The sequence below is a fragment of the Leiobunum rupestre genome, chromosome 1 (assembly GCF_980474605.1).
Source record: "Leiobunum rupestre chromosome 1, qqLeiRupe1.1.hap1, whole genome shotgun sequence".
NCBI classification, from domain to species: Eukaryota; Metazoa; Arthropoda; class Arachnida; order Opiliones; family Sclerosomatidae; genus Leiobunum; species Leiobunum rupestre.
This window is the reverse complement of record NC_143384.1, coordinates 14,004,902-14,136,206: the sequence shown is the minus strand read 5'-3', so window position 1 is coordinate 14,136,206 and position 131,305 is coordinate 14,004,902. Positions and strand designations below refer to the sequence as shown.

The 131,305-nt window shown below is 35.7% G+C and overlaps 6 protein-coding genes and 1 long non-coding RNA gene across 7 annotated transcripts; 3 read left to right on the top strand and 4 right to left on the bottom strand.

The window, feature by feature from the left end:
• Positions 1-18,928: 18,928 nt before the first annotated feature.
• LOC149961154 (src kinase-associated phosphoprotein 2-B-like) lies at positions 18,929-20,914 on the top strand. Its single transcript, XM_090169282.1, has 6 exons — positions 18,929-19,094; positions 19,172-19,585; positions 19,644-19,724; positions 19,798-20,012; positions 20,075-20,162; positions 20,222-20,914. Exons 1-6 carry the CDS (start codon positions 19,055-19,057, stop codon positions 20,707-20,709), a joined length of 1,326 nt encoding a protein of 441 aa, XP_090025408.1. The 5' UTR covers positions 18,929-19,054; the 3' UTR covers positions 20,710-20,914.
• A 327-nt stretch (positions 20,915-21,241) lies between these two features.
• On the top strand, positions 21,242-24,449 carry LOC149961153 (beta-galactosidase-like). The gene is made up of 15 exons (XM_090175145.1): positions 21,242-21,315; positions 21,381-21,550; positions 21,618-21,768; positions 21,830-21,893; positions 21,958-22,052; positions 22,142-22,322; positions 22,388-22,568; positions 22,623-22,663; positions 22,734-22,858; positions 22,934-23,005; positions 23,068-23,154; positions 23,233-23,340; positions 23,397-23,531; positions 23,596-23,814; positions 23,886-24,449. Exons 1-15 carry the CDS (start codon positions 21,262-21,264, stop codon positions 24,231-24,233), a joined length of 2,031 nt encoding a protein of 676 aa, XP_090031271.1. The 5' UTR covers positions 21,242-21,261; the 3' UTR covers positions 24,234-24,449.
• Rpn7 (regulatory particle non-ATPase 7) lies at positions 24,442-26,412 on the bottom strand. Its single transcript, XM_090175152.1, has 8 exons — positions 26,179-26,412; positions 25,837-26,042; positions 25,633-25,778; positions 25,357-25,576; positions 25,189-25,297; positions 24,961-25,129; positions 24,683-24,788; positions 24,442-24,590 (listed from the first exon to the last, which is right to left on the bottom strand). The coding sequence occupies exons 1-8, from the start codon at positions 26,315-26,317 to the stop codon at positions 24,522-24,524; spliced, it is 1,164 nt and encodes a 387-aa protein (XP_090031278.1). The 5' UTR covers positions 26,318-26,412; the 3' UTR covers positions 24,442-24,521.
• A 137-nt stretch (positions 26,413-26,549) lies between these two features.
• On the bottom strand, positions 26,550-27,713 carry LOC149961151 (longistatin-like). The gene is made up of 4 exons (XM_090175164.1): positions 27,435-27,713; positions 27,262-27,348; positions 26,823-26,923; positions 26,550-26,760 (listed from the first exon to the last, which is right to left on the bottom strand). The coding sequence occupies exons 1-4, from the start codon at positions 27,662-27,664 to the stop codon at positions 26,636-26,638; spliced, it is 543 nt and encodes a 180-aa protein (XP_090031290.1). The 5' UTR covers positions 27,665-27,713; the 3' UTR covers positions 26,550-26,635.
• Positions 27,337-29,662, top strand: LOC149961150 (uncharacterized). The gene is made up of 3 exons (XR_016480884.1): positions 27,337-27,555; positions 27,612-27,865; positions 29,460-29,662. It is a non-coding gene; the product is annotated as an uncharacterized LOC149961150 (long non-coding RNA).
• On the bottom strand, positions 27,974-87,873 carry Myo10A (unconventional myosin 10A). The gene is made up of 37 exons (XM_090175114.1): positions 87,669-87,873; positions 64,592-64,754; positions 60,412-60,522; positions 60,015-60,103; positions 59,869-59,932; positions 57,473-57,582; positions 57,336-57,410; positions 56,705-56,905; positions 55,462-55,918; positions 55,220-55,399; positions 54,808-55,035; positions 54,532-54,735; positions 53,834-54,456; positions 53,677-53,761; positions 52,495-52,660; positions 50,932-51,173; positions 50,631-50,866; positions 49,420-49,589; positions 48,616-48,892; positions 44,222-46,428; positions 44,074-44,144; positions 42,422-44,005; positions 41,837-42,182; positions 41,047-41,355; positions 40,837-40,958; positions 38,515-38,896; positions 33,840-34,502; positions 32,885-32,961; positions 32,729-32,811; positions 32,386-32,611; positions 32,146-32,320; positions 31,707-31,939; positions 31,577-31,641; positions 31,318-31,507; positions 30,880-30,963; positions 30,679-30,813; positions 27,974-28,487 (listed from the first exon to the last, which is right to left on the bottom strand). The coding sequence occupies exons 2-37, from the start codon at positions 64,640-64,642 to the stop codon at positions 28,371-28,373; spliced, it is 10,638 nt and encodes a 3,545-aa protein (XP_090031240.1). The 5' UTR covers positions 64,643-64,754; positions 87,669-87,873; the 3' UTR covers positions 27,974-28,370.
• Positions 87,874-89,744: 1,871 nt separating this feature from the next.
• On the bottom strand, positions 89,745-100,849 carry LOC149961148 (uncharacterized). The gene is made up of 2 exons (XM_090175132.1): positions 100,433-100,849; positions 89,745-93,428 (listed from the first exon to the last, which is right to left on the bottom strand). The coding sequence occupies exon 2, from the start codon at positions 93,332-93,334 to the stop codon at positions 90,116-90,118; it is 3,219 nt and encodes a 1,072-aa protein (XP_090031258.1). The 5' UTR covers positions 93,335-93,428; positions 100,433-100,849; the 3' UTR covers positions 89,745-90,115.
• Between the last annotated feature and the right edge of the window lie 30,456 nt (positions 100,850-131,305).

Genomic DNA, 131,305 nt, shown 5'->3' with positions numbered 1-131,305 from the left:
CGTAAATAGGCCAACGCACCCAGGGGCGGCTCAAGGGCCGGGCAACCCGGGCACTTGCCCGGGGCGCCGGTTCGAGAGGGGCGCCGAAATTGAGTTGTGCGCCTTTTTGGTTTACCAAGAATTGGATTTGTTTATAAATTTTTTAATGAAAGCGTAACATAATTTGAAAAATCTTTAGCTAATTAGAAATACAAATCGTTTTCCCAACCAAAATGTCCAACATCGTCGATGAACGTTTTTTTGCTACTAATTTATTTTGCAATTCTGACGGATGAAGCATTTTTCTGGTATTAACATTATAAACCAGGGTATATAATAATAAGAAGAAAAAGTGGTTGGGCGATACTACAAGAATAGAAGTGTGCCAGAATTTTTAGCCCGGTGTACCTAGTAACAGGGGCCATACCTCCGGAGGCCTATCATCATAGTGCCCTACGCCAGCGTTCCAAAGCCCGGACAGGTGACAAATCCAGCATGGGTAGTAGTACCCTACTAATGATGGTCGCACCTTTGATGCAAACCACTCAACCCAGCTAAAGGTGCGGCAATGGGTTGACCAATTCTCACTTCGCACACAGTGGTGGGATTAAGAGTGGATGCTATAGCAACAACTCCAGCTGACAACCTACCTACGTAGGTCATACCCTTTGGAGAGAGCTCCTAAAGGGGAACTAGGGGAACACAGCAGTCCACATAACCCGGCACAGCTGGCACCGTAGATCCCGGTGTGCTCCAAAAGGCCAGGAAACAGGACCACCCCACAGCAGGCTACCCAATCCGCCGAGGTGGCCAGTTTGCACCGACCATCTCCGTTAGGGTGACCCGAAGCTCAGTTTCCAGCCCAAACCTGACCGAAGTCGGAGGTGTAGGTACACTGGGCTATAAATTCTGACACACTGTCAGGATACAACATTTGAAATAATCGACTCAATTCAAGTACATTTCGTTGACCATCTCCGTAGTATAATTCGACCATCCTGGACCGCTGTTTACAGGTATAACGAGGCATCTTTTTATTTTACTGGAGTACGTTCAGAGAATGATTTTAAAACGAAGCTGTCTCTTTAAATAATAAAATGGAACCACACTTTAAGCGACAGAGTAGTGCAAAATAAAAAACACGTGGGAAATTCAGTTGGCATAAATTAGACGGTTTCGTGGACTTCTTGCAACATTCTTGCCCCAAATAAGACGAGTGTCTCAATCCCGATCTTGTACGCATCTCTGATTCGCTGTTTTTCTCGTGGCTTTCGTGGCATCGTCTGCTTTTTGTGTATTTTTGTCTCCGTCGCGTTTTCTTGATTTATTTTAATCAGAGTAAAATTTGGTTTTCGTTGATATAACCTCAATAATTTCTAACAGTTTAGGAAGGACTAATAAAACTAATATGTACAGAATCATGTCTTAAAAATATAGCATTTTCCGCTATTAACGGACTTCTTCAAATTCAAATTTAAATTTTAGCTAAATTTCTATTTCAAGGGTGAAAATTTCTAGGAAATAAAGTCAGTAAACTGTGTAGGGAAGACTAAATTCATATAATATCAGTAGCGTAGCCAGGATTTTGTTTCGGGGGGGGGGGGCACACCATTGAAAAAAAAGTAAAAAAATTAAAAATATTTGTAAAATAGATTAGTAAACTGACAAACTGTGACAGTTAAAGACTACAAAATTAAAATTTACTGATATTTTAACCAAATTATCATAGTTTTAAATATTACATCTACACTAGCCTATTAGTGTCTTCATCAATTTCAATCCCGAATTTAGCAAATATTTTTTTGAGTTGTAAATTTTATTGAAATGAACTTAGTAAAGTCAAAAATTATCACATTTGGTAAAGTTAGTAACCATCAGATTTGGTTGAGCCTTTGATACTAATAAGAAAATCGCCTATTATAATATAATAAACAGAAAATCAAGTTGAATATTCATAAGAAAATTTTAATGGTGTTTAAGATATTAACACGTCAAGTTCTTATACATTCAAGATAAAAACGTGTTTTTAAAAAGTCGTTTATATAACCACAAAAAGCAGACGACGCCACGAAAGCAGACGAGAAAAACAGCGAATCAGAGATGCGTACAGGATCGGGATTGAGACACTCGTCAAATAAGACGCGTGAATTCTGGAATTGATCTACTATGTAAATTGTATTTTCTCTAAAAAAAGATTTAAAATGATTTGGCTTAAAAAGCAGTCCCTATTTTTATCTTTACCAACATACGATCATTTCAAATTAGATAGGTTTCTCTTTCTTTTTCATGAGTCGTAAACCTTTTTGGGTAGTACCAACTTGGTTTTTTTCATGACGTATTACTTCAATGAAAAATTGTCCGTTTTTGACCAAACCAATTTCATTAATGGTGTTCGAGTACGCTCTACAACTTGTTGATTGAAAATTTTCGTCTACCACCTATCGTTCAATACTATACTGTCCTATGCAGCTGTAGTCTGGTGGCCAAGGGTTACTCTTAAAACGGTGCAGTCAGAACTGCGCACTCTTCAAAGGCTGGCTTGCGTTGGCAAAACAGGAGCTATGAGAACAGCCTCAACTGCTTCTCTAGAAATTCTAATGAATATTCTTCCTCTACATTTGTTTATAGAGGAAGCTGCTACTTTTGGTGCCAATAGGCTAAACCAAAACGGGTGGTGGATGGCCAATAGTTGGGAAAAGAGCCACACTACGCTTTTTAGGGATATTTCCAGTCGGTTACCTGTTCTTTCAATGGGTTCTGACAACATGGCTGCTAAACTTCGTTTTAGTAAGCCTTTCGGCGTGAACTTCCCTAGCCGCACAGAATGGTTAAATGTTACCCTTGGTACCAGAGGGGAAGTTGTCTATTTCACCGATGGGTCTAAAACCCATTTAGGTGCGGGCGCAGGGATGAACTGCCTAACGACCAAATACGGCTTCTACGAGAGCCTTGGGATTTATGCAAGTGTCTTTAAGGCAGAGATTTCTGCTATCTGCTTCTGTGTTGACTTCTGTCTTAAGAAGAACTATCGCGGGAAAGTTATCCAAATTTGTTCGGATAGCCAGGCTGCTTTAAAAGCTCTAAACCAGTCTAGTGTTTCTTCCAGACTGGTTCTTAGCTGCTTGGATCTCCTTTCCAATCTCGGTACGCTTAATAAGGTTCAACTTTATTGGGTCCCAGGACATAAGGGGTATCATGGGAATGAAAAGGCTGACATCTTAGCCAGGGAGGGTGCGACGGCTGGGTTCTGTGGGCCAGAACCTGCTGTCCCTATCCCCCGTGGCTTGATACGCAGCCTGGTTTCCAAGTACATGACTAACCATCAACTTGAGCTCTGGCTCGAGATGGATGGCCAAAGTCAGGCTAAGGAGTTTATTCCTGGCCCCTCTAGGCAAAGGGCGAAAGAACTGCTTTCGCTCTCAAAATCTAGTATAAGGTGGGTTACTGGCCTGCTTACAGGTCACTGCCAGCTCAACAGACATTTAAATCTTATTGGTATCAGCGATGACCCACTATGTAGGGCCTGCAAGGCCGAGGAGGAGAGTGCCTCTCACGTTCTCTGTAGCTGCGATTTTTATGCGGCTCAAAGGCTAGAGCATCTTGGGATGCATCAATTGGAAACTAACGTCGGCTGGAGTTGCTATAGCATCCACTCTCTATCCCACAGCTGTGCGCGAAGTGGGGGCTGGTCGTCCCATTGCTGCGCCTTTTGTCGGGATGAGTGGCTTGCGTCGAGGGTGAGACCATTAGTAGTGGGGTTCTACTACCCATGCTGGCTTTGTCACCTGTCCGAGCTTGTGGACGCTGGCGTAGGGCATTCTGATGAGACCACCGGTGTAGTAGGCTTTTTGATTCGCTTGGAGCACCGGCATATAAATTTCTGACCACATGTGTCGTTTTGCCTCTTGATCTGTGAAATTAAATTAATGTTATGGCGGCCGTTCCAAGGCGGTTCTTAGTTATGACGTATGCTTACGACGCTACGAGCAAGCACACAATAGCAACGGCCTTATCATAATACAAGGGGCAATGATAGAGCCGACAGTTGCTATAATGTCAATATTTCCACGAAATTCCGATTTACCTTCAATTGTCAGGTAATGTTTTCTAAAATGGATGTTTGTCCATGGAACTATAATTTAATTTTCAGGGCCTGGCAACGCATAATTCGCTTTGCAGGAATCTAGGTGGGCCACGGATATTCAATATATTAAATTAATAATTTCAACAAGCACTATATAAAAAGCTATTAGCAACAAACCATGGACACTGTATCTCTAACCGGTCGGGAAAAGCTGTAGATTCCACCATCCAAAATCACCTGCCGCCGCCACCGTCTCTCTCTAAAGGGGGGAGTTTCAAGAATTTTGAAAGTTTCGGGCTGTCAAGGCCATATAATTCGTCACGTGGTCGACAAAACGTTCCATTTGAATTGGGGGTTTACATTCTTTCGAATGACCTTGACTACCCTGGGAATCGAGTACGGCCGACTATTTCAGCTAATACGAAGTAGGACGCAAACGGACAATGAGGCTGCTTTTCCTGTGCGGTTAGAGATACAGTGTCCATGAACAAACACCGCAGTCAGCACCCCTCACAAAGAGAACGCAACCCGTCAAAAGTCGTGCATTTTCTTATTTACATTTTTCATTGGTTAGACACTTTAGCGCCTGCTGCCGTCGGAAGGGGAATATTCGGAAATTGTCTTCCCCCCAGCGTTGCCAACCGTACTATAATTATAGTACATTTCGATAATTTTACCTTTCGAAATTTTCCGTACTATAATTTCAATCGCGTACTATATAGTACGCTTTTTACGATAATTGTACTATAATTTTGCTATATTTCCGATATTTAGGCGATAATTTACAAAGTTCCTATCTGTTAACATAAGAACGGCGTTTCCAGTTTCTTTTGTTACTCCTAGTAGGCTAAGAATTGAAATATTGTACTCCTTGGAGTGTTTATTTTGTACTCTAAAATACGGCTGACTTGATCAAACGTGTTGTAACCTAACGAAAATGAAATATGTTAGTAACGGCCAACTATGATAAAGTGCTAACACGCTCTAGCGAGTAATCAAAGATGGCCGTACTTGTGTACTATAATTTTCTAGAAAATTCGATAATTTTTCGGCTTCGATACTATAATTTCAGTTTTGGGACCTGGCAACGCTGCTTCCCCCTTTCCGTAAAACTTCCAGCGTTATTTGAAATGATTCATTGAAGCGACTATTAACGAAAATAAGTATAGAAATTTATTAAACTAAAATATATAGAAAAATAATATTTACAAATACCAATAAAGAAATATCTTTGTCCAAGTTGTCACTGACCACCCCGAAATTAGGTAGAATGAAATAAGAACCAAATGTGGGGAAAAAAACATATATGGGACATCTTGTTCTTTAAGGAATGCGCTTTTGTAACTAGTTACATGAATAGAAAATCGCTGGTCCGATCGAGGTAGTTTTCGATAGAGCTGATTTTCGTTCTAGGAAACGTGCGTTTGCAGGTATTACATGAGGTGGGCTAAATTCGACTTCTTCAACCGGGCTAACTTTCGCTGGTGCCAGTTGGGCAAGTTTATTTCACAGATTTCGGACTCCCACTTCCAAACACGGTCTTGCTGTTTGCTGAGGGAGTGATTATTGTCGCCACGAATATTTCCAAAATATTTTATCACGTGTGGTTTCGTTCTTAAAGGTGAGCTAAAGTATACGACATAAATCTGGGCTACTTTTCGGAGGTTTTCGATGATAATCACTAAAATCGGTAGGATACCGATTTCTTTCAAAGGAATACGATTTAAAGCACTCCGAAATATATTACCCTCAATATATGTACAGTTTTTCTTCAAAAATTCGATTAATTTGTACTTAAAAAATATAAGACCTTTTGCGGCGTATGAAATTGAAGCTCGTAAAAATGTTCTGGTAGCCCTGTTGATGAAAAGCTGTTTTCCATACCAGGCTGGGAAATAAGGATTTTTTTTAAAGTGGACATTTGACCAGTGACCCCCATGGCCTAAAATAAATAAACTGGTCCATGACCAGTGCAGGTCGTCTGCTACATTGGAATAGCGTATGTAGTACATACGCTATTCCAGCCGCCGTTACACAGACCTCTAAATCCAAAGACCATATGTAACATAATTACTCATAAGTATGCCACTAGCTCTATTTCTTCACTAACGGTTTGTTTCACAGATATTGCGTCATTCGTACCCTACGTAATATTTGACGTCATCGAATCTAAAATGCCAATTATGCCGTCGTATAATTAGCTCTACGTGTGATAATACGACGGCCATTATTTTAGTAAACAAACCGGTTTGAACAACCAAGGCTTAGGGGCTAAAATGAACTACAATATAGTGTCAGTTCTGTTAATGTAATTAATTTGCAAATTAATGAAGTTCTCGGAGACTCACGTTCTAAAATAAATTTGCATTGTCAAATAAAAGAAGCAGGTTTATTGGAAAAAATAGTTGAAATTCAGGTTGAGCTTTTCTGGCGCATCTACAAGGTTGGAGTCTTCAGTCTTGGACTCTTGGCAGATTCTTTTGAGCCTAGGCCTAACTCTTCTAGGCTTGATATGGGTTTTAATAACGCTGGTGGAATATCCCACTTCGACGACTTCCCACACTGCAAAAATTGGTCGGACCGACTGTTGGCGAAGAGTGCATCGCCGACTTTTCCTTTTTGCTATCCACTGGAGAGTCGCGAATGTCACAGTCCCCCGACTGCCCAGAAAGACGTCGGCCCGACGGCATATAGTAAAGTTTGGGCCAACCTTCCTGAAATGAGTCGGCCTGACGTCTAGGCGCTTTAGTTGGGCCTACCCACAAATTGGTTGGTCCGTCAGTTTAGCGCAATTGTAAGGTATACCTAATCGATGGTTGGCCCGATGGCTTACGGTAAATGTTGTGGCGATTTTTCCAACAAAAAGTCAGCCGACGATTTAGCGTAATTAATGGGTGGACGTTTTAAGGCTGAATAAAGTAATCAACTTTCAATTAAATCATTTATTTTAAACTTCGGTTTAACAAATTTAAGAATAGCTGGGTTAACCTATATTTCCCAGTAAGATATGATTATTTGAATAAATAAGGAGTACACAGAAAAAACAATGTTTAAACTCTAGACGTTTTTCTAAACGGGAAAATGCAACGCTCTCACAGACATATACTATACCAACACGCGTTGAGTAGAAGAAACGTTAAGTCTTTTTGCGCGTCGAATTACAAAACGTTTTCGTTTAAAGCATGTTAACTTCTAGAAATGATTGTTTTATGCGTGTTGAGGTCTTGTAGTGCTTAAAATGTAAACTCGTCTATTTGACGAAACGTTTAATTTTCAAACGCGTCGAGTTCTCCAATCATTTAAGTTTCAAACGCGTCGAAATCTGGAAGCGTTTAAGTTTCAAACGCGTCGAGTTGTCGAATCGTTTAAGTTTCAAACGCGTCGAGTTCTTGAAACGTTTAAGATTCAAACGCGGCAAGTTCTCCAATCGTTTAAGTTTCAAACGCGTCGAAATCTGGAAGCGTTTAAGTTTCAAACGCGTCGAGTTGTCGAATCGTTTAAGTTTCAAACGCGTCGAGTTCTTGAAACGTTTAAGATTCAAACGCGGCAAGTTCCCGCAACATTAGAATTCCAAACGTATCGAGTGGAGTCGTTTCGGATTATTCAAAGAAAAAATTGATTCTAAAGAAAATTTTTATTTGCAAAAAATATTTTATTGATTATCAAACATTTTATATCAATATGATGTTCTTCCACAAATTTTAAATATTTGGTGGTTTTAACAAATGACGATTTTGGGGACCGATTATTATTAAGTACGTACTCTTGCTCTGCTCCGCAGCGCTCCCCAGTGGCCAAGGGGAAATATAATCGTGCAAAAACGGACACAACCGTCTCTTAAAAATAAAAAGGTCTCATATCGGCCTCGTTACAAAAATATGGTCTCAGCAATTTACTATATTTTAATGGTCTCATCTCGAGCTCACAAATATACGCTATATTAAAATAGTTTCAGTTCGAGCACACAAAAATACGCTATAATATAAAGGTCTCATCTCGGGCTCAAATGAAATGACCACAACGTTTTGGTCTCTTCTCGGGCTCGTATCAAAGAGTAGTAGTTTTTATACTCTTTGCTCGTATCATATAAAAAGGCTGAGCTTAGCTGCAAATCGAGCTCGGGCTCTTGGTGTGAGACGAGCCCGTTCCGCTATGTTCTTTCCTAAAACTGAATTTTTGGTTTTTCTTTATTATTTCACCCAACCAAACTGAAGTGAAGTGAAGTAGTGCTTATAAAGAAGCTTTTGAGCTGCGTGGACAGTATTTAGTAAGTTGTGTGTCTACAACGAAAGATGCCCAAGAATCCTTTAGACGATAAATTTGCGTGTTTACATATAACACTATAGATTCGTAGCGCCAAGTATACGATTTCGTTCTGTGACGTAAATAGAGGTTTTGGCGCCCTGGGCTAACATTTAATTTGGCCGGCAGTTATAATACCAACATACAGGGCCGTTCTTAAGGGGGGGGGGGGGGGGGAGCGAGCAGGACGGTCGCCCAGGGCCTCTCAAATTTTACCATAGGGATGTATATACCGGAGGGCCTCTACACTCACTTGTCAGTTTCGCCCATGCATTTCGCCCGGGGCCACGAGCGCTCTAAGAACGGTCCTGTACCAACGCAAAATACGTTGAAAATGAAATTGCCTCACGTTAAAAATGCAGCCCAGATCGAACCGCCCCCTCCGCTATGGTACTGACTTTATTTATTACCACCATGTGTTTTTCGACAATAGGAGTCAGGGGGTCAAGTTAATAAGAATTTTGTCTAAGCCACATTGCATGGCATTCATGAGTACTTCACTTCAATAATATCAATTTGCCAATAATTATATTCTAAGCTTAATTTCTAGACTAACCCCTTCCTACTTTTAACCTCTTCGTTAGTTTAACTTTACCTCCAGCATTTATAATTAATTTATTCCCTAAATTGTAATAACATTGTTGAATTTAATATTAATTTTTGATCGAATTAATAATTAGCTTAGAACTAAAATGTTTAAGTTTTTATTTAATAATCGTTTGGCTATAGATTTCATTAGGCAGACTAGCACTGGTATTCATGATAATAGTACAATACAACATCCAAGCTTAACTTAGGCCTAAATTTTCGTTACGCAGATATCTGGAATTACATTAATATACAAGAAGAAGCAACTCTTCTATTTTGCAAGTAATTGTTAATCAGAAATAAAATCATCTCTCACGTAGACTTACTTTCAAAGAAAAACGTGAGCAGCTCGAAATCGTCTTGAAATGGAAGTCAAGCATAAATAACGCGACTATGCGAATATTTCCAAGGAACAGCGTTGCCAGATCTTCAAATCATATTAAACGTAACTAAAGTCCAGTTCACACTATACAATTAATTGGCCACTTAATTGTATCCAACTTATTGTAAGCAAGAAAATTGTATAGTGTGAGCCGAATAATTGTAAGAATTCTCCCCACTTTTTCTGTTTACACTATATTTCCCACTGTCCCTATGTAGTGGTGTGATGGGGTCACTGGAGCCTGTGGGGGGCTGTCTCACTGGCCGAACGTTGTTTCGCAAAGCGCACTTTTGTCCGGGGCTGGTTGTTTTAGGTGGCCGCTGTAGTGCTTAAGGCGGAGCAGCGGGGTACAAATACATATACTTATGTTTACACTATATGTCACCACTTTTTCTGTTCACACTGTACAATGTTCTTGCTTACAATTAGTTGGTTTCAATTAAGTGGCCCAATTAATTCTATAGTGTGAACTTGGCTTAATTCTAAGAATTGTCCCCACTTTTTCTGTTTACACTATATGTCACCACTTTTTCTGTTCACACTGTACAATGTTCTTGCTTACAATTAGTTGGATACAATTAAGTGGCCCAATTAATTGTATAGTGTGAACTGGGCTTAAGTAGTAAAATTTTTAACAATCAGACTATCAGTAACGCTAGATTTCGCTCTCATCTAGGGTAGGAAGACAGCGTTTCAGAAACAGCTTAAAAATATTTTTTAATTTAATATGAGGGCCCTGGTGGCCCGCTACCCCCGTTCAATTGATTTATTTTAAGGGGCCCCTGATTTTTTTTAAGGGCCATTGGCCCCAGGACTACCGCTGTTTCCAAGTCTGCTAGCAACTATAATAATCTGGAGCCATGCAGACATCAGAGCCGCACCCATTAATTCTATTTTGTAAAAGTAGGGAATATTAAAAAAGAGCACCTTGTGGTGATGAAGGAATTAGTTTTTCAGATAGGTTGATTTTTATTCCTTGGCCTAAGACCTTGGCCATTGGAATATTGAAGTTAATTAAACTATTTAAAATACATGGCAGCCATGATAATCTAGTGATATTTACTAATTTAAGTCATTGGAATGATATACAGGAAAGTAATGTATAGAGTAATGGCAGTGTGACGTCACGGCACGTCACCCATGGTTTTTCCTATAGATAAAAAATCGCGACCAAAATGGCGACCATGGTCAAAACTACGGAGTGCCGGTCATTACTCTATTGTCAGAAATTACAAATCATTTATAAAACATATATAAACTTAGTAGACGACTTGACTATTTTGGCAGGTAAAATTCCGTATATTTGTTTAAAAACCGAACAATAGCTGGCGTTAAGAACTAACGTCGTAAGTAGTTTCCGAATTGAATCACCAAATTTCAAGCCGGGGGACGCGGGGGTGGATAGTAAACGAACGTTTTTCACGAGAGGTATAATAAAATATACGGCTGCAAACCGTCCCTATAGCTCAACGGCAAAATTCGCCCCAACTTGCAATTTGGCCTACTTTAAGGATGATGAGTCCGCAGCGATGCGGGGTGGCGAACATGGTTTTTGGGGGGTGAGGCAATAGGGGGCAGTTGGCCCCGAAATTTGAGGAATCAAAACGTCCGGAATCCGTTGTTTAACAATGATTACAATTTAGTATTGTGGAAGCTTTGAGAGGGGTGGAGGGGAGAATGCAGAATGTTTCGTCTGCAACGTTCGTCGTAAGTGTCCAGAGTTGCCAGATGGGCGGTTTTCCGCCCAAATTGGGCTGCTTTGCGGAGGGTGTTGCGGGGAAAAAATCTCTGGGCGGGAGGCGGTTTAGTTATCTGAGTAAGTTTTACACATAAAAATCAATCAATGAAAAAAAACAAGCAAATTAACAGAGACTATGTCCATACAGGCCCTACATCAAAGCACTTTTTTTTGCGACATTTATTCCCAATATTGTTCCAAACGTTACCTCTTCGAACCCTTTTTGTCCTCATACACCAAATGTGACAGGTTAAGTTAACTCTCAGTGAGCATTTTGCCATTACGATTCCTGCTTTTTTTTGTGCAGGGGGGGCGAGAACCGCTTAACAACAACAATTCACACCCCAAGCCAAAAAATCGTCATCAAGTTGGAGGCGCAGATGTTCGCCCCTCCGTTATTATACGTTGAATTCCACTCTTTGCAGTACCATTGGTTATTATACTTTGAGTAGTGGAAAATTGCATCTTAAAAATATAGAGTGCTAGCAGTTGATGCGTTTGTAAAAGTTAGTGACGTCACAGCTGTAGCTTCCGTAGTGGTTGTCATGAAAACTCACGTTTTTCCTCAATAGACATTTAACATTGGTGACGTCGCAGGGTTTCAAGCTGCTTCCACTCTATAACACGAAAAAAATTCTTGATGATGAGCACTTATCATACTAGAAAAACATTACAAGGTGGTGATGTCTCTCTTTACTACCTCCCACTGTTTTTATTTCGAATTCCCGTAAACATAGTAATTTGCACGAATCAATGTAAGCAAATTCACATTTTTTTATTTTCATCAATAATAATAACAGCTATACTGAAGCCAAAGCAAGGCTTGCGTTAACTAATAAACATCTTCAGCTCATCTCGTGTTCGGCCAGCACGCGTCATTAAATTCACGATACTATTGTTTTAAGTCAGAAATTTCAGTTGAATACAGATGGTTTAAAGGGCAACGCAAGCTCTGTGGCATAAAAAAGAAAAAGGATGGTGCTTTTTAACCCCCGCCACCCCCACTCGGTACTGGCGAGCGAGGAATCAAAACGTCCGGAATCCGTTCGTTAACCATGATTACAATTTAGTATTGTGGCAACTCTGGACACTTACGACGAACGTTGCAGACGAAACATTCTGCATTCTCCCCTCCAACCCTCTCATAGCTTCCACAATACTAAATTGTAATCATGGTTAACGAACTGATTCCGGACGTTTTGATTCCTCGCCCTTTAATAAGTAATAATAATTTTCTCGATTTTTTTTATCCTTTAAACGATTTCTATATATACTTTTTCCAATTGAAATGTTATCTTTCATCAAGCGACTATTGTTGCTCGCGACTTTAATGACCTATTCAAACGGACAGTGTACATGGCGTGGAACGGCGCCAATTTGTCGCGGGACATGTGAAAATGGTGAATTCGATGCAACAGAGTCTCTTACTACCAAGGATGAAGATTGGTCTGGTTATGGACATTACTGTATAGGGTATACAGTCAAAAGATATTGCTGTAAACTACATTCTAACTGTTACTTTCTTGGAACTGCTCCATTCTGTAATCCAGGCTCTTGCCTAAATGGAGATATTGAGCTCTGTACTTCTACAAGTGGTGATGGAAATGTGTGTTGGTCTGGAAAAAAAAAACTGTGTTGTTCCATTAGTCATCCTATAGCCACTCTTTCTCTTGAAGGTTGGGTAACGTGCCTTCGGAGGCCTTAGAGCGAACTATACAATAATTATCCTATTATAATGAGATACTAGTATTTCTTAGATATTCCCACCAAGGGAAGAGAATGCAACCAGGCAGCCACTGGGGGACCAACTACAACTGACTAGTGGGCTAGCTGGGAGTTAACCACTCCCATACTATTTCCTGACTGCTTCTAACCACTGACTCTACAGTTCTGCTTGAATGACTCTTAATGCCTCTCTCCTACCTCCTTTTATACTAACTCCCACACTGGCGCCACCACCGGTGCCCTTGGGAGTTAGGCCTGATAAGATAAGGGGTTTTGGCCATTTGGCCTACTAACAAATATGGCTGCCACTGACTAAGTTGGCTACATTCCCCCCCACTTTGCAAGAGTTGATTTATTTTTTCAAAAATAAAACACAATATATGGTAAAAAATAGTACAAGAAAAGTTTAAGTTAAATATCAAATTCGAGATCCTTGTCCAAGAATGGACACATCCTTGCTCGGTGCTCACAGCTGGATTTCAGTTGCAATAACTCAACCTCCAAATCTTTCTGCATCGTAGGGAACCAAAAATCGCGACGAAGGTCGGCTAGCTGACCCCGGTTATGGCAAGCGGCTGCATGACATAAATCGTAGAACCGGTGTGTTAGCTTCTTGGGTATCATGACCTTGAAAACCCCAGGAGATGGTTCGCACATCAGGAAACCTTGACGCAAGGAAAAGCACTCCATACCAGTGATATTTCCGGACTGTCTAGTGACAAGACGTTCAATGAGGGATTGACACAACTCATCTTGGCGCTGTAGGTCTCTAAATACAGGGAATGGCAAGATTCTATAACAAAGGTGAATATCATTGAAATGCCGATACGGAAAGTCAGCAAGTTCATTAAGGCGCAACAGGGTTGTGGACAGGAAACGATCAGTCACGATATCTGTAGAGTTAATTCGTAATGGTAAGTCTGGTAACAGAACCACACTAGTGTCACCTTGAAGGGGTACAGTCGCGATGGCTGGAGGCTTTGAAACATTTCCAGGAACCACAGAAACCTGTCCTGTAGGAGAATCTGATACAGCAGCAACTGACTCCTCTTGTGATGACCCCACTGGCTTGGAAGCAACTTCAGAGCAACTGAACATTTCAGACGCTAGTTCATCCTGATGCCGTCGTCGTGAAGCGAAATGACTGACTTGAGTCTGCTTGTCTTTGGGTTGGACAAATGAATTACCCGCTTGTACAGCGATATCGGTCAGCTCAGGATAGCTGGATACAGCCTGAGTTGATGAAGTATCGACATCTAATTCTGTCTGACAGGATGACTCTCGACTGCTAATGATAACTTCTGTCTGACATGATGAATCTTGACTGGTAGCGATAACTTCTGTCTGACATTCAACAGAAGCCACCGTAGCCGGAACTTGGTATGACACCTCGCAAGTATTGACCAAAGGAGAGGAATGAGTGGGTTCAAATGACTCTGCGGATGACACTGCGACATCAGTAGTTGAGGGATGACCACACTGAAACGAAACTTGTTGCTTGGACAATACAGAGTTAAATTTATCAAATTCTTGTAGTATACCAGATAGTAACACTATCAGGCTCTCGTCTTTAGAGAACACTGCCTCAGAATGACTAGGTCTGTAATGCATCCGCCTTCCATAGGCATAAATCTCAGCATTCAAGCCACCACGCCCGTAATGCTTCACTCGTTTATTGCCAAATGGCCTGGCATTAGGGCCACCAGCACCATAATGCTTCCACTGCTTGTTAGGACATCTGTTGGCGTAATGACCTTCGGTCGAACAACGCAAACAAATGACGTTTTTCTTCGCTTTATTCAAAGCAAGGGGAACCACATTTTTAACTAACTCATTTCGCTTTTGAACTAAATCATTAATATTTGAAAGCAACGATTCAAAATAAGTGGCACAGCTTACCGCCATGTTGAAAATTACAAACGCGATGTATTTAAGACGCAAATATTTAAAAAAAATAATTACGCGAAAGAAAAAAAAAACGATAAAAATTAATTATTAATTTAGAACTAAGACGTGAAAAAATAGACAAATGGACAGTTACTAAAAAGCGACTAAATACACGACTAAGGAGTATTTAGAAGGCAATGACTTAGCAGACGCCAATCACGCCATAGCTTTGACACCTTTTAAGAACTGGCGGGAAAATAATGTAAACTTTGCCACGTGTGGACGCCAAAAAACTAATCACGCCCGATCCGCGATGCGTAAAACTCTAAAAATTAATAACGTTTCGAAAATAACGTCGAGGGCAATTGACACAAACTGGCTATTAATAATCTATTCAAAAGCTAAGCCTAACGTTTACAATCAGTGATTTGGAAAAGCAATGTGAAAGGAAAACGTAAATTACCGTAAATAATCAAAATAGGGGAACTAGGGATTGGGACAGCCATCATATCAACCCCAAACAGCTTTAACAAGTTACACCTAAACTTGCCGCTTACTGGAGACTACTGAGAACACCACCATAGAACTCAGATGAAATTTATAAATACCTTCTGAAGCAAGCCACCATGTCATTGCTTCCGTTTTCCGTTTACCGTTGCCACCAATTATATAGCCACTCTTTCTCTTGAAGGTTGGGTAACGTGCCTTCGGAGGCCTTAGAGCGAACGATACAATAATTATCCTATTATAATGAGATACTAGTATTTCTTAGATATTCCCATCAAGGGAAGAAAATGCAACCAGGCAGCCACTGGGGGACCAACTACAACTGACTAGTGGGCTAGCTGGGAGTTAACCACTCCCATACTATTTCCTGACTGCTTCTAACCACTGACTCTACAGTTCTGCTTGAATGACTCTTAATGCCTCTCTCCTACATCCTTTTATACTAACTCCCTGATAAGATAAGGGGTTTTGGCCATTTGGCCTACTAACAAATATGGCTGCCACTGACTAAGTTGGCTACAATCCGATAAAAACAATTAACGCAATTCTTTATAATGAAGCTGATTTTCAAGGGCAAAGTGAAAGTTACAACAAAGAAGGAAATTGTATAAACTTGAAGCATCCTGATACTGCGAGCTCTATTCATACCCGTGGAACTTGTATTCGAGTTTATAACTTATTCAATTGTCTTGGGAAAACGTTGGCACTTTATCCAGGATCACCTAGCCATAATAATCTTAAAGATCTTAAAGTAAACAATGACCTTGAATCTATTGGACCTTGCCTGGCAAATGACGATGAAAAGTATCGTAGATTTGTAAGACGATCGTCGAATATTAACTTTCTCAACGACCTAATTATTATTGGAGTAATTAGGTATTTACCTCAGGATACAACAAATTTAATAGCTCCTGTTGATCTCTTCCAAACTGGCTTTAATAGTAGAACGGAAACTATGCAGGCAACTGTTAGAAGACGTCACATAGGAACTGGAACCAGAACAAATTCGGCAAGTACAACGTATGTACGTCAACTCGGTTGGACAAACGATGACGCTGGTCATATTCTTGCATTCAATTTGGGAGGATCAGGAACGGATCAACGAAATTTATTCCCTCAATCTCCAAATTTCAACTGTGGCGTCTTTGCCCAATTTGAAGGAATGGTACTTAACATTGTTGAACTTCATGGTCAAGCTTTATATACTGTAAATCTAATCTACGATGAACCCACACAAACTCGCCCTAGTCTTATAGTTGTTCGGGTAGCATTTACTGACATATTGACTGGAACAACACAAATTTTAACAAACGATTTTTTGAACCCGTAGAAGAAAACCTTCTCTAACAATGATCACAATTATTTTTTTCGGTGTAACAGCAAGTTTTCCCTCCGTGATATTCAAGTTTTTTGAAGACCTTGTCAAAATCAGCTGTGACAACCGCCATCGCGTAAAATAAATAAAAGGCGATAGTGCTCAGTACAAATTCTAGGGGGCGATAGCGTCGCGACTCGAAAAAAAAAAACTTTCATAGCTCAATGGGCGAGTTAGCCTTCCTTATCTTTCTTCCATGATATAAGTATTAATTGTCTTAAATCCGGTCTTTAAAAAAACATTTAAAAATGAGTAATAAAAAGAAATTGTTGAAGTAAAATAACTCCTGTATCGCTTTCTTGCAAAAACGCATCTTCAGAGAGAAAAGAGCGGTTCCATAAATTAGAACAATTTAGGGGTTTCATATACACTCTTTTATATCCTTATTTGTGAGAGCTGCCATTTTATTACAGGTCTGATTTCAAATAGTGCATGCAAGGCCGCTTCACGCGGTCAAGTGCACGCAGAGTTGCCAGATGGGCGGTTTCTCGCCCAAATTGGGCTCCTTTTCGAAGGTAGTTCCGGGGAAAAAATCGTTGGACGGAAGGGCGGGTTTCAAAAGTTGAAGCTGATATTTTTTGAAATTTGATTTTTCGTCAATGTTTTACGATTACTACTTTTTACATCAAACCCCGTGACTGATCATCGATATTTTAATTCTTAAAACCTATTAAAAATTGTTTCCTTTAAATTTTATTCATTCATATTTAATAAAAACATTTCAATCTTTTCTTCCCTTTGATAATTTGTTTGATTGATAACTAACTTGAACTAAGTGATTTTGTTTCTTTAAATTGAGAGTTGATGATCAATAGTAGGTCTTATGGTGGAGAAATGCAGGTAATTAAAAAATAAATAAAAATTGACATAGGCTTTCAAACGATTTCTGCCTATTTTTCGGCTTAGAGGGACCTAGGAAAGGGCACAGTGACTCGCCCTTTTTAATTGGGGCTATTGTCTCCCTTTTCGCGACCTTGACTAACTTTTTGGGGTAAGAATGTTGAACTTATCTTTGAAATTCGGGGAAAACCCCACTATTTCACTGAAATACTGGCCATAATGCTATTTTGCCTTGGGCGGGAATTGGGCGGTTTCGTAAAATCTCGGATTTTGGTTCGGACGGAAATTGGGCTGGTTTTTCACATACTTTGGGCGAGATTCTTTAAAGTTTTCTAGCAACTCTGAGTGCACGCGACGTCTCGAGCTGATGAGCACGTGTAGGCGCCCTTGCCTGTACTATTTTAAATTAGGCCTGTAATGAAATGGCCGACTTCGTAAAAGAGTGTATAGAAACGAAAATATAAGCCGCGTTCACACTAGACACTTTGGAACCGTTTTTAAATGGTTTCGAAAGATAAAAGTGAACATTTTCGGTGTCAACTGTATTAATGGCCATACGATAAATACATTCGACAGCAAAATTTTACAGTTTGATCTTTCGAAACCGTTTTAAAACGGTTCCAAAGTGTCTAGTGTGAGCGCGGCTATAGGGTATCCATAAAAGCAAAAGTGACATAATTAGAGTTCGGCGTTGGGATAAAAATTAACCACTTATTTTATTCTTATCCGAAAATATAAATAAATTTTTGCATGTTAAATCGTTGTTTATCCATGGATAATATCCATAAATAAACATTTAACCATAATATTTAAGATTAATCCAAATTTTGTCAGTTAATTTATCTGTTACACAGAACTCTAGACACAATTACCAAAAGTGTGTCAATCGAACCTATTTCGTAATGAATGTTACGAGCGGAATACAAGTTGCGAGGGGAGAAGGGAAAGTATGCCTTGGGGAGGCAGCGGTTAAAACCAACAAATAACGCCTCCTAGTGAGGAACGGAGGAACTAAGTAGCACTAGTGAAAGTTAGTGTATTTTGTTATTTTTCGTCGTTCTATGGAGATGCTATCGCCATCTAACTACGATATAATACCATAGACTAAAAAATTATCCAGAAAGGCGACAATAAATAGTCTTTTATGTGGTCGATCTTGAATCGAGCATTCATTAAACCTTTAGCATACGAAAGTACAGGGATTGTCACACTTTTGTCAATTATTTAACTTTTGATAAAAGGTAGGTAAGTGACGAGATTGTAAGAGGCCTAAATAGGCCTTTCTATAAATTAACGTGGCCTTCTTGTTTACTGTTTTCTTTCTCACTTCTACAATGCTAGCCCAGCTCTCCCACTAAAGAGAGCTAGTGAATTCGTCCATAAGTTTGACTCAACAATCTCAAGAACAAGCTGGGCAGTCGTAGCGAATTTTTGGAAAGGCCTATTGTAGATAGTAAATTATTTCCTCCAAACATCTAGTTTCTATAATGCTCCAAACAATTATTTTTTTTTATCGTGTGGTGAACTGTACTGAACCGAACCATACTGAACTTGACTAAACCAAAACCAAGTTACCAAGATCAATGGCCTCCACAAATTTATAAAAACAGATTTATATTATTATATGTGTATTTAAACAATTTAAAAATGAGTAAATTTCACGAAATATTAAAAGAATTATTAGAAGGCAAGTATCTTGTTACCACTATTTCGATAACTAACACTTTAAAAGAAACGCTTATAAGTTAAAACAATCTCTTTTAGAAATGCATGATTTCTTATCATCAACCTTGGCTACGGAAATGTTAACCTCAAATGGATTTTCGAAAAAAGAATCATTATTAATGAAAATATCCTTAATTCGAGGAGAATATCCTCAATTACAAGTTAAACATTCAACTGAAAATACATCAAAAGATATAACAATCCCGATATCTCTACAAATAATCACAAGCAACACTCCTAGTGGCGCACCTGCTAGCCCACCACCTTATTTTGATATGCAAAACAATAATCCTTCAGATCCTTCCCCAATTCTATCAGCCAAAAATCAAACTATCCCAGATAATTCTGATGAGTATGAAACATATGAAGGGGATAGTTCTGAAGCTACAGCTCATTCAGCTAAATCCGAAACTAAAAATATAAATGAATTGGATAGTTACAGTATTGATGAAAGTATGTAAAGCCTTTTAACATTGCTACAAAAATAAATTGTTTAATATTGAATTTTTAGAGTCTAAGGATATCCCTGATATGCCCGCATCTGAACTTAAGAAAACTGATAAATATGGGTTCTTAGAGAAGAAAGGCAAAGGTAGGAGCTTGTATAATAAACAATGAATAGGAAGATTAATCAATCCGCAAACATATATTTTAAATATATTTAGAGCGATTGGGTGGCCTTCTAAGTCCATTCCAAAAACGTTGGTGCTCTATTAGAAATGGTATTATGTACATTTACGAAACTGAGAATGATAAAAAGCAAAAGGGACATATAAATTTGTATGGTTACGAAGCCAGACCATCGCCCACTGCTTGTAAAGATATAAACAAAAAGAACCTGTGCTTTGAGCTAGTTTGTCCTGGCAATAGAACGTATCAGGTAATACATGAATTAAAAATTGAAAGTGTAACCAAGATTAAAATAATTCAAAATTATTTCAGTTTATCGCTCTAACAACCAAAGATTTAAAACAATGGACTTCCGCTGTTGATAGGAACAACTCTTTCAACCAAACTAACACTACTATTGGTATGAAATTTCTAATTCTAATTGAAAGAGGATGATAATAATATATAAATGTAATTTAGAATATGTTCCATCAATAACATCGTCACCCAAAATCGAAACCCCCACCAAAAGCAAATTGAAACCAAATAAGGAATTGCCAAAGTCACCGCCACCACAAGAAATTCCTCCCCAAATAGAAACTGAAGACATTTACGAACCCATAGATGAGCTTGAATCTCCAATTTCTGAGCCTGTTTACGAAGAAGGAGATTTGTTGTCCTCAACTCCAATCGAGGAAGAACTTTATGTTGATGGCAGTGATCAACCTCCGACGGAGGAAGACGACCCTATGTTTCAACCAAATTTTAACGCCTCAGATTGGTACGTAGCATTGTGGGACTGCGATAGCGCAGATCCGATGGAGCTGAAATTCTCCAGAGGCGATTTAATTAAAGTAATCAGCAAACAGTTTGACGCTAATGCGTGGTGGACGGGAATTTTGAACAATAAAACTGGATTGGTACCCAAATCCTTTCTAATGGAGGCTTACGAAGTTGTGACTAATTAGAAAAGGTTCAATGGCTCAAAATCTTGGGTCTTATACTAGTCTACCGAAAGTACATTTATTTTTTGAAATGTTTCATATTGCTAAAATATTATGTATGCATTTACGCTTTTATATGAAAAATAAAAATAGCTTATTTTAATATAATATAAAAAATTTTGTACTGAGCTGTGAATTATTTTGTAATTAAAATGAAGAGATTTTAACAATAAACAAATATTTGATCCTAATATTTTTTGCCTGAATTGACAGTACACACTTTCAATATGTTTGCCTGTACTAATTCAGTAACCCACATTTTCAATTACACGTACTAATTAGTTATATAGTAAGAGTTAATTCTTTACACATGAAGGTTGATAAAAACAGGCATAAAATTTTGAATTACATGTTTCCCTGCCATTATTTGCCAAGATAACAGTTGAACTTTCATTCTTTTAACAAACTGATCTAATCTGAAACTAATTGAAATTGATAAAATTGAAATGATAATTTCCGTAGTCAAATATAAAAATATCACTTGCTGGGTAGCAACCGCAAGAAACAGTTATTGAAATGAAATACTTTACGTACATCGGATTTATTACTTTAATAGTTTTAATAGCAAAGGTATTTTGCATAATCAATATGTATATTTATAATTAAGTAAAAACTATTATTTTTGTTGAAAAAAGGTGCAAAGTGAAAGGTCTTTCTCGATTGGATTCAACCAAAACACCTTTCTTAAAGATGGAAAACCATTCAGATATATATCAGGATCGATGCACTATTTCCGTGTACCTAACCAATATTGGGAGGACAGACTACTTAAAATGAAAGCTGCTGGTCTCAATGCAATTGAAACGTTCGTATTTGTGAAAATGCTATCTTTATATTTTAAAAACTTTACTATTTAATGTTGGCTCCTATAGATACGTCGAATGGAATAGTCATGAAAGGGAAATTGATCAGTATAACTTTGAAGGGGATTTAGATTTGGTTAAGTTTATTCAATTGGCTCAGAAAATAGGGCTTTACGTTATTCTAAGGCCTGGCCCCTTCATCGATGCTGAACGAGAAATGGTATTAGCTTAAACATAATCTAAATTTCAGAAATTTTTTACACTTTTTATTAATTTAACAGGGTGGTTTACCATATTGGTTGTTAACTAAGAATAAAAATATTGTTTTACGAACTATGGATCCTGGTAAGATTAATTACATTGAAACTTAACATTAATTCACTCACATTAGATTTAATTATATAATTAGACTATATAATGTACGTGGATAAATGGTTCAGCAAACTTTTGCCTATGATGAAACCCTTACTATACATTAATGGAGGCCCAATTATCATGATTCAGGTATTAAAAATTATTTGAATTAATTACCAAAATGTTATTAAATTTTGAATAGTGTTGTTATAAATAATGATATAATTAAATCATTTTAGGTTGAAAATGAATATGGCAGCTATTTTGCATGTGACCGAGATTACGTAGCATTCTTATCGCATAAAATTAGACAAGAATTGGGTATAAATGTCGTATTATTTACAACTGATGGAGATGGCGAAGGTTTTTTAAAATGTGGACACACGTTAGACGCCTATGGGACAGTAGATTTTGGATCTGGTAAACAAAATCAATTGGGAATTTGGGTTTTCATATAAAAAATTTCCTAAAATTTTGCCATACAGGTGTTAACGTTACAAACGCCTTCGCGGTAATGAGAACTAAAGAAATTGCGGGACCACTAGTTAACTCTGAATATTATCCGGGGTGGTTGGACCATTGGGGACAGCCTCACGCTCAAGTAGATAAGGACCTAGTAGCTAAAACACTAGATGAAATGCTAGCCATCAATGCAAATGTTAATATGTAAGAAATTTACACCAGGGAATTTCAAAATATCTAATAATATTTTATATCTAGATACGTGTTCCATGGAGGAACTTCTTTTGGATTTACGAGTGGTAATTTGATAAATATAATTTTACATTACGAATTGACTTAAAATCAGGAATTAAATTGAATCAATAACAGGTTCTAACATGGGTGATAAAGATAGTATTTTAGTATGCCCAACTAGTTACGATTACGATGCGCCTATCAGTGAAGCTGGAGACTTGACACCAAAATATTACGCAATACAGAATGTTATTAAAAAGGTAAATTTTTTAGCAGAGATAAATACTAATTAGAGGATTTTTTAACCAATTATTTAATTAATTTATTAAATTTAGTACGCTCCCATTCCTGATATTGAAATTAAACCATCTATAAAAATTAACTTTGGACCTGTAAAACTACATCCGGTAATTTAAAAAAGTTTTTTTAAGAATTAGGTTGAAATTATAATTATTTATCATTATTTTAGGTACCAGCCAATTTATTGGATATACTTAAAAACTTATCACTCCCCGTAACTTCACCCACTCCTTTAACATTCGAAGAATTATCGCACGTAAGTACCCAAATCTTGGGAGAAAAACTAACATTTAGTTAAATTAAGTTCCTAATCCATTTTATTTAATTATAATAGGGCTATGGATTTGTTCTCTACGAAACAAAAGTTCCCGTTAGACTGTCTGATCCAGTGAATTTAAGCATACCAGGTGTAAGAGATCGTGGCTACATTTTTGTTAATGGGGTAAATATAAATTTAAATAGCTTCTGAGAACCAAAATCTAATTTTTGGATCTTCAGGAATTTAAAGCTGTTCTAGGAAGAGGTGAACAAATATTTTCAACTCCAATTATCATACAGCAAGATGATACTTTAAGTATTTTGGTTGAAAATCAAGGTAGAATTTGTTACGGCACAGGAATAAACGATACCAAGGTAAATAATCTATCAATTTTAAATGATTTTATATTGAATCTGAATGTTTTGTTTGTTTTAAAAGGGAATTATTGGAGATGTTAAATTAGGATCCTTCTCTTTGAAAAATTGGACAATCTATCCCCCTAAAGTTGAGAAATTAACCGAAGTTGTTTTCAACAAAAATAACTATAACACTAAATCTAGCGGAACTACAGAACCTGGCGTTTTTATTGCCCAATTTAATTTACCCAACGATACTAAACCTAGTGATACATTCCTTAAACTAGATGGATGGACTAAGGTAAAACTAAAATTCCATTAAAATGACCTAATATTTAAAAAATTACGAATGATTTTAACTTATCTCTAAAGGGTGTTGCCTGGATAAATGGATTTAACTTGGGTCGTTACTGGCCAAATGTGGGACCTCAAGTTACATTGTACGTGCCTGGAGTTTATCTAAATCCGTACCCTAAAGTCAATTCAATAGCCATACTGGAACTAGAAGAGGCACCATGCCAATTCTATCCTAAGCGGGGTTGTATGGTACAATTTGTCAATACACCAATTATTAATGCAACAACACCATCGTTACATAAAGGATATTATCTAAAAAAACTGGATAAATTATCCAAAATGATGCATACACAAATAGGACCCCATCAGTATTCGAAAGAAACAAACGATACTTTGAAAATGGTTTGTGACTCAATGAAATAGTATTAAAGTTAATTCAAAATTATTTTGATCAAATGTTATGTAAAAATACCAATCAAATATATTGTAAAAAGGCCGATCAATTGTAACGGAAAAAGGCTGATCAAATGTAATGGAATATCGCCGATCAAATGTAACGGAAAAAGGTTGATGAAATGTAAAGAAAAAGTTAAAGCACTTTATGTGATATTGAAATTAAAAAATCTTTTAGCGAAGAAACCGGCACATTTTTTATTTAAAAAAGCCTCGGAAGTTAGGGCCAAAGGGTGAACAAAAAATACAAAACTCTAATTAAATATTAATAACACGACTTAGTTTTTGAACTCTATTTAGTAAAATATCGCCTTGCTTAATGCACCCCTATAAAAAAACAGAGACAACCAGTTTTAGACAAGCTCATGTAGCTTACAAATGAATACCCAAACACATAAAAATAATTCATAAAACCTAACCTGATATTGATAGTTTTTGCTGTCTGGACGGTTGGTTTCCACAACACCTCCAACTTTATCAATTTTACAATGAAGACGACCAGCTGCGATGAAGCGAGACAGTTCTCTGAAACAATATCGAATATATTAGAAATAAGTTGAATCCAAATATTGAATTAAACGGTAATGTAAATAAAAATACATTAAAATCTTCAAAAAATATATAAATATAAATATATATATAGGAAATTTTTTTATTTGAAGAGAAGGAATCACAGAACGAAAAAAAAAATACTAACTGATCTACGAAAGAAGTGGTCACTCCAAAAGCATCAGCCATATACTGCAACGTTAAACTTCTATATGACTCTAGCAGTTGGGTGTAGGCGTGAATCCTCATTTCACGAACGTAATAGCGAAAATGTTGGGTAAACATACGATCCCGTTTCATCAATTCCTCAATAATAGCTGCCATACATTAAATATATTACAAATAACAGAAATAAATGAAATAGAAAATAACTTACTTAATTTCCTGAAAAACTGATCATATTTGCAGTCGTAGAGGGAAAATATAAATTCCCGTACATCCGGAATTCCATGTAGAACTTCAAGGATTTCAGATCCTCGAACCACCTATATGAAATTAAAACTTCATAAAGTAAGAACAAACTAAGCTCTGATTAGAAAGTTACCTTTTCTCTGAGTTCAACTCTGGGTAAAGCGATCATACTGCACAAAACAGTGTAGGTTACAAAAGTTTTGTAGTCCATTAACTCGTAGCAAGTAAAAGTTGAGACCGTGTCGAGGAAAAGAGTAGCAGCACCTTTAAAATCTCTTACTGATAGGTTATATAATCCTTGATAAACTTTTAAACGATTTCGCCTATCCCAATCTCCACCTTCTTCTATTAGACTACAAAATTTTGGGCAAAATATTAAAACTACAGCGACACAATTGCCAGAGCTTACCTTTTCGCTTTCTCAATGTTTCTCGTAATTAGATCGTGGTCCATGTAGAATAGACCTATTCTTATAATGTGGAATAATAGATCTAAACGGTGCCCTAAGGAAACTGTCTTCTCATATGTTAGGCGAAAAGCTGTTAAAGCAGCTTCCTATGAGAAAGAAAGTTTGTAATGATCGGATCAATTTAATACCAATATAATGTTATACTCTATTTCCAATCCTGCTTAGATATTCAGACTTTGCAAGATGAGCTTCTCGTACTTCCATCTCCCCTAGATTTGTTTCAGCATCTTCAATCGCATCATCCAATCTTTTAAGCTCTGTTTCGTTTACTTTTTTCATAGTCTCTAATAAGGCAGAATCCATCGGCCAATGGAGATCTTTACATACCTCTTCGTAGAAGCTGGCCATGTCTTTGAAAATTAAAAATGGGTAAGACATTTCATTATTTGAGTTATAAAATTATAACCTTTAGACAAGTTTTGAAAAATGTTTAGTCATCATTTGACAGTGCCGAGGCTTAATAATACAAAGGCTTAAACAACATACTGTTTTCTTTGATTCCTTTGAGTAATTCCTCTTTCGCTTGGGTATCATTTTTAACTATGGTTAACAAGAATTTCTTCTGAGATAGTTCCAAATTAGGATTCTTTTCCAAACTTTCTTCTTCTAAGTTTTCTAAAGGCATTTTCGCACGGAAACTATTTTACCAAATCCGACAGTTGAAAAATAAAACCTGCGCGTTATGGTCGTCTGCTTGCTTTCCAACGTCTAAAACCCGAGAGATAGCGCTATATTCAGGTTCAGCTGGTACCGCAGCGCCACGACATATTGGCGGGTATTACAAACTCTTAAAAAAAAGTTGGCATTGAACTTTCTTGGGCATTGCAAGTGTTAGTTAGATTAAAAGTTAGGTCAAATGAATTTTCCAGATTAAATTTTTATTAAAGTGTATTTTTAACTTTTATAAATAACAAAATTCGGTAATTACAAACAAAATGGTAATTTAAGAAGTTGGTGCCGCGGCTTCGGCCGCTTGCTGCGTAGTGGGTCTTAGCGTTTTCTTCATTTCTGGATAAGACAAAAATCCATCTTTGTCACCATCCATTTCCATTACAGAATCGATACTTTCTGCGATGTAAAAACTCAAAATTATTCAAAGTTGTTCAAAATTAGTCAATCGTCAAGCGTACGCATGAGTTCTGACTCCGTAGCGTTCTTCCCAGAGGCATGTTGCATCACTACCATGATCTCAAGACCATCCAGTTTGGAATTGTCGTCGAAATCGTGCATTCTATTATGGAAATATCAGTTTTGACAAGCACTTCCATACCGCAATAATTTTTGGGTAACCCAGCAATATAATAAACTGTTACTACACTTTGATCTTAGGGATAGATCTGAGAAACGCCTCTTAAATGTTATTGAATTTTTATAGGCTAGCCACGAAATGATATTATCTAGATTACGCAACACTGCAACTACACTTATACAACTAATTCCGAAACCATTGATCGAAGCCATATTTAAATTTAGCAAAAGCCTAACATAAAAAAGTAGCACGTGGAATAAGTAATGTGCAATTGCCAAGGCCTAAATTGTAGGCTATTATTGCCATTGAAGCATTCGCACCTAAACATGTAGAAAAGCGTCTCCTCTTGACTAAGCTCCCCTTTGCCAGATAGTTCGATAACGGTTTGCAAGTCTTCTTTGACATGTCTGTGAGAAAAATCACGATAATTATTAGATAACTTAAAAAGAACATTCTTTCTCTTCTTGAAAATCAACGATAAAAAACAGCTTACTCGATATCGCGAATGAAGTCCTGCACGCCCCATTTGCTCTCAATTTTCGTCTTCAGATCGGAGGGACCAGATGGGGGGACTTGATGTCCGTGGTCTCCGTGGCATTGCACTTGCAGAATAAGTATAGAAATTACCAAAAAAACTTGACATACGTCACTAAGCCTTTGTCTTTCGAAGGACAGCATTTTAGGAATGAGAAAAATATTCTCAAAATCCAAACCACCAACCATATGCTACTCGTAAAACGATGACTGGGGAACTGATAAACTGAAATTTAACACGTACATCGTTTATAAAAACACCTGCGATGCCACACCTCTACCTACCTGTATTTCCTTTATTATAGCAATAAAAATGCATATAGAGCGTTTAATTTTGCATTGTTGAAATAACTTACCTTTTTCGTTTGGCTACAAAGGGCACGTATTAAAGTAAGATTAATAATATTAATTACGGATAAGAAATAAATACAGTCATTTGTACAAAATTATAAAGAGTACGTTTAAGATTTTATTTATCATTTTTATTTTTTAAACGCTCAAAACAATGTACAAAATGTACAGCAAAAAAAATTAGACATTTAAAAAAAATATCATATAAAATATAAAAACGCGTTTTATTAAACGGTTAAGGGCTTATGTTTAAAATTTCGAAGAGCACTTGTTTTTAAATTTTTTCTTTTGTAAAAAAATAATCGTGTATGTTTATAAAAAATAACCCTCAACTTACATTCTTTTTTAAAAAGGTTGATTTGAAATTGACGGATAAATTTGGAAGTTCTTTTTAACAGAATAAATAAATTCAGGAATTGTTACCTTCCAAAATTGGTAGTATAAAAATAACATAGTCTTTGGGGTTGAGATTTTGTGTTTGTCTCAGCAGTATTAAAATCGGTTTCACATTATATAGGTCTAAGAAATTCAATATAAAAAAAACCTATTTTTCAATATGGCGGGAGAGCGTGACGTCACGAGGGGCGTCGCCACGTGATCTGTTACGTTGTTTTTGCTCGGTATTGATGTATTGACGAATCAATCTAGAAACTTCGTGGGCCTAGAAGGAGTGGAAAAATACCATTATTTCAAGTTATTAAAGGCTAAATTATAAAAATTTTTATTTCAGTAAACTAAAATTAGGAAATAGGGCTTGAAAACCAACTGAATATACGATTGGTCGTATGTGCTATCACGATTTTAACCCAAACGTCGTGTGGCCCTTTAAAGGGATACAATCGTTTAATTTCAGCAATTTTCTTTTAAAATAATAGGGCAAATCTGTTATCACTAGGAGGAGCCACTTGAAATTCCGGATGGATTTATAAAAGTATTCTGTAGCCTTTATTAAATAACAAGATATGTTTGAGGACCATTTTCGCTAGAATAAAGCTGAAATATTGGATTTTATAAAATGCAATAAAATCTCCGAAAAGTAATATTTCCGACAGCTAGGACCTGCAAGTTACTATTTATATAGTGCTTGTTGAAATTATTGAAACTTTTCGCCTGTACCTTATGTTACAAGCGTGTAATTTTAACCAGGTAGCTTTTTTTGATGTGTTAAAGCTTAACAAAAACACGACGTTCTATTTACAGGTGAAATGTTTTAAGTTATTTTCATAAGTCCTAAATAAACAGTAACTTGCAGGTCCTGGGCTCTCTGATACATTACTTCTTGGCGATTTCTTTGAAGATGTTTTAAGCACCTACTGGTGAGTGAAAATATCACTACACGTTAGGGTCAAACATGCTAGTAACTAGACAGCTAGAGGGAGTAGAAAATGGTAGTTTATTGAGCTAGAACAAGGGGTGTCACCGCCAACTGTAGAGCAATCAATATCACATTTGTAGGTAATTTGGAGATTGGTCAGTGTGGATGATTGGAGAACACCCAACAATGGTTGAAAACTCAAAATTAACAAGGAAATCAAAAAACCAAAGGAAAATACCACTAATTGCTATAACAGACCACTTCAATAATATCATACAAGAGAAATGCTTAGTATGCCATTTCCTTTTCTTTTTAAAGGGCAACGACAGTGGTCATGCAGGGGGTGCTTGGTTTGGAACTATGTTTTCTTCTACAAGTCATAAGTTGGTTTTCCAAGGAGGATTTTATACAGCGCGAAAACCTTATTCTCCTTGGTGTAGCCACTTGGCGCAATTTCACTCTCATTCGCGAATTTTTAGATTTTCTTAGCTGAGTTAGCTCACGATCAACGAACCCAGGATTTTAGGCTTAACTTAATTTATTTATTATGTAGAAAAGAAATGAGTTAGTTTCCGAGAGTTGAACGTTGATATTTTCGATTTAACAATGTTTTGGAATAAAATTATTTGCCAATTGAATATTTTTAATTATGTAAGTTGAAACATTAGGCCTTGGACGCGGTAAATCTCTGCGGCTAGCCTCACCATGGATTAAGAAAATTCAATACCTCACACACTTGGTCCTATATCCCTTCTCCATTAACAATTTCCCTATCCCGACAGAATATTTATCTTTGTTTTATTACATTTCTTTTGTATAAAGGATCCGATTTGTCGGTAAGCACGGAAACTTCTCTTTCCTCGGCCATTTCCGCGACTAAAGAATGCGTGGATTTTACATAAAAAACGCGAGAGGCGAATTTATACCAAATAAATTCGGCCAATATGGTCGTTTATTCCCATTCGACCGAAAGAATTTTAAAATGTAGCCCAATTGGCGGGGTGATTTGGTATTTTATTTAAAAGGTATGTACTATCGAAGATCCATGTTTAGGTTAGGTTAGGTTAGAGTTGGTTAAGTTTACTATTTCAGTTTTGGTTCAGTTACTTTTCTTGACAAGGTGAAGATAATTATTATTGATGTATAAATACCCTCCTTTATTAGCTATCCGCTCCATTGCAAACGACTTCAGTAACTAAATTGAAAACATAGCAAAATCCAATTTATATAGCAGCGTTCGGTCGAATGGGACACATAAAAACCGCACGTTTCGGCGGAATTCGGTCGAATGGGACACCTCAAAAACCGCCTTCGGTCGAATGGGACTAAAGCAATATGGTGCTGCTTTTTTACAGAGGGAAAGGCTATGGCAGATAGCGCATGCGCAGTCGCTCTTTTTATCTATAAGATAATTTGACCCCTTGCATGGTCACTTGCGTTGCCCTTTAAGAATCTTAAAAAGTACCACAGCTGTAGTTGGCGCCACAATATTGAACTGGATTATTATACACAAACAATTGACACTGGAGCACCATACCTGATCAGTTTGAATACGAGTGATCTTTTGGACCATCAGATTACCACACTTCATGTCCAAGAACAAAGTACCATCTTCGGCCCTAACTTTCCTCGTGGATATGACCTCAGCGAATGGATATTTCCAAACAGTCTCCTGTGATTAAGACAACGAAATTAAGTATAATGATATCACATGATCATTAGGAAACAGTAGACTTACATGAGTAACGACATCGAGAAAATGAACACCATCCTTATTAAGTGCTAGAATATGCTCTGGTTGCTGGGTATCACCACGAATCCACTGTAAAAAAGCGACAAGTACTTCGTTAACGTAACCATAAACCAAACCATAAGTCAAAAGTATTGTTCCATAAGTTTGTCACTTTGGGTAATATTTTACTGAGAGCTAGTAACGGAGTGACGTCATCACAAGAAGAAAATCTCCCCCTAGCGAGGCGCTGTCAAAGGCTACGTGTGACGCGTTAGCAAACGGACGCAAAACAGCGACGAAGTCCGAAATGCAGTCTGTTTTGTGAATAGCTCTCAGTTAAACTTTTGCACGTTAAGAATAGGAAGTGTCACACTTATGTAGAAATATTATATACTTATGACCAAACGTAATATAACAATAATCGAAAAAGGGTAGGGCAATTACTTTAACAGCGAAGAAACAGGATCCAAACAAGGGCCATTTTTGAAGAATATCCAAACATTGAGCTTTGGCCTCCGTGGTATTAAGGGCGGTCATATCCAACCAATTACGTTGAACCATTTCGACCCATTGGGCCGGTCTAACGTCCTTGCAAGACAATACGGGCTTGGGTAATAAGTACTTAACCTCATCCCTGTTGTAAACAATCACCATGTTAAACCTCAACTCGACCAAAATCGATACAATTAAAAGAGAGACATACTTGGTTGGGACGTGGCTCATATCAGCGGCTCTGTGAAGTAACGCCGCGACTCTGGCTATATCAGGCTGTAAAGGTCAGGGCGATGGTTGAGTTTAGGAATTAAAATGTTATATATTTAAGTTCTACGTACCACTGTTGTTTCTGGAAGCTTAGACTCCGCTGGCATTATGAGCAATAGACCTTCCAAATAATCAGGAGCTACTTGATTGAATATGACTTCAATGTAGGAAGAATTATCGAGCCTTAATGGATGCCACCACACTGAGCGACAGAAAATTAAGTAAAACATTTGCCCATTCTTAAGCAATTCTGTCGTTACGTCCAATATATATTCCTCCTGGTTTAAAGGCATCGTGTAGGGATCTAAATACAGCGAAGATAGATAAGCAAGAGCTGGGAGGGCACGACGAAAAATTAACTTAAAGGCCGACTACATAAATCTTCGGTTTTCTCTTGCCTTTCACTGGAAGTAGGCTTACTGCAATACACGTGTGCCATGCAGTCAGCTTACTTCCAGTGAAAGACAGAGGAAACCGAAGATTTATGTAGTCGGCCTTTAAACCATTTACCTCCTTCCACAATGCAATACAGAGAGAATTCTTCCATTTCCGCTTCAGTTCGGACATTGAGCACGCTGCAGATCTCTTCCACGATATCTTGGACGACGGTGGTGGATTTTGTGTTGATAACCCTTTCCGTACCACCGGGTAAGCGATAAATTTGGCGTTTGGAGTTCCTACCAGCCTGTTGTGACATATCAATGGTAAAGTAATTTCATCGACACTTAAAATAAATAAATGGGAACGTACGGATATGGCCGCGATCTCTTCGATACTGGGTACATTTTTGCGTCCGCCAAATTTCAACGTCTTCCTCAGGTTGTGAAGGCAGACCAGGGCGGTTCCGTGGTAAGCCCGCCTTTTGTCGTAGGCGGCCGTTTCTAAGTACTTGATTAAGTAGAGTTTGAGCGCGTCGCCACATTCGAAATAAGCCCCTATTATCGAAAACAGTCTCCAACCACGTTGACCGCTGTCCCTGTTTGAGACAGAGTTATTACGACCAACGCCTTCTATTACCATCCCTCAAAAGGATATTTGTCCTCATGGTAACACATATCCTAAAAAGGCAACTTGAAATAATGGTGACACTTACGGCTTGGAACTCTTATTGTTTGTAGTTTGTTTCATAATTTGGCAATAGACTTCGTCCCTGAGTTGATTATGCTTGTGGCAGTTCTGATTAATTAGAGATTAAGTTAAGTACACGATTTTACACCAATAGCCCTGTGATTGTACAATAAGAACTTACGACAAGAATAGTGTAAACACAATCGACCTCGCTTTGACCTTTAGCCATGGGGTAGTCACCCATGTACCTCATTATGGCTAAGAATGAACAACAATATAATGTACAAAATATACTAGTGACGGGGGACATGCAGGCCCGTAGTCAGCAAGGGTGCTTAAGGGGGCCGGGGCCCAAAAAAAAATAATTTGTGCCCCCTCTAAAAAATCTGCGAGTGCCCCATCGTGCCCCTTTAAAAATAGCATTTTTCTCCTAGAAAAATATCAAAGTAAGTAAACAAAATCAATAAAAATAACGTATTAACATATGTTAGTCAAACAGTCCAAGCTATGTTATTTACTTTGGTGTACCTTGCTTTATTATATTAGTATCACTTCCACCATTTGAAGTTGAGTTTTAGCTGTAGCAGAAACAGTAATATGGCACGTAATTCAGTAGAAATATTGATTGGATTATACTAAGATTAATTTCCCGTAGTACTGTAGTCTATATGCTATTGTACGGTGTCGTCGTTTATTCAGCTTTACCCAATTACACTAACTGTGGCTTATTTAACTTTATTCCCTCCGTGTAGTGACGTTCGATGGTTCACAACAATAGAACGTTTTCAATTTGTTCTCAGTGTACACCATTTTATTTTCGCTATTGGCCCGGGTGAGGTTAATCAAGTAATTTTAAGTCCAAGTATGGATAAATTTGTGGTAAAAATTAAGACCGAACCAATCTGATTTAATTTAGGCCTATATCTATTTAAACCACATGTTCCAATGTCAAAAGCCAGTGTGGCCCCGCGCGGACCTATAAGCTCATTTTAAAGTATTCATAGCATCATAGGTCTTAGGAAATGAGTTTATTTTCAAGGGTGCCCCTTAGCAATTTTAGTGCCCCTTCATCTGAAAAATCCTGGCTACGGGCCTGGGGACATGGTCTTAACATCGATGGAAATTGAAGTACTTACCAATGAAGCATTCCAGCGCTAACTTATTAAGTTCCGCCAGGTCGAATTTGAGCAACGAAGCTTGAATGGGCGACTTGGTGTACTTGACCAGATCGGACAGCTCCTTCCACGTCCAGTCAGAGTCCTTTCCTTTCTTGCCTTTCTTCTTTTGCGACTTGAGCGTTTCGATCATCTTTATGGAACCCCTGATGGAACCGTCTCTGGTTCGCAACATCTCGTACTTGTCCAGACTTTCCCGGAAGTTGAATAAGGCGAATTGGAGCAACGAGTATTTTCCATCGTTCATTTGCGTCATTTGACTTATTTCGCTTTTGCCGTCTTCCGGACCGGAGTGTTCGATCTTGCTTTCGACCCACAGAGGAGCCGCGTTACTACTGTCCGCCGCGTGATGTCCATTCTGTTCGGATTCTCTATTGACGACAACGTGGCCAACCGGTGGTGTTTCTCGCGACTGTTGGCTCGTATTGTGAGCGTGTTTAGATTGTTGTTGACTAAGTACTTGCGCCTGCTGTTGGACGGAGGACGTGACGCGTTCCGACGAGACAGTCTCGACGGTTGTGTTGTGGCTCTTAGATTCCGGTTCGGGATGTCTGCCCAGAGGAGACACGTACTCGCAGGGGAAAATGCCACTCTCACCAGAGTCCAAAACCCCGAACAACCAACCTGGCGAAATTCAAAATGGTTTTAGTTGGATTATGCAAAGTAATTCATGTTCTTCGAAAATATAACTAGGCTTTCCGATCAATAGGCGCTTAAATAAACCCCTCTGTGTCTTGCCCCCCTGTTGAAAAATGGTGCCAGATCTATGCGTAGAAAATTCTCAACTTTGGCAGTATAAAGACAAACCATAGACAAACCAGTTATACTTCCAGTCGCAGCCGCAGAAACTCTATAATCGGCTATGAATGATCTTTTATTTAAAGGACAATTGCGCTACCTTTAATTGTATTTTCAATATTTGGCGTATATGGGTAGATTTATAGAAGCCGAAGGTTAGGATTTTCGAAATCATTTAAATGTTTATCAGGGACTATATAACCAATCAATCAGCCAAAGTGTAGGATAGATCTCTTACGAGAGAAATATCATCTATACCATGAAACATGTACCTTTGCAAACTCGACGCAGACGCCATTGTATGGGCGAGAATTTTCCGACAAGTCTCGAAAGTGTATGTTGTATAACGGCTCAAGATGTACCGCGTGAATTACTTTTCCTAACCATGTTAAATGTTAGAATTACACCGTGTAAGAATATGTCCTAATCAATCAATCAATCAAATCAGTTTTCCGATGTAGAAGTTTTAGAAGCTCACTATATGATAAATTTCGCCTCGCACTAACAAAGTTTCAATGGTCATCCGTTTTGCCATGACAACCAAAAATATTTTTCACAACAACTCAAGTTCAAACTCTCTAATAGCAGGGGGGAAAAATCACGGTTTTGTCATTTTTAAAAAATTAAAATTTTGCCACAACAATTGGGTTATTGATTTTACCCAATTTTGGCAGAGGATGGACCCTTATAAACCGTGATTTTCCCATGCTATTTTACGTATAGAAAGTTGAAACTTGAGTTTTAAAAACATTTTTGGTTGCTATGGCAAAACGAATGGCCATTGAAACTTTCCCTTTAGAAGCTTTCAAGATACACGAAGGTCTACTTAAACCCCGAGTTTGAAAAAAATCGGGGAGAACAATTTTGGACCATCGGCGAGAGCTTGGGAAGTACAGGTTTCAGGTTTCAAGCGAATAACTTCTCACCTAAGATATTTACTATACACTTCTGTTATCAGTAAGATATTTTCCTCCACACCGTTTCGACTTTTAATTGCTTAATTGAATTGAACCCTTCGTAACCTACTCTTTCGAGCAGTACGATTGCTTTAGAGAGAGTTGAACTCTGAGAAAAGGTAAATTTTTTTTTAATTTAAAAGCGATTGGGTGGCAATTTTCCGATTTACCTTTTCAAATAAAGTTTGAACTGCAAACATCACCCTCGTAAACTCATTTTGGGACAACTCAAGGGCAACTGAACATTAGTTAAATATGGATTTAAATCTGCATATTCTTACGAAATTAGATAAAAATTTCTATAAAATGCTTCTATAAAATTTTCTTAAAAAGGAGTTTTTCCTATACGAGAGAGAACTCAAGGTCGTGCGTAATAGAGGTTCTTTTTACAGGGCGACCTGTTGCGCAGTTGAGGGCAGAAATATTCTTGAAAAGAAGACCTTTCGTTGTTTGGCGCAAAGAGTGGATACCCTTCGATGACTCCGAAGAAAAGAATGGAAAACGCTGAAAAAATCATCGGCGCGTGGCAAACTAATATTTGTCTCTATTTTTTAAATCTCCCAACAAAGACACCACGACCGCCATCTGGCGGAATCACCGCAACAGCTGTTGATACGCGGATCTATGGCTAGACTATACCTTTTAAATATTACTTCATATTTTTCCCTTTAAAAAAACCTACCGGCTAAAAAGTCGAAATCGAGTTTGGGACCTTATGGGTACTTTGGGTTCCATATGTCCAGCCGGAAGAGTACCACACGTAATAAACAACTGTTACACCCAGTTTATTCCGCGTACAGCGGACATGATTGCATATTACGATCATAAATAGGGTTTAAATTTTATTACCAAGAGAGAGTGATCAGAAGTGCATTGTTATCGCTAGCGGATATGACCCATTGTAAATACATTAGACCAGCCCAGCTAAATTTCCGGTTACTCCCGTTTTAGGATTGAAACAACGTTAATTAGGGAATAACTGATGAAATATAACTCCAATGGCAATCATACATACATCAATTTTCGTAATATTACTATATACATTTTTCAACAAAAATGAATTCGGGAAGACTACAGTGGCCATTGTCTACTTTCGCGCTATTTTAAGCTGAACTCATTTAATTTTGTATTTTAACTTATAAAATTAATATTTCAGAGTAAAACAGCTTCTTGTTTAGTGCCTAAAATAATTTTTACAATTTTAAATTTAAAAGTAATGAAGTTATTACGTTTTAATTCGGACCCCCGGAGCTAAACAAGTTGGGCAAGCGCCCAAAATACCCTTTAGTTAGGACCTTATATCTCGTTAACTATTAATATTAGAATTATCAAAATTATTTTAAGCACTAGAGGAAGGTCGTTCTTCCCCCTTAACGAAATATTTTTAAATTTTCTTTTGATATATTTAATCCAAATTAAACCCACATCAATAATAAAAGTTACTCTTTAGAAACAAAATTATAGGTTTAGATATAAATTACCCTCGTTTGAATTATTTAAGACGATTAGAATTATGTAATTAAAATTAATAAAGAACTTAAGTTTCAGAAATGGTAGCATTTAAATAATTTTCCTTATTATTACGGTCATAGTTAATAAGTTTTTTCAAAATACATAAATTACCCTCGTTTGAACTATTTAAGATTATTAGAATAATTTAATAAAAATTAATAAAGAACTTACGTTTCAGAAATGGTAGCATTTAAATAATTTTCCTTATTATTACGGTCATAGTTAATAAAATTTGTAAAAATACATAAATTACCCTCGTTGAAATTATTTAAGACGAATAGAATTATGTAATTAAAATTAATAAAGAACTTACGTTTCAGAAATGGTAGCATTTAAATAATTTACCTTAATATTACGGTCATAGTTAATATTTTTGTTCAAAATACATAAATTACCCTCATTTGAATTATTTAAGATTATTAGAATAATTTAATAAAAATTAATAAAGAACTTACGTTTCAGAAATGGTAGCATTTAAATAATTTTCCTTATTATTACGGTCATAGTTAATAAGACTTTTTTTCAAAAGGCCAATTTCTATCAAAGTTCTTTTCAATTTTTGACGAAGTTTCCTCGCGTTAATGTGTTTCAGATGGTCACCACAGAATGACGGCACGAGAACCACGTGAAAATAAAACCTCTTTTGGATACAACGCTTCACTCTGGACAGATAGAAAGCGTCACAGTGACTTTTCGCAGCCTGAGATAAAATCCAGTAAACCACGCCTATGTGCATTTCATTATCAACAGCGCGTGAAATATTTTTTGTTTATTGAGGGGTCACCCCTATAGTCGTCATCCTCTGCCGTCCCCTCTGGGCCAATCAAACTATAATAAAACTATACCAAGTGACAAGAGACCAACACCACCCCGCGAAAGTAAAGAAATCTCTACGAACAGAGCGATTTAATTAAATTCATCCGTTATTCTGGTGATCAGTTCCGTCTTTCCCATTGGGCAAAAAGGGCACTGCCCTAGGGCCCCAAGATTCTGGAGGGCCTCATTTTTCAAATTGTGAAACCCAAAAGAAATTTTAATAAAAAAAATATTTTTAACATTGCTCGAAAGTCCTAAACTTCGTATTTAGTCGCGTCTATAGACAGGGTAAATCTAAAACGAATAAAGACTTTTGGTTGTTGGTATTTTTACATTCAGAATAAGCTTCTTCATTAGTAACCTTTAGTAGGACAAGTGAAACTATTTGAAGCGATAGTTGTAGATTAGAGCGTCGATGGACTTCGCACTGGAGGTTAGAAATTTGGGTGGAGTTACAGGGGTCACCCATAGCTTTGCCCAGGGGCCTCCAATTAGGTAAAGACGGCCCTGCTGGTGATAGCGTTAGTATGGAAATGCTAAAAGTGACTCTTTACCTTTGTCCAAATGCATATTCCTGTTGTTAACAACTTGAATGACGTCACCCTTCCGGAAACTGAGTAAGGTGGATTCTCGAGTGACGTAATCGGCGACGGCTCTGACGTATTCGTGTCCGCCTTGAGCCGAATCAACGCTGAATTGCTCAATCATGTTCCTGATTTGGTCGGCTTTGGGAGAGTACAAAGTCATCCAGCCACCGTTTCTCAAGAGTATTTGCAAAGTGCTGGTTCGCGGGACGGCCACTTCCGCGATGTCCTCGAAGCTTAGCGTGTCGAGGACTCGCAAGTAATCGCAGATGGCGTCGCGTTCTCGACGCACCAATCGGACGCCGTTGTGACTGACGCCAAGTAGCTGAACGTTCGGTAAATTGCGACCACCCTTGGTAAAGAATAAGACATTTCAATACGAGGAGGTATTAACACAGATACCCTGATCTTTTCCATAATATGAACTGATCATCATGTAAGCTAAGACACTAGGATCTTAATTAGTCAAGTGAGTACTACATTTGGATATTACCAAAACGACCGTAAGATAATACTACACTTTAATCGTAGCTGAACGCCCCGATAAGTTAATACTACACTAATCATAGCTGAACGACCGATAAGTTAATACTACACTTCAATCATAGCTGAACGCCCGATAAGTTAATACTACACTTCGACCATAGCCAAACGTCCGTTATGCTAATACTACACTTCGACCATAGCCAAACGTCCGTTATGCTAATACTACACTTCGACCATAGCCAAACGTCCGTTATGCTAATACTACACTTCGACCATAGCCAAACGTCCGTTATGCTAATACTACACTTCGACCATAGCCAAACGTCCGTTATGCTAATACTACACTTCGACCATAGCCAAACGTCCGTTATGCTAATACTACACTTCGACCATAGCCAAACGTCCGTTATGCTAATACTACACTTCGACCATAGCCAAACGTCCGTTATGCTAATACTACACTTCGACCATAGCCAAACGTCCGTTATGCTAATACTACACTTCGACCATAGCCAAACGTCCGTTATGCTAATACTACACTTCGACCATAGCCAAACGTCCATTAAGCTAATACTACACTTCGACCATAGCCAAACGTCCGTTAAGCTAATACTACACTTCGACCATAGCCAAACGTCCGTTAAGCTAATACTACACTTCGACCATAGCCAAACGTCCGTTATGCTAATACTACCCTTCGACCATAGCCAAACGTCCGTTATGCTAATACTACCCTTCGACCATAGCCAAACGTCCGTTATGCTAATACTACACTCCGACCATAGCCAAACGTCCGTTATGCTAATACTACCCTTCGACCATAGCCAAACGTCCGTTATGCTAATACTACACTTCGACCATAGCCAAACGTCCGTTATGCTAATACTACACTTCGACCATAGCCAAACGTCCGTTATGCTAATACTACACTTCGACCATAGCCAAACGTCCGTTAAGCTAATACTACACTTCGACCATAGCCAATCGTCCGTTACGCTAATACTACACTTCGACCATAGCCGATCGTCCGTTATGCTAATACTACACTTCGACCATAGCCAAACGTCCGTTACGCTAATACTACACTTCGACCATAGCCGATCGTCCGTTATGCTAATACTACACTTTGGATTTAAATAAAAGTGTACTAGTAACCTTATGGAATTTTTCTAAGCCAAAGTCTGCAAAATAAACACTACACTTTTTTATTAGCCATAGTCTGCGAAATTAATGCACTTTGTTTAAACCAAGTCAGTTAACTTAATACTACACTTATTTTAAACCAAGTCAGTTAAATTAATACTACACTTATTTTAAACCAAGTCAGTTAAATTAATACTACACTTATTTTAAACCAAGTCAGTTAAATTAATACTACACTTATTTTAAACCAAGTCAGCTAAATTACTACTACACTTATTTTAAACCAAGTCAGTTAAATTAATACTACACTTATTTTAAACCAAGTCAGTTAAATTAATACTGCACTTATTTAAAACCCAGTCAATTCAATTAATACTGCACTTATTTAAAACCCAGTCAATTCAATTAATACTACACTTATTTTAAACCCAGTCAAATTAATACTACACTTATTTTAAACCCAGTCAAATTAATACTACACTTATTTTAAATCAAGTCAGTTAAATTAATACTGCACTTATTTTAAACCAAGTACTACACTTATCTTAACCAATAGCTTGAAAAGTTAATATTACACTTCTCTTCGCCAAAATCCGTTAGAGTTAGGCAAGATCTCTCCCTAAGCCTAAGTGAAATATGTATAAAATTATTTTTGTTACTCACCGAAACTGGGAACAGTCGACAGAAGTAAGTAGGAAATTCTTTAGCCATATCTACTAGATTACGTTTCGCGGCCAATTTATGCTGACTAGAATTGACATTGGCAACTGTGACACCGTACGTTTCTAGGCAAAAATTTAAAATATTGTTCATCGTTAGTCAAACACGCGTTAAGCCTTCAAAGAAGTAATCAAGTATCAAGTCCTAACTTACCCATTTGTTGGGTTAACTTGCGTTTCTCTTCCCTATTGAGCCTGATACAAGCAGGGGCAGCTACATCCTGGGCGATTTGACAGAAGATCAAATGAAGTACCAGGGGATTGTCCAACTTCTCCGTCGGCGTGAAAACTTCCTTTCTAACTCGAAGTTGCCAAGGTACTTTGGAATAAGTCAGATACGGGGCGCTGTTGGGTCCGTACAAGGTCGTTTTGATATTATCCGAAGGTGACCTCTGGTTGGCGATATCCAAACCAGGAGGTGGAGCCGAGTCCACGGGCTTCAGAAACTCCGAACTGTCTTCGACTAACGGCGAGATACGAAATGAACATTTTTATTTCCGTTTTTCTAATTTCGACTATGTCAGTGACCCTCCAAAAGCTAACATTTTTTTTTGTTTCGTTATTATTTTGGACAAAAAGAAAAACTATTTAATTTAAAGAATCAACCGTAGGAGGGACTACCAACGCCAGTCAAGTGTGACGAAAACATTTGTACGAAAACGTGTTCCGAAGTTTTAATATTTTTCCGTAATAAAATTGGAGAGGAAAAGAAGTGAAATTATAAATCAACACCTTTTCCGAAATAATACGACGCTAATAAAGGGCTATTAATGTTTCTTAATTTTTCCTTACATTTTTACTCTTTTCAAAAAAATAAAAGGTAAATTATATACCCAAAAATAGCGTTTTCATTTCTATCGAAATATTTTATCAGATTTAACAACGATAAGATTTCCAAAGTAAAGAAATTGGGTTACTATAAGAAAGCAAAACCTCCAACTCACATTCTATGGTATCATTTGTAGAAATTCTTTTCTGATTAGCTCTGAACGGTTCTATGGGTTGAGGAGGTTGACTTCTCCTGGCCATAACCGGAGAACTAGGGGCGTAATAGCCGCTCGAGGCCGCCACTGACGGTGCGTGGTGATGATGGTGGTGGTGGTGGTGATGGTTGTTGTGGTCTTGAGGCCCCACTGGTGGCGGTGGAGGCGGTGGCATGTTGGGGTGACCCTTCTTGCGAGTGGGTGACGTGGCGTTGTGAGTGTACATGGACTGCGGTAACATGCCCCCGTTGGTGTAAGCGCTACGAGAAGAAGCCAAGCTTTCCTCGTAGACCACGCTTCTGGAAGCCTGCGTAATATTAGTTTCGTAAAAGGTTAAGCAGAGCGTTAATTTGACTTCCACATTGCAACAAAATTACATAAGTTAGCCACGGAACTATTCGGAGGAAATTAATATTGTTGGCGGGAAGTAAATTTAAATCTAATTGTAGGTACGCTTAATTTTAGAATTAAAATTAGGTTTTTTTTTCCTTTTTCCTAATTCTAGCAATCAAAAAAGCTAAAATGAAAAGTTCAACACAAACTTACCTGTGACGACTGTTGATCAAACTGCAACGGTAGTTGGCTATACTGTCTGGAAGACTGAGACATGCCATATTCCGCTTGTATCGTACTTGGGATACCCTTACTGGTGGGTTGGGCCAAAGGATGTCCCAATTCCTCCCTCCTTTCTCGCATTTCCCGACTAGCCCGTTCCATACGCTCCACTTGACTCTTGACCAAATTCTCCACAGAAAAGTCCGGGACTTCTTCCTTCCTCTCGGGTGGATAGACGAACCCTTGGTCGTGATTATTTGGTGGTCGATCTGGGTAGCCCTGATCGTAACCCATTTCGAAATGCCTATCAGCTCGTCCTCGAGGGGCCGCGTCCATGCTGTCGCCTCTTCCGAAGGTACCCTTCAGTTTGGCCTCCAAGATGTTCTTCCTGTTTTCTTCCAGTTTCTTAACGGGGTCGGCTGGTGGCTCCGATTCGGATCTTCTAGGCTGGGGAGATTCTTCATCCTTGTTCTTGGGGAAAGGGTAAACGGGAGCTCTGGTGTCTTTCCGAGTCGACCGGACGCTGTGATCCAGGGTTAATTGTTCCAATTTGCTCCTCATTTCGGAGCTGATGCGAAGTTTTCCAACACTACCGGGTCCTGGTTTATTCAAGGCGCCTTCGAAGGCCCGTACAACGTCTTTTTTGGGACTTTTAGTGGCCCTGGGAGGTTCGGACAAAAGGGATTCCTGCGACTTTTGGCTTTTCATCTTGGGAGGGCTGTGATCGGGTCCGTCCTGAAGTAAATTGGGTTCGCTGTTGAATCGTTTGCTGGACATCATGCTGGTTAAAGGTTCAACTTGATTCATATTAGGAATTTCGGGAAAGTCCACCATGTCCCGTTGATAATGTTGATAATATTGGGCTTGTTGATGGTGCTGATGTTTGGGACTGTCATCCAAAGCCGATTCGGATACTCTTTTAGAACGAATTTCAACTTGGTTGGTTTGATATCCTTGTTGTTCCATTTGCGGGGGTTGTTGAGGTTGACCGGGGATGGGTCCGGGTGCCCCGTCCTCTCTCGGTGGTGGCCATCTCCATTTTCCAATCCTCACAGTCTTGGCACGACCGTAGACATCCGGATAACGACCATACTCATCCGGCATAGGCGGTGGAGGAGGCGGAGGTGGCGGTGGAGGTGGTATTCCCATCATACGAGGCGCTTGAGATCTTGGCACGTACGCTTGAGGTGGCGAGTCCTCGACTCCGGCTTTATGCCTCAATTCGGACATTACGTCGCCGAAGGCGTCTCTATTGGAGCCGCTTCGGTTCTTGCTGGGACTCGAAGGCGTGGTCTGTTGGGAATTCGGTGTCATCTTGCTACCACCGGGAGTAACCATCGAAGCCAGTTGCAAAGACGAGGCACCCATTGGTAGCATGGATGGCTGGAAAGCGGCCATGGTGGCTGGATTCATAGGGGCTTCGGTCAGTAACGTCGAATTATCATTAACGGCTTCAGGAGAGGTTGGAACGGCATTCTGTAAAAGGTTCTGCAACGCGGCGTTTTGTTGAAGTAGTTGTTGCTGAATTTGTAAATTTTGTTGGACAGCAGTCGCTAAGAACGCTCTTTGATGCATCTAAAAATATTTCAAAAATTTACTTCGTGTGTCTTAGACACAAATGAAAATTAACATTTGATAAATACCTGCATCATCTGCTGTTGCATCATCTGCTGTTGAATTAATTGAGATGGACCAACCATAGGTACAGTCATTCCTAAGAAGATATAGAATTTCAGAAAGATGCCGAGAGCCCACTAATGGCCGAATGCCTAAGGTAGAAATGAAACTTACCGGCGACATTGTAAAGTGGCAGATATGGTACTTGATTCATCTGATTGGCTGGAGGACTTTGAGGAATAGTCGAAGGAGGACTTCCTCCCAGACTAAACATTGACATATTGGTATTTATAGAAGGAGGTCCCATAGCGGACATTGCGTTCATAGCGTTCATGGCATTCATCGCGTTCATGGCTCCTAAACCACCCATTCCATTCATCCCACCAATACCGCCCATACCACCCATACCACCCATAACCCCTATACCACCCATACCAGGCAGGTTAACGTTAATCATGGGTGGTGACATGGGAAAACCAACGTTGGGATTCATACCCAATGAGATATTTGAACCAGGGGTCATAGAAGCCGGCGTTTGTTGACTTTCAACCACCATTTGCCCACCACCCTTCAAAGCGGAGGCCATAGCTTGAGGATTACTCAATCCGTATATATCTTCATCAACCAAAACCGGTCTGAAGATATCGTCCAAGTACTGGTCCAAATCGGAAGAGGTAGAACCAGCACCGAATCGAATTGTGGTTTTGTTGATAATTTCGGCTTTATCGCCGCCACCTTTGAGCTTCTTGCCGAGGCGATTCGGATCCGTTAGATCCGGGAATTCGTCTTCAAATAAATCCTCGAAAACATTTGCCATAAATTCAGTATTGGGACTCATGAGACCGCCATTAGCATTACCGACGGTAGGCGCGGGAGGTAGATACACGCCAGCTTGAGGTTTAAAAGCTGGTTTCTGTTGAGTAACTGGTTTAGGAGACTGCGTGATGGGGCCAATTTTTAACCTCAACTCGGCCGAGCCATCGGTACCTCTTCTTCTTTCCAAAAGTTTAGTTTGCGACTGTCCTTTGATGGCCGTAGCTAAAGAACGAGCGTCACTCAATTCGTCCAAGTCACCGTCCAAGACTGGATTGAAAAGATCGTCCAGGTACTGATCCAGATCCGAAGTATGAGACGGTATTCTGACATTCTTGACGTGAGACGCCAAAGAAGGAGCTTCGGAAGTGTCGGACAAGGCTGAACTTCGCGCTCCGGAGTATTCGACCTCTCTGGAACGGTCGATGTGCGCCTTGGTTGAGTGCGAATAAATCCTGGGTTGGGCGGATTTGGAATTGTACTTGACGTAGCGGGAACTCTCGGTGGCGCTGCCTCCGATGGCGCTACTCCTGCCACCGTACCGAGAATTATTGTCCATGTCATCCCGGGTGATCTCCAAACCTCGCAAATCACCAATGTCGAATTCCGGAAAGTCAATACCGCCGTTGCTGTTACGAGAAGAAGGTCTCGAGGGACTATTGCGACTCATGTCGTCTTCTTGCGGGACGATGTGGATTTCACGATGACGAGACTTCCTGTGTCCTTCCATGATAGAACTGTGTCCGTTATGGTTCGAAGATTCGTCCAAAGACATTCTGGAATGACCCAAATCACCGCTACTCTTGGACAGTTTCCTACCGCTGCTTTCGCTTTTAACGAAGTAACGTCCGTTTAATGCTGACGTGGAAAGGCCCAATTCTTGCCAAGGATCGGCGTTAGGACTCGAAGGGAGGCTCGAGGGTACTGGTGGTGGGGGAATAGAAGGTCTCTGCACTTCCAAAGACTTGGGCGGGTCGCTGTTGCGAGTGGGCGGCTTAGGCGGGCTTTCCTTCGGTTTGAGATACCTTTTATTCAACTTGCTCGTTTCGGATAAGGCGACTCTACCAGTAACGGACGAATTACCGCCTTCACTGCCTCCCCTGGCCCGACTGGAGCTGGCCACGACGCGGGTGGAAGAACCTTCCACCCGTCGCGAATGACCGTCGTCCAAATCCAAATCCGTCGACGATCCGGCTCTGGGGTCGAAATATCGTCCATTGAGAGCGCTGTTTCGAGACAGTCCCAAATCCATGGACCCCACGGGATCGTCCAGTAACTGATCCAAAGAGCGACTCTTGAGTTTCTGTTGCGGGGTTATGCGTCGATCTCCTTCATCGGGATATTCGAAGACGGAGGTGTGACTGACGTGGTGCTCAATGGGAACGCGTTCTTCCCGTCTTCGAGGCTGTTTGGACTGAGGCAGCAGGGGCGCTGGGACCTGGTTGGAAGTGTGCCTTGGCGGGGGCGGCACGCGATGAACCGGAGAAGGTGGCCGATGTCGAATGGGCGCTGGCAGAGCTTCTTCTACTTCAATCTCGAACGTGTTGAATCGGTGTGGATTATGCGGCCTAGTGAACGAGATGAAACGCCACACATTAATCCAAGGTATTATTTTTCCCCGTTAGTTATCGTATAACAATTGAAACTGCCTACGTTTAAAAATAAATACCCTCGGATACCTTTTCAAGCAGAACTTAAGCCTCGGTTAGCTTTAAACACAAAGAGCGACTTTGAGGAATGTGGTTTTTTTTTACGGAATCACTAGAGCGTAACGTCTTAAAGATAAACTGCAGTTAAGCCTAGGCTGCTGATAGAGGCTACCGTGACGTCATGATTTAAAAGGGGCACCCTTCTTCCTTGATGGGGATATTGACCAGCGATTTTTTTCACCTGTTTATTTACTAGATTGCTACGTCGTTTTAAATTATAAACTTTGTCTAAAACCGTTACGATACGCTGATTTTAAGGGTCAATACTAGATATTTTCTCCCGAAAAAACTTAAAATCTTTTTCATTAAAAATGTTTGGTCTAACCATAAGTCTATAATATGGTTCCATAAGTTTGTCACTTTGGGGAATATTTTACAAAGTGACGTCATCACAAGAATAAAATCTCCCCCTAGCGAAGCGCTGTCAAAGGCTACGTGTGACGCGGGAGCAAGCGGTCTCAAAACGGCAACGAAGCCATGCATGTGAAGAATAGGAAGTGTCACACTTATGTAATAATATTATACACTTATGGACTAACTTAGGATAAACTTCTTTAAGTGATACAAAATCCACGTAATTTCTTAAGATTTGTGTACATTGTTACGTGGATTTTGCTCTCAGACGACGATTAGTATTCCTAATACAGTATATAACATAATAAGTATGATAATTTACAAAAATTATCATCCTGTTATTGCGCATTCAAAGTTTAGTTTACCGCAGAGTGCATAGCATCTAAATATGCCCAAAAAGAAATATAGTACTACCATAAGTAACAAAAAAATAAGCACGACCATTGTCCAAAATTATTACTTAAAGGAGAACTGTCACCAAAACGAAAATTTACTAGGTTTTTTTACAGAAAGATAAAAATATATTAATAATTATGTCCCTGAAATTTTATAGTTATTGGAAAAGTATTTAAAAAGTGACGCTACTTTTTCCGCAACCTACATCAAACGGCTTCAAAAATTTCAGAAATCGCGGTTGAACCAACGTGCAGCGCCAAAAGAATGTAGCGGCAAAAATTTGAGAAAGGGTGGCGTGTTAGGCATTTTAAAAACACGATTAACTACAATCTACGAATATAACTAGGTTAACAAGCCAAGGAGTTCCGATCGAAAAACGATAAAACCGGGGAAAATAATATTTAGTTCACGAGATGGCGCTGCAGGTAGGTTCTGAGATTCTCGAGTTGGGGGGGGGGGGTAAAACACGAAATTTGGTTGCTTATAATAAATCAAATACTGAAAATATTAACATTAAATTCTTTGAATAACCATTTTTGGACGTCCTCTATCCATTTAAATGGTTTGTAGCCAATTTTAGGGTGGTGACAGTTCTCCTTTGACATATTTTTAGAACTATTGCGCAATCATTATTTTATTCAGTACAGAGCCCCCTAGTGTCTCAATTTGTCTAAGACGAAATATACTACAACCAAGGAAGATAATTTTTCACTCCGTTTGGTTGCTAGTCAGTGTTGAAAATAGGTTTGGTAAGAAAATTAGCATTGTAACAAAAATGTCATACTTATTTGAATTATGTTACTTATGGTACTATCAAGGACTATAATATACAGGATTCATACACCTATTGACAACCCGTTTTCACTGATATTTCCAGGTTTCTTACGGATATTTCCCTGATTTTTCCAGGTGCAAGATAAAATAAAAGTAAGATTTACAGAGTAACTCATTTCATGATTGTCATTTAAGTTAAATTGGTTCAATATTATCGTATAAAAGAAGAATTAAAGTCAAATCTTTAATAAGAATTTTAAATTTGTATTCATTAGAGCAAACTTTCTGAACCCTCATAAATTTCCCTGACTTTTCTGTCGACCATCGAATTCCCTAATATACTAATCAGATCAGATGGTAATTCAATCCGGAGCTTACCAAGAGTGCCAGTATAGTAAAAAGGTTTGATATCAATTTACTACAATAGAAACTCATATTTATTTAAATTATGTTACTTACGCTAATACTATTAAGAACTAAAATTCAAACTAAGATAATATGAAAAGTAAACGACAAACATACGAAGCAGTCCAAGAAGAATGTTTTCTGGGAGAATCTTTGTTGACCTTGTTGGCTGACACCAAGAAGTAACTTTTGCAAACGGGAAAAGCCGGCGAGATCTCGGTCTCGGCGATCAAATCTAAGACGTAATCGCAACCGTTCAGTTCGAATGAGTCGCCGTCGTCCTGGAGGTCAACTGTCCATCCGTACAAGTCCTCGATACCGCGAGATTTGAGAACGGTGGCTGTAAATTCCTCGCCGGTAGTGAAGGATTCGACGGGACCGGGTAAGCTACCACCTGAAAAAGAATAATTTAAGTGACTAAGGTCGATTGAGCCCGCGACCAATTCAGTTTTATGGCACGCGCGACGTAAGAGAATTTTCGGATAAGTTGTTATCGTTGAGAAACGTGTTTGGTAAAAGGCATCGTCATGATACGGTTGTTAAGGGAGACGTTTGGATTAGGGTTTATTGAAATTACCAAACGTAGACAATACTTAATACGTTCCGGCGTAGAGGCGAAGTTACGGAATTGATATTGTAGTTAAAGCTTTTCATAACAATAATAGCGGTGTCTATCCGACTGGAAGCTTAACGTTATCTCCAGAGATAAAAGCAGACTACCCGTTTTGATGGAGTCCTCGTAGTTATGTAGTAAAGGAGCTTTTTTTTCTTTATCAAAAATACGAATGCCTATCGAACCATTTATGAATTGGAGCATTTATACAGAATAGTCTTTTAGAACTGATTACTGCGAGCTAGTAACTAATTGGAAAATAATGGTTTTTGGCCCCAATTAAACAGAACGATAAAAAGAACACGTACCATCTGCAAAATGAGCTTCGAGGGCCATATTGGACTTTCTGGTATTGGATTTCCATTCCAAGAGACACGGAGGATACGTTCTGACATTCTGCGGTGGCACCTTCTCACTCTGCAGCAGTTTATTTTGGGTGTAGCCCTTATAACCATCCAAAGCGCAATCGGAAACGTACCTAAGTAGAAGAGATTCTTGATGGTCAAAACTCCACGAAAACTATCTTAAATTTAGCAGGGTTGCCACAAAATTTTCAGCTTCAAATTACCTGACTATTCCCTGCTTTCCCTGGGCATTTTTTAAGATATTTTGTTCAATGGCCATTTTTAAGATATTTTGTTCAATGGCCATTTTTAAGATATTTTGTTCAATGGCCATTTTTAAGATATTTTGTTCAATGGCCATTTTTAAGATATTTTGTTCAATGGCCATTTATAAGATATTTTTTCCCTGGCCATTTATAAGATATTTTCCCTGGCCATTTTTAAGATATTTTTCCTGACCATTTTAAGGCCGAAATGTTTATCTTTTAGTTTACTTTTATCAGAAGGTTATAAATTTAAATGGATTTATACTTCAGAAAAAAGGTTATTGCAATGTTGAAAAAATTAGCAAAACTTTCACGGAAATAAATGATAACCATAGAATCGGTCATAGATTCAGAGTAAAATTACCTTCAAAAAGTGTCAAGATAAAATCCGGCTATGTGGTTTTCCCCCCGACAAAAATTGCCCGTCTAAGTCTTTGATGGGAGTTCAGTTCAGTACGTTCCAGTTCTAAAACCGTCGGCGGGACTCGAATTATTGTACGTCAACAAACTGGCAAACATGTTTCCCGAAATATCAATAAAAACCAAACACTACATGTCCCTTATTAGAGTGGCTTACGTCGAGGGTGAGACCATCACTAGTAGGGCACTACTACCCATGCTGGATTTGTCACCTGTCCGGGCTTGTGGACCCTGGCGTGGGGCATTCTGATGAGACCACCGGTGTAGTAGGCTGTTGATTCGATTGGAGCACCTCTAGATAAATGTCTGACCACATGTCCCTTCCTAGAGTATACCACCTCCTAGGCAGTTCTTTGATGGGGATTCCCCGACTTTTCCCCAACTTTTTACAAATTCTTAATTTCCTGATTTTTTACGCCCATTTTCAAATTCCCCGACATTTCCCTGACGTGTGGCAACCCTGTTTAAAGATAAATTAAACAAGCTTACTTGAGTTGGTATTTGTAGAGAATGGGAGACGGCGCGAAACAACTGAGACAATTGGCCATCAACAGCCATCCTCGCTCATTATTGGCCGTGTTTTCGTTCTTCCACGTTTGGTTGCACAATTGGCAAAGAATTTCGTCTCTTAGGGCCTCGTTCTGGAGCCCATTTTGGACTATGTAATCACCCAACGCTCGTTCTTTCTTACCGGACAAGTTGTTGTCGTTCATAAAACGCAGAATCTACGAGAAGTAAATAAAACCATTTACACCAGTGTTCCGATTAAGTTTATGAGGGTCAAACTAACCAATTTGAAAATGGCCAAAGATTCTTGATAGTCCGCCTCGCTGTTTTTGGCCAAAAAGGGCGTTTTGATAGGTTCCCTTTTCATGGCCCAGATGTGAGCTTTGAAGTAGACGTTGGTAAATTTGGTAAAGCCGTGTTGGTCGACGTCGGACGGTAGTCGCCGTTGCAGGACCCTTGGGGGTGGTTTGGCCACTTGACCGACGCATTTTATCACGTTTCGGTCGTTCTGGCTGCATTGCCAATCTAGAGGTTACGAGGAAATGGAAATTAAATTAAGAAAGAGTAAACCATTGAATTGGGAATAGTACCACCTAGGAGCCACAAACACAAGGAGAACGCAGCTAGCCTTTAAACGCGCTAAAGCAGAGTTGTGTACAAATTTAATTGGACGAGCCTTTACGCTGAACGTTTTACGGGCGGGGGGAAGACAATTTCCGAATTTTCCCCTTCCGACGGCAGCAGGCGCTAAAGCGTCTAACCTGTGAAAGTTGTACGCGATAAAATCCACGACTTTTGACGGGTTGCGTTCTCCTAACAATGAGGTGCTGTGTTTGTTGCTCCTAGGTACCACTAGAGTTAAATAGGCGCGTTCGGGAGTTGTGTTCACGAAACAAATTCTGAAATTTCGAGTCAGCACACTCAGCCGTCAACTCTATCATTATACGGTGGCGCCATCTATCACTTTCAAAGTCTTAACATATATCATAAGCCTATTATAAAGTCCCCATAAGTAAAGGTCTAGCATAGAGCCCCATGTTTACGGCATTATCCGTGCGAGAAGAAAACGAACGATGATATGGCAGTAGCGATATCTTCTTTCTAAAAATTTCTACATCTAAAATATTACCTTACTCGGTAGATCAGCCAGGCCGGGTTGATAAATGCCACACAAAACGCCCATTCATAATGCATTTCGCGAAATTTCTTTCAGAAATGCATAGTTGAGGATGAAGCCACTAGGAGGTGCATATTCAATAATCAGCTAGGCTAATAGCCAAGGCACCACCTTAGGCCCAAGTCATCTAGCGACTTATAATGCCTTAAACAGGTGGCCGGGTTACAATGCGTAGGAGGGTGATGGCAAGCCCTTCATGCCACGCGAGCCAACAGCTCCCTACGCTAACTATTACCGTTAACCTCGACAAGTTTTTATGGGAAGGGGAAACCGAAGAACTCGGGGGAAAACCCCTTTAACCAGTGGGGAGAGAACTTGCAAACTCTACGCAGAAGGAGTAGTTCCGAGTTTTCACCCAGTGCCACAAGTTGCTATCGAACCCGGCTCCTCTTGCTGCGAGGCGAAAGCGCTAACCACTCCGCCACCCCACTTATACTTTGAATACCTATCTCTTAATAACGTGTATGTTTTAGTCAAACATTTGGCCTAGACCCTTGCTTATGCTTCAAATTCCCGCTGACGCAAAAAAAATGTATAGGATATAGTTCCCGCCACTATCATCGGATGGCGCCATTGACAAATGATAAAGTTTCAAAGTTTGAAACTAATTCTAGCTGTAATATTCCAAATTCAAATGGTAAACATATCCCTAAGTAAATAATCACTCACCTTCGAGTTTGCTGAAAATAAATGCCAATTCTGCCGGAATCTCCAGATGATTGACTCCCGCTACGGCTCGAGAAACTCGTTCCTGTTCCTCACGGACCGCTCGTTCCTTGGCCCGCTCCAAGGCCACGCGATCCGCTTCTTGTTTGCGAGCCAAAATTGCCTTAATCTAACGACGACAAACATGGAAACATAAACAATGTCGATTAACCACTTTTTTCCCTAAATTCGACGTGAGAACGACCTCAATTTCCGTTAAACATAGTTACTATTTATTAATTTCTATCTAGTTTCGTGTATCTTAAAAACAGGGTAGACGCAAAACGCGTTCCTCAAGTTTTTTGATAAAGCAACTTAAAGAGGGTTTTAACTCAAGAATAATTAAGACACTTATGTTACGTCTATGTAAATAAATCATGGTTATCTAGAACAAAATTAGCCAGGCATTACAGGCATTCACCGCATCTTGTACAGACTTAAGACTTAGCCACACAACACCCAACGAACAGCACACAACAAACACACTATATTATCAACTGAAACACGCTAATATATCCAGCAGGGTTCAACTACCAATATTAATCGCTAATAAGCTCACCCCTTTAGCGAGTAAAGCATGGTCCAACATTAGCCGCTAAGCCTTAGCGAAAACTATCGTTAATTCTAAATTGTCGCGTCAGCATCTCATTAGAAGCGAAAGAACACACCCGAAATGAACGACGGCTATCTCAATAACTGAGAAAAAAGATGTTTCCTCCTTTTGGGAAAAAGATCTCTCCACGAAAGTGTGGCGCATGCACTTCAGGGTGCCAACAGGAACCCCCTGCCGAGTCCGGCTGCGGTGTTACCGTTTCGCGGTCTTTCCCCCACCCTATAAAAGGCCCTCCACACCGGTTTTCATTTATAACTACCACCCTTTAGAATCTTCATACTGATACCCCGGGTATGTGTTTAGTCATGTAGAACGAACAATTTCAAGATCACTTTCGGTTGTCGGCGATTTCCCTAGCATCTCGCCGACGTGTCTTCAATAGAAGATCCTTCGTATAATACTAGGACTACCATGTGTAATACTAAGACTACCATTAAGAGACATTTCTAATTATAGCCGAAGTCAGCAACCCCCGCGCGATGACTATGCCTAATTATGCGAGCGTATTGATTAAAAGGAACAAAGTTCCTTACCTTCTCATACTCCCTTTTCTGCCTAAACATCCGGTAGGTGGCTTGCGCTCGAAGAACTCCTTTACGAACTTTCCTGTACTTGTTGCTGAAAACACGTGGCGTTTGTTTAGACTTATATCGTTAAAGAGGTACGCATTTAAAATTCTAAGTCACTTACCGATCTCTATAAGCGCGATATGTCTTCTGGATGGTAACGGCGCTACGTTTCATGGATCTGTACTTTCGTTTGGCCAAATATCCTCGAACGTATCTTTGAATGGTCACAACCGAGCCTCGTAGGACACGTACTCGTTCAGTCTCCAGCGTTTGTTCCAAGGATTCTCGTAGAAACACCTTGCTGGCGCCAAGTTGGTAATTTCCTCGCGCTTCTTCGACCCTGTCCAGAATAACGCGACAGACTTCCTTGGGTGGAGCCCCTCGGGGTAGACGACCGGGTCCCAGACAACGGTAACGCTCGGAGAAGGGTTGAAACTTCATCCTGACGGGGTATCCTTGTTTACGAATACGAATGGTCTCCAACATGCCAGTATATCTCAGTTGTTCCAACACGATGGGCATGTCGAATTTGGAAGGGGCCTTCTCGTTGTTGGGTTTGATACAACGGACGAACCACGGATTGCAACGAGACATTGTTTCCAATAATTGCGTCAATGAGTCTTGGAACCTCGCAGCCACAGTTGGCGCCCTGGGTTTCATAGTGACGAATCGACCGTCGCTTCGATTCGATACTTTAGCGGCTTCGTTATTACTACGGAGGTCTTGGAACATTCGAGATATCATCTAAAATTAAATATTTTACATTATAAGTACATCAAGATTACTTTAATTAAATGATTTAATCTTTGATTGTCTTACGGTTAATTGACTGCTAACTAATAAATCCATGACGTCCGACCTAAGCGTATCTCTATTCTTGTCCAAGAATCCATCTACGGAGTACCACACCTGACCGGCGTAATGCTTGATACCGAATTCCATTGAGGACATCCTGGGACGACTATACAGTTCGTTAAGAGCGTGGTTGTAGTGACATTTCTCCAGGAAAGACAAATCAGTAGCCTAAGAAAAATTTTAATTTTGGTAAATTTCCGTAAAAATAAAACGAACAAGAATTAAGAGGTTGTTAATTACTTTGGGAAAATTGCTTTCGTCGTCCAACAGAGGAAAAATACCAACTGGTTTCTTCCCAATTAGATTGAGCAAAGCGTGGTTGTCAGTGAAAGTGATGGACTGCCATTCTATCTTCTCTCTGGCGTATTCTTGTTGTTCCAACTTGAAAACGTGTTTGTTGAAGTGAAATTGCAAGTTTTCGTTGGCGTAATTGATGCATAGTTGCTCGAAGCTGTTCTCTTTAAAGTCCTGTGTCGGAAAAATCGGGTTAAGTTTACGCGCAAAGGCTTAACAGAATTATCACCACCACCAGCACCCTCCTACGCATTGTAACCCGGCCACCTGAATTAATGGCTTAAAAAGTCGCTTGATGACTTAGGCCTAAGGTGGTGCTTTGGGTATTAGCCTAGCTGATTATTATGATTATTATTACCTCAAAGCCGAAAATATCCAAAATGGCGATACATGTTTTGTCCCCTTTACAAACGATCCTGTTAATTCTTTGAACCAGCCAGGAGAACAGGGTCGAATAGAGGGACTTGGCTACCGCATCTCTAGCGTCCAAGGCTTGGTCTATGTTCAAGGGCGTGACCATTGTTTCGTTACGCGTTTCCTGTTAGTGAACAAACATTAAATACCCAATCCACTGAAGGCTACACTCATAGCAATCCTTACCGTAGTCCTGGCAGTAAGGGCTTTATGAATTCCCTCCACGGATAACTTTAAAAGATGGGACACCCAACGAATTTCGGCGTCACTTCCGATTTCGACACCTTCTTGACCGTGTTTCAGCTGCTTCCGATGAAAATAAACGTTTCCCAGATGAAGAACAGCGGCCAACATTCTCAAAATGGCGTCCTGTTCTTCCAGCGTGAACCCGAGTACTTGCATAGCGGCCAATAAAGATCGGTAATGTTCACCGTCGTTTTTGGCCGGTATCTCGGGATTTCCGCCTTGGTTCAAGTAGAAATACTTCTCGGCAGTTTGAAGACCGTACTTCTCCTTTTCCTGGTCGCTCAGACCGGACAACATTTCGTAAAAGACATGGTAATTACGTTCTTCCGGGGCTTGCGTGACTATCCTGGACTTTTCCAGCAGGTAATCCGTGGTTTTCGCTCCCGTTATGACACCGCTGAAAAGTACAAATATTTAAATCCAAGTCTAGAAACTGGCCCATTTAGGACAACTAAAGGATGGACCTCAAATAAGTATCTACAGGGTGTCAGGGCGTATTAACCTTTAGGCAGTGTAAGCACGTGCCTAGGGCGCCAAAACTCTGATAAAGCCCCACGGTCCAAGTACTTGGTTTGCCCCTACTTAACTGACCAGCCCGTTAGACAATGCCAATAGGCTTCGTGCGTAGTTTAAATTTTGGTCATAAGTATCGCCGCTTACCGACCGAGTTTTATATTAAATATATGAAAGCTTTCTGCTCGTTCAAAATTATCTACACAACTGCTGAAAGTTCAACCGGAAAACCTAGAAATTCAAAAGATGTCTGCTGTTTCTTCTGATATATAGCTTACGGATATTATGGCTGATGGCGCTATAATAATAATCAGCTAGGCTAATACCCAAGGCACCACCTTAGGCCTACGTCATCAAGCGACTTTTGAAGCCTTTAATTCAGGTGGCCGGGTTACAATGCGTATATTTACTAAGCTCTAAGCCTATAGGCACCAAATTGTTAATCCGCCCATGCAGGCAGCTTTGTGTTTTATTTTCGCCTTGCATCACCATGGTAACGCTGGACTTAATGGAAAAGAATTTCAAGTGGTATCTCGGTTCGTAACCATGGTTTGGTTCAGTAAACCACATTCCGTTAAATGGCGTTCATAACACAAAATAACCCTATTTTCACGTTGAGGTACATCCTTTAGTGAAGCTAGTAAATTAATCCTTGGTTAGCAATACTTACTCTTTGAAATAAACTTCCAAGTACTTGCCAAATCGACTGGAGTTGTCGTTTCGAACAGTCTTGGCGTTTCCAAACGATTCAAGTAGAGGACTGGCTTCCAATATTTGCTCCGTAATCAAATTACTGGGACTTTTGTTAACAGCGGCTAAATACTGCATAATCAATTTGGTGCTTTCCGTTTTACCGCTACCGCTTTCACCACTATAAAGAACCATGAAATACGTCAGTTTGATGTCACGCAATACGTCACTACAGTGTTTACTGTGGCGCCATCTACGACAGTTTTTGGAAAGCAGATACTATTTTGGATTTGAAAAACGCGAACAGACTTTAACATTTTTCTCATAGTAGATGGCACATTAGTAGCGCAACCGAGAGCGGGCCCGGGCCCGGGCCTTAGTTAAATATATGTTCCGAGCCCCAAGAGTCACGTTACTACTGGAAATAGATATACTATTTCGTAGAGAGACCCGGGCTAAATATACCTCGTTTATTCAAACACGGGCCCGTAGGCTACCGGGCCAGGTCATTTGTAACGGCTTCCCCCTCTCTTGTTGGGCCCGCGCATTAGTCACTATGCTCGCGTAGTCCACATTACGTAAGTGGTCTAAATTGAAAATACCAACTTTACCTGATAATCACAACTTGATTTTCACCATCTTTGTTGATGCGGGTGTAAGCGGCGCTTCCAATGGCGAATAGATGTCTGGGAAGGAAACCAAAATTGTCATACAAGTTAACAATCGACGGTAATTGTAATCAACGTACGGTGGTAAAGTTCCCATGATCTGTCCTTCATAGCGTTTGACCACATCGAGACCGTAGATATCGGACACTTTGTAAGGATTGACTGAAACTAAAATGCTTCCCGTATACGTCTACAATAAACAAACCAGAAAACGTTATTGTTTACAAATTGCGGGTTAGACAATACACAAAGTCCCATTGTTCCCGCTTCTCGTTTAAACAATATGCAAATTATTGAATTGGTACCCCCAAAAACGCATTTATTAATTAAATCACGTTAGAATTAACGCCGATTAAAAAAGCAACGTTATGATAAACGCCTCAAACTAGCCAGCATCCAGATATAAGCCTATAACTTTTAATTCCCCTGAAACAAAAAAGTAAGACCAAATCTAATATATAAAATCGTACGTTACAATTAATTTTCGCGTTCTTAAAATCAACGATTGGAAATTAATAATTAGGAACAAAAGGTCTAAATTAAATTAAATAGAAATCTAGATCACGAAATTATAATAATTAAAAGTACGCGAAATTAAATATTTATAAATGATCAAATTTGAACCGCTTCCGCGTATATCGCAATTTTCGCGAAAGATAAACCAGTTAATTTTGTCCAGTAGGTCAAGCGAGTGAAGGAATGGTATTTTCCAGCCAGTCAAAAAGTGGACAAAGCCCACCCCTAGAAATTTGCTGACCCGTTTTGAAAGAGGTTTTCAAAGAAGATTCAATTTATAAAAAGAGAAAAAATAAAACGCCCCCGTTTTTTTGAACACCGAAGACAAGTCTACCCCACTTTTTTGGCCGGGTCTATTGTTAAGATCAACAACACAACCGCCTGCCAACAGAAGAAGGGAAAGTTAAATGGTCGGCGTCATCCACGAACTCGCGAGAAAGTGTGGCCAAAGTTTAATTGACCGGCAAATCGAGGGCAACGCCTTGATTGTTGTACATCGCGGACTCCCAAGTGTGCCGTTAACTCCACACTTTTTCTCGAAACGCTTATCTATTTAAATGTGTAACTCAACAAGTTGGCAAGCCAAAATATACCTCTCCTCGGAGGAGTTTTTAATTTTCAATGAAGCCTAACTGTATCCGTGGTTCTGCGGTAGAACGCTCACCTGTCGTACAGAAGGGCTCGGGTTCGAATCTCAGCCTAAGAAAATATTATACTACACCCAATGGCAAAAAGAGGGCGTTTTTGGAAAAACCTTTTCCCTGATTCTAAGAAACTGCGTACGCAGCGATTACACTTTGCTCCGAAAATGCGCAGCTCAGACAGACAGACCCACAGACAGACACGGTGGTTGTATAACCCCTCCTAGGGTACAAAGTCCCCTCGGAGAGGTAAAAAGTGACAACGACGCCAATTTGAATGAGAACTAACAAACATACGGGGCGTGATAGCTTCACGAAAACTTCATTATAAACAAACAAGTCGTTGATTTGGTAAATTTTTGTTTCCGTAGTTATAATACTTAAATTTTGCAACTGATAATTTTTAGAAATAGCTAGAAATTAGCACTTGTACATGTTTTATATCTCGCTACCTGAGAGCAAAAGTCAAGTAGAGATACGTGACTATTGAAAGAAATTCAAAATAAGAATCCTTGAGTGTTTTTAAATAAAGGTGACTCAGTACCAAATTTTCAATATATATTTTCACTCTATTTTGATCAATTTTCATTATTAGATTATCATTGTTATTATGCTAGATTTCGAACTTGGAACTGGTTTTTCTGAAATAGGGGTTTTCAGACTTGCTTGACTCTTGCTCTAAGGTAGCGATCAGTGGTGCATTTCAGAATTTTTCAGAAGGGGTTAGAACTTGATCTCTGGAAAAAAAATTCATTAAAGGGCAAAAACGCGTCAAATTTAATATTATTTGATTTTTTAATCGAAATAGTTATTGCATAAATTTGCTAGTGACTTTCAGGATAATATATTATTTGTACTTCATCCGATTCTGAGTTGGTTTTGGAAAAATTAGTGAACTATTTTAGCTCATAAAAATTCTACCCCTGCCTTACCCAAATGTCATCCCTGCAGTGGAATCGTTGAGATCCAATCTTTTAAGCTTAAGACTGTACTAAATCTAAAGTTAATTTTACTTCGTGAATTTCTGGTTACGCGACGGTTTCATAGCCCCAAGACTACAAAAATTGGAAAATGGTTAAAGGTTTACCCCCCACTCACAGTGAATAACTACTAACAACTAACCCTGAAAACGTTCCATTTAACAGAGTACAACAATACATAAGCCCTCAAAGTATTACCATGACTAAAATCTCTACATACAAGTAACTAAAACAGAATCGTACGCCCTACAGATATCAAAATGCACTACCACAGAATAACATCTCAAAGCGATACTAATACGTTTAAGGTCAACTTCAAGGTCAAATCTTCACACTTACGTAAATATTGTCTTTGTCGTATCGTATCTTCAAGTTCCAAAGCAACGATGCCTCATTCAAGTCGCTGAAAGTACAATTCAAATCGACTTTAATTATAACTTCATCAACTTCCAAAACGTTTTAGGGACGCCAAAAAATCAACTGACCCTAAATGTATCATATCATCAACTCCGCAAATTCCCAAATCTTGACGTTTTTGAACCGACGTCATGTTGTGCAGTGTAAATTGTTGAGCCTGTTCGGAATAACGAATCAACATCATTTAATTAAGTAGCAAAAATCAACAAGGACAACGCAGCTAAACTTTAAACACTAACGCAGTGTTGTGTACAAAATTTCATTGGACGAGCCTTTACGCTGAACGAAGACAATTTTCCAATTTTCCCCTTCCGACGGCAGCCGGCGCTAACGCGTCTAACCAATGAAAATTGTACACAAGAAAATGCACGACTTTCGACGGGTTGCGTTCTCCTTGTGTGGGATGCTGTGTTTGTTGCTCCTATAGATTTAATTAAGTAGCAAAAATCAACAAGGACTACTAACCTTTCCGTTAATCATGGCCTGTACGGTAATAACTTGGGCTGGGCGGTTGAACTCGATGACCTCGCCTGGTAGGACATAACCGATACCAGGATCGAACCAAACCAGTTCACCCTAAAGCCAGAGAATATTCGCATTAAATCACTTAATAACTGATAGTGGTAATTGCAATCGCAACATTTAATTAGAAATACGATTTGAATCGAAACAAATATTTTTCTTTCTGTTTAAATACGGAAAAAAAATTAAGTTTCTCTAAAGACACAGAAAAGTAAAGTAAAATTTGAACAACACTTTTAGCAGTAGACCATGACCGAATTAAAGGTTGATTATTTTATTTTTTTGCTCTTTATTTATTAGAATTTTGGGAACCGCGCTGCTTTTTTCAAGTGTAGAGATAACCGGTCAAATAAGACGGTAAAGGAATCACGTAGAGTTTATAATCTAAAAGAAGACTTTTTTTAAATTATAGATTTACGTTTATAGATAATTTTTTTAGCAATCAGTTTGGAAAAACCCGTTCTCGGGTACGCAGGGAAAACACTTTTCATTTTCGTTAAGGGGAAAGAGTTATATTTTAGTTTTGGGGATTTCGGTGCCCCTATAAAAAGGTCTATTTTGAAAGCACTTAAATGGAATAAAACACCAGTACTTCCAATATTGGCCTCTACATCAAATTGATAGGGCTCTTTCATAAAGGATGGGTTGAGGTTATTTTCACTTTAAAGGGCTTTAAGTCACGTTTACATTGACGAAACATTACACTTTAGCACGGAGTAGAAATGTACGGGTCATCTGTGGCTTCATGTGATTCCCTAGAAAATTTGGGGGAGCAATCGAAGTCTGAAAGTCCTGCTTCGGTGTCCGAATATAATGGTTCTTACAACTTTTGAATTGGCACGATTTTACCATACTTACTTTAAGCCTTGGTAAAATCGAGGGGCTGATCACTCCGCGTAATCGGTGTACAGAGCCGTACCTTTGACTGTACTAATGGGATTACGCGTAATCTTCGAAGTCCCTGCCTTTGGCAGTGCTAATCTAAGCGTAATCCGATGTACAGACTTTCTAAGAGTGGTTAGCCTTAGTTTAATATTATCGAGGGGGTAGTCAATTTAGTAATCAGGTGTACAAATCGTAGGTAATCACGGGAAATAGCTTAAGAAAATCACTGAATTGAACAAAGAAATTGTGATATATCACTAGAAATCTTCGAGAAATCAGTGGAAATCAACGAATGATTTCGAAAATCAATAACAAGGCGTACCAAGATTTTACGAGTGACTACCCCGTCGAATATCGTTTCAGGTAAATGTAACGTAAAATTTTTCTTTAAAGAAATACATTTGGAAAGCAAAATGCCACGCCATCTGATCAAGAAAATTATGTACATTCCCCATTCCGGCTAAAGATTTAGATTATCTTTAACCTTTCCAACCGTTGTCTTCCAGTTCGGATGTTTTTTTTCTTCAAAATGCTTAGATGGACAGGTCTGAAAACTAGTTTTAAAACTGAACTGAACTGAATTTTTCAAACTTTTTAACACCACCTCATTGCATTGCCCCCGGCAAGTAGTGTATCGAGTGTCTCTATCGTCGCCCATTGGATATTCGAAAAATACCCTTGGCATCACCTTAGGCCTAATTCCTCAAGCGACTTTTAAGGCCATTAATTGAGGTGGCCGGGTTACAATGCGTAGGAGGGTGGTGGCAAACCCTTCATGCCACGCGAGCCAACAGCTCCCTACACTCACTATTATCGTTAACCTCAACAAGTTTTTATGACGAACTCGGGGGGAAACCCCTTAAGCCAGTGGGGAGAGAACTTGCAAACTCACCACAGAAAGAGTTGTTCCGAGTTTTCACCCAGTGCCACAAGCTGGGATCCAACCCGGCTCCTCTTGCTGCGAGGTGAAAGTGTTAACTACTCTTTGACTCTAGCTAATTAGGACAGTGTAATACTTCTCTTTTTGTTGATAAAATGACCCCAGGTTAAGTTAGATTGTTTATGAGTTAATATCAAAAACGAAACTTGTGGAAATTTTATGTTCCGATTCAAAAGGGTGACAATATTTAACCGTTTTAAGGATTTTAAGAACTACACAAAAATTAACCAACATTAGGATAAGAGTATTAAATAAGGTAGGGTGTCGACGTGGTTAGCACTTTCACCTTGCAGCAAGAAGAGCCGGGTTCGACCCCAGCTGCTGGCTCTGGGTGAAAACATAGTACAACTTCCGCGTTGATTTTGCAAGTTCTCTTCCCTACTGCTTAAAAGGGTTTTCCCTAGTGTTTTTCAGTTTCGCCTATCCATGAAAACTTGTTGAGGTTTAACTGTAATAGTGAATGTCTGGGGTGGTATAAAGGGTTTGAAATAGGTGGTTGTTACTATTGTCGATTTGTCAAAGATTTAGTTGTCAAAAAGCAAAGTTATCACTACCCAAAATAACTTCAAGACTGAAAGGTTTTTGGGTAGTACCCAATTTTAAAACTACCCAAATACGGCAGAACTGCCTACTGAAATAGACCTGGAGTAAACGTCAGTTTTGATGATGAAAACGTTAATTTTCAATAGGCCTTGGTCTCAAGCAAAAATAAGCTCGCGAAGGAAATTCCTAGCTACCATTACCTGAAAGACAGCACACAACGCCAAATAGAACATTCTATAAAATACTACTTATATGGCTATTTACTTTTGTGTATAGAGAGTCAGAAAGTTTGGCCCTATTTTCCATGAACCAGAGAGGCTCATAAAAAGGATTATCTGGCAAACCTGCCAACCGGGATAAATGGTTGTTTCATAATCAAAATCCTAATCAATTAACGGTTATAGTTTTATACAAACCATTATAAATACTTAATTAACTATACATCATTGACTTTTTAAATAGTTCAGTTATAAACTTACTATATTTTGAAATATACTATCTTAACGTAGTCTACCTTAGCTATATTAGCTATACTTAAAAAATCGACTTTGAAGGCGACGCTTCCAAATATACCAATCATATAGATCGATTTACAATTTTAGACGTGCAAAGACAACTTAAAGGGGTAAAATTCATCCAAGGTAATGTGGTGATGGCGTTATTTGTTAGTAGATGGCGCTCTGATAGCTACATGACGTCATAATTTTGATTTTCAACGATTGGTAGAAAGTTTTCAGTATTTAGTGGAGAACGGTTTTGTTGAGATTTAAAATACAAAATTATCTTCCCTGATTAGATAGTTTAAAATTGTATTATAGTGCCATCTATGGCGGAGAGTGCTAACTACTGTTAAAATTAATCGTTAATTTAAATTACCAAAATTATATATTTTTAATAGGGATTTAAAGTACTATAATTTAGTAATTAATGAATAACTTTTTATTTTTCAAAAACTTCATAGTGTCGCCATCTACCTCAAACATTATTAAATAGGAAGATACCTCAGGTGGATTTCGCCCCTTTTTGAATATTTACCTGTAGGCAATATGTGAATGCGTCTATATAAATGATAATAAGCATAAGTTTTAAAACCAAATAGTAATTACGTTTGCAAGTCCAACTGAAGTAGCGCTATGTTGTCTTTGTGAAAGTGTTTGGCCTGTTTAGATATGAATTTATAGAAATATCTAATGACTATCGTGGCGTATGTATGAACTTAATAATCAGAACGATAATTTTTTAAAGGTGCAAAAGAAGTTTTATGGGAACAAAAAGACCTATTTTAAAACGTCGAAAAATACTAAAATATTTTGAAAAATCGGTTTTCTTTTCGTTTTCCATAAACGCCTTTTCTCGACACCCGTTTCCTGGTGGCAGAAATCAGGACTAATTCCAAAGAAAAGCGTTAAAAGTTAAAAGAGAAAAAACCGAGGAGAGGAAAGAGGGGGCTGCCATTTTCTTCAATGATTCGTGACGGACGGCGGGTCAAAGGTGGCCTTAAAATTCGGAGGTTTCCGCCCAAATACCACCATCACCAGAAGAAAAAAAAACGCCAAATATTTTCGAATTTTCACTCAACAGACGCCGACTAGAATTCACGCCATAATCTGATACGTTTCGCGTCTTTTCTTACGTAACAATAACAGTTAGAAACTGCGCCGTCTGGTTTAGAAAAAAAACCACCAGACACGGACACGGAATTACCCCAGTGAACTACCTCGGAAAAAGAGTGAAAAGTGATCCATTATCTCTTACCGTGCTGTAATCGGCCAAAGCCATAATGGCCTCCACTTCAACGGAAACCATCTCTGGTTCGTCTTCCGGTTTCTAGTCGCTCTTTGACATCTTGGTCACCGATTGATGGCTGTTGAAGTCCACGAAACTTCCGACCTTTTTACACCTCCACAATTGTTTTGAACTGAAATTAAAAGAAATTTGAAAATTAAGGTTAGGTAATTGATAAAATATTCGATTTTAAATAAACACCAATTATTACACATTTTGGAGACGATCAATAATATTAAATAGGTGTTTCTATAACATACGGGAGGTCATGTGATCATGTTTTGTCTACGTCACTTACGAGGAGACTACCCGAGGCGATAATCACCGATTTTTTTGAAACTAAGTGGGTATGTAGACCTTATGGTAACATGAAATTTCACCAAAGGAAAAATTGCAATGGGCATTAGTTTTGCCATGGCAACCGAAAATGTTTTTGAAAACACAGTACGTATATTTTCTCATTGAAAATAACATGGGAATTATTTTTTAAAATAATTCAAATTTTAAAATGATATTTTGATGAATTTTGGTCAATTTGATCAAAATATGTAAAAATTGGTCAATTGTTATTTTCAATGAGAAAATATACGTACTGGGTTGTCAAAAACATTTTCGGTTGCCATGGCAAAACTAATGCCCATCGCATTTTTTCCCTTGGTGAAATTTCATGTTACCATAAGGTCTACATACCCACCTAGTTTCAACCAAATCGGTGATTATCACCTCGGGTAGTCTCCTCGTTAGCCGTAGCTCTTGAAGGTAGAGAGCACGGAATCTGAAACTCGCGTGTGCATCTCCCGTGCAAGTAAAGCACTTAAATAACTGGCGCTCGTGACGCGGATAAAAACATTTAATTCTTCTAATTTTGGTTTAGTTGTTTTTAAGTACAATTATTTTCAATAACCAATTGCATATGTTCAGCGCGAATATTGGAATATTTTGGTGAATTTTATCCGTTAGGTTTTTTGAACATTTTGGAGGCCTGTCTTTGTAAATCTACAGACGAAAACGGGAATTTGTTTGGTAATATTATCCTCGTTTTGTGATGGTTTAAAGTACGAATAACATTAATACAGAATATGATACTGCTTCGTTTCAAAGTTTCCTAAGTAGAATTTAAACACTTCAAAAACCGGGACTAGAAAAGATTCAACACTATGAAGAACCAGATCAAAGCAACCGAGATCAAACAAACGTAGCGTTGTGGTGATCTACTACTTTATTCTCAGGCCCCGCCTACTAAAGATTTAAGGGCGCCCTCTGTTGACTGAAAAGTGATTACGAACATATTTTTACAATTTTAAATAAATATTGTTAATGTAAAATGCTTAATTATTAGTGATTATATGCAAAATATTATTAATTACATACTAAATATAATTTTTTTATTAATTACATACTAAATATATTTTTTTATTAATTACATACTAAATATATTTTATTAATTACATACTAAATATATTTTATTAATTACATACTAAATATATTTTATTAATTACATACTAAATATATTTTTTTATTAATTACATACTAAATATATTTTTTTATTAATTACATACTAAATATATTTTTTTATTAATTACATACTAAATATATTTTTTTATTAATTACATACTAAATATATTTTTTTATTAATTACATACTAAATATATTTTTTTATTAATTACATACTAAATATAATTTTTTATTAATTATACATACAAAATATATTTTTTATTAATTATACATACAAAATATATTTTTTATTAATTATACATACAAAATATATTTTTTTAATTACATCCTAAATATATTTTTTTTATTAATTACATAACTAAATATATTTTTTTTTATTAATTACATAAATATAAAAAATATAAATTACATTTCAATAATATCAAAAGTACATAATATATCTCTTACGAGATAAGTATTCATCTACCTATCTTTTACTAATGTTATTAGCTTGAATAACGCAGCTCACGTTGATCAAGAAACATTTGACAGAAAATAGTGCGGGGCTAAGACCTTCACGTCTTGATTTAAATATTCCTACGCTGCATAATTTTTAAAATTTATATATTTAAGCGAAGTAATAGACTGTTTTGGAGCAGTGCACATTCTTTTCATTTTAATGGCCAAGATGAATCCCTCTCTCGCATATTATTATAAACATTTGATAAAAAAATAAATAATATTGTTTTAGGTTATATTATAATTAACATGTTCTTTTATATTTTTTTTATTTTTTAATATAATTAACAAGCAAATATTCCTCAATTAAGCAATATTAATTAAGTGTATCGTATTCTCAGTGACTTCTATCAGCTCTTACCGTAATCATATAGCATATAATTTCTATTAAATATTAAAGAAATAAAAAACAAAATTCCAAAGAATTTCCAAATCATTTCAAATAACCTATAGCTACGTGATACGGAATCGTACATTTCCTATAACTTCATCAAATATCTAGATGATTTAACCGGCGATAAGCTTATTTACCATACCGGTAACCTTCAGGCCCACCCCCTGGCGGACAAATTATCGGGCCAAAAAATCACCAGGAGTTATCATTCTGGACGCATTTTTTTCTCAGATATATATCGTTTAAAATCCCAACGACTGTACACTAGAATCTGGGACATAAACTGAAGAAGTTTATATTCCCAACTGCTACAGTATTCGCCGTCAGACGTATACTAAAATGTGTGTCATCCATACCATACTAGCTATAATGAGTATTCTCCCCCCTACACCCTTGGAGTCGCCCGGGAAACACATTCCAGCGATTTAAACTGGTTTTGCCAATACACGCTTAAGTTTGGAATCTAATGTTAGCTAAAAATACCAATTTTCTTACAGTGGTGAAAATTTCGTTTCCCCCTTTTCATAAGAAATTTTATTAATTAAATGCCCTCCTATGGGTTGATTTACGTATTTTTGATTATTTTTACTAAATCTATTTACAGGTTGTAAATATGGAATCGAAATTTATAGATTTACATCCAAGTCGAAATATTTTACTATGGTTTCTAAATGGTTACTTAAGTTCTTAAGTTGCTTATTACTTTAAATAAGATTAAATTATCATAATAAAACCCAAATTTTGTCTAAAATGTAAGAATTTCAGTTAAAATAAGGTCTGTTCTACCGTTCTGTTTTATATTAAACTTTACCAAATCGTTTTAAGTAGATTATACGGTTGTAAATATCGGTTGAAAATTTACTGTTTTACAACCAAATCAAAATACCTTACTAAGGTTTTAAAATTGTTAAAGACGATTACAACATTAAATAAGATGAAGTTAACTTAATACAAACACTATATTTTGTGAAAAATATAAGACAAACTTAATTGTCAAAAAGACTTAATAAATTAAATTAGAATATATGGTTTGTCATTATAGGTGCCAAATTTTAAGGTTTCAAACACAAGTCGAAACTATTTACGAAGGTTAATGAAGTTGTTAACTACGTTAAATATCTGTAATTAACTTCATTGATATAGTTACCTTGATTTAACAATTTAAAAAATATACTAAATTTACCTTTACTAAATAATTTAATACAGTTCTAATAAAGTAAGATATAGGTTTGAATTTTAAGTTTTCAAACCCAAGTCTGAATAGTTTAAGAAGGTTTTGAAATTGTTCATAACGTTGTTTACTAAGTTTAAAATAAATAAACTAATTAAATACTAATAATTTGTTTTTAAAATGCAAGAATTTGATTAGAGAAAATTAACCTAATTAAAAAATTAGTGTATAAAATATAAGGTTGTTACTTAATAATCAATAAAATACTGAATTTAATTTCAATTTCATAAACCCAAAATTGAAAATTAAGCAAGGGCATTGCCACGACGCACTTATTTAATTAACCGTGATATACGGAGCTTTGACAAGCTGCAAAGGCTTTTAAATAAAACTGGTTTTAAAAGTAACTTATATATTTTGGGTTGTTTTGGAAAATTGATATCGCGTTTTGGCCAAACACGGTTAAAACTCCCCCAAAAAAATACGAAATTGAAATATTTTGCTTTTGAGCAAACTTGGAAATAAAAATGTTTTAAAGTAATCTTCAAAAATATTTACCACGTATTTAAAATACTAGTTTATTTTTAAATGTTTACAAATTAAAGGAACGAGAAAAAGTTAATCCCTAGTTGCCCATGAAATTTAGCAATTAAAATTATTTATGTTTACGTTATTATAACTATACGTATAATCTTTTATTTGAAATATTTTATGAGTTAGAATTTAGATAAAATAATGACGTATCTAGGGTATATTCCCATTCGATCGAAATCCCATTCGACCGAATTCAATATGTTTCCGAAATATAGCCCAAAAGGCGGATTCGGTTCATTGGGACCTTTTGTTTTGTTTTTTACTTCTGCCCCGAGATATAGCAGGGTACGCAAAAAACGTTATACCTAAACAAAATTGCTACAGGTGTACTAACGGTAAGGTTAGGTTAGGTTAGGTTAGGTTAGGTTAGTCTCTCACTTCCCTAGGGTGGCGCGCTTTTATAAATATATTTATGCTTTGAACTTTTTATTTATATCAAGAATACAATAATTCGAACAATTTCATTTTTTAATGTAAATGGTTAAGTTTGTAGCAATTGCGTCGAGTAAGGCTAACGCGACTTCTTCATTCGAACCCTATTTTGTGAGCAATTTTCTCCATTTTAGCTATCTGGCTACAATAAGACTATCAACACTTATTTATATAAGAAGTAAACCTATTTAAAAAACGTCTCATAAAACAAAATTTGATGTACTATAAAAAATAATATAAACGTGCAAAATTGGGCTGTAAACCGCACAATTGGGGTATTTTCGATCGATTGGGACTCAATGTTAAATCGTTTTCGAACGAATGGGATTTCGGTCGAATGGGACCAAAGCCGTATCTAGACTCTTTATTTTATTATTTTATCTAAAAACTATACGTATATTTAGCCAGGAATACAAAATAATAATAATAATAATCAGCTAGGCTAATACCCAAGGCACCACCCTAGGCCTAAGTCATCGAGCGACTTTTAAAGCCTTTAATTCAGGTGGCCGGGTATAGTTTATTTATAAAACTTGGAATTCTATTATTATTTATAGTCCGCAAGCTCGCATACCATGACATAATTAACCTCGAACAGAAACACGCAAAAAAAAGGTTACGTGAATCAGGCGGGTTATTTCCTACATTCACCGGTAACATAACTTCCTAATATATTAATAATACGAAAATTCCTCGAATACTTTTCGTTCCAAACCATAAAACGTACGTCGAACAGCAATAGCAACAAGCAACCCGCTGTTGCGAATCGAAAATTCTTTAAAAATCGGGACGAATTTGGGGGATACGCTAAACACGCTAAGTAAATTAAGGGGATAATAGAGGTTGAGCAACTCCCCCGTTTTACAATCGCGAACGTCTAGATATCCACAATATCTACGTTAAAAAAATTCCCGATTGACGTTCGACATATGTACGAACTTAACCTTCAAAAATATAAAAATATTAAAACATAAGATATGACCTTCCCAAGTTCAGCGGGTTGTGGGTGGGACCTCATTGCAGTATACCAGAAGACAACGCGGGAGGTTCAACTTAAAGGGTGGTAGTATCGTTAGGGTAAAAATTTTAGAAGCGATACGCCCTGATGGGGGTGCTAAGGTGAAAGGGGAAAATAAATATTTTCCCCCTTTTCCCCTTCGCAGAGTTTGACGACATTTGGAGACATTTGGAAAAGTCGTGGTACGAAAATGTTATTTTTACGTTTTGACAATTTCTTTTACGGAAGTTATAAGAAATCTAACCGGTGGAAGTCGCTTCACCGTGAAATTGGTCAATTTATTATTTCTGGGGATGTCTAATTTCAAGTTGTTTCTTGTACGAGGGAAAGTTGTCTGTGCTGGATAATGGTTAATTTCTCTATTGTCTCGCGGATCGTCATATTAATAGCGAAAGTTCATATGGTTTCCTAAAGGAACCTTATCTTTGAATCATTTCAGCTGCGGTTGAGTTTTTTCGCTGGGTCGTCATCAGTTGCAGAAACTGGAAATTGACGACTTTACAATATTTACAGTACAAGATATTGACGGCTTTAGAATATTTACAAAAAAAAATATATTTTAAAGCCATCAATAGCTGACATTGTAAAGCCATCAATATCTGACATTGTAAAGCCATCAATAGCTGACATTGTAAAGCCATCAATATCTGACATTGTAAAGCCATCAATATCTGACATTGTAAAGCCATCAATATCTGACATTGTAAAGCCATCAATATCTTATAAGGTTAATATCGTAAAGCCATCAATATCTGACATTGTAAAGCCATCAATATCTGACATTGTAAAGCCATCAATATCTGACATTGTAAAGCCATCAATATCTGACATTGTAAAGCCATCAATATCTGACATTGTAAAGCCATCAATATCTGACATTGTAAAGCCATCAATATCTGACATTGTAAAGCCATCAATATCTGACATTGTAAAGCCATCAATATCTGACATTGTAAAGCCATCAATATCTTATAAGGTTAATATCGTAAAGCCATCAATATCTTAATATTGTAACGCCTTCAATTACAAGTATTGAAGCTACCAAAAGATTAGGAAAGCGAAAACATTATTGGCCCACTGAGCACTCCGAGAGAAAGATTTGAACTTTTCAAAAATACTCGGCGCACTTTAAATTCTATCTAACGTTTTCACCGAAATAAATCATTTAGAAGGCCACCTTAACTTAACTAGTTAATTCTAAAAAAACCCACAAGTAACCTCGAAATATTTTTAACACTTCTACAAAAATTAAAAAAGATAATTAAAAGCAATTATAAATGGAAAATTTGAACGATGAAAAAAACTAGAGCGTACAACGGAAGACCAAGGCTTGTCAAATCACCCCTCAAAAAGATAAATAAAATACTATTTTCATTCATAAGCCGACGACAATTTTTTAAGGTCCAAAGCGCCTTGTCTTGGAAAGAAGGACGTTGTCGTCCCACGGTAAGACTTTTGGCGTTATCTGGTCCCCCCTTTCTCCATCCGCCTTCTCGGGTACATCTTATCGCCCAAAAACGACGTAAAGGTACAAACGATGTTTTTCTTTAAATTCCGACTAAAACGAGGAAAAACTTTGACTTTCTGAATGAAATCATTTTTGAAGGCTAGCTAGACCACTTAATTTACGACTATATTTTGAAGAAACAGACTCTTACGTGACGTCATCGTCTCTAATATACTGACCCTTCCTTGGAACTATGGTCGCCATCTTAACAAAATTATTTTTCCACTAAAAATAATACCCATCTATTTGCGAAGAAAAATTTACCTGAATTTTGTAAATTTAATTTTTATTCCGATTGTTCTTGAAAGGAAATGAATATAATTTTTACGTGATAGGTTTTGTAGTTAAACAATTGAATTTTTTTGACAAACTTTCTATGATAAAACAAATAATAATTCGTAAATTTCAACTATTGCAGGCATTTTTTGTTATATAACGTAACAAATAACATATAGTGATAATATTTTCATGTTAAATTCTTTTGCTGACATTTTAAAGTCAAGATAATACAATTTCTAACTTTTTTTCAGAAGTTAATGAACATATTTCAACTAATATTTTAGTATAAAGACAATTCTTAAGGTTATATTTTTAACTATAAAATTACAAAATTTCTAAAAATAACCAGAAAATTTAAGGAACTTTATAATAATAAGAATTGATTAGTATTACCTTCATATTATTTTCAAGAAATTCCTGAACTATTCCTAGACTTTTTAGCCTATTTTAAAAATCCGAATTTTTTTTCGTGAGCTGTTGAGTCCCTTACCACAGTTCTATATAAATTTTAAATGAAACTAAATAAAATAAAATTCCATGACAATTCCAGGTCTTTGTAAGTTCCCTCACATTTCCCTGACCTGTGTGCCAACCCTGATTATATAAGAATTCCTGGAATTTGTTGAGAAGCACAGTTTTAAATCCTAACTTTCTAAGAAGTAGTTTGGATTTATATCAATCCTGATTAATTAAAAGGTCATTTCAAACGCTACAAGAAATGTTGACTCAATTCGCTTTCACATCGTTTCCAAAACAAAACGAAATAATTATAAATATTATCTTTGGAAAAATATCATTAATTTCAGTGATTAAAATTCTTACGCCAAAGGGGAAATTTCAAAGTTGAACCATTAAAAATTATCTCTACAGGGAGATAGGTGACGATAACTCACGACTTGATACTTAGAAGAGGACTTTGCGAGAGACCTGCGTGTTGATAAAAAACACAAATCACGTTTTTTTAAAATCACTTCCGAATTAATGGATTCGAAATTTTAAAGGCTAATTTAAATTCTACGAAGTTTTTTTCGGTTTGTAAGAAATTAGATTAGGAGATATTATTCATTATAAATCTTAAAATGAGATGAAAACACTAGACATTTACTAGTTAACTCATGAAAAATGATATAGCTTCAATGAAGACTTTTTTACTAGCTGGTAAGATTAATTAAGTTTTCTTATCTTTTAAAATTACCCTTGAACTTAATTTTTCCTCATTGTTTTAAACTTGGAATTTATTTTTTTTTAAAGTACGTTTACGTTTTAAATTTATGCATAATTCATATTTAAATTTAAAATAAATTATGTTATTTTTTTCAATACAAAAATATAAAAATTTAAATTTCATTTCCTTCGATATTTCCCGTTATTTTGAGGACACGGAAAAAAATGAAACAATTTATAAATTTTATAATTGAAATTGTAATGCTTTTCTTTAAAATATAATCAATTTAATTACTTGAAATAACCACGAACAACAATTTGTTTTTCTATTTTTGATTAAACTTAAACGGATATTGAAAAACGTGAAAGGCTTATAAGGAAAACGGAAAACATGTTAAATAATTAAATATATATGAAATCTTCGCTCAATTAAACCAAACAAACTATTTTTTCGTCGCTAATATCCAAGTGAAGTAAAAAGAGGGGGGTCTAAAACAAGGAGGGGGAAGTGAAAGTTAAGAAAAAAGCTGTTTTGTTTGTTATTGTAAACCTACACTTAAAGGCCAAACGAGTCCCCACCCTCACGATATTTCGAAACTAAATTCGTAGCATAAATCTTTCTTTAAAAAAAAAGACCAAGGCTTATATTTAGGCCTTGGATTACGCATTTTCCGCAGAGTTAAAACAGTCGTCGAGGAATATGTTTAAAGGAAAGTCCATCGTTTTACCGCATGGCCAATCATTCGTTCATTTCGGAGTTAAACCCCCTCCCCCCTTGAGGTATTCGACAAGACAGCAGACAAGAGCGCTCATCTTACGACAGACACAGCCACTAAATTATCGAGATTATTATACAGTTTTCCGCTCGCGAAAGTCTAAGTCTTTTGGTTGGAAAAAAGTGTTTCTGTCGTTGGCTATCAGGTGGCGGGTTCATCGCACCCTCCCCCTCATACGTTGTGAATGAAGTCTTTCGAAATATTTTTACTATTACAGGTATTCTACATCGCCTGTCATTAATCGTCTTTTAACGCCATCTTGGAAAATGGTGGCCAAACTAGAAATTTCCATATCTAATTGAAGTATCAGAGTTGCCTTATAGTATCAATACCATAGAATATCATTTTAATAATCTAATAGTAATCTTATTTGCATATATTTCGGTCAATAAATATTTTTTTAAATAACATAATCCAAGCTTATTGTACGGTAAACAATATAATTAAGCGTCAATTTTTAAGCCCTTTAAATGGGTCTGTTATGATAACCCTAGCTACATAAGAAGCTTAAAATGCCATATATTAAAATGGAAAAAAAATTAGATTTCTACCGCAATTATTAAAACTACATCTAATAAAGCGCGCGTTTCGTAAAATTAATAGCAATATTCTATATTAAGAAAATCGGATAGGAAAAATGGTAATGAACTAAATATCACATAAAAAAGTGTCAAAAGGGGGAACGAATAATTAATTACGAATTAAGTCATCAACCCCTTCGTAATAGAATATTTTATTACAAAGATCCTCATAGCCTAGATTGTGACGGCGCGGAGTAGTGGGGAAAATAATAAAACATTAATCGATATTTCAGTGTTTTGTTCGAAAATAGGGGGAAATAATTAAGAATTATTTTAATAGTGTAATTAAATACCAGGAAAACATTCTATGTGCGCCACTGATGGGGCACAAATTATTCAATAAAGTGCCGAACGAAATTATTATTATTATATCTTTAGCAAAATATATTGGGAAATATTTATCCCTATAGCGTGCCCACAAAATGAACTGTCGAACGAGTCGGTACGGTTATAAAGGAAAATAAATTCATTCTCTAATCTTTATTCAAGGCTGTACGTAACGAAATTCATACCGACGAAACTAGATTGATATTTTTAAATATCAATTTAGCTACAAGGGTTATATATTTCTCAAAGGGTAAAACACCGTTTGTTCAGATACCCGTCCGGTTTTAAGAATTTCAAGTTGAAATAAAGATACTTAATTAATTTAAGATCAAAAGTTATCTTCTAAAATTTATTCTAAAATTGGGTACGAATTTAAGAAATTGAAACAATTCCCTTATAATTAGGATAGTAAGAAATTATATTAAAATTCGTATTTTTAAATATTAAAGAAGGTAAACTTGTTAAACCCGCACTAGAAAACGAAAAAGGAGATGCACAGTTTACACGTTTTCTCTACTCATTTTCTGGTAATAATAAATTATGCTCAATTTTAATTAAATTTAACATTAATCCATAGTCATGATGTTCAAATCAAGAGTATAAAAGCCTATATTAAAATTAAACTACGGCCCAAGGTATTATTAAATTAAACTAACACTAAACCATGTTCAAACTAACTTATTGATTCAAGGTATTATTAAATTAAACTTAATACTAATCACGATTCAATTAAATAAAACATTCCATGTGGTTCAAACGAATCGAACATTAAACTTTGTTCAAACGAATCGAACATTAAACTTTGTTCAAACGAATCGAACATTAAACTTTGTTCAAACGAATCGAACATTAAACTTTGTTCAAACGAATCGAACATTAAACTTGGTTCAAACGAAACGAATATTAAACTTGGTTCAAACGAAACGAATATTAAACTTGGTTCAAACGAAACGAATATTAAACTTGGTTCAAACGAAACGAATATTAAACTTGGTTCAAACGAAACGAATATTAAACTTGGTTCAAACGAAACGAATATTAAACTTGGTTCAAACGAAACGAATATTAAACTTGGTTCAAACGAAACGAATATTAAACTTGGTTCAAACGAAACGAATATTAAACTTGGTTCAAACGAAACGAATATTAAACTTGGTTCAAACGAAACGAATATTAAACTTGGTTCAAACGAAACGAATATTAAACTTGGTTCAAACGAAACGAATCGAACATTAAACTTGGTTCAAACGAATCGAACATTAAACTTTGTTCAAACGAATCGAACATTAAACTTTGTTCAAACGAATCGAACATTAAACTTTGTTCAAACGAATCGAACATTAAACTTGGTTCAAACGAATCGAACATTAAACTTGGTTCAAACGAATCGAACATTAAACTTGGTTCAAACGAATCGAACATTAAACTTGGTTCAAACGAAACGAATATTAAACTTGGTTCAAACGAAACGAATATTAAACTTGGTTCAAACGAAACGAATATTAAACTTGTTTCAAACGAAACGAATATTAAACTTGGTTCAAACGAAACGAATATTAAACTTGGTTCAAACGAAACGAATATTAAACTAATATTAAACTTGTTTCAAACGAAACTAATATTAAACTTGGTTCAAACGAAATAAAACATTAAACTTTGTTCAAACGAAATAAAATATTAAACTTGGTTCAAACGAAACAATGTTCAAAATATTCGTACGAAACGTCAAAAAAAATTAAAGTTAACAAAGCATCTGTCCCCAAAAAACCAAAATGATTTACAGGGTACTAACAAGATCAGGAATCAAATAAAAAATCAGGCTGCATATAATTACATATAATACCCACATTTAAGAGATCAAACAGTACAGAATCGGAGCGCGTAAAAAATATATGAGGCAATAATTTATTCCTCTATCAACTGGTCATTGAAAAACATTAGCGCCGAAGTGAAATAAAAATATAACCCAAAAAGTGGGTCATTACCAAGGCGAAAAACTGGCCACATTATCAGCACCCCCTCCAGACTCCCCCCTGCTTTTACACCGAAGTTATCTTACCCGATACTACTAAGAAAAGACTCGACGTAAAATTAACCTGTTCCCCCGTCTTGGGTTGTACTGTAAAGTTAGCGGATTCTTTCCAGAACAGGTAAAGTGACGTGGATACTTTAGAAATGGCGGCTTTAACAAAGGAGAGCGCCGCCTGGGGGTGTGTTCGCGAAATGAAAGATGGACTCAATATTATCTATCAGTCTACGTCCTCGATTCCTCCTCTTGACTACGGAGAAATAGAAATTTGACCTTCTTTCCGAGCTAAAATATTTCATTCTTAGCTTAGGCTCCCTTCTATAACGGAAGTTAAATATTTGAATTTTTCCAGGCACTCGTATGAAATTGACTCATTAAAATATTTTTTAAATTAAATTTTTTTTTAATTGCTTTAATTAAAGATCAAATCGAGTGTATTATTTTTAATTTTTATGTAGATCTTTGAAGGTCTTAAAATCGGGAAAAAAATTGTGTTTATAACAAGATAATTTATAATAATTTAATATTTTACGTATTTGACAAAAAAAATTCATATGGTTGCAATTAATGCAAATTAATATTAATAATTAACTACATGCAAATTAATATCAACAATAAAATACATGCAAATTAATATTAACAATAAACTACGTGCAAATTAATATTAACATTAAACCACGTGCAAATTAATATTAACATTAAACCGCGTGCAAATTAATATTAACATTAAACCGCGTGCAAATTAATATTAACAATAAACCACGTGCAAATTAATATTAACAATAAACCGCATGCAAATTAATATTAACATTAAACAGCGTGCAAATTAATATTAACAAATTGTAAAATTTCATAGTTTTGAACCTTCGTTTAGTGTCCTAAATACGCACTAGTTAAAAAGAGTTCAAATGGAATTTAAATTGTTATCAGATAATAATTCAAATGGAATTTAAATTGTTATCAGATAATAATTCAAATGGAATTTAAATTATTATCAGATAATAAATTACCCGCGAAATCACGTAACTTTAAGAAGTGAAGAATAATAAAATTGACGCCAGGAAATCATGCCTAGAAACGTTAAATAAGGGTCATGAGAAATTAGTCAAAACCTCAAGCATCCGTTAATACCGATAAAAGTATAATAGTAAAAATCCACCGTTATGTGGACACGACGGTAATATTTGGCCAGGGGCACTTTGTAAATATTTTATTTGTCTTGTATATTCCCAAATTATTTCGTACCTCTGAGGATTAACATTCCAAAATTCTGCGTAGGACTAAATGAAAACAAGTTTTTGAATTTAAGAGTTAGTAGAAAAACAAGAATCCTTTAATAACAGCAACGGAACGTTTTTCAGAAACTTTTAATGTTTCACGGCGTTTGAAAAAGTTAATATTTCACCTACATTTTTATCGTCATTTTTAGGAGCATAACTTGAAAAATGTTTTAATGATGTTGGCCCTCCGGTGGATATAAAATCGTGATTATTGGATAAAGAATTTTATCGTTTTTCGGATTGGGGGTATATTTCGCAGAGGCTAGTTTTTAGAACTGAAAAAATAACTTATTTGCTTTTTGAAAATTTTGAAAGTTATACGATAATAAAATTTAATTTGTTAGAAATTTAACTATTCACATTTATTTAAACTAAATGATTTAATAAGTTATAATTCTTAAAAATCTATAATATTAGGTATTAACTTAAGTTAATTCAAGTACTAAATTAATTATTAACGGAAGTTGCAGAATATTTAAGTGTAATAAAATGTATTTACTTAAACAAAATAAAGAAATAAGATATTACATTCCAAAATAAATTTATTAAAATTTAACTGTACTTCAGGCGAAAATAAATTTTAATCAACATAAGATATTTGTTTTTAGGAATTAAGATATGAAATTTTCTAAATAGAATTATAATAATGTAAGTTTAAGAAAACAACTTTAACATTTATATTTTATTATCCAATTATATAAAATAATTTTAATAATACATTAAATAATTTTAAACAACATTACCATTGCAATTAATAAATTTCTGGAATATAAAGTATAAGGTAAACTTCAGGAAAATAGACCCACCCGTAAAATTGCTTAAAAATTTGCAGAACAAAAATGATAAGCTAAACATCAGGCAATAGAACAACCCACCAAAGTGTTCAAAAAAAATTCGGAACCAAAATAATAAGCTAAACATCAGAAAATATCCCGACACGCCAAAGTGTTCGAAAATTTTTGAACAAAAATGATTATGTAAACCACAAAAAATAGTCCAACCCGCCAAAGTGTTCGAAAAAGTTTGGAACAAAAATGATTATGTAAACCACAAAAAATGGTCCAACCCGCCAAAGTGTTCGAAAAAGTTTGGGACAAAAATGATTATGTAAACCACAAAAAACAGTCCATATCGCCAAAGCGTTCCAAAAAATTCGGAACACAAATGATGAAGTAATCATCAGAAAATATCACAACCCGCCAAAGTGTTCGAATAATTTCGGAACAAATGATGAGACGGTAAACGTCAGAAAATAACCTCAAACATACAAAGACTACCGTTATATTTATATAACACCCTTCAGGGCCTAAAGAAATCCATCACGTAACAATAGCCACAATAAGTCGTGAAAATGAAAAAATAGACCCATCGGTACAATATAGCACTTCAAATATGATACAAGTAAATTCGAAGGGATAGAAAAAAGTAGTACGTTAAACGTGGAAATTACAGCGCAAAAAAATTTACTTTTTTCTAGGACATTTGAACACCGAAATAAACCCAAATAAAAAATTACACACCTCGAAATAAACTGGCTTCGAAACCAACATGAAATCAAGCAGAAACTTGAGAAACGAAATTGAGTTTAGAATGGAAAAGACTGTACCAGACTATCCGCCTTTAAAAGCAACTGTACAGCGAATAGTGTTTAAAAATGAAGAGACGTCATATCCTTTAACGAAAAATCGGTAAAATCGCCCGCGGGTGAAAGTTGGGACCAAATATAAAAAAATTGATAAAAATAAATTAGAAAAAAGCTCCTTCTAAGAACAAGTTCCTCTCAACTTGAACAGTTTTTTTTATCTTTAGTTTCGTATGTTTTCCATCGTTTTTAGATCTGTATGGTTTTAAAAGCTAGGATATTTTAATTGATTGTTAAATTACTATTTATATAAAAAAAATTTACATTTTGAGACCCTTAGAAGTTTGAATGCATTTAATTTACAAACAAGAATTTTACCCATAATTTAAAAATACATTCCATCGTAAAATTGATTAAAATGTAGATTTTAATATATTTACAATTCCTCAAATTGTTTAAAATTTAGATTTTAATATATTTACAATTCCTCAAATCGATTAAAATTTAGATTAATATATTTTCAACTCATCAAATTGATTAAAATTTAGATTTTAAAATATTTACAATTCCTCAAATTGATTAAAATTTAGATTTTAATATATTTTCAACTCATAAAATTGATTAAAATTTAGATTAATATATTTTCAATTCCTCAAATTGATTAAAATTTAGATTTTTAGTATATTTACAATTCCTCAAATTGATAAAAATTAAAATATTAATATATTTTCATATTATCGAAGATTTAAATTAAAATCTTAATATATTTTCAATTTCTCAAATTGACGAAAATTTAGATTTTAATGTTTTCAATTTCTCAAATTGACAAAAATTTAAATTTTAATGTTTTCAAAATTTAGATTTTTATGTTTTCAATTTCTCAAATTGACGAAAATTTAGATTTTAATGTTTTCAAAATTTAGATTTTAATGTTTTCAATTTCTCAAATTGACGAAAATTTAGATTTTAATGTTTTCAATTTCTCAAATTGACGAAAATTTAGATTTTAATGTTTTCAATTTCTCAAATTGACGAAAATTTAGATTTTAATGTTTTCAATTTCTCAAATTGACGAAAATTTAGATTTTAATGTTTTCAATTTCTCAAATTGACGAAAATTTTTAATTCATTATATTTCAATTTCTCAAATTAACGAAAATTTTGATTTTAATGTTTTCAATTTCTCAAATTGACGAAAATTTTGATTTTATTATATTTCAATTTCTCAAATTAACGAAACTTTGATTTTATTATATTTCAATTTCTCAAATTAACGAAACTTTGATTTTATTATATTTCAATTTCTCAAATTGATGAAATTTTAGATTTTAATTTATTTTAAATTTCTCCTAAATTAACGATACCGCTCGGATTCGAATCTATCATCCAATTCCAACTACAACCATGGCTTCCCTAGTTAAAATTCCTTTTCAAAAATATTTTAAATTATAATTAATATTAACATAATAAAAAAATAATTCCAATATTTCTATTGTAGTTATTTAACGACTACGGAATTTCGTTCCCAATTGTTTAAATTAACATCTAAGTTTTAGATGCGACCTCCAGTAGTACGAATGTGAACTTTCACCATAGAATAAAGAAATTCCAATAAGTTTTTCGAAACAAATAAATATAAATTTAGAGAGGAAAAAACCAACCAAGAATGGTAAGAAATTTACCCATTTAAAATCACTTTCTAAGTTAGGTATATCAACGACATTTGGTGAATTACGGGTCCCTTTTTCAATTAAAATCCGTTCTACGTACAATTCCCACCAAAAAAAACAAGACATTTAACCAGTCTTCGGAAATGAATCAGAGCGCGACAAGGAAAGCGTTATAGCCAATAGAGAACTGTATCAAGTTACTCAGACGAATTAACGAGAAAAAAAGCGTGAAAAAATCTGGAACTTAGACGATGAAGAATACACCGTGGAATTTAAAGAGTAAATTTGTATCTTTAAAAAAAACGAATCGAAGGATACACTTGTCAAAAACAAATTTAGTGGGAAAAAACCCGAGAAAAGACGAGCTATATCTAGGACAATTGCGGCGTAAATTTTAAGGTATTAATTTATCGTCTACGCCTGTTTTAATAACAGGAGCTTCACAAATAAATTCGACACGCTGTTTTTTCAATTTCTATATATTGGGGATATCTAACGTCAATTTTACGGTTATGAAAGATGGGCACAGTAGAAGTGTCGATTTCCCGAGATTTTTACTGATTGCCAAAGATTTTAATCATTTCTAAAGATTTCTTTCTATTCCCAGTGATTTTTCGATTTCTAAAATAATCTTGATTCTTAAGATTTCGATTAAAGATTTCAAAAATTTCTTTAAATTTCCAGTGATTTTTTATTTCGAAAATAATCTTGATTTTTAAGATTTCGATTAAGATTTCCAAAATTTCTTTAAATTCCCATGATTTTTTATTTCGAAAATAATCTTGATTTTTAAGATTTCGATTAAAGATTTCAAAAATTTCTTTAAATTTCCAGTGATTTTTTATTTCGAAAATAATCTTGATTTTTAAGATTTCGATTAAAGATTTCCAAAATTTCTTTAAATTCCCATGATTTTTTATTTCGAAAATAATCTTGATTTTTAAGATTTCGATTAAAGATTTCCAAAATTTCTTTAAATTCCCAGTGATTTTTTATTTCGAAAATAATCTTGATTTTTAAGATTTCGATTAAAGATTTCCAAAATTTCTTTAAATTCCCATGATTTTTTATTTCGAAAATAATCTTGATTTTTAAGATTTCGATTAAAGATTTCCAAAATTTCTTTAAATTCCCAGTGATTTTTTATTTCGAAAATAATCTTGATTTTTAAGATTTAGATTAAAGATTTCCAAAATTTCTTTAAATTCCCAGTGATTTTTTATTTCGAAAATAATCTTGATTTTTAAGATTTCGATTAAAGATTTCCAAAATTTCTTTCTATTCCCAGTGATTTTTCGATTTCTAAAATAATCTTGATTCTTAAGATTTCGATTAAAGATTTCCAAAATTTCTTTAAATTCCCAGTGATTTTTTATTTCGAAAATAATCATGATTTTTAAGATTTCGATTAAAGATTTCCAAAATTTCTTTAAATTCCCAGTGATTTTTTATTTCGAAAATAATCTTGATTTTTAAGATTTCGATTAAAGATTTCCAAAATTTCTTTATTTTCGAAATAAAAAATCACTGGGAATTTAAAGAAATTTTGGAAATCTTTAATCGAAATCTTAAAAATCAAGATTATTTTCGAAATAAAAAATCACTGGGAATTTAATCTTGATTTTTAAGATTTGGATTAAAAATTTCCCAAATTTCTTTAAATTCCCAGTGATTTTTTATTTCGAAAATAATCTTGATTTTTAAGATTTCGATTAAAGATTTCCAAAATTTCTTTAAATTCCCATGATTTTTTATTTCGAAAATAATCTTGATTTTTACGATTTCGATTAAAGATTTCCAAAATTTCTTTAAATTCCCAGTTATTTTTTATTTCGAAAATAATCTTGATTTTTTAAGATTAAGATTAAAGATTTCCAAAATTTCTAAAGATTTATTTATTCCCAGTGATTTTATGATTTCGAAAATATTCCCAGTGATTTTATGATTTCGAAAATAATCTTGATTTTTAAAATTTTGATTGAAGATTTAAAAATTTCTTTCCATTCTCATTGATTTGAGGATTTCGAAAATAATTATTTTATTTTTAAAATTTCCATTACACATTTTTTTCTGATTTTTTTTTAATTTCTAAGAATATTTTCTATTATTTTTTAAATATTTTGCAAAATTTAATTGATTTTTGGTGTTAAGAAATTGAATAATCGATTATCTTCTATATGTACACCAAGAATATTGTCACCACCAGGGGATTCTAATAAAGTTTTCATTAATTCGTTGCGTTTGGTTTAAAAATAATGAAACCTCTAGTATTTCCATCTAGTGGATTCCAATATTATCCGCTCCTTCATATGGCTTTAGATATTTTTGGCCCTACTTTCAATGTTAATGGTTCCTTTGTGGAGATAATCCTTAAAATTGTTGGGGTTTTCCGTACAAAATGCAATTGCAAATTATTGTGTTCTGTTTTGCAATGGCCAATGTTCTTTAGGCCTGACATCAAGGGCAACCTTTCTTTGAATCTCTTTCCATTCAAGCACTATGACTAATCCCAAATTCCCAATGACATTTAAACGAATATACACCGAAATAGACTATGTTTTCATGGAGGTAGGAAATACGGATTTCCTCAATCCGTATTTCTAAATCCGTGCTACACTGAATGAAAACGCTCGTATTTGAGAAAATACGTATTTTCTGAAATACGGGAAACGCACCTGTATTTCCTTGGTAAATTCGGATTTTCTACGAATGAAAACGCACGAACACGTGTTTGACACACTGGGGGTTTATTTAGTTGGAAATGTAGTAACTAATAAGTAGTGCTCGGACTTTGTTTTTTTTTATTCGCGAATAAATACTTTTAGCCTTAATTTATATAGTAATATTTTAAGATGAAATAGCTGAATAAACGAAAGTGGATACACCTAAAACTTAATAAAAACAATTATTTATTTGAATAAGTTGAATGAGTAGTAGATTAACGAAATCGTTGGTTACATAAGAAGTTTATTTCTTCACAAAAATGACGAAAAAAAATATCGCAATTTATGAAAATGAATAAATAATTCTGAGCACTACTAAAAAGTTGTGGTTTCACATGTTTTAACCTAGGTTTTAACGACACTTTTTTAAAATAAAAAATAAATGTAAGCGTAAATATAAAGATATAAACAATACATTTAATTGTTGACGTGATTAAATTAGTAAATTTTGCAAATAGGTTTTTTGTAATCGTACGCGAACAATTCAATTTTTACATTTTTAATTTTTATATAAAATAACCGAAGAAGCCGCGGAAGAGGGGGTGGTAACCTGGTAAATTCCCAGTGACGTAAACTACAGATAAGAACTCTAAAGTAGGATTGGGCTCATTTGAAGAAGTTAGTGGAACCGAATTCTGAATATAGCTTAATTTTAGTAATGGCCAACGAAACAATTCTTCTCCTTCTTAGGATTGAATTTGTTGCTCGTTGACATATTAATTTTCCTAAGCTAATAAATTGGGAAATTAAAGCTAAAGCGGTTTTTAGCATTAAACTGGCATCCATTTGCTTGGAGTTTACACTAATCACGCGTTACTGCAAAATGAAACGACCGGCCAGCTGCCCTTATCCGAAGGAAGTCGAGAGAGTAGTCAGAACATTCCAAGTGTAGAGGTTTCTGGGGGGTTTAAACCCGATTGAAAGTCGAGAGTGGACTTCCATGAAAACGTCCAAATACGAGTTTCTTAAAAAGCTCCCCGCTGAGAACAAAATCGGGATTTAATCAAATCCGCATTTCCTACCTCCATGAAAACATAGTCATAGAGAGGTTGATTTTTACAAATACCGCATACAAAGTAGGTTACACCGACATATACGAAGCTTTCAATATTTACAAAAGAGAGGTTAAGTGTCCGACATTATAAACGGGAACGTTTAGGCTTTTACAATGTTTAAGTTAGAAATCGGCGGAACAAATAAATTAACCGGCAAAATTTTTATTAATCATAAAAATTTTGGTTAACTGTTTATTTATGAACATTTTATACGAATAAACAACGATTTAACATGCAAAAATAATGTTTTATTTTTTGATATTTTTTGGATAATTGTCGGTTATGAATAAAATAAATAATGTTATTATTTCCTATTCCAGTTTAAGTCAACCTTTCGTCTTGACAATGCTGTTAAAGAATTCAGAATTCCAAATTTATTGTGAACCAACAAATTTGACATTTCGGTCACCAGGTTAAAAATAAACTTAGGTTGATAGGCGCTAGTTAAGTTAAAAACCAGTCGTTTCTACTCCCTTTAACCTTCAAAATAGCATTTTTAATAATTTTTAAATATTTTGATATCTCATAGGCAAACAACATCAAAATTGTTACGTTAAAAACACGCCGTAGTTAGTGTTAACAGACGTTTATGGGTTTGGTTTCAATTACCATTAAATTCTTTAATAACCAAATGTTTAAAAAATATTTGTTATTTATTATCTTGAAAGTAAACAATTCCAAAATCGTTATGTTAAAACAAAATTGATTTTTCGATTTAGTTTAATCTCTCCAATATCAAAATGTTTAAAATGTTAAGTGGTGGTATAATTCCATAATCATCCAAAAAATATAAGCAAGGTGATGAGGTCATTGTAGGGGTGCAACTGAAGGTACCATTTTGTTGGCAGTGGGTGTGGGGTCGATTAATGAATGAATGAATGGAGAAAGCGGAATAGGGTCACCATATTCTTAAGCGCCCATTTTGTCTTCACCGACCTCGCCAAAAACTTGTATTTTCTTTATCAGCGTTGTATCATTAGAAAGCGAGCCTTTACACCTTGCCAATAACAATGCTCTATTCAAATCGATTTTCTCGGTCAGTGACGTCATACTCACGTGGTCACTGGAATTTCTAACGTACAGTCATTAATTTCAAAATTTTAAAGGGCTAGTTATAATTTTTATGTAGTCAATTTAAAATTTTTTAGATTATGATTTTCGGAAATTTTATTTACTTCTATACATTAACATGGTGATATATTTTAACATATTTGAGATTGATTAATTCGTGTTTCCCTAAATCCAATGACATTAAATATTTTACACAGTGGCGTAACCAGGAGTTTGGTTCCGAAGGGTTATAAAATTTACATTATTCTTTGTTTCGGGGGAAAGCACTGTTCTGACTGACTTGAATTTACATATTCTCTACAAATCATTTTAAAATAATTAAACGGACATTTTAACAATTGCTAAAATAAAATAAAATAAAATTTACTGTATTTGATACTATTATGATATTTATTAATATGTTGTGACCCTGGGATTATCTACGAATCGTTTTAAATTAACTATTAACTATACCGAATTTCTCTTCGAAACAAGTATGGCTATCTTCAGTAGTAACGGCTCTCTTGGGGGCCCGGAATTTTTTACTGGGGCCCAGGCCCGCTGTCGGTGGCCCTGCTGATAGTACTACGATAATTGGTAATATTTTTTGAAACAAAGTTACGAATTTCACTGCGAATAATTTTAAATTGACTATTAAACGTATAATTTAAAAAAAATGCTAAATTAAAATTAATTTAATTTTTCTGTATTTGATATTACGATAATTGGTAATAGGTTTTGACATAGGGATAAAGTTACGAATTTCGCTAAGAATAATTTAATATTTAAACGTACATTTTTAACAAATTCTAAATAAAAATTAAGTTAAACCTGCTGTATTTGATAGGATTACGATATTTGGTAATATCTTTTGAATTTCGCAAGGAATAATTTTAAATTAATTATTAAACGTACGTTTCTAGCAAATTCTAAATTAAAATTAAGTTAAATTTTAATTTTTTTATAATACTACGACATTTAGTAAATCTATACAGAAAAACTCTGCTTTCATTCATTCTTTAAAAAAACTACGAAACTGGGGCTTAAAAAAAACCTAAATATTACCCCCTACTGCACGATGTGTGAAACCACTACAATGAGGGGGTTACAAGGGGTTACGCCCCCTTGTTATCATTTCTCCCGTAAATCCCCATACCAAAGCAAATAACATCGCATCTAAACCCATACGTTTATATAACTAGTTAAATTTAAATAAAAAACTACCAATTAAATTTGAAAAAAAAAATACATTTAAAATGAGCTCGCTTCAAAACCAATTACGATTTTAAAAAACGCGTAATTAAAATGACGCCTTTAAAATGTCCATTTAAAAAAAAAAAGGAGTTTCTTAAGCCTTGGCTGTAAGCACCCCAGTCCGGGACCAGTCGTCAGTAAATGTAAACGTATATATCTAAGTCTCTTCCCCCCGAATGGTATCAAAATATCGTTAAATATTACATACCTTATACAAATGAAAATATTCCAAAATAAGCCGGTACACAAATAAACACACAAATCCCAAGTTCTCGTCAAATTTGTGACAATCCAAAAGCGCGTCGTAAGTAAGCCGATGCACTACAACATTTCTGATACGCGTCGAAAAAGTGCAGCGATACCTTCTACAGGTGGGCCAACCGCCTTTGAGCTACTTTCGAAGAAAATATTCCGAGACGCCACGCACAACGCCAAAAATCTCGCTGTGGACGGGGGAAGGTAAAACTTCGGTTTTAAGCGCCCCCTCGTGCCCCTTTAAAAATAATTTAGCCGCCACCCGGCTAAGATATATCCCTTAGCTTAGCGACCTCTGGTTTCGAACTACCTCAACATTTTACTGAGAAATTTCGAGCAAGACATAATTTTCGGGATATTTCCTTCCACCCTCCTCGAGAACCAGAGTTGCACCCCCTTAAGAGCATTCCCCCCCTTATTTTTAAAAGAGGTACAGGCTGGTCCTCCCCATCCCTTTACCTGTTACGATTCACTACCTGTTTTCGACGCTAAGGGGTGTCCGTTTTCTAGAGGGGCGAAATAACTTTGAGTTCATGGATATTTAGCAGTATGAGTCATGGTTGAAAAGTAACGTTTGTTTGCAATTAACGTATCAACGTAGAAGTTAATTAAAATACGTTACCTGTACGAAGCTTTCCTTTCGCTTCACGCTTACGGTGATTTTTGTGAAAAGTGTTTACGAGGGGCACCCAATTTTTTTTTGGTCTTAACCCCTATGTATTGATTCGCTTCAGCCCTACACGTCTCAGGGTTACAATCCTTATTATTCTTTTAATTCTTTTTTTCCCCACTAAAAACTACCAGTATAACTTTTAACGTTTTCGTTTTCACCACGACACAAATATTTGTGGAATGTTTCGAATTAATTTACCAAGGTAAAATATTTTGGTGAGGGCTATTGTGTTTGAATGATTTCTAAATATTTCGTATTGAGTGTAACTGTCAATTTGCTAAATTTTTTAAGGGTGAGGGGGGGGGGGGGTAGATTGAAATATTGGAATGATTTGGGCGTTTGGAAGTTTACAAAGTTTGAATTTCACGCGATATCGGGATTGTTTTAGTTACGAGACCAATGGCGCCATCTCTTACTAAAATACGACGTTAATAAATGTTTTAATAATACAGTTTTATAATTATTATTTTAAATATATTTACATCTTAAAAGTGGGTATCTTGGTAATCGTAATTTTTGACGTTTGAATTTCGCACGATATCAGGATTGTTTTAGTTACGAGACCAATGGCGCCATCTCTTACTAAAATACGACATTAATAAAGGTTTTAGTAATACAATTTTATAATTATTATTTTAAATATATTTACGACTTAAAAGTGCGTATCTTGGTAATCGTGATCGTAATTTTTGACGTTTGAATTTCGCGCGATATCGGGATTGTTTTAGTTACGAGACCAATGGCTCCATCTCTTACTAAAATATGACCTTAAAAATGTTTAACAATACAAATTTAATCATTATTTTAAAGATATTCATAACTTGCAAGTTGTAATATTGAACAATTTTTTATAAAGCGATAATAGTAGAAACTTAAATTTAAAGAATTAAAATACACCGATACCTTAATGCTGTCGCCATCTATTATCAGAGAACTAAAATATTAAAGGAATAACTTTATCCTCAAGGAAGAGCTGTCGCCATCTATTATTTACCGGTGGAGCTTCAGTATAACCGTAGCTTATGGTTTTCCTTCCATAGTCTGTCTTTTTAAAAGGCTTAGAAGTATAGGCTATTTTCAAACAAGATTAAATGGTTATATTTTTCTTAGAAATGAGGTTACTATATAGCTTAATTATTTCAATATAAATATTAAATTACTTAAAATAATTCAACTAATTAGCTAAAATTGATGGAAGCTTTAAAATATAAAACCAGTTCCAGCAAGGCTAGACGGTTTAAGCTAACCTAACCCTCAAAACCTTTTAAGGCGAACTTGTGTATATTGTGCAAAATACATTCGAGTTTTCGAGGGACGGATAGATTCAAAGTTTGGAAAAAAAATATAGCAAACAAATTAAAAACTGAAATTATTATTTTATTTTATCTGTATGTAAAAAAACTTTATACAAAAAGGTTGAACGGAGTATTCTTTGTTTTTTTTTTATAATTTATACAATTTTTTTTATACATTCGACTAGTAAATAAAAATAAACATTTTGGTAACTGACAGAAAAAAACGGTTAAAAACACTGTAAATATAAATTTGCAGTACAACGAAATTGTTTCTCATTTTTTGGCTTAAATTTTAGTGGCATGAAATTATAAATGTCCACATCGTTATAGTAGGGAAAATAAAACTTTGGTTAAGTAGGCGACGGTAAATTTGTGGCCAAATAGTTCAGTCCGTTGGCACTAGATGGTGCTTATGGAAACGGCGAGCGGCATTCAATAAAGCGTTTCCATGCCGTCTTGCAACTGCTGGAAGGAAGATACTGGCAGATGCGACGCTACCGGCCTGTGATTGGCGGACACGTGTACCGTTACCGGCCTCTGATTGGCCGGAGCTTCTTGAGGAGGCGGAGTCTTAATTTCGCTGGTTAGCGAACTGGTCGACGTCACCGTATTGGTTCTTTGCATGACGCTTGACGGGAAGGTGGAGTTGGAGTTGAGACTAGACGTACGGTAAGCTCGTCTTTTGGTCAAGGCTTGCATTCGTTCGCCCAAGTGTTTTTTGACCTTGCGGTTGCAGCTGAACGCGACGAAGATAAACAGTCCCTGAAGAGTGTTGAGGAAGACGAAGACGTACCAGATCGCCTCAACATTAAGGTACCCCGCCACCAGCCCCATGATCCACGTGAGGCCCATCATGACGGCCAACCTCAAGTAGAGTTTGAAATTCCGTCTGGAGGTTGTCGTGCAACTGTAATTTTTGTTGGTACTTCTGGTAGTGGTGAGGACCATATTAGCGCTGGAGATAAACATGACTATGTTGAGAAGCATTATGACGATTAAGGGCGCCGCGAAGAACACCAGCAAAGATTCCCTTTGGGCGAACCAGCAAGATCTGACCCCGAACTGTGGTCGATATTCTTCGGCCACTCCCGGTATAGTGTCAACTACTATAACGGAGATTAAAGCCACCATAGGTAATCCCCAAGAATAAACAGAGTATCCTAAGAACCTCTTCCATTGCCGACCGTTGGATACTCTTAATTCTTTCGTAGCCAGTCGCAGTGTCCTCCACACATCGAAGGACATGGCACTCATCCAGAAGAAAGATGCCAAGAAGAAAAAGTACGAGCCGCCGGCCACCGTAAGACAGGTATTTTTCGAAATGGTACTGAACTGTCCGGTGATGAAGGCACTGTACGCCAGTAACAGAGACAAGGAGAGGGCCGCCAAGTTATTGGTCGATAAGTTTCTCATGTCGGGTAGCAGCAAATAGACTATCAGGTGCAGAAAGAGGCAGATGATAGAGATACCCAATCCGACGAAGGTGATGTAACCCATGGCTGGACTGAATTTGGACACCACTGCCCCCGCGGTCACGTTGGCGAAGAAAGCGCATACCAAAGCGTGGTCCTCCTGCACCAAGAAATTTCGCTTATCGTATGTCTTGGCGAACGCCGGTACGTACAATGTCCCGTTAGGAAATAGAACGTATTCACTGGGTTCCAGTCCGATTTTGCTGCAGTTGATGAATTCTTCGGAGTAGTCGTACTGGACGTTACTTTCGGCCACGTATTGCCTACTATCTTCGTAGTCCAAGTTCTGCGGAGGTTCCTCTAATTTGACAGGCGTCGAATTGTTGTCCAAGTCAGAGTTGAAGTTTACATTAGACGACGGAGTGGTCGAAGTGAGTCGTACCACTTGCAAGATATCGTTATTTCCGCGAGATTCGTCGTACGACACGGTACTTTTCTCCACCAAGACGCCGACACTAGTATGACTCGTAGATTCGGAATCTGGCGTTACTGGTTCGGTAAGGCGTCTGATTTCCAACGTGGATTGAGTGGTAGCTTCGACGAACACCGTGTTTATGGAGCTAGACTCGAAATTTGGAAGATGCGTAATGTCTGACGTGTACGGATAGTTGGGTGTAGATGGAGATTCTGACGTTGTTGACGCGTTACTTTCTTGTACTGGATCCTCTAAGTCAATAATTAAGGTAGAACTATCGGGGCTGGATGTGGTAACTGGTACTGTGTTTATGGTCGGTGGCGTCTGACTCGTGTTCGATGATAACTGAATCAAAGCTACTTCGATATTCGAATCTGTGGAATTGAGTACGTCTGGTTCTGGTACGGTTGTATTTGAAGCCTCGGTATTGTTTCCTAGCGAGGTTGTTTGGGTAGTTGGTATCGATTCGTTTGTAGGTAGCGTAGACAACGCGGTACTTGATTTGAATTCGGTGTCGAAAACCGAATCATTAATCAGCGATTTATCTTTCAGACCGGAATCAGAGAGGGGTTGGTCGTTGATGGGGAACTTCACTTTATAGCTGTTCTTCAGAGGACTTGTCTGGATGGGAACGCATTTGTTGTTCTTGACCACCAACCAAGGGAATCCGCAGAGAATCTTCTTGCATCTTTTGTGAAAAGGATCGTAGATTTGTCCTTCGAGACATTGACTGTTGGTGCCTACAGAACCACCGCTCGAGCCGTGGAAGTCCAGAAGTACCGAGAAGGCTTCATTGTTGAAAGTGCGGGCTTGAAACCCGGCTTTGCCCTTGGGCGCCGTGCACGTTAGCTTTCGAGAATCCTCAAAATTGCAGAGGGCGCAGTGCGCGTTACGATAACCGTTAGTGCTTCCTCGTACGTAAATCGCACCCTGATAAGCCTTGCATTTCTTCTCCACGATGGGATCGCTCCAGTTGTAATGACAATTACCAATCAGTCCAGGTCGGCAGGGATGAACCCGTTCCTCGAGACCACGAGGAACCATGGGGTATATCGTCGAATCGTAGAAATAAGGCAGTTTATCGTCGCCGAATAACCACAAACCCCACCGTTCAGTTTCGGGGTTGTAGGTCAGATTATTTCTGATAACGTCGGCGGTAACGTTACCGCGAGACGCGTTGTAAGATTTCAAATTGGTGAACTCGACCAAGGGTTGCCAAAGCACGATGGAACTGGCGTTTTCGGAGTTGCATTCGGCGCAGTAGTAGTTCTTGTAGCTGGTCCCGGAAACCCTATTTGTAGCCGGCATGATGGACAAAGGATCCGATAAATCATCGCTGTCCGCCTGGCATTTGCTCACAGTCTCGACGGGTCCGGTCCAGTGAGGAGGACAAGTTTCCTTGATGTAAATGTAGCCCACGTTCATGTAACTAAGACAGGAGAACTTCCGTTTGGGCATGAGATTCAAAAAAGGCGGTTTCCGGATGTGGGCGTCGATGCAACAGTTGTCGTAAACGGTGCAGGCATTGTCGCAACCGCACGTCTGGTCCCTGATGTCGTCGATGCGTCGTCCGCGCGTCATGCACGTGTCTTTGGGATGACACGAGGCGTTCAATCGACGCAACTCTTCGTAGCTGAGACCGCTGTTGTACGTCCTTCGAACCGTGGGCGCCTCGTCCGTCGGGTAGACGAAATCTTGGGAAAGGACCACGTTCGTACATAGATGGACCGACCAAAGGATGGTCATTACTTTGAAAAGAGCCATTTTCTTGGCGACGATTTGACCTTTCGACGAAATCGCGGTTTTTACGGATCTCTTTGAAAGCGGTTTGCTTCTGAGAGTTCGATTGTGCGATCACCTGGAAAAAAGAGGAAATTCAGTTTGGTACCTTCCTTAATATTTTAAAACATTCCAACAGGAAAACTTCGCTACCCTCTTATTTAAAAAGATCAGCGGCAGTGTCTCGGGTAATAATCAGGAAAGTTAGCCACGCGTAGCGATTCTCACCAAAAACCCTTAATTAAGTTATTCCGCATTTCATTTAGGAGAATGTAGGTGACGCTAATTACCGTATATTTTTGTGAACATTTATACAACGGAATTTGGAAAAAATGTTTAGATTAATTTATTTTTATGTTAGAAGTATTATGAAACAACGAACTAATTTTATTTTTCAGGGCATAAAGGGGGAATTCGAATGGTTCTTTCTAAACATAGATGAATTCTTGGTTAAATAATTTCCTTAGAGATAATCTTTTTATAATTTCATATTATTTCAAGCGTTATTTCTAAGCATTAATTAATTCTTGGTTAATAAATTCCTTAAAGATAATCTTTTCATATAATTTTATAATATTGTAAGCGTTCTTACTAAGCATAAATTAATTCTTGGTTAAAGAAATTATATTAAAGGTAACCTTTTTATATAATTTTAAGCGTTCTGCATAAATAAATTCTTGGTTAAATAAATTACATTAAATAAAATAACAGTACCAACTCGTTCGGCGACCAAATCAAAAATATTAATGAGAATCTAACGAGCTTCGAAATAGTTATGACATAAGTCACGGAATAGAATTAGGAATTATTAATGGACTTTACTCTGTAATTAAGAATTAAACTCTTATAGGGAAAAGAAAGGGAAGACTTTTATGTTAAAACAAACCAGTTTGATAATTCTTCAATTAGAATTTTAATTATGGCCTGGACCCTCTCGAAATTTCTCCCGCGCTCTTGAAAAAGTTGAATGTCGTTAAATTATGGACAATTTTAAGGCCAAGGATGTAACAGCGTTATATGAACTCCCTAGGAAACAGTTAACAGCCTAGTAATTGAAGTTTCTATTAAAATATAAGAAGAGAACTTGAATACATTTAATGGCGAGTTTCAGAAATAGAAAAGGTGAAATAATAAACCAACTTCCTTATCAATTACCATATCGATGTCAATCAAATTTATAAATCACAAATTATTTATAAAATTATTTATAATGCAAGATTAATTTTCTGAAATTTTACTCTTACTATTACAAATATTAATACTAAAATGAATGATAAATACTACCAAGATAAATTATTTATATATCTTGATATTAAAATTAATATTCGTTAAATATTAAAATAAATTACAAATAATACCAAGATAAATTATTTATATATCTTGATATTAAAATTAATATTCGTTAAATATTAAAATAAATTACAAATAATACCAAGATAAATTATTTATATATCTTGATATTAAAATTAATATTCGTTAAATATTAAAATAAATTACAAATAATACCATGACTAATTATAAATCTTAACACCAAGATTTCAATGAACTATAATTCCAAGATAAATTAATTATAAATCTTAACATTAATATTATTAATGTTTCTTAATACTAATTAGAAGTTGTAATACTAAGACTAAAATAAAAATATTAAATAATCTGATTAAAATGAATTATTATCAAGGTAATTTGATTATAATTCTTAACGACATTAAAATTATTAAATGTATTTATTTATACAAATATTAATTAGAAGATTTAATACTCAGATTAAAATGAATTATAAATATTAATATCATTAAAATTTACAATTAATTTATCTTATTATTAATTCATTTTAATCAATATTATTTAATTTTTAATTTATTTTAAGTCTTAGTATTAAAACTTCTATTATTTGAAATAATTTTAATATTTAATTAATATTAATATATATAAATTATCTTGAAATTATTTGTAATTAATTTTATTCAATATTAATATTAAGATTTATAAATAATTTATCGCGGTATTTTTAATATTAATTGGGAGATTTAATACTCAGATTAAAATTAAATATAAATAAAACTTAAGATTAATAAAATTTGAATTTTTTTGATTGAGTATTAAATTCGAAATAGTACAATAAGCGATTCCAACGCACGGAAATTTTAAATTAAGTGTTTTGGAAAATTTACTTTAACCTCGACCCCGGCTTTGTGTAATAATATTTACGATTTCATATGTCAAATAAATAACTCTTTAAAACGAATTACGTGCTGATTACGGGGAAAATTTTGTCATCTTACTTCAAGCATGAAAATAGCCACACAATAAGAAGTGGGGAGTGGAAAATTTTGAAAATTGACATTTCCTTTGCACGTTGGCCGTATACAAAAATATATATTTTTGTAACGTCGGCCTTCTAAATAAGAAATAAGCGTTGGAATGGGACCGTGAAATTGAGAACAAATAGCGCGGGCGGGATTGGAAAAGGGGGGTACAGTTTTCGAAGCGAATCTAAGTACATCTAAATAAATTCCTTCCGAAGTCTAAATACATGCTAAATAGACTATTAAACCGATCTTGAACTTGGAACGAAAACACCGTCAATCTGATTTCACCCATAATTTGATAACTCGGCAATTAAAGTTTAGCTACACGCTTGAAATGACTTTGGACTAGAGCAGATTCTTAGATCGATTGATACTTTTTTTAAGTTTTATATTAACCTTCATATTTTTCGAAAATAAATAATTTAAATATAATTATATTATAACAGTAAAAAGAGCATATAAATTATATAATAAAAGTAAAGAGCATTTAAATATTATATTATATTATAACAGTTAAGAGCATTTAAAATATTACCAAATTATAAAAGTAAAAAGAGCATATAAATTATATTATAACAGTAAAAGGACAATTAAAATATTACCAAATTATAACAGTACAAAGAGCATATAAATTATATTATAACAGTAAAAAGAGCATTTAAATATGGCCATTATAACAGCAGAAGCGTATTTCAAAATATTGAAATTATGACCGCAGAAGCGCATTTCAAAATATTGCCATTATAACAGCAAAAGCGCATTTTAAAATATTGCCATTATAACAGCAAAAGCGCATTTTAAAATATTGCCATTATGACAGCAGAAGCGCATTTTAAAATATTGCCATTATGACAGCAGAAGCGCATTTCAAAATATTGCCATTATAACAGCAGAAGCGCATTTTAAAATATTGCCATTATGACAGCAGAAGCGCATTTCAAAATATTGCCATTATAACAGCAGAAGCGCATTTTAAAATATTGCCATTATGACAGCAGAAGCGCATTTCAAAATATTGCCATTATAACAGCAGAAGCGCATTTTAAAATATTGCCATTATGACAGCAGAAGCGCATTTCAAAATATTGCCATTATAACAGCAGAAGCGCATTTTAAAATATTGCCATTATGACAGCAGAAGCGCATTTCAAAATATTGCCATTATAACAGCAGAAGCGCATTTTAAAATATTGCCATTATGACAGCAGAAGCGCATTTTAAAATATTGCCATTATGACAGCAGAAGCGCATTTCAAAATATTGCCATTATAACAGCAGAAGCGCATTTCAAAATATTGAAATTATGACCGCAGAAGCGCATTTCAAAATATTGCCATTATAACAGCAAAAGCGCATTTTAAAATATTGCCATTATGACAGCAAAAGCGCATTTTAAAATATTGCCATTATGACAGCAGAAGAGCATTTAAAATATTACCAAATTATAAAAGTAAAAAGAGCATATAAATTATATTATAACAGTAAAAGGACAATTAAAATATTACCAAATTATAACAGTACAAAGAGCATATAAATTATATTATAACAGTAAAAAGAGCATTTAAATATGGCCATTATAACAGCAGAAGCGTATTTCAAAATATTGAAATTATGACCGCAGAAGCGCATTTCAAAATATTGCCATTATAACAGCAAAAGCGCATTTTAAAATATTGCCATTATAACAGCAAAAGCGCATTTTAAAATATTGCCATTATGACAGCAGAAGCGCATTTTAAAATATTGCCATTATGACAGCAGAAGCGCATTTCAAAATATTGCCATTATAACAGCAGAAGCGCATTTTAAAATATTGCCATTATGACAGCAGAAGCGCATTTCAAAATATTGCCATTATGACAGCAGAAGCGCATTTCAAAATATTGCCATTATAACAGCAGAAGCGCATTTTAAAATATTGCCATTATGACAGCAGAAGCGCATTTCAAAATATTGCCATTATAACAGCAGAAGCGCATTTTAAAATATTGCCATTATGACAGCAGAAGCGCATTTCAAAATATTGCCATTATAACAGCAGAAGCGCATTTTAAAATATTGCCATTATGACAGCAGAAGCGCATTTCAAAATATTGCCATTATAACAGCAGAAGCGCATTTTAAAATATTGCCATTATGACAGCAGAAGCGCATTTTAAAATATTGCCATTATGACAGCAGAAGCGCATTTCAAAATATTGCCATTATAACAGCAGAAGCGCATTTCAAAATATTGCCATTATAACAGCAGAAGCGCATTTCAAAATATTGAAATTATGACCGCAGAAGCGCATTTCAAAATATTGCCATTATAACAGCAAAAGCGCATTTTAAAATATTGCCATTATGACAGCAAAAGCGCATTTTAAAATATTGCCATTATGACAGCAGAAGCGCATTTCAAAATATTGCCATTATGACAGCAGAAGCGCATTTTAAAATATTGCCATTAAAACAGCAAAAGCGCATTTTAAAATATTGCCATTATAACAGTAGAAATATACTTAAATATTACCATGCTAACAGCAGAATTACGTTGAAAAATATTGCCATCAAAACAGATTTTTATTCAAAATTACGTAATCACTGGAATATTATATTAAAACCAGAAATAAAACTTAAAATTATGACAAGAACAGAAGTAATTTTATTTCTTCCGATAAAATTTATTTCAAATTCACGCATGAATGATAACATTAATTAAATGAGGAAATAATGCATGTGATATATTTTATTTCGTTAACAATTAATAGGAAACAATCTCAAAATGTATTTATTATTTAAGATACTCAATTTCGAACAATCTTTTCAAAATTAAAATGACTACCGTTTCCTGTACGACAAAATTATTAATTTTACCGAAGGATAATCAGTTCGTCATGTTCCTAACATTAGTTTGTAATTAATACAAAGAATTACCCAGTTTCGCGGAACTGAAAATTATATAGGGCCAATAAATATGTTCATAAATTCACGCGGATAATGTTTTCTTCCGGATGAAAAAAACGAAACGTGTTGAAGCGAATTACTCCCACAATTAAACAATTTCTTGCCAATAATTTGGAGGTTATTTTTGGCCTAAATTGGTTCAAAGACGAGCGCGGAAGCAAATAAGAAATTCCTTATTGCGACACCTACGACAAAAAATGGGTCTCCTTATACACCGAAATTTTTAACGGTGAATCATAGTTTGAATAAAGCAGGTTATTGGCCCTCCCAGAGTGGGTGTGATCTACCTTTTCTGGAAATTTTATTAGCCCAATTTGAAACCCAGTTTTTACATTGAAATTGCATCTGTTTTTTGAGTAGAGAAATTATTTTTATATAAGCTATTAATAGACATTTTCCAAATGTTTGTAGATTGTATTTTTAAAATCTGCAGTTTCTTTTAAGTAATAAATGAACTATTTTCAGGTAAGTATTAAATTTTAATATTAAGTTATTTTTGAGATTATCCGAGCGATAGTACGATTTATAAGGACCTAAAAAGATATAAGAAATGAAGTATAAATTTTATTCCTTTAATATGCCCCAAAAATATTCAGATAAATATGCAAATTTTCAAGTTAAGTTTTTTACTTGCATTACTTTACACTAGTTTCTATTAAAGTCCCCTTAAAATATTTCAATATTTTTTTAAATTTCATGGTAGAATACAGGTGTCAGCGGTAGTAATAGTTAGTGTAGGGAGCTGTTGGCTCGATCTCGTGGCATGCAGGGCTTGCCACCACCCTCCTACGCATTGTAACCCGGCCACCTGAATTAAGGGCTTCAAAAGTCGCATGATGACTTAGGCCTAAGGTGGTGCCTTGGGTATTAGCCTAGCTGATTATTATTATTATTATTATTAATTAAAATGGTTTTAATGAAACTGATGACTCTCCTCATTACTCATCGGAGTTCGTGATGTAGTATTTCAATGACGAAATAGGTAACCAACTAGCAATGGAAATACTTGGGTTATTTCTTTAACACGGGTCATTGAGTTTTCACTATGAACTCTGAAGATATGACTCAGCTGCAAATCTAGGAATAACCCAAACGTTAAAGCTATATTCAACTTTCAAGATAATTGTAGATTTACAATGCGGGCGGTTAAGAAATAATTTGACATACGTAAATGTATTAATTTTTATTTTTGTTATTAATTATTTAAAATACTAGGTTAAAATATTTATTAATTAAAATTTTAGTTTATATTACCAATGCATGTAAATGAAAAAAAAAATGCAAAATGTCGATAAAAATAAAAATTAGGTTTAAATCGAATATCAGTTTTTTAAATCTTAAATCAACAGTCCTGCTTTAAAATTATTCATACCAAAATCATTAACCGTTAAAATATAGTTGGTATTTTAATTAAAAATATGTATAATAAGTTATTAAATTATATTGTTAAAAGCTAGATAAAAATACGGTACACAAAAATCGCATTTTACGATTTTTAAAAAAAATAAAACAAATTATAATACGTAAAAAATTTACCCACTAAAAATTTAACTACCCAAATATAAAAATTATGACAATTAAAAAACTGGAGGGATTAACTTGAAATCATTTAAATATAACGTTAAATGCTATAATTATCACGTGTTGAATCGAAATAAATTATCTGACCTTTCAAAACCAAATTAATAAAATTTAAAACCGAATATTTTGAATACCACCACAAGACACTACAAGTTCTTACCTTGGATTAAAAAAGTTTTTAATCCAAGTTCTTACAATAATTAAAGCAGCGAAATTTACAACTCAGGAATCAAATAAAAACTAACCTGAAAAAGCGTTTGATTTTCCAACGTAGCAGTTTCTTATCCATTGATAGAAAAATATCGATTTTTTCGCGTTCACAAAATTGAATTTATAATCCAACAAGATCCGTAAAAGTGAAACTGATAACAATAGGCAACAACTTTCTAACGGCACTGTTCCGCTCACGAAATGAACGAGAATTGACAATCAAATTTCGTGGTAAAAACCGTGTGCGCTCGCCGAAATTTTCACAGCCACTATTGAAAACTTGGATTCGCCCTCCCTCTGGGAACGTATTGCCGCAAAAAATCAAGTTCTTAACTTCCCAACAAGATTGTACTACTTTTCCTCAATAGATAAAAATGACGTTACTCATCGGACGGCGCGTACAACTTACTCGGGTACGGTACAGTCTGTTTCTATTTTATTCATAACGGTTGGTTAAGATACCACGACGAAAAATATACTAATACAGCGCCCTCTGCAATTTCCACCCCCTCTTTTAACACTGCCAAAAATACGAAATCAAGGATACTCGTACGTCATGCTATTTAGAACCAATCAGAAAGCGGTCGGACCGGTTTGGGGCACTGACTCGATGGGGGGTTGTTTTCAAGATGATTTACCAAATTTTTTTAGCGGGTTTCTGGCTAGCCTCTTAAACGCCCCTCCCCTGGTCTATTTAGATTCCCGTGTGGGGCATTCCAAATTCGAGGGTGGGTAGAAATTTAACACGCATCGGGTATTTCCAGCATGTGTGTTTTATTTTATTTTTACGTAATTTTTTACGTTGGTGAAATTATCTAAAATAGGCCATTTCAAATATTAAAGATAAAGAAATATAAATATTAGCGATCGCCTTAACAATACGAGAATGAATATTTTAAGATTACGGTAGAATTTAAATATTTATTTTTAGACACGTATCCGGATTCAAGAATAATAAAAAGGTAGATTTAAATTTAATTTGCAAATCTGTATTTGGTCCTTTCTCGTTTAATATATCTCAGTGAGCCGCAGGGAATTCTAATATTAAAATATCATTTTTTCTTATAATAGAGATAGAGTTCAGCGAGTGCAGTTATCTCTTAAAAATAATATGTTGAATTTTCGTGGAATGACAAGAGTTTGATTATGAGCTAAATAAAATCACGAGTAACTTAATAATGATAAGTATGACAAGTAGCCAAAATTATCACCGAAGTGATTTTCATAGTTATTTGAGCAAGACAAAATATAATTCTACCAAGGAAGATAATATTCTACTCAGTAAACTACTAGTGAATCGAAATGGGAGCTGATTGAGACTGTCGGTGTCGATAAACGATTCGGCAGGAAAATTAGCTTTAAAATAAATAAGAAGTTTCATACTTATTAGTATTATCATAAGTGTATAATATTATTACATAAGTGTGACACTTCGTATTCTACACATGCAAAAGTTTCACTGAGAGCTCTTCGCAACACAGACTGCATTATGGGCTTCGTTGGAGTTTTGCGTCCGCTTGCTAACGCGTCACACGTAGCCTTTGACAGCGCCTCGCTAGGGGGAGATTTTCTTCATGTTATGACGTCACTCCGTTACTAGCTTTCAGTTAAATATTCCCCAAAGTGACAAACGTATTATGTTACTTACGATTATGTTAATTAGTTGACCAATTTCGTCTGATAACCTATACATCTGAACTTATGCTTAGTGGAAAAGACTTAATAAATACTATTTAAATAAGATTTGATAAAAATCAAGATTTTCAAAATTTGTCATATTTATATATGATGTTACTTATGGTAAATCGAAGGTCATTTACACTTAATTCAAGAGATTTGTCTGTGTTGGTTTCACGTACAGTGTAGTCGATGCCGCCGTTTAAATTTCAAAGATATATAGTTCGACGCTACATTTGCCGGCTTCGGTATCTCAATATAAAATCTGAGCCCAAGAAGTTAATACTTTTCCCTTTAAGTGGTTTTGTCGAGTTTCGCCCTAAAATCTACTTCTTTAAATTAGGATCGACTTGGTTGAATACTATATTTTTAGTTAGTACTTATCATTTCTGAACTACTTTCTGTTGCATTAAGAAATTTAACTCTGAGGGAATTGTGTGTACTTAAATGTCCGTAACATTTTGTTTTATCTTAGTTCGAAAATAATAAAAACATTTTTTTTAAAAGCATTTCAGCCGTTTGAAAGTCCTTTTGGAAAACAATTTATAATCGAAAACAAATAATTAAAAATTACCCCTCTCGGACAAAAACCTAAAAAATTAAAAATTAAAAACACTCGTATTGTTCGTGAGTAGATAATATTTAACAGCGGATGCGCTCACAATTTACTTCTATTATATCTAGAATACTAAAGCCAAGTTCACACTTACCCCTAAACTCGCTTTAGATAACTAGTTTTCAAAACTAGCGTCAGAAATAGCTTCGTGTTGGTTCGGGAAGCAACTCGTCCAAGTCGGTTCGCTTAGAATCGCTTTCAAAACGACAAGGCGGGGAAGTAAAATTGCTCGTATTTTCCAAAATAATGGGAATAAAATTCTAAAAAAGTCAAATAATAATACTGTACGTATAGTAAACATGATTAAATAATTATTTTGCGATACATTTTAGTATTTTAAAAATTCTGGTCATAATTTGAAATGACGTTAAGCCTTGGCTATAAGCGAACCGGGGTGACGCGTTTTCACACGTGTGAACCAAGAATTATCGTTTGCGGTCAAAACTGGCATTCAGACCGACCTAAACTGGGTTTTAAACTCTAGTGTGACCGTGGCTTAATAGTAGTGCCTACCTGGATATATCACTCTAGCGTTTCGCGTGCATTTGCTAAGTGTTTGTTACGGGTTCTGGCTTGTAGAAGGCTACGTGTTACGGGAGTTTCGGAAATTATCCGTTAACTTGGCCGAAGCGGCGCTGCTGTCGCAAAAGCCATTTGCTGGTCAGGTTTTTCCCAGGTAGGAACTGGGTTTAAAGCTCTAGTGTGACCGTGGCTTAAGTCGAGAATGTATCTGCAAGTCTGCAACTACAGCCTTTGTTTCCATGATTCCCGGTAGATAATCCCCGCCTACAGAGAGTGAGTGTCTTCCCCCTTCCCTTTAGAAAGGGGGAAAGATTACCCGAGGAAAGGCGGTGAGGCGTGGTTTTCTTCCTGGGGATCACAGGGCGATCAGGGAGCTGACTACATATTCTCGGTTTTCACAAATCCATTCTAGGTTCTATTATTAAAAAAAAATGGATATGCACTCCAACACGCGAGCAATAACAAGGCAGTTTTGAACGGAACCACGGGTTAGTTCCCCTGAATAGAGGTAGTATCTAATTTAAATTTCTACAAAACATATTTTTACCACCAAAAAAATAACATAAATATTATAAATTGTTTATTTCGGTAATAACAAACCGAAGGTCGACAACTGAATCTGTAAACATTTAAAACTTTCCATCTTTAGGGAAATAAATTAAAATTTTTATAATTTTACTAGTACTATAATAAATCGTTTTCATTCATTGTAATATTTCAATGTCGGAAATTTCAAAACATTACTTTTCTTTAAACAATTGAGGTGTTTAAAGAATTACCAAGAAGCTATTGTTTCCCCGAGTGTAATTTGGTCAAATGATTCAATTAATTTCCCTCCACCCGAAAAATAAAAATCTTTAAGCTTATCTTTTTTTGCATAAAAAAATAACGCCAACCACAATAAAATATTAATTTCCAATTATAAACATCCTTCTTGCCAAAACGGGCGTGTTTTGACGCGTCTGAAGTTGAGAATATTGAGGGCAAGAGAAATTATTTTAGCCGTTGGGTCGGCTTTAAGAGATGTCCGATATGCTTTGCTGCCAGAGTTAAAAAAAATGGAAACATTCTTAGACCCCATTGTCAAGCAGCCCTCAGGGGGGACATCAACTATTTTTCCAAAGTGGGGCGCATAATTTAAGCAAAAATGTATAATGGCGAAGGAATGTACGTTTCTTTTTGTTACTGTTAATAAGAATAGGAAATTTCACGCTTTTTTCATCCTAAACTTTAAAATAAAAACCAAATGAGGTTTTGATTTAGGTTTCAGATTTTAGAATTCTTTTTGAATATTTCATTTTGTAGTGAATAATTTAATGATGAAGGCGAATAATTGAAGTAACCTAATTTCAAAATGATTTCAATAAAGTATGCAAAATTATTATTTTTTTTTATTTTTTTATTTTTTGATAATAATAATCTTTGTGGATTTAATTTTGCTTTTTTTCTTGGAGATGTTATTTGAAATCTAGGAGCAACAAACACAAGGAGAAGACAGCTAGCCTTTTAACACGCTAACGCAGTGCAGCGGCGGCGATCAAAAACATTTCTTGGGGGGGGGGGGGCACGGGCCAAAAATGCATATACTTAAGGAAGAAAATGTACAGCTCTAAATTTTTATTACTACATATATTTTTTTTAAAGTGTTCTTTCTTATACCTCATCCATCAATGAATACATTGATAATAAAAGTTAAGTCGATATCTGCGTACATGGCTAGATTATTAAGCCCTTCTTGACCACATACTTTACGAAGGTATTTTAGGTAAAATAGGGTACACGACGTGGCGATTTTCTGTTTGGACGAATCTATCGAAATCAATTTTACGGTTATATCATCTTAATGCTGCTCGCATCTGAAATCTCAAAATAACCCAAATAAAGGCAGTGAGATTATAATTTTCCCCTGATTACTATTTTCCCTCAAATTTATTTCTGTGGGGGCTCGAGCCCCCAAGCCCCCACGGGATCGCCGTCACTGACGCAGTGTTGTGTACAAATTTCATTGGACGAACATTTACGCTGAACGTTTTACGGGCGGGGGGAAGTCAATTTCCAAATTTTCCTCTTCCGACGGCAGCCGGCGCTAATGAAAAATATACGCGAGAAAATGCACGACTTTTGACGGGTTGCTTTCTCCTTGTGTAGGGTGCTGTGTTTATTGCTCCTAGTGGAAATTATGCATTCCAAATAAGGACTCTTCAAAGACGCCGCTTTTAATGATTGTAGTAAACCGTAGATAAGGGGCGCAATATTAATTTCACGTTCACTCTTGGAAGAGAAATGGCCATTCGAGTCCAGTGTGGCTACAAATAGTTCGAAGTTAATAGAACTTCTCCTTCCTCGCTGTGGTCATCTCTCTCTGGACACTCGTTAAGAGAGGCCTCTGGCTGATGGCCAGTCCGTAATTCCTCTCCCCGCGTCTCTCCTCTTTTCCATTAAGGGACTGCAGCTGACCCCGCCGTGCTCATTTTTAGCCTGTCCATTCCAAGGTCCCCCTTGACCAATAACAACTTTATCACCCACATATTTTTTCGTCGGGGCCCCTACTAGCCACTGGTCAGTCCCCAAAAATAACTTCGACTTAGCTTGTTGTATTCGGTACCAAATTAATATCAAAATAAAGAAATTATGCAGAGGTAATTTACGAAACATTTTAATAATTTAACCTTTTGATTTCACATAATTTCTAACAATGCTAGCCACTGGTCAGTTTCTAAAAATAGCTTCGACTTAGCTTGTTGTATTTGGTACCAAATTAATATCAAAATAAAGAAATTATGCAGAGGTAATTTACGAAACATTTTAATTAACTAACCCTTGGATTTTACACAATTTTTTCCAATACTAGCCACTGGTCAGTCCCCAAAAATAACTTCGACTTAGCTTGTTGTATTTGGTACCAAATTAATATCAAAATAAAGAAATGATTTAGATGTATTTCATGAAACCTCTTAATAATTTAACCGTTTAATTTAGTGTCATTGCTTCAAATGCTAGCCACTGATCAGCTCCTAAAAATAACTTCGACTTAGCTCGTGGTATTTTTTACCAAATTAATATCAAAATAAAGAAATGATTTAGAGGTATTTTACGAAATATTTTAATTAATTAACCCTTTGGTTTTTCATAATTTCTTCCAATGCTAGCCACTGGTCAGTTCATAAAAATAAATTCACCGTAGCTTGTTGTTTGGTAAAAAATAAATATCAAAATAAGGAAATGTTTTCCAGGAATTTTACGAATACATTTAAGATCTCAAACCTTAATTATCTTAAAGTGTCTTTAAACGAAGTGGAACAATTTTTAATATTCTATTACAAAAAATCGATAATTTGGCACAAATTTCCAATTAAATTCGGACACGCGCAACAAGATTCAGGCGATTGAATCCCACGGGGTAACACCTTCACTTTTTTTCGAAATACTTTCACGATAAAACTTGGATTCAATTATTTCGGTTAAAAAAATACCGTAAATTTCTCGTATTAACAAGTTTCATATCCCATTTCAAGCGAAGTTAATAAAATTACATAGACCCAGTTTTTCGCATTTTCCTTTTTAGCGATGATAGCTACAACTTTCGCGCGCGCATTGACGTCATCGAGTGACGCTTCATTGCACATACGGATCTATCGTTTAGAATAATGAGGTAGCGTCTGTCTCTCTCGCTGGCAGCCCAACCAAAAGTCTTATCTTCGTAAGAGAATCCACTTTTTTACTTCAGCCCCCCCCCCCTCCAGAAGCGAAAAAAAAACGACGTAACGTTTTGAGGTTTCTAGTGAATCGTTCAAATCCGGGTTCGAGGATTCGCTATATTTGAGAATGGAAAAAACGAGAAAGAAATGTTCCATTCTCATTTTCCAGGGATTCTAATATACTAGTTTGTCTTTTAAAGAAACCACTTTCTTTTGCAGCTTGTGCAATGAATAAATTGTATAATTCTTTAAAAGAGAATAATATTATTGGTCTTTTACTTATTATATTCAAAATTTAACTTTCGGTTAATTCTTTTATTCGTTTAAATTCTCGAGGGGCAGATCACTTGGTTCAAGGTGTCCTAATAATCATGATTAAAAAGACAGTCATGATTTAATCATTTTTAATCTTTGTACAGCCAAAGCTACAGATTTAATTTTAATCTAATCTAATCATGATTTAATCATACGAGGGGTGTCTTAATAATCATTGGAGTGAACTGCCCCTCGTAAATTCTTGTATATTTGTTCTTAGACATTTTCTTCAGAAACGTGGTCTGATTGAAATAAAAGGTTTCTTAATAAAATAACTGATTTAAATCGATGTCAATGAGTTTATGTACAAAGTTTCTGTCAGTAGCAATGTCAGGGTTATCTGATTAAAGTAAATTTGGTTTAAATCAGTTATTTAATTCTCGATTTAATTCAAAAGTGTTTTCTTTAAAATAATTGACTTAAATCGTCAATTACTTTTCAATGTATTGATTAAAATTTAATGTCAGTTGCAAATGCCTATTAAATTAAATTACACATAATTTTATAGTTAAGTTAATGAGGTTCAATTTAAATTTTATTTTATATTACCATTTCTTGTAAATTATTTATCAATTTATCTAGGAAAAAAGGTATAAAATATAAAAAAATTGATAAAATCCAATCCAACCAATCGACTTTTAAAAATCCAAAAATCCATAATCTTATTTTCCAGCCGAAACCCTAATCTTCTTTGGGAAAATGACTTAATTTGAAATAACCCATTTTAAGAAAATGCCTGAAGGTAAATATATTTTATTAATTAAAATTTAATTTGGGAAAATTATTCTAGTAGATGTTATTAAAAGTTCCCCTTTATAACCACGTGTTTTTCACAAAATCCCCTTAAATTTTGTATCGTCTTCAAAGATATTCAATTTTCAAAATCAACTGCTATCCATTTAATAGAGGGAAAAAGTAAAAATAAATATTTGATCCTAACTAAACACGAATACGCCGAGTCGGAAGAAAAAGTTTTAATTACGAAATCTTTGAAGTTTTCCCGATATGGGGCGTGTTTTGTTCCAAATGATCTTAATTTCCGATTATGTTTTTTACCGTTTCCCGAAATTTGGGCGTTTTTCAAAAGTGGAGATTCGCGGTAGCTAGAAACCACCTTCAAATATATTTTCATTAAACATTTTCATAAATATTTTTCGCTTGTAGCGGTCATTTTGACCTTGAAAGACTTTTTAAAAAATGGAGAGTCTAGGATAGTTTTCGATTTTAGCACTTAGCTATTGCATTTAAAATTTGTGTGCATTTCGCAATTCAGGTGAATAAAAAAACCAGTGTTTCTAAATGTACGATAATAATGGTAAACAATCGATAAATCCGTGCTAATTTTTAGGAATAAGATGTGATGATATTTTTCGTATTAACTAAATTTAATTCTTAAATATAAATAATATTTTGTTAAGAAAAAAAGGAATGACTTAGTTAATTTCTGTTGTATACGGTTAAAGTGTTTGAGCGCGAGTATTTTTTAATACAATCTAAGAGTATATCAAGACCAAAAATTAACTCTTTTATACCTGTTAAGCTCTTTTATATACAGGGTGTCCACTCAAAAACCAAAAATGACAAATAACTGAAAACACTTTTTTTTTGAAAAATTTCAAATTTCTATGGAACATTCCTCGTGCAGGGGGAAATTTATAAGGGTTAAATTGAATGACCTTGAACCATGTGTTCAAGGTCATTCAAAAGCTATCTCGAGAACTGTTGCGTTTACGGATTTAATTCCAATTAGAAAGTTGTTGCTCGCCATATTATTAGTTCAAAATTGACTAAAATTTTATTAATTTTTATTGATGTGATCAATATGGGTGAAAATGAACGAAGATGGCTTAAATTAGAAAAATGAATAAAATTGCAAAACAATTTACAAAATATCAAAAAAATGTCTGAAAAAAATTATTTTTTAAAAATTGATAAATTTTAATAAGTTTGACCAATTTTGATTAAAAATTAAAAATTTTGATGAAAATTTATTAAACTTAATGAACTGTAAAATCGGTGTAATATCTAAAAAAATATATATTTGATTAATTTTGGTCAATTTCGAACTTTTTCATTGTTTTTCATTTATATATTCTATTTTTAGCATTTAAAAAATATTAAAATTGGTCAGATTCCCATGTTATTTTTAATGGGAAAATATCTATTTTGTGTTGTAAAAAACATTTTTGGTTGCCTATGGAGACATTTCCCTTTAGGGTTTTTCAAGTAACATGAAGGTCTACTAAACTACCGAGTTTGAACAAAATCGGTGTGTTTGAGAACCACCATAATTCCTACACAGTACTGATGATCTACAAAATGGCGAATCTTCGGTTAAAAACCTAGGCCTTTAAACTGATCTTGAATCGTTGTCTCATATCCTAAACGTCACACTACATACAGTCGAGCATTGCATGGAAACTCGGGCTGATTCAAGTCGCCCCACAACACCATAAATTAGAAATTCTGGAAATATCTAATTTCCTGAAAATGAGACACTTTGCATTTAATGTTGAACTATTTGTTTCTTGGGTTCAAAATTAACGTTTTCATCGAGTTCATACTGACCAAAGCGAGGTCAACTGGTCATTCTTAATGTCATCCACCTACCCCTCCATTGTGTATATAGCCTTTCAAAGTCATATTTTACGGCGACCCTCGCGCAGTGCAATAACCCCCCGCGACAGAAGTCTCTTTGACAAATTCCGATAGTTACGATACCCCACCTGTTACGACGCTAAAACTTTTCCTACATACACACGTATCACTATCGGAATTTGGGGGGGCCGAGGCACCCCTTACTAATCAATACGGGGCACCCTAACCCTCACCCGGCACCCACCAAGATTGAAGTTCTGATGTCAGACGCACGTGTCGCCAACATCCCACCCCACCCCTGCAAATAGTAACGTCAACTGGATTCTTCCTGATATAACACAACATATCAAGATGGTCCGTTAAACTCGGAGTAGGAATATTCCCGCTATAATACGACCAAAAAACCTTACATAGCAGTGTACAAGTACACTCGCGATTGAACCTCGTATGCTTGGTTCAGTTAAAGACGACGGTTTAGTGGAAAGCGCTGAGCCGTGCTTTTTTTAACGAGAATTGTGGTAAAAAAGAGTATTTCTGGTAAGATGTGAGACCAAAGAATATAGAGTAGTGTCAGTGCTACATCACGCAAGGTCACCCATGCTTTTTCCTATAGAGAAAAAAACGCGCCTAAAATGGCGGCCATGGCCAAAGCTACGAGGTGATACTACTCTATAAAGCCCCAGGAATGGAAGGATTGATATTTTTGGCCGCGTGTTTTGGTTGCGTTAGAAACTTCCGGCAAATCAAATCAGAGTAACCGGAAACGGTTATCGCAACCCGGTCTCTCTTTAAAAACGAGAGGCGCCAAAGTTCCACTAGACAGAGCTACACCTTCCATTCCTGGGGCTTTATAGTGACCAATTCTGGACCACCTTTTTTGTTGCGCTTGAAAAGTTCAATTTTAAAAGGTAATATTCGTAAAAATAGAAACAATTTTTTTTTTATAACTATTGATTTAACTGTTGCGTTTTTGAAATTCTAGTTTAAAAAAGGACGTCCTTGAAACTATTTTTAATTTTTAATTTTTCTCAATATATGCAATTTGACCATTTGTGGGCCACATGCCCTAAAGTGAACCGGGGGGCGACCTAATGTGGACCACGGGGTGACCTAATGTGGACCACGGGGTGACCTAATGTGGACCACGGGGTGACCTAATGTGGACCACGGGGTGACCTAATGTGGACCACGGGGTGACCTAATGTGGACCACGGGGTGACCTAATGTGGACCACGGGGTGACCTAATGTGGACCACGGGGTGACCTAATGTGGACCACGGGGTGACCTAAAGTGGACCGGTAGATTTCTTTTAATGAACCAAAATTTTAAACTATAGGCCTACTTCTAGACATAGGTCTATTAAAAAACAGTTAAAATTAGGTCAAATATTTTAAATAGGCATAGGCCTACGTATTAAAAATAAAACTGCACGGAAACATTTTTTTTAAACAAATGCAACATTTACTTGAGATATTAATACAAATTTAATCGTACTACAAATATAATACTGGACTAACCTCTGTTTTGACTAGTTTCATTTAAATATATTTAAATATCCCGCATTTTTCAAATATAAACCATTTCTGAACCGGTCCAGAAATGGTTTATACGGTGGTCCAGATATGGTCAATTGCTAGGTCCGAAATAGGACTACATTGGTTCACAATAGGTCGAGGGTAGGTTCAGAATAGGGCAAATCGAATAGTTTTTTAAAAACGATTTTTTTTAAAAGAATTATATTTTTTTAAACTTAGGAATATTCCCGCTATAATACGACCAAAAAACCTTACATAGCAGTGTACAAGTACACTCGCGATTGAACCTCGTATGCTTGGTTCAGTTAAAGACGACGGTTTAGTGGAAAGCGCTGAGCCGTGCTTTTTTTAACGAGAATTGTGGTAAAAAAGAGTATTTCTGGTAAGATGTGAGACCAAAGAATATAGAGTAGTGTCAGTGCTACATCACGCAAGGTCACCCATGCTTTTTCCTATAGAGAAAAAAACGCGCCTAAAATGGCGGCCATGGCCAAAGCTACGAGGTGATACTACTCTATAAAGCCCCAGGAATGGAAGGATTGATATTTTTGGCCGCGTGTTTTGGTTGCGTTAGAAACTTCCGGCAAATCAAATCAGAGTAACCGGAAACGGTTATCGCAACCCGGTCTCTCTTTAAAAACGAGAGGCGCCAAAGTTCCACTAGACAGAGCTACACCTTCCATTCCTGGGGCTTTATAGTGACCAATTCTGGACCACCTTTTTTGTTGCGCTTGAAAAGTTCAATTTTAAAAGGTAATATTCGTAAAAATAGAAACAATTTTTTTTTTATAACTATTGATTTAACTGTTGCGTTTTTGAAATTCTAGTTTAAAAAAGGACGTCCTTGAAACTATTTTTAATTTTTAATTTTTCTCAATATATGCAATTTGACCATTTGTGGGCCACATGCCCTAAAGTGAACCGGGGGGCGACCTAATGTGGACCACGGGGTGACCTAATGTGGACCACGGGGTGACCTAATGTGGACCACGGGGTGACCTAATGTGGACCACGGGGTGACCTAATGTGGACCACGGGGTGACCTAATGTGGACCACGGGGTGACCTAATGTGGACCACGGGGTGACCTAATGTGGACCACGGGGTGACCTAATGTGGACCACGGGGTGACCTAAAGTGGACCGGTAGATTTCTTTTAATGAACCAAAATTTTAAACTATAGGCCTACTTCTAGACATAGGTCTATTAAAAAACAGTTAAAATTAGGTCAAATATTTTAAATAGGCATAGGCCTACGTATTAAAAATAAAACTGCACGGAAACATTTTTTTTAAACAAATGCAACATTTACTTGAGATATTAATACAAATTTAATCGTACTACAAATATAATACTGGACTAACCTCTGTTTTGACTAGTTTCATTTAAATATATTTAAATATCCCGCATTTTTCAAATATAAACCATTTCTGAACCGGTCCAGAAATGGTTTATACGGTGGTCCAGATATGGTCAATTGCTAGGTCCGAAATAGGACTACATTGGTTCACAATAGGTCGAGGGTAGGTTCAGAATAGGGCAAATCGAATAGTTTTTTAAAAACGATTTTTTTTAAAAGAATTATATTTTTTTAAACTTAGGAATATTCCCGCTATAATACGACCAAAAAACCTTACATAGCAGTGTACAAGTACACTCGCGATTGAACCTCGTATGCTTGGTTCAGTTAAAGACGACGGTTTAGTGGAAAGCGCTGAGCCGTGCTTTTTTTAACGAGAATTGTGGTAAAAAAGAGTATTTCTGGTAAGATGTGAGACCAAAGAATATAGAGTAGTGTCAGTGCTACATCACGCAAGGTCACCCATGCTTTTTCCTATAGAGAAAAAAACGCGCCTAAAATGGCGGCCATGGCCAAAGCTACGAGGTGATACTACTCTATAAAGCCCCAGGAATGGAAGGATTGATATTTTTGGCCGCGTGTTTTGGTTGCGTTAGAAACTTCCGGCAAATCAAATCAGAGTAACCGGAAACGGTTATCGCAACCCGGTCTCTCTTTAAAAACGAGAGGCGCCAAAGTTCCACTAGACAGAGCTACACCTTCCATTCCTGGGGCTTTATAGTGACCAATTCTGGACCACCTTTTTTGTTGCGCTTGAAAAGTTCAATTTTAAAAGGTAATATTCGTAAAAATAGAAACAATTTTTTTTTTATAACTATTGATTTAACTGTTGCGTTTTTGAAATTCTAGTTTAAAAAAGGACGTCCTTGAAACTATTTTTAATTTTTAATTTTTCTCAATATATGCAATTTGACCATTTGTGGGCCACATGCCCTAAAGTGAACCGGGGGGCGACCTAATGTGGACCACGGGGTGACCTAATGTGGACCACGGGGTGACCTAATGTGGACCACGGGGTGACCTAATGTGGACCACGGGGTGACCTAATGTGGACCACGGGGTGACCTAATGTGGACCACGGGGTGACCTAATGTGGACCACGGGGTGACCTAATGTGGACCACGGGGTGACCTAATGTGGACCACGGGGTGACCTAAAGTGGACCGGTAGATTTCTTTTAATGAACCAAAATTTTAAACTATAGGCCTACTTCTAGACATAGGTCTATTAAAAAACAGTTAAAATTAGGTCAAATATTTTAAATAGGCATAGGCCTACGTATTAAAAATAAAACTGCACGGAAACATTTTTTTTAAACAAATGCAACATTTACTTGAGATATTAATACAAATTTAATCGTACTACAAATATAATACTGGACTAACCTCTGTTTTGACTAGTTTCATTTAAATATATTTAAATATCCCGCATTTTTCAAATATAAACCATTTCTGAACCGGTCCAGAAATGGTTTATACGGTGGTCCAGATATGGTCAATTGCTAGGTCCGAAATAGGACTACATTGGTTCACAATAGGTCGAGGGTAGGTTCAGAATAGGGCAAATCGAATAGTTTTTTAAAAACGATTTTTTTTAAAAGAATTATATTTTTTTAAACTTAGAACTATTTTTAAAAATAAACTAAATTACTTACGTAAACGTGAAATGCGATGTAACATTAAATTACTATCACGAAATGCATTAAAATTCAAGGTTTTCTGGAGCTCGAAGTGAAAGTTCTGTCTAAAAATTTGGCGGGAACTCAACACTGCTTTTTAATTACCAAGGTGCGCATGACGGCTTTTAACAAATTCGGTTTGTTGAATAATATTGAGTTTTCTACATATTTACTGCCATCTATTTGGAAACATTATTTATTACAAGAACGAAGAGGTTTGGCGGATTATTTAAAACTCAAAATAATTGTTCGAGCTATAACCTATGATTTTTTATAAGAGTTTTAAAAAGGTGGTTCAGAATTGGTCGTGGTCCAAATTAGGTCACTTTGCCCTATTCTTTGGTGAGACGTTCTAGAAATAATGTAAAATTTAGGCAACGCACTCGTTTAAGAACTTCAAGGTAAAAGCAAATATGGGAACAACAGACTTCAGGAATAATTTCCAAGATTATTTATTTAAATATTTAATTTTGGAAAAATCCCTTAATTTACCTTTTTCCCTCTCTTCCAAAATAAAATCCCTTTGAGTTCGGAATATCAGTAAAAGTGGAAGCACTGGGAATGGGGACTCCCCATCCAACAGAAAAACTTTCCATTTATCTAAAATACAACGAACGCGCACACCACATGCTTTATAATACCTTGAGGCATGTATCTGGATGAAACGAGCACATCACAGGTGTTCAATTATTTGAAGATATGTTTTTGGGAAAACCAGTGTTCCGTAACAACCAGCCATTGTGTAACCCTACACCAATTTCCGTTAAGAGTAATATCACTTCGTAGCTTTGGACATGGGTACCATTTTAGGCACGTTTTTTTCTCTATGGAAAAAAGCATGGGTGACGTTGCGTGACGTCACACTGTTAATACTCTATTCAAGCTATATACACGCTAAAATCTAATATACACTGTAAAAACGTTACAGATGATTCCATTGTTGGGATTTTAATATAAGGATGGTAAAGAGAAAATAATAATAATCACCCAAGGCACCTACCTAGGCCCAAGTCATCTAGTGACTTTTAATGCCTTAAACAGGTGGCCAGGTTACAATGAGTAGGAGGGTGGTGGACAGCTCTCTACACTAACTTTTACCATTAACCTCTAAAAGTTTTTATGGAAACATCAGATTCGATAATTTATCAATAGTGTTTTGGAGGATAATGCATTAATTTTGTTCCTTCAAACCCCACGGCAATTATTACTTTTGGCCATGAGGTTCTTAAACACCTTTTGCCAATTTTCCTCATGATGTAATTGAGAGTATTTCGCCAATTTTTGTCATGATATAATTCAGAGCATTTCGCCAATTTTTGTCATGATGTAATTGAGAGCATTTCGCCAATTTTTGTCATGATGTAATTGAGAGCGTTTCACCAATTTTGGTCATGATGTAATTGAGATAATTTCGCCAATTTTTGTCATGATGTAATTGAGAGCATTTCACCAATTTTTGTCATGATGTAATTGAGAGCGTTTCACCAATTTTGGTCATGATGTAATTGAGATAATTTCGCCAATTTTTGTCATGATGTAATTGAGAGCATTTCGCCAATTTTTGTCATGATGTAATTGAGAGCGTTTCACCAATTTTGGTCATGATGTATTTGAGATAATTTCGCCAATTTTTGTCATGATGTAATTGAGAGCATTTCGCCAATTTTTGTCATGATGTAATTGAGAGCGTTTCACCAATTTTGGTCATGATGTAATTGAGATAATTTCACCAATTTTTGTCATGATGTAATTGAGAGCATTTCGCCAATTTTTGCCATGATGTAATTGAGAGCATTTCGCCAATTTTTGCCATGATGTAATTGAGAGCATTTCGCCAATTTTTGTCATGATGTAATTGAGAGCATTTCGCCAATTTTTGTCATGATGTAATTGAGAGCATTTCGCCAATTTTTGCCATGATGTAATTGAGAGCATTTCGCCAATTTTTGTCATGATGTAATTGAGAGCATTTCGCCAATTTTTTCATGATGTAATTGAGAGCATTTTGCCAATTTTTGTCATGATGTAATTGAGTGCATTTCGCCAATTTTTGTCATGATGTAATTGAGAGCATTTCGCCAATTTTAGTCATGATGTATTTAAGAGCATTTCGCCAATTTTTGTCATGATGTAATTGAGAGCATTTTGCCAACTTTAGTCATGATGTAATTGAGTGCATTTTGCCAATTTTTGTTATGATGTAATTCAGAGCATTTCGCCAATTTTTGTTATGATGTAATTCAGAGCATTTCGCCAATTTTTGTCATGATGTATTTAAGAGCATTTCGCCAATTTTTGTCGTGATGTAATTGATAATTTCGCCAATTTTAGTCATGATGTATTTAAGAGCATTTCGCCAATTTTTGTCATGATGTAATTGAGAGCATTTTGCCAACTTTAGTCATGATGTAATTGAGTGCATTTTGCCAATTTTTGTTATGATGTAATTCAGAGCATTTCGCCAATTTTTGTTATGATGTAATTCAGAGCATTTCGCCAATTTTTGTCATGATGTATTTAAGAGCATTTCGCCAATTTTTGTCATGATGTAATTGAGAGCATTTCGCCAATTTTAGTCATGATGTATTTAAGAGCATTTCGCCAATTTTTGTCATGATGTAATTGAGAACATTTCGCCAACTTTAGTCATGATGTATTTAAGAGCATTTCGCCAATTTTTGTCATGATGTATTTAAGAACATTTCGCCAATTAAAGTCATGATGCAATTGAAAGCATTTTGCCGATTCAAGTCATGACGTACTTGGATTCATTTGGCCGATTCAAGTCATGACGTACTTGGATTCCTTTCACCGATTCATGTCATGACACACTTGGATTCATTTGGCCGATTCAAGTCATGACGTACTTGGATTCCTTTCGCCGATTCAAGTCATGACGTACTTGGATTCCTTTCGCCGATTCAAGTCATAACGTACTTGGTTGCATTTGGGCAATTTTATTGATGATGCATTTGGACGAATTTTGCCAAATGAAGTCATGACGAATTTGCTCGAATTTCACCAAATGAAGTCATGACGCATTTGGACGAATTTCGCAAATGAAGTCATGATGCATTTGAACTCACGTCAATGGCGTAGGAACGAGGGGGAGGCAAGGGGTAATGCCTCTCCCAAACAATTTGCTAGGGTTGGAAACTAATGTAATTGTCTCCGCAACTTTATGAAGTAAAGGTAGTAATGGCTTAATAGAGCAAATATTAAACTAGAAATTTTGGTTTTGGTTTCGAAATTAACTTGAAACTTACTAAAATCACGTATAAATATTTTTCCGTTAACTATACTGCTTTCCCCCATCTTCTCCAAAACCCATTTTGATTATTGATGTTTTCTCAATTTTTAACAATGACGCAGTTTCACTATTGATGTTTTATTGACAAATTTTGACAATGACGTAATTGGAAAAAATTAGGAGAAAACGTCAATAGTCAGAATGCACCATTCATCAAAATTGACACAAAACATTTTATAAAAAACTTCAAAGATGACCAATAAATTTGTGGTAAAAACACAAAGAAATAAAGACCAAGTAAGGTGATTGGAAATTCAACTTCGATTTACGTTTTATATAAATTTAATTTATATTTATTTAAACCAAATGTTCCAATGCCAAACGCCAGTGTGACCCGTGTGGACCCTTAAGCTCATTTTAAAGTAGTCTTAGCCTCATAGGTCTTTTGAAACAAATTGATTTTTAAGGGTGCCCCCTTAGCAATTTTTCGGACCCCCTCAACTGAAAAATCCTGACTACGGTCCTGAATTCAACCATGATTTTCGAGTATAATCTCCACATATTTTCCCTAAATAGAAATAAACCCATTCTTGATATAAATATAGGAAATAATTGCAATCGCAAATACTAATGAAATTAGCCACAAGATATCAAAGGAATGACTCTATTTGTGGACGTTTCCTCTGGCCATGTTTTCCTCTCGTTGAAGAGTAGCAGAGCCCGAAGGTGAACTTTGTGTTTCTCCACAGCTGTCAACGTCGTACAGTTTTGTAATAGAACTAGAGGGTTTTCAACGTATTGCCCTTCCGTGTTTCAAGCCCCGTATAACCTAGCTCTACTGTCTGAGAGACGTTTCCTACGAACGTGGGCTTACATGTAGAAAGGAAACTTCGGACTTTTATTGACAAGGTGAAGAGTCGCCCTTTCCCATCTTGAACAAAATCCAATTTCATGCTGTTTTGTTTTGGGTTTTTGTTGTATTTCTATAGGTTTATTTATCCCTTTATCCTTATACCGGGTGTGGCGTGGCTCCTTGGACCACCCTATGTATTGTATGTGTTGCAGATTTCCCGTTCAAACGAATAGTTGAATAGTTACTTCCATAACGAGGATAATAGTAAAGCGTATCAGTTAATCCTTTCTTGGCCTCGAATATTCATTTTCCCCACAAAGCCACTACAGCCGACCCTCTCTGCACATGAATATTCATTCTCCTTTCACTGAGTCAGTCTGGATACATGATCAATTCCGCCTTTCTGCATGCGAATATTTATTCCCCCTCCACAAAACCGGTCTGGATTCGTGTATCAGTCCCCCATCTGCAAGTTAATATTAATTCCCCATCTGCACTTGAATATTAAATCCCCCTCCACAGAATGGGTCTGGATTCGTGTATCAATCCCCCCTCTGCACGTTAATATTAATTCCCCCTTCACGCGAATATTCATTCCCCCTCCACAGAACCGGTCTGGATTCATGAATCAATCCACCCTCTGCACTTGAATATTAATTTCCCCTCCACGCGAATATTCATTCCCCCTCCAAAGTACCGGTCTGGATCGGTGTATCAGCTCCCCAACTGAAAGTGACTATTAATTCCCCCTCCCCGCGTATATTAATTCCCCGTCCACAGATCCAGTATAAACCCGTGTAAAACTCCCCATCTGCACTTGAATGTCGATTCCCTATCCACAGAACCTGTCTGGATTTGTGTATCAATCCCCCCTCTGCACAAGAATATTCATTCCCCCTCCACAGAACCGGTCGAGATTCGTGTATAAATCCCCCCTTTGCACATGACTATTCATTCCCCCTCCACAGAACCGGTCGAGATTCGTGTATAAATCACCCCTTTGCACATGACTATTCATTCCCCCTCCACAGAACCGGTCGAGATTCGTGTATAAATCCCCCCTTTGCACATGACTATTCATTCAACCTCCACAGAACCGGTCGAGATTCGTGTATAAATCCCCCCTTTGCACATGACTATTCATTCCCCCTCCACAGAACCGGTCGAGATTCGTGTATAAATCCCCCCTTTGCACATGACTATTCATTCCCCCTCCACAGAACCGGTCGAGATTCGTGTATAAATCCCCCCTTTGCACATGACTATTCATTCCCCCTCCACAGAACCGGTCGAGATTCGTGTATAAATCCCCCCTTTGCACATGACTATTCATTCCCCCTCCACAGAACCGGTCGAGATTCGTGTATAAATCCCCCCTTTGCACATGACTATTCATTCCCCCTCCACAGAACCGGTCGAGATTCGTGTATAAATCCCCCCTTTGCACATGACTATTCATTCCCCCTCCACAGAACCGGTCGAGATTCGTGTATAAATCCCCCCTTTGCACATGACTATTCATTCCCCATCCACAGAACCGGTCGAGATTCGTGTATAAATCCCCCCTTTGCACATGACTATTCATTCCCCCTCCACAGAACCGGTCGAGATTCGTGTATAAATCCCCCCTTTGCACATGACTATTCATTCCCCCTCCACAGAACCGGTCGAGATTCGTGTATAAAACCCCCCTTTGCACATGACTATTCATTCCCCATCCACAGAACCGGTCGAGATTCGTGTATAAATCACCCCTTTGCACAGGACTATTCATTCCCCCTCCACAGAACCGGTCGAGATTCGTGTATAAATCCCCCTTTTGCACATGACTATTCATTCCCCCTCCACAGAACCGGTCGAGATTCGTGTATAAATCACCCCTTTGCACATGACTATTCATTCCCCCTCCACAGAACCGGTCGAGATTCGTGTATAAATCCCCCCTTTGCACATGACTATTCATTCCCCCTCCACAGAACCGGTCGATATTCGTGTATAAATCACCCCTTTGCACATGACTATTCATTCCCCCTCCACAGAACCGGTCGAGATTCGTGTATAAATCCCCCCTTTGCACATGACTATTCATTCCCCTCCACAGAACCGGTCGAGATTCGTGTATAAATCACCCCTTTGCACATGACTATTCATTCCCCCTCCACAGAACCGGTCGAGATTCGTGTATAAATCCCCCCTTTGCACATGACTATTCATTCCCCCTCCACAGAACCGGTTGAGATTCGTGTATAAATCACCCCTTTGCACATGACTATTCATTCCCCCTCCACAGAACCGGTCGAGATTCGTGTATAAATCACCCCTTTGCACATGACTATTCATTCCCCCTCCACAGAACCGGTCGAGATTCGTGTATAAATCCCCCCTTTGCACATGACTATTCATTCCCCCTCCACAGAACCGGTCGAGATTCGTGTATAAATAACCCCTTTGCACATGACTATTCATTCCCCCTCCACAGAACCGGTCGAGATTCGTGTATAAATCCCCCCTTTGCACATGACTATTCATTCCCCATCCACAGAACCGGTCGAGATTCGTGTATAAATCCCCCCTTTGCACATGACTATTCATTCCCCCTCCACAGAACCGGTCGAGATTCGTGTATAAATCCCCCCTTTGCACATGACTATTCATTCCCCCTCCACAGAACCGGTCGAGATTCGTGTATAAAACCCCCCTTTGCACATGACTATTCATTCCCCATCCACAGAACCGGTCGAGATTCGTGTATAAATCACCCCTTTGCACAGGACTATTCATTCCCCCTCCACAGAACCGGTCGAGATTCGTGTATAAATCCCCCCTTTGCACATGACTATTCATTCCCCCTCCACAGAACCGGTCGAGATTCGTGTATAAATCACCCCTTTGCACATGACTATTCATTCCCCCTCCACAGAACCGGTCGAGATTCGTGTATAAATCCCCCCTTTGCACATGACTATTCATTCCCCCTCCACAGAACCGGTCGAGATTCGTGTATAAATCACCCCTTTGCACATGACTATTCATTCCCCCTCCACAGAACCGGTCGAGATTCGTGTATAAATCCCCCCTTTGCACATGACTATTCATTCCCCTCCACAGAACCGGTCGAGATTCGTGTATAAATCACCCCTTTGCACATGACTATTCATTCCCCCTCCACAGAACCGGTCGAGATTCGTGTATAAATCCCCCCTTTGCACATGACTATTCATTCCCCCTCCACAGAACCGGTTGAGATTCGTGTATAAATCACCCCTTTGCACATGACTATTCATTCCCCCTCCACAGAACCGGTCGAGATTCGTGTATAAATCACCCCTTTGCACATGACTATTCATTCCCCCTCCACAGAACCGGTCGAGATTCGTGTATAAATCCCCCCTTTGCACATGACTATTCATTCCCCCTCCACAGAACCGGTCGAGATTCGTGTATAAATAACCCCTTTGCACATGACTATTCATTCCCCCTCCACAGAACCGGTCGAGATTCGTGTATAAATCACCCCTTTGCACATGACTATTCATTCCCCCTCCACAGAACCGGTCGAGATTCGTGTATAAATCCCCCCTTTGCACATGACTATTCATTCCCCCTCCACAGAACCGGTCGAGATTCGTGTATAAATCACCCCTTTGCACATGACTATTCATTCCCCCTCCACAGAACCGGTTGAGATTCGTGTATAAATCACCCCTTTGCACATGACTATTCATTCCCCCTCCACAGAACCGGTCGAGATTCGTGTATAAATCCCCCCTTTGCACATGACTATTCATTCCCCCTCCACAGAACCGGTCGAGATTCGTGTATAAATCCCCCCTTTGCGCATGACTATTCATTCCCCCTCCACAGAACCGGTCGAGATTCGTGTATAAATCACCCCTTTGCACATGACTATTCATTCCCCCTCCACAGAACCGGTCGAGATTCGTGTATAAATCCCCCCTTTGCACATGACTATTCATTCCCCATCCACAGAACCGGTCTGTATTCGTGTAACAATCCCCCTTTGCACATGAATATTCACACCCCCTCCACAGAACCGGTCGGGATTCGTGTATCAGTCCCCCATCTGCACGTGAATATTCAATCCCCTTCCAAAGGGTCAGCCTGGCTCCCCTATTTAGTCCTCTTTATCTTCACACGAATATTAATTAACCCCTCACGGAACCACTGGCTCCCTTCGTTCTCATATAAATACTGTATTCCCCCACGCATATAATACACTTACGTGTTACTGAGATGCACGGTATAAGGAAAAACGTAACACCCTGTACTACCAAATAGAGAAGTTTACAAGGAACCCAACCAAAATAATATTTTATCATAAGAGTTCGTATAAAACCTGTCCATCTTAAACCTAAAAAACCTGACAATTTCGTTCATCGACAGACTTTAGTTGACCTCTACCATTTTAAGGCAATTTCCATAAAAGCAGTTAAGATATTTTGGTCCTGAGAGTAAACTTATGTTTGTAAAAAAGATTTTTACATCTAATTAAGTTTATGGGATACATATTGTATAGGTTGGAAATGATTTCGCGTGTAAGGGGGAAGACAAATTTTCTTAATTAAATTAGCCACTTAGATGTTATTAGTTTTCCATCGAGGGATTCCGTTACTAAAGTTTTATCAATGTCTAACGTTACGCCGACAGAAATATTATATGAAGGCCAAAATAAAATTATGAAATTAACTTATACTCAGGGCTTTCAATAATAATGAAAAATAATATGTAATAATAAACCTAATTAAAATTATATTAAAGTCAAATTTATTTTTCTTTTTAAAATATCCAATAAATTTTCCCTACTGTAGATTAGCTAACAATTAAAAAATTAAGGAGATTTCAATAATAATTTTAATAAATATTTAACATTAAACCTTATTAAAATGAAATTAGTTTTTCTAGTCCATTAAAATTATTATTAAATAAGATCATGCTCGACACTCTCAATATTAACCAAAATAAATATTTTATAGAAGCCAAATTAAATAAATTATTTTACAATTTATATTTTAGTCAATATTGGCCTATTATAGATAATCTTACAAATATTAAATACACTCAAACACGGCGCTTTCAATAATAAAGAAAATTAATGTTTAATATAAAATAAATTAATGTAATGTAAAGTAATGAAATGAAATGTAATGTAAAGTAAAGTAATGTAATATAATGTAAATTAATGTAATGCAAAGTAATGTAATATAATGTAAATTAATGTAATGCAAAGTAATGTAATGTTAATTAATGCAATGCAAAGTAATGTAATGTTAATTAATGTAATGTAAATTAATGTAATGTAATGTAATGCAATGTAATGCAATGTAATGCAATGTAATGCAATGTAATGCAATTTAATGCAATGTAATGTAATGTAATGTAATGTAATGTAATTTAATGTAATGTAAAGTAATGTCATGTAAATTAATGTAATGTAATGTAATGTCATGTTAATTAATGTAATGTAATGTAATGTAATGTTAATTAATGTAATGTAAGGTAATGTTAATTAATATAACGTATAGTAATTTAATGTTAATTATTGTAATGTAATGTAATGTAATGTAATGTAATGTAATGTAATGTAAAGTAAAGTAATGTAATATTAAGTAAAGTAATGTAATGTAATGTAAATTAATGTAATGCAAAGTAATGTAATGTTATTTAATGTAATGTAAAGTAATGTAATGTAATTTAATGTAATGTAAAGTAATGTAATGTAAATTAATGTAATGTAATGTAATGTAATGTAATGTAATGTAATGTAATGTTAATTATTGTAACGTAAAGTAATGTAATGTTTATTAATGTAAAGTAATGTAAAGTAATGTAAAGTAATGTAAAGTAATGTAATGTAATGTTAATTAATGTAACGTAAAGTAATGTAATGTTTATTAAAGTAATGTAATGTTATGTAATGTAATGTAAAGTAAAGTATTGTAATGTAAAGTAATGTAATGTAAGGTAATGTAAAGTAAAGTAATGTAATGTAATGTAAAGTAAAGTAATGTAATGTAATGTAAATTAATGTAATGTAAATTAATGTAATGTTATGTAAATTAATGTAATGTAAATTAATGTAATGTAATGTAAATTAATGTAATGTAATGTAAATTAATGTAATGTAAATTAATGTAATGTAAATTAATGTAATGTAAATTAATGTAATGTAAATTAATGTAATGTAAATTAATGTAATGTAAATTAATGTAATGTAATGTAAATTAATGTAATGTAATGTAATGTAATGTAATGTAAATTAATGTAATGTAATGTAAATTAATGTAATGTAATGTAATGTAATGTAATGTAATGTAAAGTAATGTAATGTAATGTAAAGTAATGTAATGTAAATTAATGTTATGTACAGTAGTCTAATGTAATGTAATGTAATGTAATGTAATGTAATGTAATGTTAATTAATGTAATGTAAGGTAATGTTAATTAATGTAATGTAATGTAATGTTAATTAATGTAATGTAAGGTAATGTTAATTAATATAACGTAAAGTAATGTAATGTTAATTTATGTAACGTAAAGTAATGTAAAGTAAAGTATTGTAATGTTAAGTAATGTAATGTAAATTAATGTAATGCAAAGTAATGTAATGTTAATGAATGTAATGTAATGTAATGTAAAGTAATGTAATATAATGTTAATTAATGTAATGCATTGTAATGTAAAGTAATGTAATGTAATGTAATGCAATGTAATGTAATGTAAAGTAATGTAATGTAAATTAATGTAATGTAAAGTAATGTAATGTAAAGTAATGTAATGTAATGTAATGTAATATATTTCTTAATCCATTAAAATTGACCAACTTTTAGATTACAATTCTTAAATAACCTTATACACGACGCTTACAATAATAATGCAAATTAAATTGAATTAACTTACAGTTTGTTTTAATCCATTAAAACTGACCTATTGTAGATTAAATTTTATTTATTTTTTTTCGGCCACCTAGTAGAAAACGTCAATGAATGTTAATTTAATTATTTTCTATTCTAGGATTCCTAGAGGACCTCGCGAAGATTGGGGAGTTAACTTTTCAACAAAATCGAAGTAATTCAATTTTCCGATTAAACTTAAAAAAAAAAAAACAGAGTTTGGCAAACCTCACCGAGCGACCTCTAGCGGAGAAGAGAGAAAACGTCGAGTTGGAGGGAAAGCCGGCTAGAGCTACTTTCCAAAACCCAACAAAATCCCCTTAAAAAAAGGCTCGAATTTGCATTTCAATAGTCAAATGGCCAGAGAGCAAAGAGAATTCAATTTAGCCGAGGTATACAATGAATATTGAAAACAATATGGCCAAAGACATAACGTTCGGTTTCACCGAGATAGAAAAACTTTTTTGTTGGAGTCAGTACCGACAAGAGTTTATTTATTTATAATTAGGGAGAAACGAATTTTTCTCGTGCACAAACGTAAAAATTTATATAAATAGGGAAAAAGACTTTGTTGAGTGATGTTGAGTTACGAAAGGGGGAAGGAAATTCGTTACCGGCGTGCACTTCAATGAGATACCTGCTGATTTAATTTTCTAAAGGAAAAGCTGATACTAGGCTCATTTGATTGGTTTTAGGGGTAACACAACCTTCAGAGTAACTTGGTGAAATATTAGTTCGATGTTTATTGAAAAAAATGGTTCCTTCAATATTCCAACTGGACATGGGCGCACGTGAGAGGGACGGGGCCAAAGTCCTCTTTTTCATGAGCAACTGTTACACTAATAAAAGTATGAAAATTGAACCCTTCCCTTAGAGTATTAATAATAATAATAATAATAATAATAATAATCAGCTAGGCTAAGTCACCACCTTAGGTCTAAGGCATCAAGCGACTTTTAAAGCCTATAATTTGGGTTTAGTTAAAAGGAACCTATGGACTTATCTACTTATTCGCTAATTTTATCATCCTTTAATTTGGGTGGCCGGGTTACAATGCCTAGGAGGGTGGTGGCAAGCCCTTCATGCCACGCGAGCCAACAGCTCCCTACACTAACTATTACCGTTAACCTCAACACGTTTTTATGGAAAGGGGAAACCGAAGAACTATGGGGAAAACGTCTTTAACCAGTGGGGAGAGAACTTGAAAACTCATTGTAAACTGCATTGAGTCATTTTTTACACCCACGAAATATATTTAACCCTGAAAATAATTTGCGTATTTACTGGTACATCAACAGCAAGTTCGATCATATTTGCTTCACCCCAATCGCGAAATGTCATTGGGAAAAACAAAACAACTGGGGGAAGAGGGGAGTTAAATTTTCACGAATCACGAGATCCTTTATCTGGGATTTTATAATCAAATTGAAATATAAAAGAAAAGAGAAAGCTCTAAATTTTTTATTCAAACACTAAAAAAAAAAGGTTGGTGGACTCTATAGATTTTTTTAATTAAGTGCCTTCTCAATCTGAAAAAAATTAAGGTTTATAATTAAGACTGAGCATAATGTGATGGCTCGATTTATAAACTTAAGTACTTGAGCGTCGAACGGAACAAAATTCGCTTTTTAGTCTGCACAAAAACAATTTGAAGAAAAAGGGAACAAGCATTACTTATTTTTCAAGCCCCGCCTACTACACATTTTGTGTCGCCCTCTATTGATTGAAAGGCCACTATAAATCTCTTTTTTTAAATTTTAAATCTTGAATACATGTAATTATATATTTATATTAAATAATTTCAAAGTTAAATAGTTTAATTTTAAAATTAATTATATGTTAAATATAATATTTATGTTAAAAAATTAATTGGAATTATTTAACCATTATAATTTTTAGTTCTAAATGTATTAAAATTTATTATTAAAAAAAATATATTAATTTACAATAACTTTTTGGACGGTCTGTAAATATAGTAATATTATTGACCCGCATACGGTGAGTACCTCATTTAGAGATATTTCACTTGTAAAGGGGTCTACGTCAACAATGCTTTTTCGTATTGAGAAACCCGCTCAAAATGGTGACCATTACACTGCCAAAGCTAGGGAAAGCAGACGACGTGAAATATCTCTATTGGTCAATTAAGGGGGAAGACTACAATGGCCATTGTCTACTTTCACTCTATTTCAAGCTGAACTCTTGTAATTTTGTATTTTAACATATAAAATTAATATTTAAGTGTAGAACAGCCTCTTGTTTAGTGACAAAAATAATTTTGACAATTTTGAATTTAAAAATAATTAAGTTATTACGTTTTAATTCGGACCCCCGGAGCTAAACAGGTTGGGCAAGCGCCCAAACTACCCTTTAGTTAGGACCTTATATCTCGTTAACTATTAATATTAAAATTATCAAAATTATTTTAAGCACTAGAGGAAGGTTCAGCCTAATAAGAAAAAGATAATTCAATTATGTAATTGATAAAACAGAAACGTTCAGCTTGAACGAAAAAGAGGCTTTTACTGTATTCTTCCCCCTTAAGCTACGCCCATAAAATTCGAAAAACGGTGCATCATGGAATCGCCATAGACACCTGTTTGTTCCCAGTTGCTTAGACCCGTTTTTTTTCCCTGGCATACTTACGGAATCTAAAGCCACTTTTTAAACTTGCCTTTTCAAACTGCAAAGAGTCCACAACGAGGTGGAATAAAATTTCGGATTAAATAAAAAAATTATTTAAAGAAGAATAGAATATAAACATTAGATGTTACATATAAAATATAGTTGAGCATTTTCTATAAACATTTCTCATTTAAATTGGGGTCATGGTAACCCCTCGACCCCTCCACGAATGATTTAGTCTAAGGGTCCCAACATTTGTTTTGAGATTCAATATTTAACTGGGGTTTTAGTGGAGTTTATTGGGTTTCTTATTTTTTTATATATTCTTGTGATACATTTAAACCCATAAATGTGATAGCTTGTACATTGGCTGAAATGAGTTCTAGTTTATAAATATCGGTTGTCGCTTGGTAGAACTAATTAACGTCAAAACCGAAATTCAAAAAGCATTTGAGGTTTTGTTTTATTAGTTAATTTATTGCTTAAAATTAAAAGTCGTACATGTAAAAAATTTCTAAGTATTATCTGATAAATGAAAACATATGGAGCTATAAAAAATTGTAACTTAGATAAATAATTAACGCTCTTCATTAAATTGTTATACAAAGTAAAATTAAATTAAATATTTTATCGGTATAGCCTATATTGTTTTGCCAAAACTGAGTTATTCTATAATTTACATATGGGATTTAATTTGTTTTCTTATTGAATAAATTATCAAAAAAAAATGAGTATTCCCACGGTGAAAGCAATAAAGATGATAATTACTTTGTTTTGTTATAGCAGAATCATCAATAGTTCCATTGTAAAACCAATAACGTTTTGCCAAAATAAAGTATTTCATACTACCATATAGCGAAATCATGTTTTTAACTGTTTTTAGCAGTTATAACTTCAAGGAATACAAAATTTCCAGTGGAAAACCGTTTTATCTTTTGCACATTTCTGGGTAACTGGTAAAAAAATAAATGTAATTCCAAAAATCTTATTATACACTTATATTTTATTTGAGTAGAAATTTTCAAAATGGCGTTTATTAGTTTATGGCTCAAATGTCAATCACAAACGTTAATTGCTAATAAAGCTGCTAAGCGCTAAATTCTAGGTAAATATTAACTATTTCGATCACGTCTTTCGTATGCTTTTTTTGCTGTTTACTTTTATTGATAATTAGTTATTAAAAACTTATTTACATACGTTCATTAGTAATTAAAAACTTATTAACCTACGTTCATTAGTATTTACATAATTATCTAAATAAGTTCATTAGTATTTACATAACTTTCTAAATTAGTTCTTAAGTAATTACATAACTATATAAATTAGTTCATTAGTAATTATCTAAATTTATAAGTTAGTTTATTTGTAATTATATAACTATCTGAATTATTTCATTAGTAATTATCTAAATTTATGTTAGTTTATTTGTAATTATATAACTATCTGAATTATTTCATTAGTAATTATCTAAATTTATAAGTTTTTTCAATAGTAATTTTTTAATTAGTATATTAGTAAATTTTTAATTTATTGTATTAGTAAATTTTTAAATTATTATATTAGTATATTAGTAAATTTTTAATTTATGGTATTAATAAATTTTTAAATTATTATATTAGTATATTAATAAATTTTTAAATTATCATATTAGTAAATTAGTAAATTTATAAATTATTATATTACTTATTAAATAAATTTATTAATTCGTATATTAGTAATTAAATAAATTTATATATTAGTATATTAGTATTTAAATAAATTTATATATTAGTATATTAGTATTTAAATAAATTTATATATTAGTATATTAGTATTTAAATAAATTTATATATTAGTATATTAGTATTTAAATAAATTTATATATTAGTATATTAGTATTTAAATAAATTTATTTATTAGTAATTAAGTAAATTTATATATTAGTATATTAGTAAAATAGAAAATTTATAAATTAGTATATTACTAATTAAGTAAATTTATATATTATTCAATTTATAAATTAGTTCATTAGTAATTAAGTAAATTTATAAATTAGTATATTAGTAATTAAGTAAATTTCTAAATTAGTACATTTGTAATTGAGAGTGCAATAAACATTTAACGATTAATAAATAAATAACAATCGACTTTTACACAATAAAGATACGCACCTGACGACGACGTGAGTGCACGTCGAAACGAGTAGTGCGGTTTAATTTTTATAATTTAAAATCTTTATTGTGTAAAAGTCGATTGTTATTTATTTATCAATATAAACAAGTGGAAAACGTCTTCTTCAACTTATTTTTATTTAAGGATTAACTTATTAAGCCATTAGAGGTTTGATTTCAATGCTTTGATTTATAAAAGATGGCGGTAGTTTACACTTTCCGCAAAAAAATAAAATACTGTTCGAGCAATATTTTATGTAAAGTCAAAATTGTGAAAATAACGGCATAAACAAACAGGAAAAATATTATACTGAAAACGCGATTTCAAAAAATTAAAAAATAAATAAAAAAATGTCCGTTGGGACTGGCAGTGACATCTGGTAAAACGGCGACGGAGACTTCATTAAATCGACTCCGCTCTGGATATAAACAGTCGTGTAAAGTGACTGCATCGGTCATCTCGAGTTGACCGGCGGGAAGCAGTCCACTGATCAAATGGACTTGGCGAAAAATAAAGCTTTACTAGAAAGACTTCCTTTTCGACTTAGTTCGTACTTCGGTCGATAGGGGAGATTGAAATGGCGCGTGCGTGTTTGGAATTACGAGTAATGGTCAAGCGAGCAAGAAAGGGTCAGCCGGTCACTATTGATGGTCAAGGCTAAAAATCGGAGGACGCGGCGGCAAGCTGGCTAGAGATTTCTCCTTCATTGACCAGCGCGTCACGTGCTACAACGAGAGGTCATTATATTTGCAGCCACTCTCGATCTCTGGTCAGCTTAGACGTTTCTTATCCACCCGTCATGCTCGAATTAAATTAAGTTACTTTATTGACGTGTTTAGTTTTGGATCTAAAGTAGAAATAGTCGGCTGAAATGAAAGGGTCGGACATTCTGAATTTCAAGCAGATTTAGCTAATTTCAGACTAATTTCAAGATATAAAAATTGAAAAAAATTAAAGTCTAATTGATATCAGTTTCTTGTTTTTGATTTATTAGTTTTTAGACCCAATTTCTATATTTTTTGTACTAATTTCAAAATATTTTAGCTGATCCGATTGATAGATTTTGTACTAGCTAATCACATTGAATGATTTGTAAATTGATTTCTAGAGTTCAA

What these genes read in the sequence shown, in the direction of transcription:
- LOC149961153 (XM_090175145.1), top strand. Translation starts at nt 21,262, where the DNA reads ATGAAATACTTTACGTACATCGGATTTATTACTTTAATAGTTTTAATA. An exon ending in TCGATGCTGAACGAGAAATG is followed by an intron (nt 21,769 to 21,829) that starts GTATTAGCTTAA and finishes TTAATTTAACAG; the next exon opens with GGTGGTTTACCATATTGGTT. An exon ending in GCTACATTTTTGTTAATGGG is followed by an intron (nt 23,341 to 23,396) that starts GTAAATATAAAT and finishes TTGGATCTTCAG; the next exon opens with GAATTTAAAGCTGTTCTAGG.
- LOC149961154 (XM_090169282.1), top strand. Translation starts at nt 19,055, where the DNA reads ATGAGTAAATTTCACGAAATATTAAAAGAATTATTAGAAG. An exon ending in CTTAGAGAAGAAAGGCAAAG is followed by an intron (nt 19,725 to 19,797) that starts GTAGGAGCTTGT and finishes AAATATATTTAG; the next exon opens with AGCGATTGGGTGGCCTTCTA. An exon ending in CCAAACTAACACTACTATTG is followed by an intron (nt 20,163 to 20,221) that starts GTATGAAATTTC and finishes AATGTAATTTAG; the next exon opens with AATATGTTCCATCAATAACA.
- Rpn7 (XM_090175152.1), bottom strand. Translation starts at nt 26,317, where the DNA reads ATGCCTTTAGAAAACTTAGAAGAAGAAAGTTTGGAAAAGAATCCTAAT. An exon ending in GAGTTGAACTCAGAGAAAAG is followed by an intron (nt 25,298 to 25,356) that starts GTAACTTTCTAA and finishes AATTTCATATAG; the next exon opens with GTGGTTCGAGGATCTGAAAT. An exon ending in TCAGTTTTTCAGGAAATTAA is followed by an intron (nt 25,130 to 25,188) that starts GTAAGTTATTTT and finishes AATGTATGGCAG; the next exon opens with CTATTATTGAGGAATTGATG.
- LOC149961151 (XM_090175164.1), bottom strand. Translation starts at nt 27,664, where the DNA reads ATGGTTGGTGGTTTGGATTTTGAGAATATTTTTCTCATTCCTAAAATG. An exon ending in ACGCTTTTCTACATGTTTAG is followed by an intron (nt 26,924 to 27,261) that starts GTGCGAATGCTT and finishes TTTCCATAATAG; the next exon opens with AATGCACGATTTCGACGACA. An exon ending in TACGGAGTCAGAACTCATGC is followed by an intron (nt 26,761 to 26,822) that starts GTACGCTTGACG and finishes TTTACATCGCAG; the next exon opens with AAAGTATCGATTCTGTAATG.
- LOC149961148 (XM_090175132.1), bottom strand. Translation starts at nt 93,334, where the DNA reads ATGGCTCTTTTCAAAGTAATGACCATCCTTTGGTCGGTCCATCTATGT.
- Myo10A (XM_090175114.1), bottom strand. Translation starts at nt 64,642, where the DNA reads ATGGTTTCCGTTGAAGTGGAGGCCATTATGGCTTTGGCCGATTACAGC. An exon ending in CTCTACAAATACCAACTCAA is followed by an intron (nt 49,590 to 50,630) that starts GTAAGCTTGTTT and finishes TCTTCTACTTAG; the next exon opens with GTACGTTTCCGATTGCGCTT. An exon ending in GTGTTTACACTATTCTTGTC is followed by an intron (nt 32,812 to 32,884) that starts GTAAGTTCTTAT and finishes CTAATTAATCAG; the next exon opens with AACTGCCACAAGCATAATCA.